Below are 121,190 nucleotides of genomic sequence, written 5' to 3' on the forward strand. Positions count from 1 at the left end.
AGTAGCACAAAACAGTAGCAAAAACAATAGAAATCGTTGGATTCACAGTCCAACATGCAAAGATCGGATGCATATTGAATGTATCAGCAGCTTGTTTCTTCATGACTGGATGCATAGGACATAGAATTATACGAGCATAACATGTATAGTATGTAATTCATTATTATATTATGTTCATATTTTTATTATTATATTTATATTATATATTTTATTATTTTATTTTATTATTTTATACTATATTAGTTATATTATTATTATGTTCATATTCATTATGTTTAGTGTTGTGGCACAGACATAGAAATATACATGTAATTAAATGTAATACAGTGTCACAAATGAAAAACGTTTTAAACGGGAAATATACGTAAAATGACGAAGAAATATAATATGTAAACATTTCTAATGGGTGTATAATGAATAATCCTTGTACAGCACACGTCTGGCGTCTCTTCCAGAGCATCCGATGGTTCGCATGATCATGTACATGCGAAAACAAAGGATGACAGAAGGTACAGCAAACGATCGCAAGAGAAACGGAAAAGGAAAGAAAAAAGAATTGATAATATTTCGAGTAATCGCATACCTTGACTTATCCTGACTTGATCCGCAGTTGCTATCATCATCTAACGTGGTTACCCACATCTTTGCTCTTCGCTGAGGTTTTGCTTGTCCTTGAACACACCACCGCCCAATCTCGATCGATCTTCTTGATCTATAGCAAGAGCTCGCACAGAATACATCCTTGCTACACTCTTCCATATCCTGCAAAACCTGGCGTCTAGTGTGAATTGCTTATTAACACCGAGTGATTCGGGTACCTAATCGTCAATCTCCGGCAGTTCAGCGTTCAACGAAACGAAGGGTTGTTGCCAACGATTGCCTCTAGGCATTTGACCCATTTGGGTTGGGTTCTGGCGGTGTGCTAGACCACAGTATCTTTTTGCATTATCTGAATAACTTCTGGCATATAAGTTTGCGAGTTATGTAGCTCGTACGTGCCCGGAGCGCAAACTCGAATCCCTGATTCCATTTAGAGCAAGCAGGGCCACCGCGACCAACATACGACCAAACTCTCATACGCAGTCCCGTCGCAAACATTAGAAGACATAATGTATTAGTTTGGCTAAGTATTTTGGTGCTAAGATAGTTGGGTCACTCAGTTTATTCTGTTACTGAAGTTTATAAAAATAGCGAGGTCAAAACGGATGACCGGCTACTGTGTCAATATATCCATACTTGATAGTGTGTGAATCAAATAAGAACAGTAATGAACCTAATTACATTGAAAAAAGTCCATCTGTAAAAACAAGCAATACAAGTAAAGCAAACATGATGCGCAGGTTGAGAAAAGAAATAAAAGTGCAGATTAAAGGCACCACACCATGAATCTGAGATGGTACGGATTTCAGGTGGAGTATTCGTATACGGGGTCATAGATTATGGGAAGGAGGTGATTCGGTCCATTTCTTCCTAATTGCCGTAAAGAACGGCTCAGAAGATACAGCTTCGGGCGTTCTGGCGCACTATTTTCTACAAGGAGTTCGACTGGAGCGCGCCAGCCTTGTGCGGCGCCGCATCTTCCGGACCGTTCTTACGGGAATTAGGAAGAAATGAACGGAATCACCCTCCTCTCCATAATCTACTATCCCTTATAAGGATACTCCACCTGAAACCTGCACCACCTCAGATTCGTGGGTTGATGCCTTTAAATAGGAAAACAACGGGAAAACAATTGGAACTACGAGAAGGAAGCTGGAGAGGAACAAGAAAAGATGTCAGAGCTTGTGTAGTTACATAAGGATCAAGAAATCTATGTTCCACTTCCATCCCCTACTTACTGTAAAATTCGAAGTTCGTACTCGCTGTTATTTCTTGTACTTGTTGTGATCGTTGTATTCTTATCTGTTTTATGGTAAGAGTTCGTGAAACATCTTATAGAGTTCACTTCCAAGCTTTCTAGCCTATCTTTACTTTATTTTTTTTTATTACTCTGCCTCATGTTTATTCTTTATTTTCCAAGCTTTCGAGCCTATATTTCTGAAACACCAGAGGAACTAGCTACCCTTTGCACTACTTTGAATTTCGCGGCACGTTAGGAAAGGTCCAAGGGGCGGAGCCGCCCGCAATCGGGAGTAATTTTCGATACGAGTCAGCAATCCACAATCAGCGACCCATTCATCAAATATTCTTTGGCTTCGAGCTCCGGTCACGTAGTAATCAAAGTCAAAAACGAAGGGTCAGCAAGTTACCAACGTCAGTCGATCAACGACCACCAACGCAATGAACTACAAGATTCGTGCTCTTATGGACGTTTTTTGCTCGACCAACAATCTTTCTGCGCCATGAACGTTTTTTTTTTCGCGCTGAAGTACAAGTCAAAGAGAGCACGGCTGAATGGCCCCACCCACCCACACACTACCTTAGCACCTTTATTTCTTTTAAACATTGTTGCCCTTTACAACTTCATAGTTTCTTTATTACGTAGTGACGGTTATTCGTCCATGTATTCACCATAAGGGTATATGGGGAATGGTAAAGAGGGTCCCGGCGGACCCACTCAGTGTCTATCATAGTGTTAGACTCTTTCTGTGAGGTATAAAATTCTTTGGGAGAAGAAGATGAGCTGAGACTTGAAGAACAACTCTACAAGGGGTTTGAAGTAAGTGGAACAATTTAACACTTTTTGCATCAGGGAATGCGCGAAGGTCCCGGACAAGTGGTAGCGTGGTGGGTGTTCAGTTCTGCTGTTGAGTTGTTTTTTGAGTCTCAGCAGTCTTAAAATGTTATTTTTTTTAGGGAGGGGGGCGAGTGTGGAAGGGCCCATTCAGCGGCGCCCTTATTTCTCGAAGTAAATAATTAAATCAATCGGGGCGCTAAGCCCTAGGCATTAGTCTTAGAGAATCTATGACATGTAAAGTTACTAAGAGAAAAAAGTAAGTTAAGGCGTCGAGAAATAAGAGTGCCAGTGAGTCCCCCACCCAACTACACTTTCCCCAGGTTTCTCCTCCAAAGGAATTACAGCCCTCTCAGAAAGATGGAACACTGTGATAGACACTCAATCAGTGCGTGATTAAGAAACTAAGAAATTGTAACCGTGTGCAAGAAAATAAGTAGCCAATCTAATAAATTTGAGGAAAAAACACAAAATACGAGTGCGTACGCAAACGTACACAGATAGCACCTAAGAGACCAACTAGTGTGAAAAAATAACAAAACAACAAATAAACGAAAGAAGTGACGAAAGTGAAAACTAACCTGACAACTACTACAAAGCAGAAATGACGTAGAAATTAAAATTGGAAAATATTATTTTAGCACGTGGTAAATTTCCACGAAGTATGTGGAGGCCCCTACACAAAACGAAATATTCGACGCCGAACGTTCACGAGTTCCGGTGCGAACTTCGCTGGGCGCGAATTCCATAGTTTTCCAGAAATAGTACGTCTTCATTACCTGTTTGAATTTCCCGGCACGTTAGCATTAGTTCAAGGGTAGCGGAGCCGTTATCAAGGCCGGTTCTAACAGTTTAACAATCGAATACTAGTGCATCAAATTGAAAAGAAACAGCGCTCTGATTCGAGAAAACGTGCATCCGTGCCGTTTTGTTACATACATGCAAGGACGTCGCCTACGAGATACAGTTTCTTCTTCGTTCCTACAATTTCGTGTTTGATTGCATGTATTTCAAGGATTTTATCTACAATTTCGTCTTTGATTCCGTGTATTTCAAAGATTTTATCCATTTTTCTTTTAAAGAATGCCGATGGTACGAGTAGCAACAAACCTACCGGACAAGGATGTGCCGGCAAATTTCGAGGTTAGCCTTGTTTGTGGAGAAATTTCTTTTCTTCATTATTGTGTAAGCCATAGTTTTGATATTTTTTTGCTGTTGAAGCTGATTTCCTCAGTCTTTTCTAATCCAAGGAAACAATACGTCTTCTTCTTCTTTTCAGCTGCGTCTCACAGAGATTTTGGCCGAATCTATGAATAAACCAAAAAGTAGGATTGCTGTAGAAATTCTTGCTGGCCAAAGGATCACTCATGGAGCAGTTCGAAATCCCGTTGCGGTTATTAAAGTAAGTATTAGAACCTTTCTTCAGATATTAATGTAAATAAGCTGTACTTATTATGTTATTATTTATTACTTATTTATTATTAGTCATTTGTAGTGCCTCTGAATGTAGGGCCCCATCTAAATCGACATAGTCTTAATTGTGCAGAAAAACTTCGTGTCTTGGGTAGTTTGAGCTGTTTATGTGCAAGTTTGTGGATGCTAAGATCTGCGTTCGGAAAGCGTATTAACCTAGAAGGATTGATTGCAAAAAATAGCTGGTTACTGGATGTTGCTGATACATACTCCTGAACGCCAGTATCATAAGACGAGGTATAAGAGATGTGCGAATGACCGAACTTTCTTGAACCTTACTACTACTCTTAACTTACTCTTAACCTTATTTTACTAATTTTTTTTCATTTCTGAGCATAATATACATTGCTCAGCGGATTTTTCTCGGCTTTGCTTTATCGTGTGGCACTTGATCCTGAATTGACGTAACCGGGTCAAAACGACATTAAACACGGTGCAGTTGCACAAGCGCCGCAAGATGGCGGTTGGAATCGAGGTGGGACCATCGCGAATTCCAGCTATGGATGGTGCTAGTAAGGGTCCCCACTGGATCCTAACCGCTACGCTCCATCGCGCCGGTTCGAGCGCAGCCGCTTTGCCCATGGTATACGCAAATTGGCGCTCCAAGTTCTATTCTGTAAACATGTTTAGTCCGTCCAACCATGCATGCCATTTTCCCTTACCATGTTACAATTATATCTCATTTTCTGTCAGTTTTCGTTTATACTGAAGGTATTCTCTATTCATTCTGACGGTGTCCGGCTATAATGCTGTCCGGTTGCTCCACTTTTCATTGGCTCAGCCACAGTTTGGTCAAAGTAGGCCTACGAGTCTTTCCTTTTCATCTTCTTTGCAATGTAAATGCCTTTTCTTCTGTTATTTTTCATTACATTAACTCTTGCAAATTGCCTCGTATTGGAGGGGGTCGTTTCCGCTTCTAGTGATTTCAGTGTCCCACCATGTCTCCAAACTGAAGGAGGTAGGAGCTTCAGTACCGTGTAAGCCTGTATTAGAGGTTGCGATCCCTGGTTTTATTCCCACAACTGCTCCGGATTTTCACAGAACAGAGTACAGCATCTATTCAACTCCTCGTATTGTAAAGAGGTTAAAGCTGTAAATGATCTAAATGACCTCTAGATGTAGCACCTTTTTCTCGCATATGTCCAATAACTGAGTTTTCGGGCTTCAGATTCCTTCTTGGAGGTAATTCTCTTGTTATTCCAAAATTTACGTTTAACATTGGAGTTAAAGGAATAATCTCAGAAGTATGGATCTTCAGCGCTGTATGCTGTTGAGAGCTATGATTTATTTTGTTTATTTCCAGGTAAGGGTTGTCCACGTTGCTTCCCGTATTCATCGTTGAATCATTCTGTCTCCATAATTTTTTCCAATATTCTTTTACTGCGAATAAGTGCCATTAAAGGTGTGGCAATTTGAACTAAGTTTCTTTTCCTTCATCAAAATATGTTTTCGAACATACAGAAGGGATTCTTCTGTAGCTGTAAAAGAATATATTTTGTTTACAGTTACATGCTACAAATCGAATCACAAATTGATAAGATTGAATGTTTCTAATTCGTTGGACTCTATGCGTTAGTACTTTCAATTTTGCGAGAACTGAGTGTGGAAGTTTCGAAGATACAAATAGAAAAGGGATAGCTATGAATTATCTAGATTTTCTTGAATAGTAGTAGTTTTTAAGTGGTTTAAATAACGACAGCATTCGAATATTTTTAGTTTATTTTTGATGCAAGATTCATTGGAACGAGTGAAGTTTTGTCCACTGATGTGATCAAATTTGATAGTGTTGGAAGAATGGGGGATCTCAGTATGTTGTTTTGAGATGGGGTCGTCTCAAAAAAGATGCGGTCTTGGGATTGTGGTCAGTCTTATATGTTCTGGTCATCGCATCTGTTAGGCTTGAGATAAGTAGCACATTATTTCCTGTTCCGTAGTTTTGAGCGAGACATGTGCGTATCTTTTCTCTCGTCTGCCACATTCGTTAAAAAAAAAACCGAATGAAGACAAGAAATGCACAAATTCGAAATCCTTCACTACGCTGTTTTTCACACGTATCGACTTCCCAGTAATGTGTGGTGTTAACACAGGCAAAAGAAAAAGTGTATCCTTGGAAAGGATACTGTTACACTGTGCTACGTTTTTTTTTTGTCATATCGGCGAAGTAGGGTCCCTGTTAAATGATATCTAGTGTAACGTATCGACTTTCTAGTGATGAATCCTTGTGCAGGCGAAATGAAAAATATATTTCTGGACAAGATATTGTTTCATTTTGCCACATTTTCTGAAAAATCAACAGAATAAGGTGACTAATGGTGACATCCAGTGTCTCATACACTACTGTGCACTACTGTAGCTGCTAGTACAGTTTTGAAACTTTTATCGGGAAATTCATCAAGGTCATACTTAGCGGCTCTAATCACTGGTGTGCGTCAAAAACTCATCGATCATCAAAGTGTAGAAAGAACGTACAACGTACGGAAGCGATTGGAAAGAGACGAAGTCGCATCTACCTTATGTACTCATATGAAACCGTACGCGAAATCGACGATATTTGTAACGGATTACCTTCTGGAGAAATATTTTATGTTCTTTATGGTACGTATAGCCCGTATGTCCCTTATAGTTATCTCAGCAGATGGACCGGTTTCGACGAAATTTTGCACTCAAACATTTTGAGACAGGAAAGGCAGATTATAGACGACTTTTTACATGGAAGTACTGAGAAATCGATCAATCTAACAGCAGTAATCACATTTCGACTTTGTTCCATCAAGATCACCTACTTGTCTTGTAGGAACAGATCCAGGACGATCTTAATAGAGAATGCAGGTTTAGTGCGCAACCTCGTTCAATAGTGAAAACATGCGAGCATTGTGGATAATAAAAGATCCACCAGTCGTGTCAAACCGTGGCAAAGGAACAAGGTTTTAACTGAACATTGGATATAGCGCGGAGACCGAGCTTAAAGGCATCACCCCACGAATCTGAGGTGGTGCAGATTTCAGGTGGAGTATTCGTATACGGGATGGGAGACTACGGAGAGGGAGGTGATTCCGTCCATTTCTTGCCAATTGCCGTAAAAAACGGCCCGGAAGATGCGGCGCCGCACAAGGCTGGCGCGCTCCAATCGAACCTCTTGTACGAAATGGTGCGCCAAAACGAATGAAGCCGTATCTTCCGGGCCGTTTTTTACGGCGATTAGGAAGAAATGGACGGAATCACCCCCCTCTCCGTAGTCTCCCATCCTGTATACGAATACTCCACCTGAAATCGGCACCACCTCAGATTCGTGGGGTGATGCCTTTAATCAATCCAAGTTCTCTCTGATAATCGTGAACGTGGATTTTGGAAGTGACCCATATCCTTCCCATTTACTTATACATTGATCGTGAGGTCATACAGGGATGGTTTAAAGGCATCATCCCAGGAATCTGGGGTGGTATGGATTTGCGAAGGCTAAGGATTATATGGGTTGTAGATTGCAAAAACGGGTGGGATAACACTCATTTATTCCTAATTGCTATAAAAAAACGCCTCAGAAGGTGCGACGCGTGCACAAGAGTGGCGCGCTCCAATAGAACTCGTCGTGGAAAACAGCGTCCCGGAACGCTCGAAGTTCTATTGGTGCGCGCCACCCTTATGCACGCGCCGCATCTTCCGGGTCGTTATTATACGGGAATTAGGAAGAAACGAGTGTTATCCCGCTCGTCTCTGCAATCTACGACCCCGTATAGTATTTAGCCATCGGAAATCTATACCACGGCAGATTCATGGGGTGATGCCTTTAACTGAGAATGAGTGGAACCTTGTACTGATATGTTTTCTTTTTTGTTAAAGATTACCTTAACGAGTTTTGAGGTATTCTTGAAGTACATAAGGGTTAAGTACATCTTGTAGGATGTTAAGTAGCCGTCTTTCCTTAGTTCTTACATTTCCTTAGCTTATGGATTCTAAGGGCACATTTTACTTTCAAATCAAGTCACTTTTTTTCAGGTGGAATCGATTGGCTCCTTGTCTGCAGAAGATAACATTCGCCACACAGAAAAAATCACGCAACTATGTCAGGAGGAGCTGAAATTGCCAAAGGATAAGGTCTGAATCCGTTTGTTTTGTAAGTACGATCAAGGGTATTTTATAATGCTTCCGGAAAAGCTGAGGAAAAAGTTAATATTAAAGATCACAGTTAAGAACTTTTGTATGGTTGGCAAGATTTTGAATAGGGATGGATCTGAACAGTCTCGAAGGGTTCACAAGGCAGCATAGTCATCATGGTCAAGCTTATGCATCCACTGGTTCCTATCTTCTCGTAAAACTTGTGGAACAGCTGCTATTATTCCAAGCCGCATCAAAAATTGAACTGTTCATTTATCTCTATTTTGCATTATAATTTGATTTATTGTTTATCGTTGAACGATATACATCGGTAGAGTTTGAAGAGCATCGAGTTTCAGGTGATCATCACATATTTCGATCTGAATCCAATTCACGTCGGATTCAACGGAACTACTGTTGCTGCCGCCACAGTTTAATGTAGACGGACTCAATGAATCCACAATACCTTTGATATGTTCGTGCCTTGCTATCAGTTTATTTGCAACGTATGCATTGCGTATAAAGTTGCTAGCCCCGAAGGAAATTCTTTTTTTTTTTTCACTCAACAAACATTCGTCATCAACATGCTGGTTGAAATAAGCTCCATAAATGAAATTTCTCGAACTCAGTTATGAGAGTTCCACCAGAAGTGGTTTTTGTTTTTTTTATTTCTTTTCAGTACTAAAAGAGGCGGACTCACCACGCACTAAACGCCATTCCAAGTGTATACGGTAACATGTGACGGTTGCAGCTTGTCGCCTTAAATTGTATAACTCTATAACTGCGCTTGAATTCGTTCATTTCCAGCGATCTCATCCCATACAAGATCCTTTTTCGTCCTGATAAACTTTGCTAATGAATACTGCTGGTATATAAATCAAATCCGTAGGAACTGCTCGAATAATAGAGTCGTCCTCTTAACCTACTAAAAAAGAAGTTTTCACTACGTTTTATGCACTTCAGAATTCAATGACTGGTCAGAATCACTGAGAATTTTATGAAGGTGAATAAATTCTTTAATTGTAGGGAAAGTTCTTACGAATCCTACTTGGGGTGGTCGAGGAAGATCTCGACGGGAAAAAATACAATGTTCAGTTAAATTACGAATAAAATTAGGAATAAAGGATAAAAGGATAAAGTTTCTGGCGTTAATCCGCTTGGGGTGCGCCCCCACGTTCACTTCAATTCAGAATCGTGTGAGGTTTACGAACGTGTATCTAGCCTATACAATGGCTTACGGGGCCAGCTGATGTGCCGAGTCAGTGTTTTTTTTATCCTCCCAGACAAGTCTGGTACCGATTTATCGACCCCGGAGGGATGAAACGCTTGGTGAGCACTAGGGCGGATTCGAACCTCCGATCGATCGTGCAGGAAGCGGAACCTCTAACCGGTACACCACACCCCCGAATCCTACTACGGGTGGAGGAAGATCTCGACGAAAAAAAATACAATGTTCAGGTAAAACTACGAATAAAACTAGGATAAAAGGATGAAGTTTTCTTTCTTTCTTTCTCTTTTTTCTCGGAAGAAAGTGCTGTTTTCATACTGTGACACGTGGACAATGAACACAGGTGACTTCGACTGGTTTCCTTCCCGCTGAGGTGTCGTTATCGCACCATCGTAGCAATACTTGTTGCAATAACATGGATCGGGTGGTTTTTACGGTTGAAATTTTTGCAGGGAGAACAAGGCTACTGGCGTCTTATAGCGAAAGCAGTAGAAGTAAATAAATAACGAGCTCCAACGATGAGAATCGATACGTTTCAGGCACTAGATTTAATTTTTTTTCCTTTCTTTTCGAATTCCTCACGTATCGGTGAGGAAAATCGAGGACACGTCATAAAAGAAGTACTGAAATTTTTTCATGGGAATTTAAAACACGGAAAAAATTTAAAAAATAAAAATAAAATAATGTATAGTTTAAAATAATTTAAAATATAATATAAAATAATTTAAAATTAAATACACCTTTTTCTCCTCATGATTAAGCTCTTATCGAATTTAAAATCGAGAGTTAAATAATAAATTAATAATAATGATAATTTAATTATAATAATAGTTTAATTTAAAAATTTAAAATACGAAAAAACTTTTGAAAAATAAAAATAAAATGATATATAACTTAAAATAATTTAAGATATAACATAAAATAATTTAAAATAAAATACACCCTTTTCTCCCCATGATTAAGCTCTTATGGAATTTAAAATAAATTTAAGAATAATTTAATTATAATAACAATTTATTTAAGAAAATTTAAAACACGAAAAATTTAAATAACAAAAATAAAATAATAGGATAATTCATAGTAAATAAAATTAAAATAATACATAAATGATTTTAAATAATTTAAAAGAAAATACCCCTTTTTCTCTCCATGATTAAGCTCTTATCAATCGTAAAATTGAAGCAAGAGCCAAAATTGTTAACTAACTTTATTACGGCTAATGTTTCGGCCTCTTCGCCTTCGTCAAAGCCTAGGCCTAAGTAGGGTTATTAAGCTCTTAAATGAGAAACCAACATTTTGCGCTTCAAAGAGACATTTCTTTTGAAAAATTGCGCTATGAATAGAAAAAATAAGTAAATAAAAATAATGAATCGAAAATCCACGTTTTTTCCCTTTTGATTTTATTTAGCTACCATTAACTTCAATTTTTAATGGGATCTTGAGCGTAATTAACCGCGGGGAAACGTCTGTGCTCGTGCTGTCACCAGCGATGAGTATTTAGCCCTGTAACAGGTTGAAAATCAAGGCTCAGCGCCGTGAGAAAAACACGATTGTTTGGCTGGTAGCTTTTCGCATAAATCACCGAATGAACTTACGTAAACTCTCGAAACCTTGGATTTGAGTTTACGACAACACAGTTTCTTGAGAAATTCGATCAGGAGACCAAGAATTATGCCCTTTAAAAAGATTCACAGTGCACCTAAATCATAAAAGCATTGGAAATTTTCGAATACGGAAAAATCCTGCTATACACCAACCCACTGTAATAATTATCCCTAAGAAAGGATCGAGAGGGGCTCTGTGTGTCGAACAGCGCTTGAATCGCTTTTCTACCGCAAATTTAAAAATCCACTTCTTTCTAACTGACTCTACATAACTGTTGAAAAGCTAATTTTGACCAAAATTTGATTTGTAAATGAAATTTATCATCTCCACCACGAAAAAAAATCCGAAAAGTTAATTTAGGAGTGATAAAGAATCCTATTAGAAAAGAGGAAGAGGTACGACAAATTCAAATTAATAATTATACTATTGAAATTGTCGTAATATGCTTAAATCAAATTGAAATTTGATTATTTTTAAACTATACCTAATGGTCTTAAATCGTCTGATTTTTCTTTACTTATACATAGAAGTCAATTTGTAGCGTTGAAATATTTATTAATTATTATTTTTATTATTTATTTATTTGTTTAGATTCATTACAAAATTGTACATCACCGATATCAACAAATACGTAGATGTGGCACTCTTAACCTCTAGAGAAAAAAAAAGTAAGTCTTATTTTTTACAAAAAGATTCCACAATCAAAATGTCCATTACGGAACATATCTATGTGTAAATAGATCTATGGTGCAAATATCCTATAACATTCGGATATATGCATTTGCCTGCAAGGATCCTATTTCGATAACAAGAGCTCGTAATCTTCCCTAGGCTTAAAATATTGTTATTGCTAGAAATGTGAGAACTTAAACTGCGCTTTTAATTTATTTCAACAAAAAAGAAGTTTTTATCCAGTTTTCTTTTCTTTATCAGTTTTCTTTTGACCTGTAGCGAGATTTCAAACATTTTAACCGTACAACTGTACGTTAAGGATGTATAAAACATTCTTTCCGTCTAATGGAATTTTTATGATTTGAGGATGCTTATTTGGATTCTACTACTCTTTTATTCTTCTCTCTCCTAGTCCTATTTTTTTTTTTGAAAATTTATTCTCTTTTATTCTTTTAGCCTTTTATTCACAACAATAGTCCTATACTTTTTTTTTCATATTTGGTGTTTTAGTTCGGCAAATCTTATTTTTTGTTTGAAGAGTTAAAATGGCAATGATGCGCAGTTAAACGATGCTAATAAAATATTCTGATCAAATATATGGTGACTATAAAAGTCATAAAATTCACCATAAAAGTCGTCATAAAAGTAAATAATACCTTAGACATATATGTACATATTTGGATGTGGTTGTCTTTGGGCAAATTTTGGAAAAGTTTAAAACTTAGTAGTTCAAAAAGTAGTTTAAAAACATAGTATAAAAACTAAAAGCCAAACTTCTGTTTAGGCGCCTTTAGGCCCTCTATCAAAGTAGAACAACAGATTTTTTTTCGTAGCAGTGCGTATTTTTGCCTTTTTTACTTTAAAGTGCACGCTTTTCATCACTTTCTTTTGTTCCATATCTATTCCAGACATATATGTACATATTTGGATCTGACAGTCTTTAGAAAAATTTGGATATGCATCCTGGAAACTATTTTTGTAGTTCCATTGCGTTGCTGCGATGATGAACGAGCGAATACGTACTCGTTTCCGTATCTATCTTTTGGGAACAGAACAAAGACAAAAAAAAGAGACACACATAGAGAAAACTTTTCCCGAAAAGTCCAAGGTTACCGAAGGTGTTTCGACCATGACCGGTTGTTATCTATAATGAAAGATCAACTTCTTCTCGATGACTAGCGTTGTCGACAAAGTTTCCAGCACGGAACGGGACATATTTGTTTCTCATATTTGTCATATTTGTTTTTTATTTGTTGAAGGATGTACATTTTTATTCGTCGTTCACTTCAGAGAAATGTTAAATGATTTTTTGGATCTTTTTTTTTTCGGAGAAAATACAAGAGAATTCCACTTGTTCCTGGTTTAACGGCTCTAATCTACCTATCTTCCTCCATCTAATCACAAGTTTTCAAAAACAACGCAGTTGCTTTCTCATTGAAGTGATTGCTATCCAGACAGATCCACTGTTTATCGTCGGATGCGCAAGCAGCTGTGATCGTCGAACTTTGTTGCTTCCAACATTTTTCTTTACTGATTAAACAAATCATTGTCAGCTACAAAAGTTGTTCATAGAGCTGCTTGGCATCATGATTTTATCTTCCTTATCATTCCGGAAGTTCATTCCGTTGTCAGTGACTCCGTTCCTCTATTGCAGTGCTTCTATTATTTTTTTCCCCTCAAAGAATGCATCGTCAGCTTCGTTTTCACCTCAAAATACTCATTTTTAATTAAAAGCAACGAAATGTGAATCCTTTGCTAATCGGATTAGCCTAACATGCAGATGTAGATTGTAAAGCGGTTAACCTTTTCGTTAATCCTGCCAATCCTAAGCTAAGAACTCTCAAAGAAATAAAAAAGTGATATTTTTTAAAACAAATGCGAGGATGAGCTATGAATATTGGAGCATCCAGAAAATAATGCGGGATTCTATACTACCTTTATTATTCAAAACTAGGGAAAAACACCTTTTTTCATCTCCCATGTACTGTATTTGTTATTCTCTACAATACTTTTCCATCGTTCGGATAGAATTTCTTAAAATTCCCTCTTACAAAATTCACTTCCCCGTAGCAAAGGATATGATCTCCTCCTTCACGTTGAAAAAAAAAATCATATTTTTGAAATATTTGAAATATAAAATCGTAACTGTAGGATAAACAAATACAAAGCAGCAACGTGAAAAGAATACGGTTTGTGGAAAAAGGTTAAAGGTTCAAGATTCGATGCCAATCTCATTTATGATACTTTTGCTAAGCACTTCAAAAATGGTATCAAATGGTATCCGATGCACAACTTCTTTTTTAAAATAAAGTCATGAATTTTGTCGAAGTGTTCTTAGTTAAATAGTTTAGTTAGTATAGTAAATAATAGTTTAATAATAAATAATAGTTTTAAAAATAAATGCCCGTAAAGTCACGAATTTTTTCAAAGTTTTCCTTAATTAACTAGTTTAGTTATTTTAGTATTAGTGGATTTAGTTCAATAGAAGTGAAAAAAGAAGAATAATTATTTGCAGCGTGTCATGAATCGCTTCCATTCACAAATAAACTCACGAGCTCTGATATTTCATTTTGATAAAATCCAGGTTAATGTTGTGATCGCATCACTGTATTAAACAGTAACAAATACGATTGAGTTGAATAAAAGCGGGAAGCTGGTAGAGCGGTGCCGGTGAGGGATCTGCTGTGAACGCACGGTCGATGGTCGAAACCGCCCTAGTGCCAACCTAGTCTTTCATCCCTCTGCGGTCCAGAAATCGGCATCGGACGTGTCTGGGAGGACAGAAACACTGACTTGATCATCGGCTGGCCCCCGCAAGTCATTCTATAGCCGAACATGCGTTCCAAAACCTTAACAGCATGTATGAATTACAGTAAAACGGGACGCTGGCGGGTCCCAAGTGGATGATGATACGACGGGGATTTTATCCTCTTAGCATTTCACGCTGAGAGTTGAAGTGATCCGTTAGAAAGGATTGCAACTTGTCGATAGTCCAATTTAGCAACAGCCAAGATTGTTAACGAAAACTTTCTTACGGCTAACGTTTCGGTGTCGTCGCCATCGTCAAAGCCTGAAAAGTCAGATCCTTTGGTGATATATCCTCTCAAATGCCTCTCATCCAGAACATGCCATCATTCCCTAAGATCCTACCTGCATCCAAAATCAAAACCAAAAGAGTCCAAAACGTTGTCAGTATTTCCTTCAAAATTGTTTGCGTTTTCACTTCGGAGACCTGCGATTGGACTTACTTTTGCGGATGCTCGGAGCTGAATTGAAACCCGAACAGCCGTACAATGTCTCTTTCATGAGGACCACCAATTAGAATTGCTGAGAGACGAATATTTTCATGAATAATCCAAATGCATGGACCGTTTTTACTGCACTGATTATGTGACCTAGGTAGCCGCGTTGCCTGCGTGATGTTAGCGGACCACCGGGTGATAAAATCGCTCTCTTAATACTAAGGACTAGAATGTGACCCGCATATGACCCCGTAGATAAAAACCCGCAAAGGTTTTGTGATAGAGAGCCAGCTCGTTGGTCACGGCTATGCATTCTTCTTTTCTTTTCATTTTTGGGGGCGGGTGTAGTGTAGCGGTTAGAGGTTCCGCTTCCTGCACGATCAATCAGAGGTACGAATCCGCCCTAGTGCTCACCAAGCCTTTCATCCCTCCGGGGTCGATAAATTGGTACCCGAGACTTGTCTGGGAGGACAGAAACACTGACTTGCCGCATCGGTTAGCCGCCGGCAAGTCATTGTATAGGCCAGTTACACGTTCGTAAATCTCAAACGATTCTGAGTTAAAGTGAACGTGGGGGCGCATCCCAAGCGGATTGATTAACGCCAGGAACTTTATCCTTTTAACTCCTCTATACATTTTTGGACCCTTAGCGTTTATCCAAAACGCCCCCGAAGTTCTGCCGGCTACAATTTCGGTTTCGGCAACGATCGGATCGTGGCAGCTAGAAAGAGCATTCAAAAAGATCGTGGCAGCTAAAAAGAGCATTCAGAAAGGACTCGTTGGAACTCGTTTAGAACCGTCGCATAAACGTCGCATCACGGTCCTTGCTTACGTGTAAATGATCAGTCATGTTATCCACAAAATCACTGGACAGCTCATACGTCCCTTCCCTCGCGTTATTTCCACTCCAAAGTCCTCCATCACCATCATTACAGTATGGATCTCGACACATATTCCAGGTATTCTAGCACATTCTCTATTCCTATATATTATATTTCTGCTTTCTTTTTATATTTTCTTCTTACTTAACTTTAACGTTAACTTTGTTTCTGTTTTCTCTTTACATTTTCTATATATTATATTATATTTTTATTCTCTAGAGGGTATGTATGTACGTGGTGTCGTGGTGGTGCTTTGTAGAATTTTTGGATGCTTGTTCGCAGCTACGAAGCGTGCCTGAAAGAAAAAATCCTCAATTTTCGTGCCAAGACTCAAAAAAAAACAAAGGAATAACCATGTAGAACTATCATCTGACACTGTGTTTCTCAACAACTCATCACGCGAAGAATGGTGAATATCCCGAATCGATGAACTTCGTGGATCCTAAAAATTTAGCTTGAAAACAATTATATTTCCCCCCCCCCACTCCCTCTCCCCCAATCCAACACTTCCCTCGATCGAGCCTGTGGCGAAGTGCTCACCCGTTATTTTTAGTGCTAAGAAAAGTGCAGTAAGCACGGCCTATTCATTAATATGTGACCTACTTAAAGTACAGTAAGTATGACCTATGATAAAAGCTTATTTGCTGTTATCTGTGTTTTTTTTTCGCTGAGAAATTCGGGGATCGAACTAATTTGTCAGGTGTTGCCCACGGTTTTGAGGTATTTTAAGGTCGAACAGATGCTGTCCTCAAAATATCTCAAAACAATGGATTGTACCGGTGCTGACCTCCACAGCTTCGATCTTTTTCTTTAGTCTAATTTTTCTTACATGTCGACGTGAGAGACGTTCATAGTGTTGCGTAAAAATCTGAGAATTAATCAATAATTACCAGCAGCCGATCATCCAATAGGCACTACGATTTTTTTAATAGTATTGCAGGAACATTTTCCTTCACAGACAACTGAATTTTGGAAGGTGAAAGTAAAGCAGAAAGGTGGTGAAAGATTGTAGAAAATGAAAGAGTAAATATTTAATCTAAAAATCCTTTATCTATCTATTTACCTTAAAAAGACTTAATATACATGTCTTTATATTCCTTTTGTGATTTTTCTTGTGTATTACTTTTTTTACTTACTTAGTAAAAAAACTAAAAACTAAGTGAGAAAAAATTGTTTTTTTTTGCACGTCAAGCTCATGATTCTGGTTTTCTTTTGTTTCTAATTGACTTAAAAAGAATTCTGAAGGAAAAATGTAAGAACGCTACCAACATGAAACCAGGCTATTACTTTCTACTATATACTATACATATATTATGTATATATTAAATGTATCATAATATATAAGTTAGGGTCGTTGAACTGCAGTCGTTAGAAAGTTCCGCTGTAGCTGCAGCATGATCGATCGGTGGTTCAATTTCGTCTTAGTGCCATTCAAGCCAAGGTAGCGCATTACCAAAACGGACGCGGTACGGAAACCCCTGGAAAAACGTAGAATTCAAATTGTAAATTAAGGAAACAAGCGTTGCTCCGCTCATTCTCCTTTAATTACGGTAAAAAAAGCATAGAATACGACCTTCTTTTCTACGAAATCAGTTCCACCATTACTCTTGTGCACGTGCCGCGTCTACGAGCGAGCGGTCGAGGATCAATGATGACTCCTCACCAGCTTATTCAAGTGAAATCAATGGGTAGGCTCCTGAGAGGACCGAAACGTGTACATAAAAGTGCGTTCTAACGAACCTACGAATTAAAACGGTTCCCACGCCGTTTTTTTTTACGATGATCAAAGAAAAATGAGCGAAACAACTGTTGGTACCGCAAGCTATTGCCCGAAATCTATGCTTTCCCTAAAGTTCCAGCACCACGTCGATTTCGTGATAGTCTGCCGTTTATGTCGAAAAATAGAGAATACCCAGGTGCACCGGCTGCTTCTCACAACTGTCTGCACTCTCAGCGTAATCCACGGTCTCTGTGAAACCTCTTCCACTAAGAATTGCTTTTATCGATGTTTTTATTTCTATTGTATAGATAGAAATGCAAAATAGAATTTATAATAGGATTAAATAACTTATAATAAAATGTGGAATATACAAACAATCAAATCAGATCAAATTTAACTTCGCTAACTATTATCGCAGAACTTTGGGCTCTTTTTTATTCGTAGATTAGATTTCTGGATAGCTTCCAGGTATTCACTTTGTTTTCATCGTAGCATATTTCTAAATGTGATTTTCTATCGTATATATTTCTAAAAGTGAGAATGATCAATCATATTCAGCACATTATTGCTAGGAAATATTCTATCTAATACAAATTTTTGATGCTAGACCTTATAATGCATATTGATATGCTGTAAGAGCACCTTTTCATTCTTTTTTCTCCCCGATTTCTTCTCACTAAAATTACTGTTGATAACGGAAGAAATTTCTGGGAATACTTCATCAAAAACGTTATACTTAACGGTGATTCGCAGCAAAAAAAAGATGAAAAGCTCCTTAGAGGGTGGGCTTCATTTTCATTGATTCCAAGACTGAGTATCAACGTCTATTTTAGGTTTATGATATCATTCTCAAGAAAAAGTAACTACTTTCATAAATCATCGCTCCGCATCCTTCATTTTCGCAAAAAGACAAACATCACTTTTATCCGACCTCAACTTAAACGTCTATGGAACATGTGTGATGGAAGCGCGCTCTGCTACTCTACTAGAAAAAAAATTCTCTTTTTATTTTATTTTTATTCTTGTCTCTTATTTTTTTCCAATATTTCATTTAAAAACCCTTAAAAATTCCCAGCAATTTTTTCCGGACTTACGCAGGTTTTTAGAAATTGATGTAAGTATTTTTTAAACACAATTGTGGAGGCAACGAATACGAATATGCTCTGAATGATTTGTTTTAATCGTTGTGCTTTAAAAAAATTACTAAGCAGCAAAATTAGGTTAGTTTTAAACAAAAACCTTTTTTCGTACATGCATTTAAACAATATTATTTGTCACTGAGAATTTGTTTTATTAAAAAAAAGGACTATGTTCTTCAATATTTCATGTGCCCTACTCAGTTCTCTTGGCAACGCATCGAAATGCTCCGAATAATTCCTTCCAATCATGGGTTGCTAACAAAAATTACTTCAAAAAACGAACTTGGTTAATTTCGAACAATCTTTTTGGTCCCGTAGAGGCATTTTAAAAAATAGTATTTTTCACTGAGAGCTAGTTCTTATAAGAAATGGAGTCTGGTGTAGAAAAAGATGTGTATCTGTTATTTTTCCGAACTTGTTTTCTTTTAAGGAATGTTATCTCTATTTTCTATCTCTGCAGGCAGCACAAAATCAAAAACCCGATAGGATACTGTAGATAAATTTGGACACAGCAACAGGCGAAAGAATTTTTCGGTGAATATTCTCTATTATTTAAAGAGATTCAATTTCATTTACCTAAGAATGACGCCATAGAATTTATAGAATGTTACACTAATAAAGTAATAATAATAATAATAATTATTATTATTATAATTATTATTATAATAATAACTTAGAGTGCACTAGCTAACAGGATTTCTTTGTGGCTCTTATGCCTTTCCCAAATCATAAGAGAACAGTTGGATAATGGGGCACCTACGTAATGACGTAAGAACGCAATGAACGTGCGTAATAAAAAAACGGAACGTAATGACCGTAAGAGCGTCTGTTTAATTTATACAGTATGCCAACCTGATGAGTGCAAAACAAAGCAAACATTTCATTTCATCAACGGTAGCTTAGGCAAGTAATTTTCACTTAATATTTTTTCTAAATCTTCACTTCTATTTTAAATTTTATTAAGCTTCCATCACGACACCTCAAATACAACCGAAAATCGATATTATCTAAAAATTTCAAATCAAATAACAAGAAATATTTGATTCAACCGCACGTTTGGATTTTGAGCTTGGAGTTCCATTTGTGCCTCTTTTTAGTCTACAATTTCCGCAGTTTTCACACCATAATATTACAAAATTACACTAATTATTACATAAATTTATATAATATTGTAGTCGGTTTAAAACGGCCTGAAGCTTAATACGCTCCCGTGGACGAGTGCGCTCAAAATAGCGCTTTGAATATGGGACTCGGTTGGACCTTTGCTAATTCCCCTGCCGATCCAACAATGGTCCCACCTCGATCAAGGAACCACTGATTCCACTCCGCCGAATGGAGCGCAGCTATGCACACGAGGCTTCACGTCGTTTTGATACGAATACAATACGACTACCTTGGGATTTTCGGGCATCCCGGATTTAGACCAAAGATCGGCAGTGCAGCTTGGAAAATAAAATTTCCAGCACTTAACCGGGAGGCCAGGATACTGATCTTGTTGTGTGGAACTTTGAACCATGCAGCTCACTCTCTGCACTTTTGTGGATTTTGGGCAATTGAATTTTTAATTTTGAATTTTTTGAGAATTTTTGTTTTTACTTCCGACTAAGACTTAGCTGCATTGTTTACTGAGGGGGAAGTGGATGAGATGGTCCTGAGTTCTGGAGTAAGTAGGGCCTTTTAAAAAATTTTAATATTTCTCTTTTCAACAATTATTTCTATGTTCCCTATTAAATAATCCGAATCCAGCAAGTGCAGTTCCATCACTCAATCCATGTGTTTACGCCACTTCTATACGTGTATTTAATAATTACAAAGAATGTAGCATTGGAAATTGCTGCGTATTAAATGAGATAACTTTTTTAAGGTGAGATAATTATATATTAATAATATATTTATGTAATAATAATAAATAATATATTAATGTAATAATGTAATAATATAATAATATAATAATAATATATTTATAGATAATTAGTATAGATGTACTTTATAGTGATAATTTCCTCATACACAAAGTCCTTTTTCCACAAATATTTTTAAATATAACAATATATAAATTGAAAATATGTAAATTAAATATTTCAAATATTTTTCTCTACTTCTATGAATCTCTTCTCAAACCTTCGATGTGTTCAGCTATCAGCGGACCTAATTACCAGCATAATTGCTAGGTTTTTCTCTTATTGGGTCATATAGAGCGATAAATTAACGCTGGCTCAATTATACTACGGGCGCATCCAGAGGGGCCCTTCGTAAAATTTTTGCTCGGACGCACTTTTTTTCCCCTGACGCACATTCGATGCGTGTGCTCGTTTCATCAGAATGATGCAATAGTTTTCTTGATTCGAAATGTATTTCGATCGTATTCTATGAAAGAATTAGTGGAAATCTTGTAAAGTTTTATAAGTTAGAAAAAATCCTGGTCAGTTTTATGCAAATCACATATTTTGAACTGATTAACTCAAGAAGCTTACACTGTATTTGAATTTTTCAGTTTCCCACCATTAATTTTCAGTAACAAACTCTCTGAATCAGGGGAACAACGTCAAAATTCTGCTGTGAATTTATTACTATTATTATTATTATTACTTTATTTACTTTATTTTTTGTAACTCAAGAAAATCCAGGGAAATACTGGCCTGGACAATTCTTGACCGATTATTCCGTCGTAGTCAAACAATTACGCTCGGACTCATGCTCATAAACACTTGAATTGTTCCGCTGAGTTCCGCTTGCCTAACGAGAGTTGAAGTGCTTGATTTCGGCTTGACGGAGTCGACCACTTTTGCCAGTTATGAAGTAATCGCTGTGCTGAGCGCTATGATTGTAGGAATTTATTATTATATATTATTAGTATATTAGTACATATATATTATAGTGTATCTTGTTTAGCAGGAATTTACAGTAACGAGTTTGTGATTAGAGAAACACGTTCATAGCACGTGCTTAATGAATGTAACAAATTCCTTGAATCAGGGAAACAACGCCGAAAATTCTGTTGTGAATTTTATTTCTTTTTGTCGAAGCAACAACCCATATACGCAGACACAAAATCTCCGCCACGAGTCTGAGTCTCACCTTTGCTTTCCATCTGTTTCCATTATTGATTGTCAGGCTGTGGGGGGCTTGCCATTAATGTATCGTCGCTGTTCAGCGTAGCTGTTTATACAAACTGCGATCTATGCGAGTCTCGTCGTCCTCATCGTGGTCGTGGTCGTCGTCGCAGCCGCCGTCGCCGCCTCGTTCTTCTCGTCCTCCCACATTTGAATCGCTGGCCGCCGTGCCGGCCGCCCGACTGTCCGCCATATGCTAGGATTTACTGGTCGCTCAACGTGTTGTTTACGGCCTGGCCGCGTATCTATCGAGAGGGGAGGGGAGGAGAGGGGGACGGGGTAGGGTGGGGGTGCATTCGGCCGATCGTCGTGTCCTTTTCACGACTACTACGGTTCGTCGTGGTGCCATTCATTCATTCATTTATTCATTCATTCATTCATTCAATGCCTCGTTGCGTTGCGTTTTTGCCCCGTTGGAACCGTGCCAAGCCACGCTCTCCTTTATTACTCTCGCCTCGTACATTTCGATGCCGCCTTCGACTTTGTTTCGATTCTGCTGTTATTTTTCGTAACGCTGTCGTGCGTTGCCATCTGCGCTATGATTCATCCGCCATCATACGCCACCATTATTTTCAAGACCTCTTCGTGATTGTTTACTCGCTTTCTCATAGCTCTATCGCGCTAGAATAGGCTGTAAATAATTTTTAATAATAATAATAATAATAATAACAATGATAATCTGGATATAGGGATTCTATGGCACATTATTTAATTATGTTCTGTTCTGTTTCGTTCATCTAAATTCTTCCCTCTTTATTTCCTGTTTGTGATCTCGCTTTATTTTGAAGACTTCCACGTTATGGATTGTCCCATTAATTCGTCATTGCTTTTATTCTCTAAGATTTTTTTTTCTACAAACTGTAATTGCAATAAAATGTTGGCAACATTGATTTCGGTACACTACGATACCTAGAGGAAGGGACCAGCCGGATTTTTTCGATTTTTTTTTTCGTTCTTGTCGTCCAAGATTACTCATAGGGTTATTTCACACGCTGCGAACGGATGTAACATCCATACAACATAGAAATTAAATCGATATGGTTAGTTCCCGAAGGGAAAAAACCCGAAATCAACTGAAATTGCTACACGTTACTAACCTGAGCATTCTTTTTATTAATATATATATATATATAATTTATTAATTAATATTTATTATTTTAAAACAATGACCTGATTTAAATATTACAATATGTTAGTCTTATATTCGTATTCTACATCTGAAGTTATCTCGAAAGAGCCCTCATTGACCTCAAAATTGGATCCCACCTATGTTGTACTAAGGTGTGAGCTAAGATAGCAGTAAGGGCGAAGTAAGTTCTCCTTTCCTTGCTCTCCCAACCATCTTCACACCTCGATTTCTTTTCTTCCCTCTTTATTTCTTGTTTCTGATTTCGCTCTTTATTTTTAAAACTTCCACGTTATGGATTGTCCCATTAATTCGTCACTGCTTCGAGAACTAGCATGTTTAAATGAAATTGCATCCTGGAAAGCCAAAGGACAATTTTATTTTTTCATTCCAGAAGCAGAGTCAACCAACATTCCATGTTACTTCGATTTGTTTTTTTTTCTTCCTTCTTTCTGTCTATTTTTCAAGTCTATAAATATTTCAAGCGGTTTAATCGGTTCTGTTATAGTTCTATTCTTTTTTTTTGTCATATGAACTTTTTTCATTTCAAATTCCACGTCTCACTATTATTGATCAGAACAAGTTCGTTGCGTGAGAAGAAGAGTTCGATCGAGAACAATCACCAAATTTCGGGAAAAGTGTGAAAATTTGCAATTTTTCTTCCTCTCTTCCTTTCTTTTTGCTACAACTCATGAGTTTCCAAGTGAAACTGCTTAGAACCACATTTTTCCGGAATCAACACATCTACCAGCGGAATTTTGCCATATTTCTTTCTGAGCAAATTTAATGAATCTTAAGCCAAAACGTCAGGTAATAAAGAGTTCCATCTAAAAACTTCGCAGGCACACTACAACAAAACATTAATGAATCTTAATTTCTTTCCTTACACGATATTTAAGGTTACGATTAAAAAAGGCCCCTCTGTCTTAGGGCCATGATATGAAAAAAATGATCTCGTAAGATTCTGAAGACCTTCTCTTGACTCTTTTGGCATCACGTGTCGGCGATGTAACGAGCTGAGTTTTCTGGATAAGTGTTCCTTAAGTGTTGTGACTCTCCAGCGCTAGCCTTCCTTGACTCGAGCTGCGACAAGACATCGGAATACGTCTTTGGAGAATATCAAATATCTCTTATTCACATTTTTATTTTTAAATTTTTACTCTAGTTCGTGTCAAGAAAAAGTCAAAAGAAAGAAAGAAAAAAGTCAAAATGTCAGTTTTGGTTCGGTTCAAGTATTTTTTAAGAAATTCAAATAAGTCTTATTTTAGTTCCAGCTAATCCTACTGTCCACATTTCAAAATAAGGTAATGAATGAGTTAAAAGGAATAATAATGAATGAATAATAATAATAATGAATAAATAATGAATGAGTTACGTGTGTCTAAGCAACAAATTTGTCTTTTCGCATAAAAATTCTCTTTTTGTACGAGAGAGAGAGAGAGAGTTTGTTTAACAATTGTGGAAATCCCTGAAATACTGTTTGTAGGAATGCACTTAAATATAAACGAACTTTCCCAGGGCTATTGTTGACTATTCCATGAAACATGAAGAAATGAATCATGTTTCAATTCTCCTAGATACCACAAGGATCCCCTCGCGATCGTGATGGTCACCAATCGGATGATGCTATCTCTAAAACATAAAAAAAGTGGAATGGTTGTAAAATTTTCGTCCACAGTAGGAAAAAATGTCAGAAACAAATATGTTATCAGGGAATCGTTAATAAAGTTTGAAAAAAAAAAGAATTTACTTGCTTTCGTTTTGGTCTTGTGATCGAATACAAATAAATAAATATAAGAATAAATATCCATATAAACAAATGTATGACAGTAGCCTAAAAAATAAGCAGTAAGAAATAAATGGAACTTGGCCTTATCCTGTATTTGAATTTTTCAATTTCCCACCAATTTCAATTCTCCATAATTTTCACCTAAAAGTGGAGCTCTTTCTGCTTTTTTGTTTCCAAACATGTTTTGTTCTCAAGCGAGCAAAATTTCGGCAGTAACTGAACATTACTAGAGATGTAAGATGTCAAGCAAACAATTTCCAGGTCGCAATAAATCCTAGGATATAGTACAAAGGAACTAAATCTATACTGTCCTGAATTGGGTTTATGTGTATCTATTTATATTATAGTACTATATTATTATATTATATTATACTATTATTTATTAGTATTATTTATAGTACTATAGTTGACCACAACTAGAAAGAAAAATTTTGCTACATCTCTTAGCAGAAACAAAGACTGCATGCCTTCCATCATTATCCGTGAATTGGATGAAAAAATAGAACAGTTTTAAAGGCTGAAAATGAAACCGCCCCTTGCTTTGTGTTTAAATCTTTTCATAGATGAAAAACTTTCAAAAAATTACGCAAACATACCGTACAAAAATCAGCACTTACAATTTTGACAACCTAAAATTCAGCGGTTATGCTCATTCATGGTTTATTTCCCACCTTAAGCTCCTACTTATAGATATGTGGTCGTCCGTCCCTAATTAAAAAATAATAAAGGAAGTTAATGAAATTTGGAACATGCTCTAAATCTTCCGCATTGACATCAGTAAATCGTGCATTTGCGATGGCCACAAAAAAAATCAGGCAATCGGGAGGAAATTTTATTTTTTAAATTTTTATTTTATCTTTAATTTGACTTAATCTAATTTTTTTGATCTCTCTTAGTCTCCTGCAGTCCTTTTTCCTTTTTCTAACAATTTTAACGATTTTTTTGTAGAATGCTAGATTTTCAAATCAGTTAAAATTAATTCTCTTTTCGCTTTCTGGAGTTGTTTTTTTGTCCTAACAATTTTTCACGATTTTTTTTTCGTAAAACCTTGCGATTTGTATAATCGTGATGATTTTGTTGAGAACGTTTGTGTGAAAAATGTTTGCCTTGCAAGTCACGTTACGTAAGGAAAAGAAACCATAGAGCAACTGCGTCAGAAGAATAAAGGAAAAATAAATAAATAAATAAATTATTACTACTACGTGCTCAGAAAGATACGTATTTGACTGAACTAAATTGAATAAAATGAATGATTTGAATGAAAACGAACTGAATTATCAGATAAATAGTTTCTTCTTTTCCTCAAACAAAAGAGGAATATGATTGAATTCAATAAGAATTAACTATGGGAAGAAAACAGGAATTGCTGATTAGGAGAGTCTAGAATTCTAAGAATTAATTATGGATACAATGCAAGAACCAGTGATTGGGACACTTTTCAATTACATTCTTTTTGAATCATCATCTTTTTGTCATCGTGTGAAAATAACTAAGCCACTCCCACTAATCAGTATTTAAGAGGCGTGTTCCTTAAGCAAAAAAAAAGTAGTTAGAGATTTTTTCATTTGTATTCGGTAGAGTATACATGTACCCATTACTACTCCTTTGCTGGTGTTATTTGTTTTTCGTTTACTCCATTCGTAAACACAGCGGTTGCCATGTGAACAATAAATAAACAAATAAATAAATGAAAACGAGTGCTGATTGATTTTTTCGTAAAATGTCCACTATAACGACAATGATGCAGCTCAGCCCAATTTTTAATAATGAATGATTTAATAATTAATTTTTTTTTAATAATCAATATGAAAGTGAATATGGATTTGAATTTTTGAATATTAAACAAAAATTGAATTTATTTGAAATTACACGATGTTATAGGCGCAGACAAATTCCAGCTTTTCAAAAAAAAATCTTCATATCTATGCTTCATATCCTTTTCGCTTTTTTCTTTGCCCTTTCATCCTCAGAAGGAAATTGCGTTTAAGAGAAGAATCAAGATAGCGCTTTGTTAGGAATTCAGCGAAAAAAAATCCATGTCTGCTCGCAAAACATTTGTGGAAAATATCTAAACAAGTGGTACGACTATTTCTTTTGTTTTTCCATATGTTTCTTTTTTTTGTGTTTTTCCATATGTTTCTTTTTCTGATGTTAAAATAAATGATATTTGGAAAAACGATATCATAATTTCTCTCTACAAGTAGCTATTCGTCGCTGGACTCAAGAATTACTAAGGAATGTCACTGTCGTGAGGGATCCGGACTCTTGGTGACTGTTTGTTCGGAAATTCATGTACCGGATAGGTTGTTCAAATCTCGAATATCGATTTATTCATTGATTCAACAATTCTGGCATGGCTTCACGTACGAAACATGGATGAATTTGCGCTAGCCTGCGGCTACAAACAATTTCCTTCGGTGACGATAACAAAAGTTAGAATAGAATCACTAAAAGTACTCGGCTTCCTGAAAAATGCAGCACAAAATTTCTTCATTTTTCCTGAGAATCTCTTGGTTACAAAAATTGTAGCCTGAGAAAGTTGCTAGGTTATAGAAATAACTGTTACTTAAATTATAAACCAACCATTGTGTAGTGTCGCTTTTCAAAGGACGCAACCGAAATTTTAATAGACGCTGAGACTGGGCATGGGTTAGTTTGAGGATCCAGGAAAACAAAAATATTTTTGTGTTGAATTTATTGAACTGAATTGAATTGAATTTGAGTTGTATTTTTGTGTAGTAGAGAAATTCTATTTTCGCAAAGTGAATTTGTGAGAATGGTAATTATTAATTATTATTATCTGTTATTATTGTTAATTATTGTTATTATTAATTATTTTTATTAATAATTATTATTACATTATTATCTGCTGCCACTATTAGTTATTACTTATTTTTTATTATTTAAATTTATTATTTAATTAATACTAATAAGTTGTATTAGTTTATTATTATTATTTATTATTATTTTATATTTATTATTATTTATTATTTTATTTTTTATTTATCATTTATTTATTTATTATTAATTCAAATACCATTGATAAGTTATATTATATAAATTTATTTGTTTAATCATTTATTATATTACTTCATTATTTAAATAAGTGAAGCACCAACAGTCTCAACGTTTTTTTAGGTTGTTTTTGTGAGTTATTTCCTTTTAATTCCACATAGGACCTTTTATCAATGAAAATCTCTGGACGACTACAGTTGTTCTTTGTTGCAGTTTTGCAAAGGATCTACACTCTACACTTAAGAAGTTTGATAATCTCCTTCTCGTGAGAAGATAGTCTTCCGCGTTCACCGTCTCCTCGATATATGTTATGTGTCAGCAACGTTTCTTATCGAGTTTTAATCCCCTTAGATGCGCTTAAATGTTACAAGGCAAGAAGTACTATGAATGGACTTTTGTATAGTTGTATATACAAAAAATCGATGATGTCACTGGCATCAATCAATCCCTTTGGGATGCACCCACGCGTTTTACTGCAATTCGTAATCGTTAAAGGTTTGGAACGCTTGTTGGCTCATAAAATGACTTGTGAGGGCTAGCCGATGTATAAAATCAGTGTTTTTATCCACCCAGACAGGTCTTGTACCAATTTATTGACCCCGGAGGGATGAAAAGACCTGTCTCATAGTACTTTGAATATTAATTATGTGCGTAACATAATATAATAAGGAATTATAATAATTATAGTAAAGTAATTGATATTCGGGGCGGTGCAACGCTGTTGGTAATATGTTCCGCTGTGACTGCACGACCACGACTGACACTGTGGTCGATGGTTCGTAGCCGCCCTCGTGCCAACCAAACCTTTCAACCTTCTGGAGTTGATAAATTGGTACCAGACATGTTTGGGAGGATAAGAACACTGACGTGATACAACGGCTAGTCCCCGTAAGCTGCTGTATAGTCTGGTTACGCAAACCTCAAATGATTCGGGATTGAAGTGAACGTGGGGGCGCATCCCAAGCGGACTGATCGACGCCAGTCACTTTACCCTTCGAATCATAATATGAAATTTTAATTTATTTTTTATCCAGTGACTTAGATAATCTTGTCTTGCAACACTTAAATCTAAATAGTCCTCAAAGTGGTTTATTGGACATCGAAAGGTTTAAAGTATTGTACTTCGGTGCTCGAAGGTGTTTAGCGGTTTTTAGGCACGATTTATTGCTTGGAAAAGACTGGGTTTAATAATTTATGAGGCTGACTAACAGACTGATTAATGATTTTCATTCGGTCTTAAAAATATACGCTAAAAAGTTGAAAAAACCGAAAATTTTGGAAAATTGGAAGAGTATCCTTCAAAAGAGAAAAAAAAACACATGAAAACAATTGATGGAGCATTGTAGAGTTTATTAAAAACGGTAGAGAATAGTTATAAACACCAGCGAAAAAAATCATAACGGAGAGGATATTATTTACTAGATTTTTGCGGTTCTTTGTTTATAAAACGCGCATCAACACAGCAAAATGATCAGCTGATGATAACATGGAAGTCAAACGTATAATAGCTTTTTCTTATGGTCAATTTCCGTGACCTCCATTTTTTTATTTAACAGATTACTCTTTTATTTGGTAAAGATACGGTAGTTTATCTTTTGGAAAATTCGAGAGCAAAGACGCCTTAGTAGATCTTAGTTTTAAAAAAAATCGGCTAACATATAACTGTAGCGCAGTGTAGTCAAATTCTTTCCTTATTATTATTTATTTATTTATAATATTCATAATGACTTCATTTATAATGACTAACTAATCCTCTCTCTCTCTTTTTATTTTATGCTTATTTTTGATTTTCTTAGATACTGTTTGTGTTTAATCGATCGATCGATTAAACATTTCGATTTACTTTTTTTTCACTCAATCGGTTTTCTTCACATAAAATACATACATGATGTTCTTTCTGAGACTATAAAAACTTGAACTTGTACTTCCAAATAATTGTTCTGGAATGATCGTAATTTTTGTGAAGAAAATATAGATCTTCGATTTCTCTGCCATTTTTCCTTTTTCTCATCCAACCGCTTTTCTTCACATACTGTTTCTTTCTAGAGAGAGAATAAGAATTATAAGAATTTGGCCTTGTACTTGTACCAAATTCTGGATGAAATTCCGTTTTGAATTGGCAATAATTTTTGTGAAGAAAATATACTTCCCAATTACAATTACAATTTGATCGAATTGATCGAAACTCATGGCTCATAGGGATTGAGATAATTGTAATATTTACATTCTTTATGCATTCATTCATGAGCGTCAGTCATTATCATTGTCGCCATCGACATGAAATATTGTTGGATTCATCCATTTGTCTTAATAAACAACAGTGATATTCCACCATAAAAATGGTTACATACTTCTACCATTCCATATGGTTATTATAAATTTTACTGTGGATGATTCTGTTCACATCGCCAGATTCGTTTCCTTCTTATTCTGCTCTCTTAAACGCTTACTATCCCCTATGTGCGCTAATCTTTTCCCTTTTATCAGTTCCAATGCATCGACCTTATCACTACACGATCACTAACGCTTATGGCGGAGCATTTACTTGTCACCTCGTGAAATCAACAATGCAGATTCTCTCTTCTTACGTTCATTCGCTACTTTTTCTTCTTTCTTTTTCTTTACTTTCTTTCCGTTCATAATTGCAGTCCGGATTAGAGCCTAACTTTTCATTCTAACTGTCTTTTTTTGGGTCTTGGAAATGAGAACGAAAAACAATATTCCATATTTATATTTCATATTCTATTCATATTCATTTTATTCATATTTCATATTCTATTTTTTTCGTTTCTTTCTCTCTCTCTCTCTTTCTTTCTTTCTTTTTTTCTAAACTTCTTTTCGCAGTCCAGATTAGAGCCAGCCATGTGTAACTTTTCATTCTAACTGCCCTCTTCTGTCTTGGAAATGAGAAAGAGAAACACTATTCTATATTCATATTTCATATTCTATTCATATTTATTTTATTCATACTTCATATTTTATTCATGTTCGGATAACTAGCATTTACTAACTGATCGTCCACGTTCCCCATGGATTGTGTACATATTTCCGGCAAAAAACTCGTATTGATGTTGTTATTTCATTTTTCCCACTTTCACATTGATTCGCATGTGCTGTCCAACGATGATTTCATGCTCATTTATTTTTGTAACAAAACGTTGTTATTTCTTTTTATTGATTCTGTGAGATTGCGGAGTTTTGATGCGTCTTCCTTGAAAGGCGTCACCCAACGAATCTGAGGTGGTACGGATTTCAGGTGGAGTATTCGTATACGGAATGGTAGATTTTGGAGACGAGGGTGATTTCGTCGATTTCTTCCTAATTGCCGTAAAAGAAAAAAAAAAGTAAAAGTTAAGCAGAAATGGACGGAATCAGCCTTCACTCTATAATCCACGATCTCATATACGAATAATCCACCTGAAATCCGTACCACCTCAGATTCCTGGGCTGATGCCTTTAACCAGTAATGCTAAAGATAATATTCAGACATTATTATAAAGTCGGAGGGTGTAGTACAGTCAGTGAAGAGGTTCCCCTGAGATTCGAAACCGTGCTGGTACCAACCAGACCATTCATCGCTCCCGTTCGCCGATAAAATAATATCAGACTTGTCTGGGAGGATAAAAACACTGTTCGACATATCGTGCCAATAAAATGATACCAGATATCTCTGGAAGGGGAAAAACACTGACTTGATATATCGGTTAGCCCCCGTAACTCACTGTATAGGCTAGTTATACGTTAACAACTTCAACTTCAACTGTTTCTGAATTGAAGTGAACGTGACTGCGGGTCCCAAGCGGATTCTCTAACGCCTTTATCCTTTATTATAACGTATCTCTCATCTCATTGCAAACGAATTCGATTCTAATCTTCACACGTCATTTTTTTTTATGAGAAAAATTATACGCTAACAGAACAGTCTCGGAAGAACAACTCTGGAGAAATATTAGGTAAATCCTTCATTCATTTTCTGATATCTTCTTTTCTTTTTTTTTTCTAATCGCACTTCTTGATAATCCTTGGGCCTTGATTGATCCACAAATGTTCTGCAGTGGCTGAAATCGATTTTATCAGATTCTATCTTGAGTTCATATTGAATGAATGTTTTTTGGCACTTCTTCAACACATACCAATGCTTCCACTGCTTATCGCTTGTTGTTTTTGATAGCGTAGGCTTAAAATGACACGGAGAGATTTTTTGAACACCTCAATCTTCATCCTTTCAAAGGAAATAAGAGTTCGCACATATCATATTATCCTATTTTGTTCCCACAGATTTTGCGATAATTTTCCTTGCAAAACGGCCTTAAATTTCTTCCCATAGGTATATATAACGAGGTTGTGAGTGTATGAACAACACTGATATTCTATATATTCTTTTTTTACGCATTTTATTAACCTGAACTGCGGAATTAAACGTAAATTTGCAGAAAATAAATAAGCGAGAGTTTGGATAAGAAACATTTCTGTGCGTTCTCTCCGAGAGTTGAAAAGAAAATTAATTCTTCATGCCGACGAATCGAGAACACAATTTCCCTAACAGAAAAATAACGCATTGATTCTTTGGGAGTTTTTTCAAAATTGTTTTCTTCAGTCTTTGAGGTGAATAACTGGGCGGTTCCATTTTGACAGTCAACAAATTTGGGGGCTAGTAAACTACAGATCGAGTCTAGTTCCTCAGGAACCAAATATCCATCCCTGAAAACGTCACAGCGCTGGATAAATCGTAGTGAATTTAGGCTTACAACTGAATCTTTATTGAGCGAATTTTAGGCTCCTATAAACTTATACCTGTTACTACTACTTTACTCATACTTGGTAAAATTTCGGATTGAAACTTTTTGGGATTAACTGCAAATCTTACTCCCCTATGATTGTAGAAAGGAAAAACAACGAGCAGACAGCAATGGGTCTCAGTTGAAATCCGGACAAAACCATAGGTTCTGTTCATTCCTAACAAGTTTTTCATTTTCATCATTTCTTTTTGCTTTTTTTTCTTCCCTTCATCTTTCTTCATTTTCATTAAATGATAACATAGTCGGTATTTGCGAACGAACACAGTTATCAGTGTCGTTGTTGAATGTGATATCAGTTCTGGAGAATTCCTGGCAATAAATCGTGATTGGTTGGGAACAGAAGCACAGATTTTCTTTGATTTATTTTTGATTTTTGAAGGATGATAATGCTATGAGTGCCTGATAACAGCTAATAACTCAACCTCTCAAGGTGAGAAAAAAACCGAGAAGAAATGAAGAAAATGGAAAACTAATTACTAATCTTGAAACGAAAAGCAGTTACAACAGAAACAGCAGAAATCCAACATTATCGAGGAACATGTAGGAATTGTCGAATAAATTAACCTATTCGTGATTGTCTCTGTTCTTGCACAAAATTGAACGTCCTAGTTCATGCGATTATGAAATTAGTAACCTTAAAGGCATCACCCCATGAATCTAGCGAGGTATGGATTATACCCACGTTGGGTCGTAGATTATGAATGAAGAGGTGGTTCCGCTCATCTCTCCCTGCATCACTGTGGATAGATGGGTTCGGAATGCGGCTCCTTACGAGGTCCCCTATTGCAACGCGCCGACCCTGCACCCCGCCCTCGCCTGCGATTCGTCGAATGAAATGAATTGCATACCGGGACGTGCGAATGGATTTTCGACGAATGGCAGGCGAGGGCGGGACGCAAGGGTGATGCATTGCAATAGAGGACGTCGCAAGGAGCCGCATTCCGAAGCCGTCCGTCTGTTTACAGTGATGCAGGAACCACCCCTGCATTCATAATCCACGACCCGATGTAGGTATAGTCCAACGAAAATCCATACCACCCCGGATTCGTGGGTTGGTGGCTTTAAACACTGCCTAGTGCTCGCCTTCAACATACGCGCAGGCTGAGAAGGCTAAGAAGTAACAGTAACATGTCCGTATTTTTCTTCTTTTGCTGTTTTTTTATTGATCTCGTAAAGTTCAGGTGGGAGAATAAAAAATGTCCAAAATTTTCCACTTTTACCTATCAAAAATTACTAATCTGAAAGTCCTGGTATTTCCGACCTAATTGTTTCCTCAAACTCATGTCCTTCTTTATAACAACGGCTGAATAATACGTAGCTGTCTTTCTGAAATTCAAAAATTGAGTCTTTTTTGAATCACGGTGTATTGAGGAGTTTCTTCACGTAATGAGCTATCGATGATTGATAAAGCTGTTCATTTAGCTAAAATACTGCTCATAAAATTCCCACCAAAATCGGTTTTTGATTAATTAGTCCGTAGATGATTTTGAAGGTGGTCAAAATGGAACTCCGAGCGAATGTTCGTGTCCGAGCCGTTGAGTAATAAATAAATAAATAAATAAAATTTGGAAAAATTACCATGTAACTGATATTAAAATCATGAGGTCTTTTTGTCCTCAATTATTACCGAAATACTACATTTATACATAGTCGTGAAAAGATTTCGGACAAAAGTTGTGAATTATGTCGTCCAGACTTCATAGCTAGGTCTAATACAAGCTAACCAAGAGAGACCTGTGACGTACAAGTTTATAGAAACATTTATAGATTATCATTTATTAAATGATTCATTATTAAATTATTATACAACATTTATAGGTGAATAAAATTTCTGGCTTATCCACTTGGGATGAATACCAGACAAGTCTGGTACCAATTTATCGAACCCGGAGGGGTGAAAGGGTTGGTTGGCTCTAGGACGGTTTCGAACCTTATCAATCGTGCGACCACAGTGGACCTCGTACCGACTGCGCTACACCCACCCAGGTTAGGAAAAGGTGCAGCGAAAACAGAAACATGTTCCGGAGAACAGCTGATCCGAAATTAGGGCTACGACTGCACGTAGTTAAGTTTAAAACGTTATGTTAAATCAACTGTAGATCCAAGGAAACCACAGTCTGCAAACGGCGGCGACTAAGTCAACTGGTTTGGAATTCATTTCTTTTACTTCTTTCATGGAGCTCTTCTACTTCCTACTACAGCAAAGCTTTTCCGGCATCTCTTGTCTCGTATCCAAGCTATTCAATATTATATTCTTAATTCATGAAGTTTTTAATATCCTCATTTGACTCTTTGTAATTAACTGCCCGATCCACAGGAATGATAGCAACATCGTTACCGTTTGCGTCTTCCCAGCATCGCCTGAAATTCGTTTCATCGCTTTCCGGTCGTTGTTCAAGAAGTCGATAAGTTCCGTAGTGATGAGGTTGACGAGGACCAGATCCTTGACTCACATCTAATCAACTGAGTTGATTTATCCGTGCTGCTAACCCATCAACCCATCTTGTAGATAGGTCGTCCTTATATTTATTGAGATCTGCTTTGATATCCCTTCATTCCACCTTTTCTTGCTTCTTCTCACATATTCATTATGGTTAGTTCATTGTACTTCCTTTTCATTTATAAAATTCCCTGCTATTTCGCCAAGGCTGGATATTGTTCTTGAATCAGAGCTTTGGAACTCATATCAGGAGGCAAGGATCATTAGTATCGCCGTTCGCTTTGTAAATTATGGTCCTTTTAGAACCTTAAGGTGAAGTCGCAATGAAATGATTTGAGTTGTAAAGTCTCCATGAAAGATGAATTGAAAATTATAATTCCGTTACATGTTAAAATCAAAGTTATTATTTTATTTTTTATTTAGTTATTTTAAATTTTAGTTATTTACTTTTTTTACTTGGTTATTTTGAAATCTCAATAGTGCCTAAAAGCTAAGTATAATTGAGTTTATGATAATGAAGTCATGCGCGACTAACCATAAGTAGTGGTAAGGTTTATTTAGAAAGTGTAGTTTAATTATAGTCACAGGAATTATTGAAGTATAATATTTGTGCAACGAAGATCCTCTGCGATATTATTGCTAATTATTTGCTTGTTGCTTTTTCTCTTTCTTATCTTTCGCTTTTTTTTTTCAAGGACGATTTAACATTAAAAGTGAAAGGTTTTTATGTAAGGCAATGTGTTATCTAAAGCATCGACTTAGTACTGTAAAGTGACTTTAATTTAGTGTCGCTTTAAAAAAAAAAATTAACAAGATTTGGACCTTTGAGACAAGACCCCAAACACTTTCACGTTGCTCTTGAGTGGTGCTCCAGTATTTTGATTTATTATGTTTATGTGTATTAATAAAGAAAAATGGGGCGGGTATAGCGCAATCGGCAAGAGCTCCGCTGTGGCCGCATAGTCGATGGTTCAAAACCACGCTGGTGCCAACCAAGCCTTTCAACCCTCTGAGGTCCATAAATTGCCATCAGACGTATCTGGGAGGATAAAAACACTGACTTGACCATCGGCTGACCCCCGCAAGTCATTGTATAGGCCAACACGGGCTCCAAACTCTCAACGATTAGGAATTGCAATAAAACGAGTTGGTGGATCCCAAGTGGATTAATACGTCAGAGTGTGTATTTATTAATTGTCATTAGTCTCACCATACATCATCATATACAAAGCCAAAGGCCTCTTATACTTGAAATAATTCATGCTTTCTCTTTTTACAGTTTCCTTACTGTTACTTACTCTCATCTAACGAATCTTCTCCTTGTTTTGCTTTCATTTTAAAATTTTTCCTTCTTATGCCTTTTTTTCAGTATGACGGCAGGGCCTACAAGCACCAGTAGCAGGAGACTTGTACCGATTCCACCGGATGGCGGATGGGGGTGGGTAGTGGTGGTCGGCTCGTTCTTTATTCATGTGTTTGCTGATGGATTCGTATATTCATTTGGAGTACTCGTTGATGTGCTCATGAAGGTTAGTGTTTCAAAAGTTTCGTATCTTCTTTCTGGAATAGCCCATAAGAAGTTTTCGATGAAGCATCAATCAGAAGCACACTGGTAGAATCCAATAAGGGGCATTTCCTTCTCACTCCGACAACCGCCATGAACAATGTAGGAACCAAGTGCAAAACATCGATCCTTCTCTGAAGCCTGTGTATTCGCTAATCACTCTCCATCCATATCCTTTTTTTCGTTGTACCGTAGATGCGTAGGTGCGATAGGGAAGACCCGGACCATCCTCAGGTGAAGAGGGGCTGCAGCTTAAAGGCATCACCCCACGAATCTGAGGTGGTACGGATTCCAGGTGTACGTATTCGTATTAGGTATTCGTGTACGGGATAGTAGATTATGGAGAGGGATGCGGCGCGGCGATGCGGCGCACACACAAGGCTGCCGCGCTCCAATCGAGCTCCTTGTAGAAAATAGCGCGCTGGAACGCCCGAAGCCGTATCTTCCAGGCTGTTTTTTTCGGCAATTAGGAAGAAATGGAGGTGATCACCCTTCTCTCCATACTCTACGATCATGTATACAAATACTCCACCTGAAATCCGTACCACCTCAGACTCATGGGGTGATGCCTTTAAGTGATAAGGATCTTGAACGAAAATTGAGGGGACTGTGACTGACGACCTCTTCACATCTTAACTGTTTTTATTCGATATCAAACACAAAAACTTTTTTTTTTTAATTTGCACTGTCGTAAATTCATGTGACAGCGGGATTACGTAAATAGGTATTACCCACTCATCGCTGCACCTTTGCCATTTATTCCAACAATTATAGTCTCCGGGGATCTAGGTAGTCGTTCACTTCCATGGATGGTTTTTTTTTTCGCCCTGCTTTTTTGGGAAGACTTTTGAACATTTCCCATCACTGTGGATTTCAGTTTTCAATTCCACATTTCTCCAAAGGATAAACGAAGTAACAACCACACAAGCTGCTAGTTCTACTTTTTTCGGTGTCTCTGCGCTGATAGCATCGTGAATTTTCTCCATGGCCCGTACTTTCCATCCCTCTTCCATAATCAAACACACATAGCATTGAGGGAGTCCTATACATCACAAGTATAGTGGGGTCAAGGCGACACGAAGCACGTACGCAACTGCGTACGCGGCTTCTCTCGAGGCGCCTCGTTGGAGCGGTGCGGCTAGGATCGTGGTGAAACCCTTGCTGAGACCACATATGGCTGCAGTTTGCGACCGTCCCACCACGGTTCCAATTGCTGCCTCCACCGCGCCGTTTCGAGCGCGTACGCAAATGCACCACAACTACACTCGTGATTCATGTCGTTTTGATCCGACTACAGTATCAGACGACCAGTACATGTATACTGATTGGAATTAGCTTATCACTTGGACATATGTCAGACTTCTACTCATTATAGGAGTTCGATTCGGACAACACTATGGCATCTTTTATCATATCCCTCTTGACTGGACTCACACTTGGATCAGGGCCACTGGCATCTGCCATTTGTAATAGATTCGGATGTCGAATAACCACAATCACAGGGGCCTGCATCGCAATTATAGGGTATGTTTATTCTTATACTTTCACTATTAAACCTGCACAACCAAAAAAATCTTCAATATGATCCACCAAAACTTTATCTAAAAGGGTTTCTCACCATCATTCTGACTCAACCATAACGTCAACGTGCTTGTAAATATCAGTATCAATGTCTTTTTTCGTGGTTCAGCAGGTCATATGACCTTTTAGGGAGAATTTTTTCGGGATTCTAATAGCGAAATTTTTATGATCCTAATGTAAGGGCCGAAACACAGCACAAAATAGATGTTTTCACGATCAGAGAACAGAACAATCCTTTTATGGTAGGGTCAAAGCGACATGAAGCATGGTGCAATTGCGTACCCGGTTTTTCTCGAGTCGGTGCGGTTAGGAGCGTACTGGAACCATTGCTGACATCATCTATCGCTATAGTTTGCGATGGTCCCACCTCGGCTCCAACTGCTGCCTCAACCGCTTCCCGCGAATACGCAAATGCACCGTGCTTCATGTCATTTTGACCCGACGATATATGGTGGTTTGAATCGACGTGGAACCATCGCTAGCTGCATCGATGGATGGTGCTAGCGAGGGTCCTACCGCGATCCTAACCGTTACGCACTACCCCGTCGCTCCGAGAGCATCCGCCACTGCACCGTGCTTTATGCCATTTTGATCCTACTATAAATGAAATTTCAATGTGGCTTTACTTTGAAGCTTTGAGGTTGTAAAAACTGAATAGTTTCTTCTTTGTGTGGATAAAATGTGGATCTCTATATGCAGATGTGCGGCAGCATCGTTTGCAACGGCTATGTGGCATATTGTTGTCTCGGTTGGAGTGGTCATGGGAATCGGTTTTGGGCTTATGTATTGCCCTGCTATAGTGATAGTAACAATGTACTTTGAAAAGTAAGTGATTTGCTTACGTATCAAACTGAGTACTCGTTGCGTGAGGCACAAAAATATTTTTTTCTAGGCGTCGATCATTAGCGACAGGTATTGCAGTTGCTGGTGCTGGAGTCGGAACCGTACTATTCTCACCTATAAATGAGTTCATCATCAGCAATTTTGGATGGAGAGCCGTGTTCTACACATTTCTCGGTATATTTGCATGTAGGAACAGTTTTTATGATTGTAATTGACTGGTAAGGAGATGAAAAAAAAACTCATATGACCCAGTAAAAAACGGAAAGAAGTAGCTCCGGGGTTGATAAACTGCTAACAGTTTTGTCTGGTAGGATAAGGACACTGATTTAGCACATCGGCCAGTCTGTAAATAACTAAATATAAAATAAATAATAAATATAATGACAAATAATAATATAATAATAAATATAAATAAATATTAAGTAAATGTATAATCCAAACGCGCTTCCGTAAACCTCCAACGATTCTGAGTTGAATTCGAACGCGTTGGTGCATCCCAAGCGGATTGAGACATTACAAAAAGCGGCTTAGAGGACTAAAACTTAATAAGAAATATTGCTGACATACATATTAACGAGAAGGTGAACATGGAAAACCTGAAAATAAGCAGGTCTCAAATTTCATCTGTGCACCGACTTTTGTGAAAATCCAAAAAGGATCGTCTATGGTTCAACTTTCATCAGTGAAATGCTCTATGCGGTTAACAAAAAAGGAAATAATCAACAAAAGCAGATGAGGAAATATTGAGATTGTTTTCCCTCACTTATTTCGTAATTATCATTCTCAAAACTTACTTTCACTTAGAGGCAGCATACCACGAAACTGACGGATCTGTAAGCGAATAGGTAGAGGTCGTAATTACGCGGAAGTGAGTGTAGAGAATCCACCTAAAGCGGCGCGGTTGAACTGACTATTGCGAGCGACTCGGGCTCCGGATATGAGTGAGGATCCCATCTCGATCGCAACCGCTGGCTTCACCGCGCCGCTTCGAGCGCGGTAGCTTACGCAGCTACACTGAGCTTCAGGTCGTTTTGACCCAGCTCTACCAACTAATTCAATTTGTATTCCTGATCTATTTTCGGAATTTACCCATTAATATTTTAGGAGTACTTGCTCTTTGTATTGTATGTGGTTGGACCTTCCGGCCTCTGGCATTCCGAGAAGTTGACGATGATGAAACGGAATCTACGCCAGTCGGGAAGAAACCCGAAACAACTGCTATCGAGGTACGTTTTAAAGAGCTAATTATATTTATTTATTATTAGCTAATTATATAAAATCTGTTTCCTTTTTTAAAGGAAAGAGCTGCTCTGCTGACCTCAGAAGATCAACCAAAAGCCCATGAAGTTATAAAGGAAGCTAAGTCATTGACAGACATTAAACCTGCGGATGGAGAAAGTGAGAGATTATCATCTTGCAAAAAATGTGACGAACTTTCTGAAGGTATATTTCATGTAAGAACCATCTCCACGTCGAAGGCGTTGCGATACTGTCGGAGAAAGAGACACAGGATTCCTGAACAGAAAGGATGTCTTTTATACTGGATCTATCACCAACGTCGCGCAGTTCATGGAAAGTCCTGACAGATACAGGTAACACGAATGTCATTCACTGAAATAATATTTCGTGGCCCGAATTGAGGTTTCCACTTTACTTGTTTGCAGTTGTTCATTTCCACTAATGGTTTGCAAAACATATCTTTAGTTTAAGATTTTTTTTTTAAATTTTGTTCATAGATCTTTTGAAGGACTACGTTGTTATACAGAAACTCCCGTCATTTCGTCTGCATGCAAAACAAATAACCATAAAACTACCATTAATGCGGCAAAGGTAATTAGGGGGGAGGACACTCAACACTGTTCCAATTGAACTGTAAACGAACTGCCCTTAGATCGTGGAAATCGTTTCTAGAGCACAAAAACTGTTCAGGACTGTAAAATGAGTTTCCCATTTGAGAAGACAGTAGTTCACCAATGGATAGTTCATAACTGGAAGTAAATAACTAACCCATTCGGGGCCCTAAAACCTATGCATTAGTTTTGGAGGATCCATGGTATGTAGGCTAAAGCTACCAAAAGAATAAAGAAAGACACAGCTGGAATTACTAGTGCTTCAACATTCCCAATCTCTCCAAACAGGCTTAAGTGATTAGTGTGGGCCGTATCATGTAGTTCTTTCAACCTAGAAAAAAGACCAGAAATGGCCTGAGAGGTGGTTTCTGCGCAATCCGGATTTGACAGTAAGGAACGGTTTTTTTTTCGGGTGTTGGTATTGTGCGCTAATAGCAGGAGGAAAAAACCGCAAAGCGAACTGGAAAGTACGTATGAAAATGACCCCTAGCTTTGTCAATAATATCTACTACTAGTAGAACTAACAGTAAAAAAAACTTTCATTCGTATTCCCCAATTTCAAATCAAGTTTACAAAAGATTTTTTTCAGAAGAATGTAGCCAAAGAATACATTCTGCTTTAAAAAATCTTACCTATGCTCTTTTGCAATATTGATATTCTCATAACAGTTTCTCATTTCTTCGTTTCTAGTTCTTTTTTCTTTGCAGATCAACTGGATCTTTGCACAAACGCACACTCAGCACTGCTACCGCTGTTTCTATTGACAAGTTGCAAGAAGTGAAAGAAACAAGTGAAGAACCTTCCGAGGATAGTAGCTCAGACAATGCCGAGGGAAAAAATATGTTCATGTATGCTCAATTCATTTTTCTTTTACGTCTTCGATAACGATTATCGATTTTTCAAGGACCATAAGCAGAATGCTCTCCTTATCCCTATTGATCGACCCTACATTCTTAATCTTTGCCATTTCCAACCTTCTAACATCCGTTGGATTCAACTCACCGTTGTACTTCTTACCATTGCATGCTACAAGAGGGGTCGGTCTCGATCCTGCAAGCTCATCAAGAGTTCTTTCTGTTTTCGGTATGCATTTCGATTTTTACTTTATTCACTGCCCGAAATGATTCTTTTAGGATTATGTAACACTCTTGGTCGAGTTGTTTTTGGCCTTGTGGCGGATCATAGGCTTCCGCTACCTTATGGACTTGGTAATGATACTGCCAGAAATAGACTATGGATGTATAACATTTCACTTTCGGTGGGTTCTGTTTAGTATTCGTGAAATGGATTTTTGATAATTTGCGCGAATAAGGAAAATTTTCAAACTATTTGACGCCAACAAAACGTGTATATATATCAAAGAATAGAATTTATGCCGAGTTCGGTAAGGGGTGACGATTTTGATGTTATAACAGTGGTAGTGGGGAAATTAGTGTCTTTGTAAGCTCGATGGAAATTAGTGCCTTTGTAAGCTCGATGGCTACTCGCCTGTAGATAGCACGTAATAACGATGGAGTGGTGGATACAGTGTGATATTATTTTTGGCGCAAGAAGAGAGAAGACGGTGCATTGACTTTAAAAAGTTTCGTTAAAACGAGACTATTTGTCGTACTTAAAGAGAGTCAATACATTTTTGAGAAAAAAAGTTCTGGGCTTCTTTGTTTTCTTCAATAACACTATGCATTTAGTCCTAGAGCAAAGCTCCTCAAAATATATTTTAATTACTTGAAAATCGTCACCCCCTCAATCCCTTCAATACTGCACAATCTACCTTCCATACTGAACGACACAAGTTCTTTCGGATTGAAAATTTGGGAAGGTCTGCAGGACAAACGTCTGCTACCTTCACTCTCCCTGAGAACTAAGCAAAACTTCTTAAACTCGCTTTAAAGGAAGTAACCACGCGGAGCCGTTTCAAAAAAAGATTGCTCTAGTTCTGTTATGAAGAATGGTACGCATATGAGGCCTTTAATGGGGCTCCTACCTCCCGCGTATTATCGCCTAAAATTTGTGAAAACCACAATATTTCTTTAACGACCTGTGGTTGCGTATTTAAGTTATGATTTTTTTTGCTACACCAGTTTTTATAAGCCATCAATTCTAGATCTGTGGAATTCTCACCGCATTATGTTACCTCTGCACTGGCTTTACTTCCCTCTCCATCTACGCTGGCCTGTTTGGATTCTCTATTTCTTCTTACATCTGTCTCACCAGTGTGATTCTCGTTGACCTTCTTGGACTAGATAAGCTAACAAATGCTTTTGGTCTCCTTCTTCTGTGGCAGGTAAAATCTCATTTGTCGAATTAATGAACATATTTATTTGAATATCTTGTCTAACGAGTATTTGCAGGGAGTGGGCACTGTTTTTGGGCCACCTATAGCGGGATATCTTGCAGATGTTACAGACACCTACATATGGTCATTCGTGTTCTGCGGAGTAAACCTACTGGTAAGATTGTATAAAGAAAATATTGAAACAAATATATAGTAATTTCTTCAAATAAGCCTCTCAGTGGTTGTGTTAGTGTTCGTGGTGGCATTCAGTCTAGTTTCCTCTTCATACCATTTGAGCTGGTCATCATCGACGTTTCTGCCCACACTTTCGATGCGTACATCCTACATTAGTTAAATGCCGATTTGGCCTTAGCACATTTTGAATGTCTCTTCAGTCCACAGTCCTTTTCCGGCAGCATCCAGCCCAGGAAAGAAAACTCATCCACGAGATCAATTGGTTCTCCTTCCAGTCTTGTTCTCACTAGAGGTTTCGGGGAGAGGGAGAGTCAAACCTGATGCTTGCATCTATCGGAGCGAGGTAGTAATCTGTAGAGGACTTAGCCAGTTTCGATACAGGGCTGACGACATGCCCTAGCTAATCACCAAGTAATGCCTTGATGATTCTAGAACGACATCATTGTCTCACATTATAAACTATTATTACATTATTATTACCATTATTACATTGTCTAACTGTTCTTCCCGTGATGTCATTGACAAACAAGTTGAGTAGGAAGAGCCTCGTGACAGTCACTTGTCTCACTGCAGTTGTCACTTCGAACGATGAAGTACTGCCGGCTGATGTTCGAACAGTAGGAGTTGTTCTCTATATGATCACCTGAACCTTCCTGTTATTTCTTTGGCTAGAAGCGCGTTGAGAAGAATATCGATTAAGAGGGTTGAAAGCGGATTCGAAGCTCTAAAAAGCTAACTGCATAGGTTCTCATTGTTGTTGTCACAATACGACCACGCAATTTACAATAGGTCCTCTCTCGGCCTGGTCGATCGAACAGCCAATAATGATATTCTTAGTAGGTAGGGCATGAAGGAAGCATAAAGTGTCCGGCGTTAATCAATCTCTATGGAGATGCGTGTGCACGTCCGACTTTATTTGACAACCGTTTGAGGTTTACGAGTTCGCGTGCAGCCTTACACTGACTTGCGGGAGTATGCACTTGCAGAAGATGTCATTACTTTAAATTTTTATTAGTCAGTGAAAGCAAGCGAAACGAGCACCATAAGAAGTCTAAAAGCCGGGTTTTTTTTTTTGGTCGGACGTTCAGACTGGTGTACAGAATAAGCGCTGTGTTATCAGCATAGTGTGTATATATTGTATTATATGTAATATAATCATATGATTATACTACGATTACAATTACAATTTATGATAGCACAACAGGGATCACTCTTGCATTGCGAACCAGCAAGCCATTTAACTTCGTAATCGAGCAATGTAATTTTTACAGATATCCGGTCTGATGCTCTTCACTATACCTTATTTCCAAAGAAAAAGAGCAAAGGAAGCTATACTCCGTGATACATCCAAACAACGAAACGAAGCCAACAAAAGTTAATATGAGTTATCAACGCTTGTGATGTTCTATATACTCCGAGTTTTTACGATAATTGCCTTGAACGGACGACTTCTGCGAGCACTCTTCTACGGCTCCTATTGTTTTAATTATTGGCCTTATCCTTCTTTGATTATTCCATTCCCAATTGCCAGACTTCGGTCGTACCGTTGTTCGCTGTCTCTTTCGTTCTCTATGTTGTGTCCTTAATTTTTTTGTTGTTTTCGACATTCTAGCTTCAAGTTTTTAGACTTGTTGTGATACTCTCTTGATTTGTTGTTCTGGTATTATTGTTAGAGGGAAGTATAACGTTCAAATTCTGGATGTTTCAGAAGTTCTCAAATTTTTGTGAGCACTGTTGTTGATAAGTCACTTTTTTGATTGCACTTCTCCTTTATACGTGTTTTTCTTCAGAGTTGGTTCTACTTCGAATGACAAATATTCTTGATCCTTTCCGTACATGACGTTTCCTTTGAGCCTGTATACAGTGTATTAGAGGGGTGCTCAATCGGAAAATCCTAGATTTAATTTGCATTTTCTTACTATGTTCGATAAAGGAAATTTCGCACCCGTCACTTCATGTCTTAATCACGGCACTTCCCGCCACGATTCGGGAAATCAATTTCAAATAGTTCCGAGTATAAGTGTGTATATATATATATATATATATATATATATATATATATATATATATATATATATATATATAAGAAGCGGAGACCAAGTTTCGCACATAGTATACGCTTCTCCTATATACATTTATTGCACACTTATATAAACAAGTTTCGTAAGAATTAAGGCTTTTGCTGCGAAGCTACTATATCTGTGGCGATTTCGCATTGATTTCGACTTTTTCGGGCCACATTTGGCTGGAGAATGAAGAGGGTGGAGTTCGGTGAATGCGTTGCAGAAAGGGAACTCCTATGGAAGATCGCCGGTGTCCGAACTGTGGAAATCTCAGGAAGGTATCGAAGCATGTGCATACCAGCCATAGGAAGATGGAAATTTGAGTGCATGCTTCACGCGTGCTGACAACTTGAAATCACCAGGAAAATCGGTAATTTAAAAGGCACACTCTTCTAGTCTTTACATGGTGACCGGGAATTTTTCTTTGGAAGCCAGGTGTTCGCTTAAGATTTTAGAATAGAGAAGGAAATGGCTCGAATGCTCGAGGTGACATAAGGAAACATGCAGTGTAATTAATAGTTTCAAGATGTGCTTGTCTTGCTCCATACACTAAAAATTGTAGAGTGAATAGGGTGGACCGAATACCATCGTGCAGATCGACGAAACCAACATCAAGTGTCTCAAGTGCAACGATGGCCGTGTCGTCACAAAGATTGGTTCGCAGGTGGACCTAACACGGCACGAAACTGACTTTTGTCGAAATCGTCGGCAGGCGCGACGCCGCTACTTTGAAAGGGAATATTCAGAACTACAACTGTATACTGTACTATATACTATATTCAGAACATCCTGGAAGAACTAATCGACCTGATTTGTGGAGTAGTCAGAACAACCTCGCTGATATCGGCTACATTCACGAGAGAGTAAAGCACCGCATCAATTTCCTAGATCCTGCCACGAGAATTCACACTCAACGCATTGAGGGCACATGGTCACATTTGGAGGAGAAGGATCTGCAGATAGAGCAGCTTCAATGGATCATCGCTTCTTTGAGGCTTTGTGAAAGAGGAAACGCAACAACCTCTTGTACGAACTGTGACAGTCGTTTTTGGTTAAGTACAGTATTCGTTGATGGGAGGATTTAAATCCAACAACTTTCTTTAAGGCTATACTCAATCCAACGACTCTCTTTAGCGCCACAAAAAAACGGACCTCTGGTGCCTGACCTAAGGCTCAGTATAAATGACTGAGTAAAATTCGAATTTTTTTTTCATAAATCTCAGGTAACCGAGACTACCAAGCATATAAATTAAATCGGTGGTTAGTTTCAAAAAGAAAATCGAATCTAGCCAAAACTGCTTCTTGTTTTACGGAAACTGGTTTTAGATTTTTTTTTACTTTGCTACTACTACATGTTTTACATTTCATGATACCTCGAGAGAGACTTCAACATCGGATCTTGTCTATTGCCCCTCTTCTACCTTAACAGCGAGTTTGGAATATGATGGGGTAAAATAAATGTTACTGGGGTTAATATGGCACAATCGAGTAAGTGAACCCGAATTGTGATGACACAGTCTAAGAGAGAAAAACTGACTCCGAATATTAACATTTGAATCAAATCATTTGAAATCATTAAAGAAAAAAATCATTAAATCTAAGTCTAAATCATTAAAGACAAAATCCTACTGGAACTTAACAATGGTATTGAAGGAATTCCCGCTGTTTTGAGGTGTTCCAGAAGTCACTATACAGAAGTGCACTTGGCGTAAAAAAAAAAGTGTCGCGACGAGGGACGACGCAACACATCCACGGTGGAAGGTGCAACGCATCCCTAAGCCAATTCTGCAGTGCACAAAAAACTCCATTACCCTTTCTTCTTCTCGTCTTTTATTTGGATGATTTAATTTCTGACCCACTTTTTGTAATTGTGTACGATGACATTCTTCATAGTTCTAATTTCAGTAAGACACCTTTTTTGCTTGTTCAGTAGTTTCTTCTGATTAGATGGCTTCTTCTCAAGGATTTCAGTTTCAGTTTGCAGTAATTGGATTTACGACCGCACTTTTTGTTTAACTGAGCATAGTTGGCTCGCTTCAAGGACGGATTTTGAGATTTTACTTGGACTGCAAGGAGTACTCATAGCACATAGAATAGTTCTATACAATAATACAAAAAAAGACAGAAATTGAATCCCTACAAACCATAATCTTATACAAGGTGAAGCATAATGCTCTTCCATATTCTAAGGCGCTGAAAAAATGAAAACAATCTACATTTTAAAAAAAAACTGAATATATTTCTGAAAACTACACCAAATGCAACTTTACTTATTGAGCTTTAAAAGTTGATGTGATCGGCACATACTTTTTTGAGGAGGACTCTGCAGCGGTAACTATCACTGGTGACTTCAGACTTATGGTGGTGCTCATCTCGCTTGCTTTCATTGATTGATGAAAATTTAAACTATTCGAATCTTCTGTAAAATTAAATTTGGATTCTCCAACAGTGTTTCCTTTGGTGCTTTCTTTTAGAAGTTTAAGCACAGATTGAAGATCTCACACTTTTCTTTCTAACTGTGTCAGTTCTACATTTAGAGAATATTTATCTTTAATTTTACACCTATACTCCTTCAATACCAACACCACCCAAAAAACAAATTATTCGAAGTATGAGTTTTTCTCTTGTTGTTCTCCATCAATTAACACAGAATGATGTTCTGGCATGAAATGACGTGATCGTCATTATCGTAAGAGATATAAAGATAATATTCTACGTCAGATTACTCAAACTAATAGCTACTATTCACGCAGCGGTTTGCATATGTGTTTCCAATTTCTGAAGAAAAGATGTTACCAATCTGAGGCAGACGAGCAAGGAAATAGACAAAAAAGATAAAGGATAGTGTCTGGCGTTAATCAATCCGCCAGCGATGCGCCACCACATTCACGTCAATTCAGAATCGTTTGAGGTTTACGAACGTGTAATTGGCCTATAGAATGACTTGCGCGGGCTAGCCTATGTTTCAAGTCAGTGATTTTATCCTCCCAGACAAGTCTGGTACCAAATTATCGACTTCGAAGGAACTCCGGTAGGATGAGAGGCCTGGTGAGTACTAGAGCGGATTCGAACCTCAAACGGGAAATAGATACGTGGAGGAATACATAGGGTGAAACGAAAGACCAACAAGCGAGTGTATTTGTCACGGTTATGAAACGGTTCACAACGTCCTATCTACCTGATAACAACTCCACTTGGAGTTATTGCGCGACACTGGTGCACCGCTGCGCACCAATGCGATGCCGTGGGACCCGTCTCACCCCATTCTGGGACACTCACCACGCGCACACAAGTGACAGACATCCCGTTATGATATAGCACGATTCTGTTATTTATGATCTACTATTCATTTATTTTACTAATATAGTGACTTTAAGACCTTGGTTTGCAAGGACTAGTATATAAATACCTACCTTGTTGTTTCAGGGAATAGTCTCAAAAGAAAAGCCGTAGATGAGCACTTTACGACGTTTCAGGAACCTTAACTATAAATCAAAGGAGAAGAATATCAGAATAAGTAGTGAATACAAAAAAAGGAAGAAAGTGGAGCCAAATTTCGACCGAAGTTGATGGATGGTACGACGGTGTGACGTTTTGATAATCTGAACAACACGTGTTTCTGAGAACTAGTTTGCTGTGCCATTATACATTCTTTTTCTTTTGTGTATGATTCGCATCTTCACAGTTGTACTACTTAGAGAATACAATTTTTGCCAGCTTATTAGTTTCTTCTATTATTCTAAGTTCTTTTTTTTTTTCTTGCGATATGAATTTCGAAGAGATTTCAAGACATTTCATCAGAAATTTTACTTCGTAGTTTTTCGTGTGAATGAACTTAGTAATCATTTTTCCAAAGAATTTTACTATGACCACAATTACGAAAAAACGATGGTTACGCACACCTACATGAACGGAATTCTACTCATGCGGGAAAATCGCTTGAAAGGCCAATCAAAAAGTGGTTGTAATGGTTACCTAGGCATGTATTTTGGGGTCTGAGCCATTAAACCTTCCCCTTTAGTTCCCCTTAGATATTCGGTCTTATACGGAATTCCAAATTTACACTGGCAGAGTGGGTGTAGCGCAGTCGGTAAGAGGTTCCGGGAATTTCTGCAGCTGACGTGATCCTTCCGTAACTAGCCACGGTCAACAATCCATCCTTCAAATACTTCCTCCTACATCAGTGCGAGATCCGACTACAAAGTGCATAGTAATCTGAGCAAAATCACGAAGAGTGACGGATTAGCAGCAGTCTTTTTTTCCCATTATACAAATGAACGGCTGATTCCCGTTGATTCAGCCGTGCCTACGGCGATTTTCGAAATTATTTTCGATTTCCGAAACAACCAACTTCCAGCAATAGGAAGCCATAAAGAAGTTTTTAACGAGTTTTTCTTTAACTGTTAGGCTTCCAGACAGAAGCTTAGGAATATATGACGACGAATTTCGACAAAAAAAAGTGACAATTGGTGTAAATGCGCTAATTAACGTTATAACTAAATCAACCAACTCTATTTAGTGTACTTCAAGAGACTTGCGTAGGAAACCACTACTACCACTTTTTGGATGTTCACCAACTCCCTTTTTCCCTTTTTCGTGCCTTATTTCACAAGGAAAAACAATGAAAACAAGAGGAAAAGGATTTCGAGGCAGGTTGTCGGATTCTGTGAAGAAATCGGAATCATCCAGGGCGCAACGCGTCACCTTCAATATAGTTGAGTGAAAACAACATGAAGCGCGGTGCAGTTGCGTAAGCGACTGCGGTCAAAGCGGCGCGGTGGAGCGTAGCGGGTGGAATCGTGTAAGGATCCTCGCTAGCGCCACCCATCTCTGCAGTTCACCATGCTCCCACCTCGATTCCAGCTGCTGCGGTACGCGGCGCCGCTTCGAGCGCAGCCGCTTACGCAACTGCACCGTGCTTCAGGTCGTTTTTACGCGACTATACAACACGTTTTATGCGGACTGTACCTTATCGACAATCATCCTATCCTTCCTATTCAAATATAATAGGATAGAAAAAAGTTCGTCTATTCAAAGGGGCTATAAGCTACTTTGGTAAATAGAGGGAGAAAGAGAGAGTGAAAAATGTGTTGGAACGACACCCACCAGCATTCACACCTGTTTCAGGGGAATTCCGCGGTCCCGATGCGTTATTGCTTCCGCGAGCACTTGCTTCTGTTCTCACATCTCTCTAAAGCATTGCAAATCCGGAGCACTTCCCTTGTTTGCATCAGTCAGTCCATCTAAGTCTTCTTACGTGACGTTGCATCGATTGCGCCTGCACATCGGCCTGGCGTTGTTATTGATCGTCGCTTCCGCGTTTTCTCCGGCGAGATCTCCGGCGCACCGTGCACCGCTTCACTATTCGTATTTGTTTCTCATTCATTGAACTCTTCTTTTTTGGCCCCGCTTTCCTTCTCTCAATTAGATGTCTTTCTTTTTTTTTTACTTAATGTCATATTATTGTTGTATGTTAGGTTAAACAAAGGGTTTTGCGGTGTGCAGATGTAAATTTGCGGACATTGACGCAGTGTTGACGACTTTGTGATTGGTTCCCGCACATGAAAATAACGTTGACTCAATATTTCGGCTCTGCTTTTTCTGGACGTATGTATTTCCTTATATTATTAGATTTCACAGGCTATGTTCTTCTCACTGGGGTAATGGCGGAATCCTACCTATCGAAGACAAAAATGTAGTCTATCCTGTATCACATTAGATCTTCTTTTCTTTCGTGCCCAATACCGACCTTTAAGATATGAATGAATCAAGTTTTTGTCTCACCCTATAATAATAAAAAAAAGTGTTACTTCTCTCTTAGCATTAAAAACCTCGTTCTATATTTTTTGAATTCGAATGTAACGAAGTAATGTCCCTCAAATCTTTTGCACTCCTAGCAGTATCCGAAATAGAAGGAAAGACATATTTCAGCACAAGGAAATACTGATAAAGCATGTTATTGTTTCTGGATGTTCGTTTTCCTGAGCTGGGAATAGAATAACATATGAGGTGTGAGTTTTATATGAATGTTCCCCTAGCATACGAGGTATGGAGCTCGAAAGTATTCGAATATTCAATTACAAACGATTTCGTCGTAGCTGGAACTCTTCGTAAACTCGTTAAACACAAAGTACGGAGGCTAAATTCCACTCTTTCATTGATTCTTCATTCCATTATTATAGCGCATTATTTCGACAAATCAAATCGAGTCACTTCTAATTTTTGTACAGTTTTCATTTCGAAATGAAAATAGCTCGGTCAATGTTAAGCTTTTAGTTTCTCAAAAATCAGTGACGTGTGGGGCTTGTATCAAAGTTAGTCATAGAGCGATTATGAGCGATTAAATCCCTTGAAATCTTGCGTGTGGGACACTGCTGTCACCTTCAAGAAATGCATGTAATGCAGGATACAAATTGCTGTATCTAGCTGCATTATGTGAATGAGCTTGAAATGACGATAACACATCTTGAGATAGGGCTGAGTCATGTTTGAGCGGTCAAATCGATGCAGACCCGACACATGTTAGCGGAAGTTTTTCTTTGCTCGGATAGACATGGTGCAATCGTATCGGAACGACGAGAACTTCGGTGCAGTTGCGGAAGCGGCTGCACTTGAAGCGGTGCTATGGAGCATTGTGGTAGGGATCGAGATGGGACCCTTGCCGGCCACCACTCGTCACTGGAGTTCATATTGGTCTCATGCCAAATCGTTGTAGCAAAGAAATATGCTAAACTCCATCATCGATGCTCTTTCTTCGCTGCTGTCGGCGGTGAAACGTTGGGCAGTTCTTAATGGTCTCATCGCGGATCCTGGCCGCTGTGTTCACCGCCATACTTACGCAAATTACTATGATCACAGCGTGTTCGCACGGATAATAATACAATATGAAAATTCACCCGGAGCGGTCAACGTTCGGCACTGAAGAGTGAGCAGCGATGATAGAGTTTAGCATGTTTCTTCGCTACAATCCTTCGTTGACGAACGTTATAGCGAAATCTCGCATTATAGGCCCACAATCGGAAATCAGCTTATAAAGGCGAAAGTCACTGAATGACGGCACTGATAGCTGATTGCACGTCTCAAAAAGTATAGGGAGATTCGTTATCATCTCTGCATTTTTTTTTCTGATGAAGCTGTAAAGATGAATATTTTTTATGTGCACCGAAGTTTTGCATTGCGATAGATATGCAATTGTTACCACTCTAAAAATTCGATGCTTTCAGGGTTGTAATCTCTGGTTGAATTTGCATCCATTCTCCTCTTGAAACATGGAAGGTGAGTTCATTATTCTGTGTTCTTCACTATGCATAGTTAATTTTAAAGAATATGGGAACACTTTGGAGAACTTTCCTAGTGTGCATTATTGAATGACATTGAACGTTGGTTGTCATTCATGCGCTAGGACACAGCGCATTAGCAGCAACAAGTTGCCACGTCATCTTGACGCAGTGGCTCAAGTTAAAGTGAATCACGTCATTAAGGCGAAATAAAGACTTATTAAGGTCTAGATCACGTTCTTAATTCGACAGACGCCACTTCTAGCTCACAATGTTTGCTCTCTCCTTGTCACTTGTTTATATCCAGCGAATTTACTGTGAAGACACCTGTGCGGGAGAATGCACTCGTTGAACTGAATGTTTAAAGTGGTTCGATGTTAGTTAATCTTGGTAACTGCGCTTACACTGTTGTAGTGTATTTGCGTGCCTATTGTCGGTTTAAAACGACCTGATGCTAGGTGCGGTTGCGTAAGCAGCTACGCTGGAAGCGGCACGGTGGAGCTAGCGATATTCCGTTGTCCCCACCACTAGAAGTGCAGCCGCTTACACAACTGTACCTAGCTTCAGATCGTTTTGATCTGACTATATAGTCGGGTCAAAACGACATGAATCACGAGTGTAGTTGCGGTGCATTTGCGTACGCGCTCGAAACGGCGCGGTGGAGGCAGCAGCTGGAAAGCAGCAGCAACAGGCAGCGTGGTGGGACCGTCGCGAACTGCAGCTACTGATGGCAACAGCAAGAATTTCACCACGCTCCTAGCCGCTACGCTCCATCGATGCGCCTCGAGAGAAGCCGCATATGCAATGACCCTACTATAACGGCTCAAGCTGTGTTGCAGCACGAATCAAAATATCCTTTAGGTGAGCTTTTCCAAGAAAATATCGACGGTGATGTACAGATTCCGTCAACTACATAACAAAACATCAAATTTTGCCTCCCTCCCCTTAAATTATGATTCGGTTATATCAGAACCTGCGCCTTCAATTGCTATACCATTTCCGTTAATGGCAAGTATTTGTCGATCTCTAAATGCTGAATCAACAAAACGAATCATCGGTTCTTTTAACACATTGTTCCATTTGTCACATAGAGATGCATATTCTTTCAATGTGAATATTGTTCTTAAAATTTAGACGGTAGCCATGAAATTTTCACACTTTAGTATAAAGCGCCAATGTCCGTTATCGCCATAGGAACATCGAGATATAGTGTGCAGTTAAACTTGAGAGGCAACATTTAAACGAAACGACAGTGACGTGTTCGACAGCACTGAAGCGAAAGGGAATGATTAATGGAGCAAACAATTAAGACGGCTAACATTATGACGACAATCTACTTCCTCGCTTCGAAAATTAGAAATGCAAGGAACTTGGCCTTTAGGAGTAGTCGATGATGTTGATCATATGCTTAGCTGGTGATATCCGATTTTATCAGCCTCTTTGTATTTGTGCTGCAAATTTACCACATTTGCCTTACGCAATGCGATAAAAACCTACATGCAAGATGTTCGAGAATGGTGATTGCCAACGTAGGTGGTATTGGATTCGGGCGATTATCTATTTTAAAGAGATAGACTTTTTTTTAAATGTGGATGCTGAAAACTTGCCAACCTATCTTTTTACATATCCTGATCCTAACAGATGCGACAAGGTGGAACCCAATCGGATCGTTTCAGAGTGAAGTGGTCACTTTCAATTCAGACATTTTCAAGTGAAGCGGATTCACTGTATAGGCCACACAAGAGTTCTTAGTGCACCTGATTCCAAACTTAAATAAAAATGAAGGGCTGATAAACGAAAAGCATTTAACCACATGCTCTTCCCTTTGTCATGTGCGGTTGCGTAGGCGATTGTGCTAATAATGGAAGATCGGTAGCTCTGATCGGATTCGAGTGCAAACGCTTTCGCAATTGCATCGGGAGTCAGGTCGTTTGATCCAACTGTATACTCTCAGGGAAGCAAAGTGTTTCATTGTACCTCAGGGTTTTTTAGGCCAAGGAGATGCAGCCGCTGCAGGAGCAGGAGGTAGCCAAGGACCAAGACCCTCTAACAAACGTTTGCAGCAAACACAAGCACAAGTCGATGAAGTTGTAGGAATCATGAAGGTGTGTGAGGTCTTATGTTACAGCATCTTTCGCTGCTTATTTTCCCAATTTCTCCTAATTCTTCAAGTTTGGAGCTATTTGTCATCATCAGACTTGTGTCTGATTATACCTTCCGGCTTCGGAACACTGCACACTCATTTCGCTGCTTATTTTTGAAAAGTGGGCATTTTTTAATGGCAGAATCACATCTATCTCAACATTTTCTTTGTAATTTCCCCAATATGTAATAAATCCTAAATAAAATAAATAAATCAATAATAAATTCTTGTTTACTGCTGTTTGGCTTAAGCAATTTTATTGGTTTCACATTATATGATCTCCACTAAATTCTCAGAATTTCGCATCGAAATCAAGTGAAACCGACGATTTATTGCGATATTTCGTACAAACATTCGCCGGCGAGTACGCTCGTTCCTCGAGTGCTGTTCGCTGATCATACATGCTAAGATTTTGGTCCGTATGACTTTTGGTTCTTAGAATGTTTTTCATTGCAGGTGAGCTTGTCTGAAGCAACTTAAAAATGAAAAAATGTCAAGTCGACTGTTTTCGTTTTTATGCCATCACTTGCAATTAGGAATCTTCCATTGTTTTTCTTCAATGAGCAATTGTTTATTGGGCTATTTATGAGTGATTATTACAAACAGAACTGTTTTTCGAAGTAATACCATTTTCGAATAGTTGCAGTAGAGTATTGTAATAAGTTTACCAAAAAATCACACCCACGTAATATTTCCCTTAGTGAAATATTTTGGATATCATCGGTATAGTGACATTCGTTTGTATGTCAGCACATAAATAGTTGCCCAATCTAAATATACTCATCTGCTATCAGCATCCATTCCAGGTATTTCAGCTTAGTAGTGTTTGGAAAGATACACACACTTTGAAATTCCTGAATTCATGCCTGTTGTAAATTGTGGTCATATGATCTATTTGTTCTAAGCTTTATTAATGCAATTAACAATTTTACCTTAGTAGTTGTTTTTGCTTTGTTGTTGTTAACGCCGCAGTCAACGCTGTGGGGCAAACGTTATGGTGGACTGCTCGCGATCTTACTGGTTCGGTGATTGTGTTTATCAAAAGAAATGCTTTACTATTCGATTTCGTAGTTTGTTGATTGGCCTTGGGGACAACACGTGAGCCTGCGATGCTAAGCTTTTTTCAGAGTGAAACATCTCTAGAAAACATCCTAGCTGGCGTTGTTTTGCAAGTTCGAGATTGTATGGACGATTCCAGAGATTAGAAAAAGAATTGTAGCAAAAAAGAGGCAGCGACAAGAATCGTACCAAGCATTACCCCACGACAATGCCTCTCTTTGTCCACGCTTCTCTCCGTCCGCACACTCGAAAGAATGTGTGAAGCGTGAGAGTAACCATATCATTCCTTTTATTTATTAAGTTTTGTTGGCGTTTTAGAGAAAATCTGAGAATTGTTGTTTTCTTTAGAGGGCCTTCTAATTATTACTAAGAGATAAAATAAAAGAACCACTAGAAGTTTCATGTGGATGGCTATGCTTTGGAGAGTTATCAAAAGTATTATTTTTAATGCCGCACAAAAGAGCTTTCGTGGTTATTGAATGACATTAATATCACCACCATGACATCACTGACCACTTTCTCTCAAACTGTTGTGAACTTAGAGCTGTTATTTAAGCAGCTGTATGCATTTGTATGCATTAATTCAAAGGTGTGGTAGACAAGAAGTATGAAGATAAAAGAAAGAAAAAAGGTACCATAGAGTGAAAGGCGTACTGTTGTCACTCGACCATAGTAATGAGAGGATTTTTCATGTCCTAAACACTCGTATTCTATTCTCCAAGTTTTTTTTTTCATGCTGTTCCATAGCGCTGGCATATCTCTAGACCTACTTTTATATATAACTATTATTATTATTGTATTACTTTTTTGCTCACTCCACGTACGAAGTTAACTCTTTCGACTCGTTTCATTGCTTTAGAGAACCTCGCCAATCTGTTGGTTCCATTTTCTTTAAATGTTGGTTTCTCTAAAACCACTGTTCTCACGTTTAGACACTTATGCAACTATCTGCATTTTCTTACATCGCATTAAACCATTCCAGAGATCTAGGTTATGTTACTGGAAGTAGGTGCACTGAATATCGCATATCATTTGCTCGGCACACTTGCATGTGCAATGATTAGCGCCATTTACGTAGATTAGAGATAAAATACGTTTATTTCACCTCTTAGTAATAATTAGAAGGCCTTCTGAGGAAATCTTCAAATCTAAGATTTTCTCTAAAACGTCAAAGAAACGTTAAATTCAAGTAAAATTGTGGTTACTCTCATACACTCCCTCTCTTTCTCTCGTTAACGGTGTGTAAACGGAGCGGAATAGGGCGATATTGTCGTGAGGTGACGGTTGCTACGAGTCCTATAGCTGTCGCTGTTTTGCAAAAATTTTTCTTCAAATCTTTGAAATCGTTCATGCAATCTCAAACCTGCAAATCAACGAAAGTTAGGAAGTTTTCTCTGCGAAAAAAGCGTAGCAACGCAGGTTGGGCCACATATTCCCTCCAAAAGTAACCAACAAACTACTAAGTCGAATACCAAACCACTTCCTCGGAAGAACTAGAGACTTCAAATTCTATGTGATTCTTAATAGCCTTCGTTTCCACATAAAAAATATTTGAGAGTCAAGATTGAAGGTATTAAATTTTAGGTTAATGTTGAGAAGGTGCTCGAGCGTGATCAGAAGCTCTCCCAACTTGATGATCGTGCTGACGCTCTGCAGGTTATTCGTTTTGAAATATTTTAGTGTTTGTCTATACAGTTGGCGCCGAAATTCTTCGCAATGATGATCGATCTTTCGATTGGGGCAATACTTAGAGAGAGAGTGTATGATGCCGAAAAAATGCGGGTCTGAAAACACTCGGAAGAGTTTCGGCACCGACTGTATGTTTTGCATATTTTTCTTCCTCAAAAGTAAGATTGTCAACATCATTCGTTGTCATTGTCGATTCACGCATTATGTGAAATTAAATTTGATAATTATTAGGAAGGTGCATCGCAGTTTGAGAAATCTGCAGCCACACTGAAGAGGAAGTACTGGTGGAAGAACATCAAAATGATGATCATCATGTGTGCGATTACCGTTATTCTAATCATCATTATTGTGCTGTGGGCAGGCGGGAAGTAAAGATTGCAGACGTCAAGGAGATATGTTGCTCTTGAGGCACATTACGTCACTTTGTATTATCATTATCAAAACTTCCCCTTGACGAGCCTCAAATTCGACCGATTTAAACTCGTAAATGGTTGTGTTTATCGCTTTTTTTTAAGTAGGCATGTACGTGGTTTGATGAGTGTTTGTCATGTATACATTTCGATATGAACATCTAGGTAGTTATTGTCTACATACATAGTACTCAAAAAATCCACCTTGTATTCGACGATAACAGTATTGTTCTCGGTGGGCTAAAAAAAAAGCATATGCAGCCGGTTTGCAATGTTCGCTATTCTTTTTGGAGCGAGCTGAAATCCTGCTGGTTTTATGACGTTGGAAATGTTTTTATGCTCTTACTTTTACATTTTACATAAGTTAAATTCCATACAGAACTGTTTTGTTATGCGTAACATAACAACACATAGAATTATGAATATCTTCCTGCAGTCACCATTTTATTTAAATTCTTTGTAATGTCATACCGCATGTATTCGTTTTCACAAATAGTAGTCGATGGTTGTAACTGTGTACTTGTCTTATATAAATTCTTCTCTTCATCCAATGATGTTGAATGTTCCGATTGCGGTAGATGCTTTTTTGAGACATACTACAATAATATCTCCATCGATTTTGAGAATGATGGAAGTTGCAGAAAATGTTCAATGATCACACAGCTTATTTCAAAGCGTATGCGAAAACTCTAGCTAAGCAGTTTAGCGAAGGAAATGAAAGCAATGACACAGTAAAAAAACGAGGTCTGGTAGCTTTTTCAGTTTTCTTCAAAATTAATATTACTATTGAAACAATAGTTCAACCGGGTGCCTTCCGGGAAGTTTCATGCGTGCTGGTTATATATGTCATGCGATATCGTTTCCACTAAAACACAGGCGACAATAATATTCATGCCTTAGGTAACTGAAACGTGTTTGTCGAGCTGAACATGCTAATTATGCAATTCTCCTCGAGCCTCTCCTCCTCGCACCTTTATCCATTAATGCCGAAATGAGGAAGATCAGGTCGGCCTTAGATCGATCAAGAGTGATATAAAAAGACGTGTTCGTGTCGAGTGTAAAGAACACGAATTCGAGAGTCGTTCGCAAAAATACCTAGTTTTGTCTGTGTTTTGCTTAAGAATGAGCGTGATGAGACGCGAATTTCTTTGTTCGGCGATAGGAGACGGCGTTACAAGCAATGTGATGTAGTCCAATATTTTTTTAATGTTAAATTTATGTTCAATTCCGCATGTGGAAGAGTCCGATCCTCGCTGGGACCTAATTTTTACAGAACGAACTAATTTCGTTGATTCTCGTTGTTTAAAGCATTGAAATGGAGTGTCAGTTGAGAGGACGGAGCATTTTTCGAGACCTTCAGCTTTATTTTCTTATGCATGAGTTGATACAGCCAATGAAGCTGTTTGTAAAGTTTGTGCTCTGCAAGAAGGGCATCAAATGAGCCATGAAAAACGTGAAAAAGAACGAAAAAGACTTCGAAAACACTAACAAAAAACAAATGAAAGACAGAAAAAAAAAACGAATAAGAATAATAGAGGAACTACTGCGTGATGGAAGTTGTTGAAAACGATAGAAAGAACAACAAGAGAGAAAGAGAGAGAGAGATTTCAAGATTCCAAGAATCATGAAGATAATCACTTGTAACGCAGGCCCAACACATCCTAAAGTCGCCGTGTCGTGATTTTGACGTGGTGTGGAACCCACAACAAAAGCACATGGATACGCGCCGCATATATATGCGAGCGGTCTAAGATTAATGTTTTCTCACCAGCCTAGTCAAGTGAAGTCAATGAATAGACTCGTGAGGAGAACGAAACGTACAGAGAAGACCGTTCTAGGAACTAACGCGGTTCTCAAGCCGTTTTTTTACGACGGGAAAGATGAGAGGAACCACACTGCGTTCCGCAATCTACTACACGAACTCTAGGCTTTCACAGTGAGTTCCCGACCAAGTCAGATTCGTGGTATGCTGCTTTTAACTATGAAATAATTTGATTATCAGAAACGGTGATCAAAAGAATTCTAACCGGGAAATTATGTAGATCATAGAAGGGTGACCACCCAAGACCAGTCGATATCAGTCACCGCAATCGGTCACCTTGGCCTCGTCAGTGTCATCTTTCCTCTGTGTGGAATGAACCTTTTTTAGTTTTTGCTCTGGCTTCGCTGCCTCTAGCGCCACAGGACGTTTTGACTGAACTGCGAAAATGAATTAACCCACTTCCTCATTTCTTACTTACTTATTTCCATCTATAGTACCCACCGAAAGCACGTGTTGATCTAAGGCGTTATATTTTCGGCGCCTGTCGATGGGACGATCATTTTTAGGGCGGTATTTTCACAAAAAAATAATCCTGCTATGATGGTATTTCCCTGGTATTTCCTATGCATTTTGAGAAGTAAACGAGAAGGAAAGGCCCGAAGCTCAGAGCATGGGATCGATGGATGTGGATAACCGTAAATAATACTAATTTTAGTTCTCTCTCCATTCCTTTTTTCCTTAAATATCGATCTGACTTCCAGGGGGCATCCCACGATAACTTTATTGTGTTAATTTGCAACCGTTTTAAGCATGCGATGTTTCTCCGGCATACAAAAAACTGATTACTAATGCGTTCTCTATCGAAAGAGGTTTGTCAGAACTTCAGCAGGTTTGTATTTAATGCATGTTCTACGAAATCACATACACTACTAGCTTTGTCATAAGTTAAGGTGGTGTTATGTCGAAGACGGGACTATTTGTCATTCAATTCACCTGTTCTTGTGATGTCTGATGATGAAAGGGATGCATTTGACAAAGACACTGAAAAAGTCAGTTTTCCGTTCGCATATAGATTAGATCAGTTTCATTGCCAATTTCTTTCTCCGAACCCTTCAGTATCAACGCTTAAGGTACTTTCACGTCTCGAATACGCCATTAATCGTCTATCATCTGAAATCGTTGGTGCGGTTGCTGTAGCGGATGAAAAGAAACATTTGTCGCTTGTAGTTGGATCTCTCTGCAAACATTTGAAGTGTACAGCAAAAACAGTGGCCGAAATGAGGTGAAGTTCCAGCATGGACCCGTTTCCGATATTTTGACAAGATTACATTCTTTGGTAGGTGATAAACACTGAGTAAATCAATAGCCTCAAGGCACTAGGAAAAAAGTGGAATCTTGTTGACAAGTGCCATAAGGGACAAATAATATGCGAACAACCAGAGACGCGGATGCTACCTTCTCTGGGACATTTGTCTTGGGACCCTTATATGTTTGCTCGACGTGTGTTCTTACATGAGAAATTTAGTAGGAGAGAGATGTCAGGGCTGGATTTTTTCTCTTGTTATAGTAGTTATCTGTGGACAGGATTGTGTAGTCTTAGCAAAATCTTTTTCCATTAGTTTTATTTTGCTTCTTGAGCGCCTCTAACATCTTAGTTTGTAGGGATTTCTGTTACATTTTTTCGGTGTAATTATGCACAGTTAACATATTTGATGGTTGTAATAATAAGAAAATTCAATCTTCTCCAGTTTAACAATTTCTTCTGATGCGATGGCAAATCTTCGAAGAGTTTATTTCGTAAGCATAGGGTCTCTGCCCCTCTTTTCGTGCAGTTGTGCAGGTTAGCGTATTTCTGAAGGATTTTCCACGACCACTATTCAAAGAAGGGTATTTATACACCATCACACAAAGGAATGAAGAAATCGAATCCCAATCAACTAAAGCCCTAGGTATACCACAACAGCAAAACAAACGATAGAAGTAATGGAAAAGGATTTTGTTAAAGCTACATAATCCTCCTCTGGCTATGTGCATCATTATACGAAGAAAACAATGAAAAACAAAAGGAGAAGAGGAGGTCCTAGGAGCTTTCTGCGCTCTGTGGAGAGGAGAGAACATCTCACTCTTTGGCGTATAGACGCTAAAGTAAACACAGAAAGGAGCATTTATTTATTAATTGGTGATGTCCTTACGATCATTTCTATACAAACCTGAAAGGGACATGACAAATGTAAGGAAAAACATCGCAATCAACCCTTATTTAGCAAGATGACGGCCAAATTGCCTTCGCTTTCAGGGAACTTCGCTTACGCAATACGAATATTCAACAGAATGTACAACATCTTTATTCTCTCGTCGAAGCAAAACAACAAAGGGATCAGAAACGTGACAAGGTACTTTCAAATCCAAATACAAGCCGTTTTTCTCCGAAACAGTCTATTACAACAAAGTGGAGCAATAGTAAGTCCTCTTACTTTTTGAATTTAAGGTAATGTATATTTCTATCTTTGTCGACAGATAAGGACGAGAGAAGTGAGCAATCCAATTCGTATACGAAAAACACGGAGCCGAAATCAACCAACATACCGCAGAATGATTGGCAGAACGTTGTGACCGACTTGGAGACGAAATCGGACGACGGTACTGTCTTTTATTATCAAGAATTTTTTCCATGGATTCACAGTAACGTAATACGTGTATAAAGTTAAATTCATACTTTGTTACGCAAAACGATGTTAAACATCCTTGATGACTCGGTTATTTTAGAGCTTTCTAACCTGACACCTCATGACCGCACGCAGCTCACCGCTGAAAATACGAGGATTTTCGAGCGTTTTTCTCATGTACACGCTCATATTGAAGGACTCGAAACGCAAATCACTGAAATTCAGCGGCTTCATGGAGCATTTGCTGAGAAGGTTTGCGGTTTTTGTGGTTTTCTTCTTCATGCGGACTACGCTTTGAACACTTAGATTTCGTAAAGATTATGGAGCAAGAGAGGGATATCGAAATCATAAATGAAGCTGCATTGAGTACATCCGAAAATCTGAACGACGGAAATGAGTGGATACGTCGGGTGAGTAATAGTGCGCTGCGAGATGAATTGACGTACTCCTAGTCAGTGTTCAGTTCTAAGACATTGTATAAAAAAGGAACAGTTTCCGTTCAGGCCATAAGTAACTCGGCTGGACGTCGTGTGGTAGTCCTATTCTGCATTACGGTGATAACATTTACGCTTTTGTTTTTGGATTGGTACAATCCGTAATACTGCTGTGTCCTGTATGAAATCTTTTCATAAATATGGTGTAAACTGGGAACATGCATATAGTTTCTTCACATAAATTATATAATTCTGTGGAATTTTTGAAGTTAATTCAGATTAGTTATGGTGGTTATGGTTCCTTCTGATTGTTTAGATAAATCACTCTAGCTGTTCGATTCCGATTTCCTGCTTAACTGCTGAGAAATCAAATGAAAAGAGTTTGGTTCATAAATTCGTAAATTAAAAAAAATCAATTAAATTTAAAATAAGTTCAAAAACTCTGATACACTTTTGCCGTCCACCAAGAGTACCCGCACTGCTCATAATGCATTATCTGATTTCAAACATCTGTCTATTTCTATTCTATAAATATTTCCAGCAGAGACTATTTGGAGGACAGACTGAAAAACATCTCATTCACAGCTCCCATCAAAAACGATGGTGATCATGCAGATCATTTTATCTTTATTATGTAGAAAAAACTGAATGAACCCATGATGCAAGATCGTCACCGAATAAAATAAGATCGACAACAGAAATAATGCCGCATAGTTGGATATCTAAGCAACTGTCATTTCTGAGCTATCCATAAGAGTTATTGGCCGATCCCTGAAAACTTCAGGAAACTCTGTTGTGGCTAGAACGGCATTCGTTCTTCTTAGTTCTTCATCCTTTTTGGACTGCAGGTTAGTCTTCAACTTAGATAGCGCCCTTTGCGCAGCATCTCGAATACAGTTGAGAGTCAACTCGCCCAATGGTAACTTCTAAAAAAACGTCTAGTGCATTTAACACTCTTATTTCTTTGATTATGATATTACTTTCTACTTATTTGTAATAGTTTTTTGTCATATATCAAGACACGAAGGTGACAAGTTACAAACGCAATACACCTTTCTATATTCCTCCAAAATGACTCCACGTGGTGCCAAAACAAGTTCCAGAACTCCTGCGGCATTATCTATAAATAAAAAGAAAAATCAGACGATTTCTAAGCTTATCAACGCGACTAACCATGCTCGACAACTTTTCTCAGCACTCCAGCAAAGGGTGTCTCAGCAAGTTCGCTAGTATGACTCACCTGAAATCAGTTTAATGCCTAAAAATGAAATTTAAATATTTGAAAAAGCACTACAATAGCACTAAAAAGAGAAAGAAACACCGTGTCTCTTACACATTAGAATGAGAGAATATTACTACGGGATAATCCTAGAGAAACACGAGCGGGCTACCCTCATACCATACATACAGGGTACGCCGTTTGAACCCGGACAAATTTCTCGCGTGCAGAGGCGCTGCTTTCCACCGTGCCTCATAGGAAGAAGGTTTCGAACGCCATTTTTTTCAGCAAGAGGGTAAGGAGGGTTAGGAAGAATTATGACTGGCTACGCTCACACTCGTAACATAAAATTCAAGGTCTATGTTGTCGCACAGAGATTCTAGCATCGTCAGTTTCGTAATATGCTGTGTTTAAAAGGGAAGGATTTCCGCTGTTTCGACTAACATAAAGGAAGTACGGATAGATTCAATTATCTATAACTAGGAGATATAAGAGCGCGTTTCATGATATTTTAGCTACATTCTTAAATAGTTGTTTAGTCAATCAAAAAGGCTCCAAAGGTACTAAGTTTTTTTTGAGAAGGTACTTCAAAAAAGTTAGAGCTGTTAAGTTTTATAAACGAAAACTTTTCTTCTGATGATAATATGAAAATGGGAGTTGAAACCGCGAGAATATGCATCTACCTGCATCACAACTCTATGATCGGTCCAAAAATATCGGTCTCATTACGATCTTTACATTAGAGAGCGACAATTGTTATAGAGATTCAAAAAACAACAGCGCAGAAAAACAAATCTCTCAACCAATCATAACATGAAAATTTGTGCCAATCTTCGACAGCATCAAAACAGATTTGCAAAAAACCAAGAATTTCCAAAAATTAACATTACGAGATCGAGAGTGTGTTGGATAAGACGTCCGCCAACTTGTATGAAAAAAGTACGAGATTAAAAGCAAAAGCGTAATATTGATGTTTTCTTAGAAAGCACTCAGCCAGATACCTGTTCAGATTTCCTGAACTGAAAACTGCATTTCTACTTTTTTCTCATTATTCTTCCTATGCAACAACAACAAAATTGAAGAACAAAAAAATTCGGACCTGCCTCAAGTCGCTGTGCTGCACTACTGACTTCCAAACATCAAAAACTAGTGATCTAAGTTCCACACTGTCGCCGTTACCGAGAAGATCGGCCAGTAAGTAAAGCGCTCTAAAAGATAGCAACATTGACTAAAGAAGCTGCTTCGTTGATAACCCCAATCAATTTGATTAACTCTTAACTATGAATGTATGTACAATCAGACTAGAAATAAACCAACAACTACTAAACCTACTTGGAACATATAATAAGAATGCGTATTGTTAGAACGTAAATAACTAACAAGACGCAAGAGGACTAAGCACATTAGTTCTCATAAGAAATGAACCCGTAAAAAAGCAGTGTATAAATAAGAACAAACCGTTTATGACCTTCTACCACATCCGCATCGAGCATGTTCAACTCAACCATTTCACTTATACTTAGAGGTCTTTTCGAATCGTCTGGATAGACTGACTACAAAGTAAATCATCATCAAATAAAGCGAAGAACTACCGAACGTAACTGATCTATATGCACCTTAACAAGTGATTCCGGTATCAAGGATTGATGTTTTAGGAGCAACAGCCCCCTATTTGATTCCAGGATGACATCATCAGGAACATTTTCGCTACAGATGGCTGCTAGTTTCGAGAATGCAACGAAACTCTTTAAATAAACCGACTGAAAGAATAAGATGGTAAAACTATAGATCGAGAAGTGGACACTTACCCTCTGTCGATAAATGTCAGAAGTTTCACGAGTTGCTAAACTAAGGAGGCTTCGAGAAACCTGAAAATGTTCTTAACCGTAATTACGTACCTAAACAATTCATTGATTAATACCGACGATATGCTGACTTTTCTCACATGAAACAATATTTACCACAACATGACACAGTTTCTTTCTTTCTTTTTCTTGTTTCCCAGTTCACTTTGAAATACTAACTTTCTCAATTTCTTTGTAAATTGTCCAGAAATTAATCATACAGAATACTTGCTTCTTGTACATTTTAAAGGACGAACAGAAGACCACGCATTATTCCTCAATCCGATACTTTTCTTCAATGTTTGCAACAAACCTGCTCGAACTGATGATTCTGAAGTTCTCGCCTCCAACGTGTTCCTTCACAAGATAACAAGTAGCGATCAACACGTTCACCTTTCTCTTCCAGTAGCATTTGGTTGAGTTCTAAACGGTTATACGTAAATTACTGATTTCTTCAGCTAAACAAATACTCATTAGAAAACCTAACTGACTTTTTTGTTTTAAGTACCTACAAAGATACATATCAAACTCCTCTGCGACAAATCGCTGTTTGTAAGAATCCAATCTGGAACGTCGCTCAGCGCCATCCAGCTCAAGGCAAACATTGACCAATACTTTGAAATCCTGAAAATGTGATCCAAACTGTTTGAAATCAGAAAATTTTGCACCTACTTTAAACTTCTCTGCTAGATCGACTGCCACATCGCATTCTCCAAGATTATACAACGAAACGATAACGTCATGTCCATCTATTAATTCATTGCATTCGCTTAGATGGAAGCTTGCAAACCTAGAACGATTCATTGTGCAAAAGAGTATTAGTTTGTTTTTCTTGTAGTACTAACAAAAATAATGGAAACATGAAATCTAACCGAACTACATAGTTTTTCAATTTCGATCTTTGAGTTAGAGATATTTCCCTTCCTTGCATTTCATTTAAAAGAATTCGGCACTAAAATATCCGAAATGAGTTATATTTTCTCCAAACGATGAACATTAGAAAGTGAAAATGGAAACGAGAAAGGTGTCCAGTACCGCAACAGCATATGCTTGCGAAATTGTTCCTGTGGTCCATTGTATATCACTACCTGCTGGAATTAGTCCAGTCCTAAATAAATAGTATGTGTTGTGTATGGAAATAAGGGCAGCGTTCCAGAAAACTCAATATTATACTGTATCTACTAATATAACAGACAAAATTGGGGACCTAGTCTGTTGGAAGTATAAACCACTATAAAATTGTGTTGGTTCTAAACTAGTCGTGGCGCATTTAATGAATTTTGAGGTTGTAGTCGGCAACTATATGGTTATGAAGACGGTTGGTTGACAACAGAGCTATCGACGTATTGTCGTGGGAGCAGAAATGAATAGTAGTGGGTGTCACCTACCGTATAAGCAGGTGACACCCACCACTATCTATTTCTATAGATGGTCGGGGTAAAAAGGCTATTGTAGATGTTAGAGCATGCCTTATCATAGCAATTAGCGAGGGAGTGTATCCGAAGCAGGACCGCCGTCCTCGCTGCCCAAATACATCACTCTAACTACCTACCAGCTGCGTCGCAGAGCCATTGAAAGAGATCCTAATGTCCATCAGTAATCGAGGAACTTTTTTTTAAACGCTAGGGTATAATTACCCTGCTACAAAACTGCACCGGAGAACCAGACACAATTATTGAAACTCCCTGATGCCTGAATATAAGTTTACACTTTTCCAGATAATCTTCTTCCTCCTCAAATTTAGGATCAAATATTGCAAAAACAAATGGCAAAATTACGTTCCCGTCTAAACTTCAAAAAAAAGGAGAAAAACTTGGAAAATAGAAGCGGCACACTTTCAGCAGAAAGAGATGAAACCCGTCTCTCCGACAGCAAAAATGGATTGAAAATACTACTTTTCAATCCTCTTTTGCTGTCGTTATTCAACTTTATGCGCAATGTATGATGTATTTTACGGAACTTTCCACGGTTGGGAAAATATCGTTGTATGACGTGTGACCTGGCAACACGTTCTCCTGATAGTTTTTTCAATCACACTAATCATGTGAAAAAAAATCACACACTAGATGAGAATGTTTTGAATGTTTTTTTAACTATACTGCCACATTTCATATCTCTTTTGAGTCCAAGAGGTTAAGATAAGATGAAGACAACAATACAGCAAGATTTGTGGTCTCAAAGGTAAACAAAAATTGCACAAAGCAAACCTTCTATTTGTTTCGACTGCATTCACAAACGTGAGGAGTAGGTCGGCGCATAAGTGAATTAACAGTTCCTTTGCTTCTTTATCAGCGGTTCGTTTAATGAGTTCACGCATCGTTTCAACGCACGCTGCTGGCAAGTTGTGAATCAAAGATAGCTTAAAAATCACTATCGTACTTCAAAATATTTTACCCACGGAATCTGTACAATGACAACGAAGATCATGGAAATTGTAAAAAAAAACCAACAACTCTTAAATCTTTCAGCATTCCACTTACCTTTGAATATACGGCGGATTCGCAATCAAGGGAAGCATCACTTATGCGATGTAGTCGTTTGGTAACTTGTTCCATGATCTCAGCACGATCTTCTCGGATGCCCTCCCAGTTAGAAAGCGCAATTGCGACGGCTACTCGTTCAATCATCTAATGAAAACAATTTCAGTTTTTCATGAGAAAATCGAAAAAAAAAACAATGTTGTAGTTTCTGCAGAACTTTCCCTAATCACGCGAGGTTCACTGCAACAACAATTTGCAATGCAACTCAACGAGAACTTGGATTTCTCTGAGGAACAAAAGCCTTCGTATCAGAAATAATTAGTTGTACTCTGAAATTTCGTTTATTTTTTGTTTATTTCAAGTATCGTTGGATGAACATGATGGAAGTTCCATTTCGCAGTGCAAGAATGGATAAATGGATAAATGAATGGAGAAACAAACTAAATACGTTTGTACAGACACACGATGAAGGCAAATACTGAGTGCCTATTATATGGAAGTATCGGTCCATTCCTCATGCAGATTTTATTTCATTTCTTTTAGAACGACTTGGAGTTACTGTGAGCGCAGCCTATGATAACTGAATCAATGTCTAGTTATTAAGGCGAGTGGTCAGAAAAGCAGAACTGTGACCGAGTATCCTAAAGATTTAGTACTTCTAGATGTGCGTTCCTACATACCTCAAGTAAAATAGATGATCCGGTCCGAGAGCTAGAAAGAGACGATATTAGGACTTTGATAGATAGAACCTTAAGAGGTGTAATATAATTTTTTCACAGCTTTTCATGGAATTTTCGAGAAACAGAACATACTTTATCATAAACGTTCATGTGCTTGAGAAACAAAATAGTACGATTGCATACTATTTTCTTCGTATTCAATCCTTTCTCCGGCTGAGATCCGACTGAAAGCAAGTGCGTAAAAATGGATAACTAGATTTTTACCGTAAAACCTGTTCTCACCTGGCTGATCCAAAACATGTTTCAGGAAAATATACACTAAAACTACGAGATCGTTGTCCGGCTTTCTCAAAAGAGGTTTCATGAGTTCGCATGCTTCTACCTGGATATTCCGTAGAATAGAAAAAAATGTAAAGAAAATCACAGAGAAGAGGTGACCAACAATGTTCTTCGTGGCAAATAAAGTGAAAGCAGAAGCAAACAAGAAAAGCTGTCCATCATCTTGAGAAAAACTATCTTTCAAGTTACAAAGGTCGTCCATGAAGACCTTATCGTCAGAAAGGTCATCTTCGAAACCTCTGCAATGATCATCATATAAAATGGATCAAGCTAATAAGTCAAAAGTGGTTATGTTCTTAAATATCATGTTTATGATTACTTTAGAGAACGATGTTTGGCAAATTCCTTAACTCTGCAATACCCTGATTCCAAACATATTTGTGAAATGACGAAGAAAAATCTCTATAAATGCGTTTTTAAGAGAGGTACTCGGACAATCGTGGTAAGTTTACTCGGTGAAGTGAAATCAGAAATGATAATTAAGTGGATAACAGTTAATGAAAAAGTACAAGAAGTCTACAGAACTTCTGAGTACGACCATTGTACTGATGCTGCAACTAACGACATCTTTACTTACTTTGGCAGAAGGCGAACGCAATAAATGGCTCCATCAAAACTCATCACGTAGCAAAACCGCTCATCACAGGCTGAAGAAAGAGGAGAAAAATCCTCGTGTTTTTCTTAGTTTATCGCTATGCCCATCGAGGAGTGTAGAAGCGAGAGCTCTCAGCTTCTTGATGGTTTCATCCATTCATCAAGTTTTTAATCATGCGTTTTCGTCAGGCAGATCATAGCTTTCCATCAGCTATTTTGTGAGCAACTAAATCGCAGTTTTCGTCGCGGCGCTGCTAGAGATAAAAATCCTTCCCTCAAACACTTCGACCAACTTCAACCTCAGGAAGAGGTCATGGTTCAGATTTCAGTTGTGTGGACTAGATCAAGACGATGTCAAGTGATAAGTAGGTAGGGCGACCCACATAATGATAGACAAAAACCAAAACAAAAAGGCCTTTCGCCGCAAACGACGGCAATGGGGTGCTTGCGCACTTCTTAAACTTCTTTCTTACTTATATTCTGCCAGCTCACACAACGTCGAATGATGACCACCATTCGTTGCTTCAAAAAAAAAAGAACTAGTTTTTCTCAGTACGCAAAAATGCAAATGAGAATTACGAGAGGTTTCACCAAGCGTTAATAATGGGAACTTCTAGAAAGTCACTTTGATACCAACAAACTTACAAATGTTACAAAGAATTACATTCGAGTCAAAGCCAACATAATAACTTGGTGATTTCTTGCACTTTTTAATCTTGTTTCCAGCGTGCCTGGATAAACTGTTTCTTCTGGTCTTCAGAATCATACAAAATATTCATGTCGCTGTTCACTTCATGTCCACTCTCTCACATTCCCAAATAGACTCAACATCAACTCAGCGCTTTCGGAGTTTTTTAGATATAAACATGAAGAAAACTCCTTACTAAGGAGGGTTGAAAGGGCTGTATCGCTTCGGCGAAGTAGCCGCACTCCTCGAAGGATATAGCGAATTGGATAGAATCCGTGAAGAGAACTCACCGTGGCCAATTAGTTTCGTAACTGAGGAAAAAGGCACAACTTTGTTTAGCAAAGGTTCATAGCATCTGTCCAATTCATCTGGCAGCAGAACGGATTGCACTGAATTGCTAGTATGAAGCGGTACAAAGAGCACAACAAACTCTAGCTCGATCAACTGTGAAAATTTCCAACCGAAATTAGGATAAAGGATGAAGACTCCACCGGTAGGTTCGCAAGTGAATGAATTTGATGTTTTTCCAGGAACACAAAGAAAAACGTGGCCAATGAAGGATGATTCATCAGCTGCCTGTAAAGAAAATGATGGAGTTGACGTTTCACCGACTTCATTTTCGAAAGTCTTGTCTTTTCCGGTGTTGTTCTTCATCGACGTAGCACAGAAGCTACAGACGAAGAAGGGGGTCGGATGCACTTCCCTTCACTTCAGAGAATTGGCAGTGATCCATTTCACCTACTCTCCACCTCCGTTGTGACTGTGAAGTGTACAAATGTAAAAGTTTACATAAAACTGAGGTGCAAACCGAAAACTGAAGAATATATATTGGAAAGATGTAAGACAAACAGTCTGTGAATGTGTAGTTTCGCTTTTCGCTGCTCATGAAATATATAAAGGGATAAATTTTCAAGAATACCTCAAAAGTCCAACGTCTATCGATTGTTAAAGTTGAAAACCACTCCACCTTTGATGGATCATCGTGGTCAAAATGAGACACAGCTGAATTATGAAGCGCGCGTTATTCAGTTGCACTGAGCTTGAAGTTTGAGTATCACTTGCCTAAGAAAAATGTAACTTCTGTGGTGTTATCGTGAGTTCCTGCCAGTAACAGGAGAATTCCGCTGCGGAACACAGCAGCGTCAAGGAACCAAATATTTACTCCAGCTACTGGTCGCCCTCGTGCTGCACGCTGAATTTACAGAGTAAATACTTGTTAATTAAAAAAAAACACATCAAGACTTCTATCTGGCACGAAATACCTGCTAATTTAAACCAGATGCTGAACCTATTTAGAAATTCAGCATCTACAGTCGAGTCAAAGTGACCCGATCGAAGCCCTATATAATTTCGTAGGATTCTGCGCTCGAAGCGACACAGTGGAGCTAGAGACTGCGATGGGGATCTCTTTAGCTTCATTCATCTTTTCAGTGCGAGTGGAGCTATCAGAGATCCCATCTAAATCGCAAACGCTGGCTGCACCGCTCTGAGCGCTGGGACCTACACATTTGGACCAGGCTGCAAGTTTTCTTGACCTATATCGTGGATTTCTAAATTCGTCATTTCATCCAGAACCTTTAGATTAAAATAAAGGCGGAAAAACCTCATAGAAGCATGCAACTCGTTGCTTCAATTCGGAACGGATGTTGGTCTTTGGGGCGCTTTTGTTAGACAAATCGAATGTGTTGATTGTACTAGGAGATACGGTCACAACAAAAGGTCCGTTGCTCTGAAAATTTAAAATTCTCCGACGAAAAGGATTACGATAGCATCTTGAACGATGAAATAAGCGGAACTAACGCTGCAATCATCTTCAGAATTGCCTTGATATATTAGTGAAGTTACTACTCGAGAACTATAATTGGAACCATGTATTCACTAACAACAGTTAGAGATAGCTTAAAGTTAGGAATCGAATACCTTTCGTGCGGCATAGCTTGAGAACCGAAGATTATGTTGGACAAACGTTTTCCTATACCACGAGATTCTCGGGATCCAATCTTTGTCCATTGAATTTCTCCATGTGTACTCGTGTGTAACAGATATACAGATCCAGATGTGGTTGTGAGTACAAAAGAAGACTCTTAAAAAGCGGAAATGAGCGCAAGGACCACTCTCTACTTGAACAGCTATGTTCAGAAACTTCTTGGTACGTTCATGCACAAGTATTAGTGGTATAAACGAGTCAAAACAACCTCAAGCTCGGTGCAGTTGCGTAAGCGGTTGCGCTCTAAATAGAGCAGTCAGATTTCAGGATTGGGAGTTTGATTGGATCTTTTTATCGGGGGTCGTAAGTGCGGGCGAGTAAGAACGGAGGGGTCGTAGAAGGGGGATCGCGCAGTAGGTGATCGGAGTAAAACATGATAATCAGAACAAAACGAAGGTATAGATATATACGGAGGTCCTGCGTGTTGACACGAGATTTAAACGTCAAGGAGCTTTATACATATCTCAGTAAGGGAAGGCTCTAAAGAAGTCCACGCATGCGCAATGTCACCTTTCTGGATGGGCTGGTTTTCTCAAATCTAGATCGAAAAATTTAAGAAGAACTTATTGTTTAAATAACAACATAAAAAAAATGTCATGCTAATAAAGGAAAGCGAGTTTGTGCTTTTTACTTCCTGGAACTATTAAATGAGAGATCCACACGTTAGAATTTTGTCCAGGTGATACAAACCTCTTCTTGAAGACTTGAGAAACTGCACAGACAGAGTGACTTCACTGGCTAGGTCAATAGCAGTTTCGTCATTTACAGAAGATGTTAGTGAAGGGAAATGACGAGCAACACCCTCGCCAGAAATTACCAAAACTCCAGGCAAATCACTAAACTCTGGAAATAATGAAGAACCATTAATGTCAGAAGATGAATAATATGAAAAAAGAATTTACCATTTTTATACACCACTACTGATTTTGCGGAATAGGGGAGTCCTGAAGGTGGAAGGGGCAGCTGAACAGCTCGCTGATGAGAGTCTCCTTCCTGAAATAGAACACATAACATTTGAAAGTAAGTGCGGCGGACACAATGACACATAAGTCAATCAAAATTACGTTATAAAACATAAGTGGTCACCTTGTAGTTTGAAGGACAAATAATTGTGTCTATAGAGATAAAACTTAAGTTCTTTGGTTTTATGTTTCATTTGCGCAAACGTGAGAACGATTCCGTGCTGTATGATCTTCATCCTGACTGTAAAATCGATGGTTCGAAACCACTTCAAGCTAAACCAAGCTTTTCGATCTCTTCGGGATCGATGAACTGGTGTCAGGGTTGTCTGGGAATAAAAACACTGACTTGACACATCGGTTAGCCCTCAGAAGTCACTGTAAGGCTACGTACGGTTTCATAAACTTCAAACGATAGTGAAATGATGTTGAACGTGTAGACACATCACATATGGATTGATCAATGCTGTGCACTTTATCCCTTTTTTAACGCTTTTCTACTGTTACTTCACGCTGTTCATCCTTTCTTCTTGTTTTCAATGATTTTTTGAAAAAATCTTTTCTTATTCGTCATATTTACACAATCTGTAATGGGATCTAGGAAGCAACCAAGCTTAGAAGAACGAAAATGACACATAAAGATAAATCTTACCGCCGCAACACTCCAGACAAAAACGCTGTGCTTCGAGACCATCCAACAGAAACCATCTGCCAATGCTGTACAATCATCGGGGATTTCATCAATGCCAACTGTAACCGTGTTTAAAGCATTATGTATGTATCTGCCAATATCAAACGAATCCTATCACAAAATACGGCTTTGGAATTCACCACACTAATTATTTTTGAAATAGTTGTTACAGATTGAATAAGCCACTCAGCACATGGTGCTTTACCCGTTGATAACGGTGCTGTCATTCGGAGAAGGATGAGTAAAAACCCCTAATAAGAGTAATGGTCTTAAGAAATAGTCAAACATACCTGATTGCAACGTTTCCATAACGAGAGCAGGATATTCGCTAGAAATGCGATCCAGCACTAATTCCAGTTCATCCGCTGCATTCATTTTGAGTATATCGACTGCAATACTTTCTCAAGTTTTCATACAGCTTCGGTAAGAGGTGCAAAAATAGTTGAGCAGGGAGGAGAGGGGCACTCAACACTGCTCTAATTGAACTGTATTTTTGAGCGCAAAAACCATTCCTAAATGACACATCCCTTCCCATTTGAGAAGCCAATTGTTCACCAATCCATAGTTCATCATTGGAATTGAATAGCTAAGTTAGTCGGGGTACTCAAATCTAACCATAAGTCTTCGAGGATCTATGAAATAGTGGCTACAGCTTGTAAAAGAAAAAACTAAGATGTAGCCGGAACTTCTAATGCTTTAACTTTAGTAAACTATCCAAGAAGACCTACTGTAAGTGAACAGCTAAGTCATATCATGTGGTTTTTTCTAACGAACCGAGAATGCCACACGATATGGCTTCTCCGCAGCCCGCCTCTGACTATAGGAACTTTTTTTTCTTGCGCACCAAAGTACAGGTCACTTCGAGCAGTGTTGAGTGGCTAAAAAAAGAAGATAGAGCTGGAACTATTGTTTTAACTTTAAAAAAACCCTTTAAACAGGTTTACTGGTAGCGAACAGCTAGGTGATAGTTCTTCTTCGTTGACAGTGCCATCTAGTATTTGAAACGAAGAGAAAGAACCGAAAATTGCAGAAAAAATGGATTCCCTGCAACCGGCATCTGACAGTAGAGAAGGGTCATTGTGCTCTAGGGACAATCTTTGCGTTTTAAGTGCAGTTCGACTGGAGCAGTGCTGTGCGACCCCTCCACCAACTAACTTCGCAGGCTGTAAGAGATCCCAGCTCCCAAGGGAACAAATAAATAAATATATATATATATAATGATATCAGAACTGCCGAGTAACCTTAGCGGCAATCTGAACGACTATTCTATCATATAAAACAGTAATATGTTTGTCTCTCAGACGTGAATATCTCAAAACAACAAAACAAACACTAAAACACAGTAGAGGAGCAGATTTTGCGGTTCGCCTGCTCCTTCGCGGGCCGATGCCGGAGCGCGGCATCCCGCCAGGGTTCGAATGGCTTGCGGGAGCGTGTATTGTGAACAATCCAGAAGTATTCTGCATATCATCTTCTCATCCTTCTCTAATCAGATATGTCATAATGGAGGTTTTATTCACATTATTATGGTTTATTGATTTCTTACAAAACAAAGGTATTTTGCTTGCTTCGGAGCCTTTCTATCACCGAATGCTTGCAGGTATCGGTCCACTCAACTTCTTTTCTAACAGCCAGCAAAAGCAGCCCCAGCATAGAGTCTATCAGAAACAGCAGAAGCGAAAAACAGCAGAAGCGCTAGTGGAAAAAAGAAACACAGTTTAAGTGACATCATTTTATCGAACAAATGGCATGAAGAATAAACCGCTGTTTTATTTACATGTAAGTAAAAACGCACTGGGTGTTCTGGTTATAGTATGGGCTGCAAGAGTTAGCGAACAATTGTTAATAATGGTAGGCGCAACGTGCCCTTCCCGAGTTTGGAGAGGGATTACTCCTCCTCCGGAATAGGCAAAAGTTACTGAGGTGTGGTCTAATAAAGTCGGGATCTTAAAACCTAAGCATCAATCTTACAATCCCATTAATCTCATCTATCATATGTAGGACACAGCTACTAAAAACGTCAAAAAGAGGAAGGGCAGAGGCTGAAATTGAAAGCATGGATCGTTTCGCCTCTACCTAGACGATCCACTTTAGGCCTTTATTTGTGCAAGTAAGTAAACAATTAAATCAATCGTAGCCCTAAGACCTAAGCACTAGTGTTAGAGGATCTGTGACATGTAAGCTAAAGCTACTAAGAGAAAAAAGTAAGTTAGAGTTAGAAATAGAGGTGTTACTGAGTGCCCCCCCCCCCCACAACTACATTTTCCCCCACTTTAAATTAGCACCTCTGAGGCTCCTCAGTAGCAACATTTGGTGTGGACTGACTCTCTCCTCTACTTCCTTCTGAGGTATATTGCGTCTAACGGTACAAATTAGAATGGAGTGATACCTGTAAACATTACGTTATGATAGAGAGGCTCTGAAATAAACAGAATGCCTCTGTTCTGTTCCGTGACGCAGCCGCCGTCACAAGACCTAGGCCGTATTGCGTTTTAGTGGTTACTGTGCTATTTCTTATTGGTTATTATTATTATTTCTTATTTCTTCTTATACGACATTGAAATCTCGAAGGGGGGACAATGAGCAGTCTCTCTTGTGTAGAATTCCAATACTTCATGTTCATGTCCTAAAAATACTTATTCTTCAGGATTTCTTTCATTTTCACGATGTGTTAGGACTCATTTACGATTTCGTTCCAGTGGACTCTAAAATGGTGGTACCAGAGGGAGACACTCTTACTCTCGGTGTTGGAGGTTTCAGCGCTGCCAAGGTATGCTTTTTATTCTTATCTGGAATAATTGGACGACACCGTCCGGTTCAAAATCGATCAAGGGTGACATTGCGTTGAAGGAATATAGGTTTGAAGATCTCGAATATAGAAAGAAGTTGAAAATAGATCAAGAGAAACTTGACAAGAAGCGAAAAAATGGGTATATCCGGGGGAAAATGTAGTTGGAGGTGTCACTCAGTGGCACCATTTCTCGACGCTCTAACTTACTTTTTTGTCATAGTAACCTTAGCTTACATGTCCTAGATCCTCTAAGACTAATGCTCAGGCCTTAGGGATCCCGATTGATCCGATCATTTACTTCAAGAAATAAGGGCGCCTCTCCCCAACTATATTTTACCCTATTTTCGAACAATAATAATGAACAACAATTAGGAAACGATAGCTCCGAACAACAGTGCTCGTGCTATATCTAAACGTAAGCATATAACTGTGTGAGTTCTTTCTCCGAGCATACAGTTGGTTTACGATCTATTGAAGGGTCAGAAACGCAGCGAGTCGGTTGACAAAATCCATGACAAGGTGATGAAATCTGGGGTAAAATGTAGTTGGCGGGGAATCAGTGGCGCCATTATTTCTCGAAGTAAATAATTAAATCAATCGGGGCTCTAAGGCCTAAGCATTAGTCTAAGAGGATCTATGACATGTAAGCTAAAGTTACCAGGAGAAAGAAAGTTAGAGCCTCAAGAAATAAGGGCATCACTGAATGCTCCCCCCCCCCCAACTACATTTTCTCCGAAATTGGTACACACAAAGTCCATGAATACCGGTCTTGGTCGATTTTGAGCGGGTCCCGTGTCTCCTTCGAACTATTCTTTAATTTTCTTTTGTAAGTATTAGTTCTCATTCCTCTAGCATATTCTTCTTCCAGTCTATTATCCATCATTTTTATTGATACTAATTATTACTAGGAATTCTGTTGACTTTTTTTATTACTTTGGTTTTCTTGTGATCTGTTGCATCATATTACGGTTTAAGCGGCTTTCCCCTGCACCCTATAAGCATATTCCGGTGTATCCACTGCGTTCTCCTGCGGTCAATCTCTCCCACTGCAACATTTCGCCAATTCGTCCGTCATGTTCGAACTGCTTCCCAGAACCTGTGCTTGGATTTAAGATGCAGGATTATGTGGATCTTCTAGAATTTTCCAGGGTAAGTGCACGTTCAGTAGCAGCACTTTTATTTATTTATTTGATTATTTGCTGAATATTCGAGGAGTTTTTCGTTAGGATATTCAATTCGTTCGATGTGTTTTCATTCAGTTGCTCAAATATTCAGTTCCGAGTAACAGTGCACATTTAGTAACGTCACCTAGTGTGGTAATGTGCGATGTTGATGATATAGAATATAGAGGTACGAAATGGCGTGAGGGGTTTCATAAATATATAGAAACACTCTGGGTTTCATATTTCAGTTTTCTTGGTTATGTTTTAGTGGAAAACTGAAACGACTGAGCTACACGTTCCTCTTGCGTCGTGTGACCATTTTATCTTCTCCCTTAGGAAAGCTGGGTATCGAGTAATCTGTATTGAATACAGTTATTTTATCGCTCTGTCCAACTCAGAGGTTGCACAGTGGCGCAAAACTGCGGTGGTGATGAGTTTACAAACAACTAGTGTAGAAAATATCGCTGGCAGACATCAACATGATTTTCTCAATTGCTGCTGCCTGTTTTGTTATGTTTCTTCGCTATATTGCACAGAATTTTCTAAATTGTCGTTATTCCGTGAAGTTACATTTGCTTTTTGCTGCTTTTACAACATTTATCCCCACTTTCTGGTCATTTATGTAGCCTAATTACAATTTTTTTAATGCATTTTCTTGAGTATTAGTATTATTATTAATTTTTTGATCATAGGAGAAAATTCTCTTCAGGTTTTCAGAAAAAAGGAAAAGGAGCAATTTATTATCAAATCAAACCTTAGTTTCCCATATTGGTGTATTACACACAACGCATTTGTACGAGACTGTCGTGGATTAGCAATGCTAAATTGAGACAAAAGAAGACGGAAGTTGAGAATGGGAAGTGAATAAACCGTATTAAGTTAGTACTAGAAAGAACAATTTGAATACATAGTTGTCTTTGTTAACTAATTCTTGATTTCCTAGGCACTCGATATCAGCAGTTCTTCACAATCTTTGCTGAAGTTTGTTTCAGAAGATTTCGTTGGAATTGTCAAAAAAATCCAAACGTAACCGAAAACGTTCTGGATTTAGTTAGGACTTCAGCGAACATTTTGCAGAATTATTCTTGTTATCAGTGGGCTTGCACTCATGCCCTCATTTTCCTTAATCTAATTTGTTGCAGTATGGTGGAATCCCTCATCCTATTTTACCTGGTGCTCGGCCTCCTTCGCCATGGTTTGCAGACTTGCGGTACTCTCTCACCACTCCACTCCCACATTCTTATCCAAGTGTTTACAAGGAAGTTATAGAGTCTGATAAGTAAGCAGTTTCCGCAATTCATGAGCTATGTGCAACTGTAATCCTTATTGATAATGCTACCGTCACTGATTTTGTCGAGGTCGAAAGTGCTTTCCCAAACCTGATATATCTTTTGCTAACGATATTGTTTGCGAAAATTTAATTTATTTGTCACCTGTACCAAGTAGATTTTTCTCCTTCTTCTGAAGATTTTGGAACATGCGTTTACTATTTTTAGAGTCGCTGCTGCAGTAGTTCAAGGAGAAAAGCCCAGCACACCTATGCTCAAAGCAAAAAGGAACGTTAAAACGTTCTTCAGCGAGATTCATGCCTCATTATCACGATTCATATGTAAAATTTGTGGTTATATTCTCTTCAAGGTATGAGGAAAAGAATTTGTACTGAAACAGATTTTCGCACACTGCAAATTTCATAGGTATTTCGTCGTCTTATGACTCGTTTACTTGTATGTCCAGCACAAATGAAGAGACTAGTCGACGCTGAAAAGGTAGGCATTTTTGCCTAAGTTATAATATCAAATTTTGGAAGAACCCATTGTATTTTTATTCCAAGAGTTTATTCCGAGTATAAGACAATATATAAGAATTTGTTCATTAAGACTGGCATTCCCCTCGTCTACCTTCCTCTGCACCGCTCTCATCTCGATTATCTACTTATTACATGGAGCTCCTGGCACTTCGGCCTTCGTCTTCCACATATAGCTTCCGGAGACAATTTGAACCTTAACGGCCTCGGGTAATTGTAATCTTTCGATGAGGGCACATTCTCGTGACTCGGAATATTTTTCAGATGGCTTCTTCGTGCCACAGGTGCGTTTTTCATTCGACGACGAACCGAAGTGAACGACAATAGTGGCAAAGATGTAATTTATAGGTTGGTGAATTCTGATAATGTTCGGTAGACTGTTGATCATTACTACAAAGAGTTGCTATGTCTATCGTTGATTAACCCCTCGGAAATATGCGAATTCGTTTGATTTCAATTGTTTTTGTTATATGTATACATATGTATATATGGTTTATTTTGTCGCCCACACGCATCGCTTTCTAGATGGAGAACTGGTATGAGCGTGGCTCCATCTAGAATGCAATGCGTCTGGTATTCCGATCGATAGGAGTTGCGACGGCCCCGATGAAATCTTTCACCTTTTAGAACAAAAATAAGTTGGACTACAACACTGAAATGTGCCCAGTCACGAACACCAGGGAGCTGGGAACCTTTAAGTGTTGAAGTCGTAGCAAAGTCCTGCTTCCTTACTTCACTGTCATCGTCCTAGCGATTGCCATGCCATCAGAAACAACAAAGCGCTCAACTGCGAGCACGGGGTCCATATCGTTTCTAGAGGTAGTTCCCAGTGCACGCTTTGCTGGGACAGGCAATTCTCCTGCTTTTCGTGGTTGAATCGGGACAACCATTACTTAGAGAATCATTAGCTTTTGAAAAAGTGTTCACCCATTTTCTCGAAAGCTAGTGATTTTTTAATTAATGGTTTTATATGCAAAGTTACTTTTTTAAGCCATAATAAGCTCTATTTAATTGCAGAGCTGTTCTTCACTCGTACGTTGAGCAACTTCTGAAGAAAGGGCTATGTATAGAATTTTTCCTGGAAGGGACGAGGTTTGCTCTTAAGGTTACAAGATTTTCCTTATAATCTATTTACTTGTCTATCTATGCACTCACACCATTTGGATGGATAAGTGACGAGCTTCAGAAACATACGGGGAAAAATCGCGCAGAGACCAGAAAAAACCTCCACAGCAAACAGCATAACAGCATATTGATGAGGATCGTAAACATAGCGAGCAGCGCTGATTTATTCTTAGCTAGACCGATTTTTCGAATTTGAAGAAGTTGAGAAAATCGAACTCATCACCTTGAGAAGTTTTGCCAGAGGATATACTTCCATTGTGCAACACAATTCGAGAGATATTATAATTACCAAAGCGCTTTTAGATGGTTAGTGCTTGTAGAAGAATATTCACTTTTTAGAACCTAGTTTTCTCTGTGCTAAATGACTGAGACTGTTAGTTGTGAAGTATAATACATGGACGCAGCGAATTAAGCACAGTTTGTGCATGTTCCTCCTTCCTTTTCTGCATAGTTGTAGAAAAAACCTCATATATCTCGCTGTGCTGTCTTCACAGATGCTGTCCTCTCCTACTCTTTTTGCTTCTGCGATCACCCTTGCTGGACATTTTTTGTTTTCTGTTCCTCCTTGAATGTCACATACTATCAGGTGTCGATTCGGCAAACCTTTGTTACCGAAGCACGGCCTTATTTCGAATGTTATCACATCGGTACAGCAAAGTAGGTTTTGTTTTTACGACTCAGTACCTATTTATATTGTTCCAAAGTTTGTGTTCAGAAGTCATTACGGACTGTTATCTAGTGCCTGTATCCTACACTTATGATAGTGTTGCTGAAGGTGTTTTCCTTGATGAGTTGATTGGAGTCTCCAAAGTGAGTGTCACGAGTTACCTATACAGTAGGGATATTGTACTGTTCCGATTATAAGCGGTTGCGCTTATTTCAGAAACGTGAAAGTGTTGTTGGGGTGATCACTGGAATCTTCAAAAGTTTTGGGAAGTCGAAGAGATGCGGAGCTGTACGAATGCACTATGGAAAACCCGTTCTTCTTTCGGTTGGTCTTCTCTATAGTTGTGCCTAATTTAACGCCATATTTCTGTTTTTCGCATTACAGGATTACTTGAACGCGCTGAAAGAAGCTCTCACATCTCGTGAAGGAGTACCAGAGTTGACCCGCATACCAAATGGTTTTGCCTACAGGTGGTTTTAAATAACGAAATGGATTCCAACATTTGACGATTACTTGTATCAATCGTCTATTTGAAGTCTTTCCAGAGAGTTGTTGCAAATCCATGGTAAACGTGAAGAGAAAGCAGATGACAGAACTTTGGTTCGATCCGTGGGATATCACTTAATCTACGGTAGGTAATCTACATCTCGTTATTTATTGTGTTATACATTTTCGAATGGATTTAGTTAACCCGCTATTTAGAGGCACAGTCTATTGTGTCGATTTCGTTGGTCTCTGTTGTGAGTGCATTGTTGATGTGCAAGTTTCGACAGGTGTGACATACTTGCTCTCCAGTCGTTCCTATTTTTTCGCCTACAAAATTCAGCTTGGAAGAGAACGCTGGATGATTACAGGGTGTTTCTATAGAAATACTGTCCGCCGATTGTCAGTGGCTATGTGAGCAGATCATTCATGATGGTTCTGAAGTGATGGGTTGGCATAGTGGCGAGACTTGTGGTCGAAACGTCGTAGAGGTAATGTGACGGAATTTTATTTGCTGATCTTAAGAAGTACGCATTCAATCAGAGGTGTTAGCATTACAGGATTACTAAAAGCCTTTTATTTTTACGTTAATTCTGTACAATTTCAGTATGGTCTTCAGTACATGCGTGATTCAGTGGAGCGCCTCATAGATCCAAAAGAAGGCACTGACAATATATTTTTGATCAACAACCATCGGCAGCTGATAAATATGGCGTATAACAAAAACGCTCTTGTTCCACTTTTTGCTCTACGGTCGGCTATAGGTTTGTTTGTATTTTCTTTGATGATGATACATGCAATAATCGGAGCCGGTGGTCCGTCCCTTTCACTTTTGGGCGGTTAGCGACGGAACCCTCATCTTTTGAGCTGCACCCCATGAGCCAAACCCCTTCACCTGAGGAGGGTCCGGCTCCTTTCTACCGCATTTATGCCTCAAAACTAGGTAATAAAATCGTTTCGCTTTGCATTCTGCTACAATGCTCCCCCTCCATTCACTCTCACCGAACATCACACAGATAGAATATCGATGTGCAGTTAAAGCGTCCAGTTAGACATGTTAGGCTTGGACTATTTTGAATTTGGGAGCAATGTTAGCATATTCAACACCCCTGAGGCGACCGGTGGTGAGAAAGGGAGGAGAGGTTGCGAGAAAGAGGTGGAACATTGTCAAAGGACGGATCTTCTTTTCGTAACTCATGGAATTGAACGGAACTTGGCCAAAGGAGGTAACGGGATGAGACAAAAACGTGGCTGCGACAGTATACCGGAGTGCCAATGACGGATGTCAGTACATCGTGGACAATACCTTTAAGCAATACTGATAATAGTCCACCGATATTGTTGGTATTGACCACTTTTCGCTATATACACAGTGAGAACGTGACAGCAGAGGTTTTTTTTTTCACATGTGTAGGTCATAGTTTCTACGTATGTTAAGAAACTTTCTAACCTTTTGAGATAATCTGTGGAGTTCTTCACTATTTGGTAGTTAAACATTTTAGAACACGTATTCATTTTCATATAAGATATTGTTGGGGCTGACGAAGTCTACAATCGCAAATAAGCGGCAGCAGCTGGCCCATGGTTAATAATCCCTATTTTCTGTGTTTCTTCAACAAACGTTTTCTAAAGACAGATATGGGATTTTTAAGCGTAGTGTTAATGTAGCGAAATTCCAGTGCTTGGACAGAATTCATGGGATATTCACTGCCAGTGGATGCGATAATGGTGGAATAATTAACCTTCAAAATTGATCATCCTTTTCAGGATTGGTGATGGTATCTCGCCCTTCTCCGCTTCTGTTTAACGAAGCGTTGAACGATGTCGCTCTCATATGTGATTTGATGCAAGTCGAAGTTATTTTTTGCAAAGTACGAGTTTTTTCTTTGTACAAGTTTACAAAGTATACCGAAGTTTTCGTTACTGTCCTTTCTTCAGCCGTGCGAAGATCTTCGGGCGATCATAGCAGCAGCTATTGGCAGTAGCGATTTGAGTCATGTAGATTACGGACTACTTCGCCTTGAAGGTGACGAAAAGGAATTTGATGGCGAGATTAATCCAAAGCTTGAGGTGACTTCTTTTCCTACCGATATGCGTCTTGTTCTCTTATATTATTATCTGTAGTGTTGTTAGCACAATTGCTAAGGCCAGGTTTTTGCCAATTTTTTCTCCTTCCTAGACTTTTCCTTTTCTCCTCATCTTCGTTTGGTAATTTCTGAGATTCTCGAGAAAAAATTATAAGAAGTGTACATGTTAATTAAATTTTTGTTTGTAATGTTGACTTATATCCAAAACAAATGTTAATTTGTATCCGAAACATAGGTATCAACATGCAGTTTTACTGCTTCATATGTATACACGGATTTTATGATACACTACTTCGATTTTTTTCGACTATGAAGTGTCTCAAATATGTCAGAAGTCGAAATTTGGTATATTCTTTTTTCTCAGATTTAATTCAGGTTTTAAGTTTGCTAGAGACATGCTTTTGCAGCAGTAGACAATTAGCAACACTAAAAAATGAAAGATATTGCGGATTTGGAATAGCTTACATGGTAATAAAAACGGGAATTTCTGTAGGTCCGCGATGCAATGTCTTTGGAGATCCTAGTATTTTACTCAAACTTCTTGCGCCCATTCATGCAGTCATTGTACCTTGTTATTGAAAGACTTCTGGCTGGTGACTCGATTACACAAGGTAGGTTTTTATTCTTTTAGCATTGCTACAACAGCTAAAGCATCTATTCAGAATCGCATACAATTCGACTGTGGTGTAGGAAATCCATCGCCGGCTCTACCCACCTACCTTTTCCTCTCCTTCGTGAGTTATCTTAGAACATTTTAGCCTAGGGTCAAGGGTGTGTTGGGAATTCGGTTGGAAAAGATGTTGTAGAGGAGGAATTTCCTAACAGAATTGTGATTGAAAAACTCTAGCACGCAGAGAGAAACTTGCGCTTCAAACTCATTTCTCATTTCTCATTTTCTTCAAACTCATTAAAAGGGTTTTACTATGCGTAGGTTTTACGTCGCTCTATTCTTGGTCGCGGAAATTGTTAATAGTAAGAATTTAGGTTGTTATGTGACTCATTTGCGCTGTTAGAAATTATGTAATAATGCAGAAAGTGTTGTGAGATTTGATTTACCAAATGAACTTATTTCTTACTTGTTATTTTTTGTTTTTCTTTCCGAATATGACTATTTTCTATTTCAGTAGAAGCAGTGAACTCAGATTCCTTCCGAAACTCGCTCCGTTTATTGCGATGCAAGGGAATACTGACAAGTGATTCGAAGCAATTTGATAGGAAACAGGCAGAAAAAATTCGCGATGACCTACTACGGTTGCTGACCATAAATTAATTGTGGAATTGCTGTAACAAACCTCTCTAGTATTTCCGGTAGCTTCCAAATATTTGGTTTTCCTTCGTTTTTAGGGTAATTCTAGTCTTTACATTTTCAACCGCAATTTTTTTATGAACAAAAAATCCTAGTTCATTGTTTTCTCTTAATCGAGCTATATTACAATTCCATCAGATTAGTTGTTATCTTCTCAATACTATCCTTGCTCTGAGCAATGAGATTAGAAATTAGGTGCTACAGTTTGTTTAGCTTTGTTATTGTTATCTCAATCTAAGTTACGTGTTGCTTGTTAGACCATTTTGTTCATTTTTCTAAAATTTTTAATAGTCAAATAAACAATGATTTAAAACTGTTCACTGTGAAGAGATGAGTAGATACAGGTTAAAAAAAATGACAAGTTGATAAAGAGTACTGAAGGACGACAGATAAAATTTACAAATCTGGAAATATTATAGAAATACGGCCAAACAAATCCAAAATTTTCATGTTCGGTTAGACAGTGCGTGTTTCTCTGCTTGTCAGGAAAAAAAAAACTCCATGAAAGTGAAAAATATTGTATCGGCGTGAAATGGAGTTCCAGTCATATGGTAAGGAGAGCACATGAACCTTTATAAGTATTTACCTCATCATTTTTTCTGAGCAATCAATGTGATTAGTGTTTCGATTGATCACCTTGATCACCTTGACTCCCGTTGATCTCGAATCGAACTTGTCGAGCGGGCCCCAGTAATTCTTCCATTCTTAGTGTTTCGATTATACAGATACGTTGAATGTTTTTGTTCAGAGCTTTCACAAATCACAAAGGCAGGATTTTTAATTTATTTACAAATTAAAAATCCTGCAGAGTCCATAAACTAAGAAGTTGTGATTTCTTTCCTAACCATTACCCTTGTTTCGAAAGTTTTAGTGACGTAATGCGTTTAAAAGTCAAAATTACATTTTTAAATTTAGTCTTAGAGAAAACCGGCGATGTTGTTGATGTTGTGACGATGTTCAAGAGCTTTACTTAAACACGACAAAAATTGTGAATGTCTGCTAAACACTTGATCTTATTTTTAAATTAGATCCTTACCTTCTTTCTTCTTGATTGTTTTCATCGTTTTCCCTCTACCCAGAGTTATTGTATTTCTTCGGTAACTTTTTGTATGTGGGTTATGTTTAGAATTCCAATTCGTGTGTTTTTTTTTTCTCGTCGTGTTAAAGGCATCACCCCACGAATCTGAGGTGGTGCAGATTTCAGGTGGAGTATTCGTATATGGGATGGGAGACTACGGAGAGGGAGGTGATTCCGTCCATTTCTTGCTAATTGCCGTAAAAAACGGCCAGGAAGATGCGGCGCCGCACAAGACTGGCGCGCTCCAATCGAATCTCTTGTACAAAATGGTGCGCCAAAACGAATGAAGCCGTATCTTCTGGGCCGTTTTTTACGGCAATTAGAAAGAAATGGACGGAATCACCCCCCTCTCCATAGTCTCCCATCCCGTATACGAATACTCCACCTGAAATCTGCACCCCCTCAGATTCGTGGGGTGATGCCTTTAAGTTGAGCTCTTGAAAGTCATCACCGATTTTCACCAGTAAGTAGTAAGTAGTAGTAATTCTCACGGCATATGTAGTCCATGTTAGCGCAAGAAGATATGAAGACATTGGGACGGGTCTCATAGCGTCAGGTGGATGCCCTGACAACAGAAAGTAGAGTGGTGGAGGTGGACGGGCCGTAAGGCAATAAGATGAGCATGTTGGCGTCAAAAAGCAGCGAGACGAGGTCGAAGAGGATTGCCGGAGTCAGAAAGCAGTAAAACAAAGTAAGGCGGGTTCCTCGCGTGGTGCAATTTTTTCTATCATTTTTATTTTTGTTTTGAAGCTATGAGTACTATTTTTTGTGATAGTGTGCCTGCGAGGTTTTTAGATAGAAACTTTTTTTATTTGCCTGACGTTTCGGCTTTTTCGCCGTTTTCAGAGGCCTAAATAGAGGATGACTGGAACAATGCTACGTTTATCCCGTCAAGTGCCACACTACCCTGGGTCAGTGTTTCGATAATCGTTCAAGGTAGTGAAAACAAAAACCCATCTACATTGAAATTAGTCTTACGTGTTGTTTTGCTTTTGTTGTTTGTTTGTTTGTTGTTGTTGGATGTGGCGCGGCTCTTGTCACTCAGTGTACCAGCGAATCAGTATTGCTGCGTGTAGATCACCAGCGACGATATAGATGATCTGATCTACACACAGAATATCATGCGGTTATAGGTCACAGAGCGGTGCATAGACAGAATATGCCGAGGTTTCAAGACAAGAGAACATTCGAACTACTGCTATGAGTACTATTAAAGATTCTAGATCAAATCTGGATTGATCATTAGAATATCGTTGTTTGTGATAATCAAACAACTGCTGTACCATCTGTTGTTTGACGGCATCTAGAGTATTCTCATAGGGAATTTCTTTCTTCTCACCGCGATCGTTAAAAGTAGATGATGTAATAGAAATGAAAGTAACTTAAATGACAGAATAATTGTGAAAAGAAAGGAAATGAAGGGAGCAACATTTACATGTAATAGGCCTTTTCTTTATGGAGATCCTCCTTTACTATACCAGAAACCTGACAATTAACCTTTATGTCAGCGGTAGATATGGCTTCAAGTTGAAGTGTTGGTATCTTGCTTTTGTATACACATTCTTTAGTCTAATCATGATGTCTTTTTCCTTATAATCTTTTAGAGGAAAGATAAATTACGACAACAAATGCTACATATGATTTTAGAGTAAGTTTTTCAGTCTGTTCCCTTCAAATAGCCAGCTATATCCAAGACGAAGTGTAAGACGCTATTTCGAGCGGGATACTGCCATAAACGTGCCCTTGTAAACTGAAACGGGATAGTACGAATTGTATTAAAGGTAGCAAACCACGAATCTGACGTAGTATGGATTTCCCATGGAAAACTTCTAGACATGGTCGTAGATTGTGAAAAACTAGGCGATTCAGCTCATTTCCCCGTAGTCGCCGTAAAAAACGGGCCGGAAGCCGTCGTTTTTCTTACGACGGCTTGCATTGCAACGCGCCACCCTTGCGTACGCCAACGGGTGACCCTTCGAGGGTTAATAAGGTCTCGTCACTAGCCTGTTTCAGTTAAACTGATGAATAGACTGTTGAGAGAAACGGAACGTGTACATGGAGGCGCGTTCTAACGCATCTCGTAGGAACTAAAGCGATTCCCATATGGTTTCCTACGACGATTATGGAGAGATGAGCTGAACCACGTGGTGTTCCACAATCTACGACCTCGTATAGAAGGTTTCCATGAGAAATCCATCCCACATCAGATTCATGGCATGCTGCCTTTAAGAATGATTTCGAACTCTTAATGGCTCACTTCATCAACTGTTATTTCTCTGAGTCCTTCACTAGTGTTTCCTGAACAGAAATAGAGACGCGATGGACATTCATGTTGGATTTTTCTAAAAAAAACAAAGTCAAATTTTGCAATGGAGAAATAACAGATAAATCTACAGGGATTTGAACATGGAATGAAGAATTTTCGTTCCTACCGATTTCTTCTTTCCAACAATTCGTCAATCGCCTCTTTCAGAGTAAGAGCAGCAGACATCTCTCGGCTCATATGAACTCTAAAATGGGAATTTTGTAACGAAAAAAAAAATGAAAAATACGACGAAATTATAGAAAATAAACGAAATAACGAAAAACAGAAATATAGCAAAGTCCACCGTTTTATGGTTTTAAATGGTCCAGGTTCAAATATCATTAGCCGGATATTGAGTAGTTCGAACTCGCTTGTGGGACCTTCTAGCTGTAAAAATTTCTTCCAGTCGACTATATCCTATACTTGAAAAAAAAAACAAGTGGAGAAACCTCATGTTAGTGTCAATTCACCCCAATATTAGAGAAATGTGGCATTATATAACGTATTATACTGTTCCACGTTTATATGTCGGATTGTTGCCTGCACGTGATGCCTCTGCTTTCAGTAAAGGCAATCAGGGATCTGAGTATGGGTCTTAGGAGCGTACTAGCGATATAAGTCGCATTGTTATACAAAACTGATCGATTAAATGCAGCATACCATGAACCTGAGGTGGTGCGGATTTCCTGTGGAGTATCCGTATGCGGGGTCGTAGATTAAGAAGACGGGGGTAGCTCCGCTCATCTCTCCCTGCATCACTGCAAACAGTCGCCTCCCGAATCCTGTTTTGTACGACGCCATCCATCGCAACGCTCCACCCCTTGCGCCGCCTCCGCCCTGCGATTCGTCGAAAATCAATTCGCACTGCCATGATAGGCAGTACGGGGACGCTACGCGTGCAAAGGTGGCGCGCTGCAATAGAAGGCATCATACAAAGCAGCATTCAGGGACCGGCTGTTTCCAGAGATTCAGTGAAAGATGAGAGAAACCACCTCGGTCTCCATAATCTACTGCGCCGTATACGGACACTCCACCCGAAATCCGTACCACCTCAGATTCGTGGTATGCTGCCTTTAAATATTGCAGAAAAGTGCCGTCGTCCAGCTCACACAAACGTCCATACGCTTGAAGATCAAATGCCGGAGGGGAACAGGGGAAATTTTTGGCGATAAACACCCGTCTTCTCACGTTGAACTCTCGGCCGCTCTCTAGTGTACTTCAGCAAGCAAACCCGTCCAGACTACAGCGAAATCTGCATGCAACGTCTGCTGCGTTGCCGGAAACACGCATCGGAGATTAGGAATTATCAATACCTACGTCATATCGTTTATAGCATGGGGGGACCGCAAATGCTGAGAAGTTCCGCTGCGACTGCACGGTCGGTTGACTGTTCCGAATAGTGCTAGGGCGAACGAAGCATTTCATCCTTCTGCGGTGGATAAATTGGCATCAGACTCGTTCGGGAGGATAAAAGAACTTGAAACATCGGCACGCCCCCACAAATCGTTGTTCCGTCACACTTCTACCACTAGTGAATTTGTGCACGATATCAGGTACGCAATGCGTACGTGTCCACATAATTTTCTATGAACTATGAAGCACTGAATCTTACTCACATTCGTTGACGTTAACGTGAGATCAGAGAAAATTTCGTCCAATACACGGTTCCTTCTATTCAATGATTCCGTGGAGGAAGACTGAGCGTATGTGCTGTAAGTATTTTTCATATTAAGAAGCTGAATATTTTTCTCCACATAAAGATGGCTCTAGATGCATATTCTGTTGTATTTTCAATATTTTTGCAACATTTTCTATGAAAGTCTACTGATAAGACACCATGTTTACAAATAAAATGATATTTTAGTTCGGTCACAGGAAAAATCCACCATCGTGACCGAATTTTCCTCAGGAACTCATCTTGAAATTCTAAGCCGTAGAACTTTTTTCAAAATCTGAAATCTTTTCTCCACTTCTTCGTAGTAATCATATTAACTTACAACTTAAATTTGTTGTTTTCTTAAAATAAATCGTAATATGAATAAATAAATAGAATAATAATAACAAATAAATCCAATCTAATACAGTTTTCTCAGTTCTCTAATATATCTATAATATCTAATAAAGTTGACATTTTCTTTTTTTTTTCGTGTACCTTTCGGGTAGTTGACAGGAGGAGTCGTCCTTAGGCGGAACGGAGCTGATCTGAAACATTTTCTAGTCATTACTCTCACAAGGTAAGCCATAAGTCAAGGAATAGTGCAAAGATGTTCTCGTCAATCTACCTCAGCTACGTTGTAGTTTCGTCTTGCTCTGAAATACAGCAGATACTAATCAGATGCTTGGATACAACAATTAATGGATCACAGAACTTAGACGCATCACCCCACGAATCTGAGGTGATGAGGATTTCAGGTGGAGTTTTCGTATACGGGATCGTAGATTATAGGGAGGAGGGTGATTCCGTCCACTTCTTCCTAATTCCCGTAAAAAAACGGCCCGGAAGATACGGCTCGGAGCGTTCCGGCGCGCTATTTTCTACAACGAGTTCGATTGGAGCGCGCCAGCCTTTTGCACGCGCCGCATCTTCCGGGCCGTTTTTTACGGAAATAAGCAAGAAATAGACGTAATCACCCACCTTTTCATAACCTTCGATCCCGTATACGAATATTTCACCTGAAATCCGTACCACCTCAGATTCGTGGGGTGATGCCTTTAAGCTAACTTAGAATTCTTACCCTTTGAGATTAGATGATGAGCTACGCCTGCGAGCTCGAAGAGAGCCGCGTTTACGAGGTGAGCGACTGTAATATTATATTATATTATATGTAATATTACCTATTACAACAATTAAATGATTAATGAATTGAAGAATTACATTAATTCTTGTACTGATTCCAATTTTGTAGAATTGCACAAGTTTTGAGTATCATTCCTAGCAATGAAGACGTGAGCCAATATTTAGATAAGACGAAAGTCAAGTCAGTCTGCTCATCGGATAGGGAGGAGAGGGGAGGGGGACGTCTTGACGTCTTCAGTCCATTAGTATGCGCCACAGGCATAAAACCATCTTCCTACGGTTTTCCTGATTCCATATCCAAGAAACGTTCAAAAGCATGCTTCCAGCATTGTGAAGTTTCAACACATTTGACGTCCCATACACTTTTGTCCACCGTTATTCTTTTTTTTTTATTTATATTACGTTCTATTTTTTACAATTTTATAGCAGTTGTGAAGCATATAGCGAAGAAAGCGAAGAAGATCGAAAACATATTTTCACCTCTACAACGTCACTATCATTCTTCGACCTGCCTTTCAACAGCCGTAGTAGTTGAGAAAGGAGGGCCGGAGGAGGGGAGGAGAGGGAGGGGGTGGCGGTTGCTGCCGGGCACTGACTCCGTCGAATGGATGATGCTAGGAGTACTATGACAAGTAGGACAAAAAAAAAAAGAAAAAGTATAGGATTTGGGAGTGTATTTATGTTTTCTTGTTATACCAACGTGGTTTAGGTGAAACTTTTTTTATGTTGGCCTTTGAGAAAGAGAAAAAGTTTCTCGAAACGTCAGGCCAATAAAGAAGTTTCACCTAAACCTCGTTGGCATAACAAGAAAACATAAATACACTTTCAAATGCCGAGGTTTCAAGAAGAGAGGACTTGGAGATTAAAGGATTTGGCATTTTTAAGGTATTGGATTCAGGAACACATCTTTCTCACCAGCATAAAAACTTTTAAAAACGTTCTTGACATTATCGCTTAGCCACACACCTCTGTAACTTTTCCGCCTGAGCGGAAGGGATTTCTTGTTTAAATCTGTATGAGGCTCTATCAGAAGATAACAAGCTACGTTGATCCAAGGATGTTCCATAAGATTGCGATGATTGGCGTGATTGATTCGATGGATAATTTTCGTTGAAGCGAGCCGATTCTCGTGCTCGTTGACGTGCTATTATCTGGAATCAGAATGACCAAAAAAAATTAGACTTATATCCCGTCACGGATTCCACAAACTACTGTCTTTTGGATTTGGAAACTTACATGATTTTCATAGGCTTTCCGTGCGTAATCTTCTGGAAGGTAGTCGTATAAAGTAGCATAAACGCAGCCAAAGTTACTGCACCCTTTCGTTCCTTGAGAATTAGTCAGGAAGTGAAATAATTACTTCTCATACGGTAATCATAGAACCGTTACCGTCATCATTGTACACTAATCCATAGCAAACATTGCACAAATAATGAGCACATCTTCCAAGCAAATTCATTTCCTCCGGCGGATATTTGCGTCCACAAGGACCATCACATAAGATTTTTTCTTGAAACACAGCTTTAATGAGATAGTGAAATCAGGAGATGGAAAAAAGACGTTAATTAAATTAAATTAATTGAAATTTATATTTGTATCCTACTTATTTATCTATTTATTAAATATTTCTATCGAAAAGTAATAAAATATGCAACACAGCATTAATTTCACGTTACGCTGCCTCACGTAATACTGGTCCAATTTTCAAATAGTGAACGGGTGGCTTAAAGGCATCACCCCACGAATCTGAGGTGGTGCAGATTTCAGGTGGAGTATTCGTATACAGGATGGGAGACTACGGAGAGGGGGGGGGGGGGGGGGGGGGTGATTCCGTCCATTTCCCATCCCGTATACGAATACTCCACCTGAAATCTGCACCGCCTCAGGATTCGTGGGGTGATGCCTTTAAAGTGGATCCCTTGAGAATTCTCCGAAAATTCATCGGCTGCACCCCGCAAGTAATTGTATAGGGTTCACACGTTCCAAAACAGCAACGAATTGCAGCAAAAGAAAATTAAAGGGAAGTTAGGAATTGCAGCGAAACGCATTAGCGCATCCCAAGTGGATTGATATGCCTTATCCTTTACGTTATCCTTTTAATAATTCAAGCTTTTCTAACCTGCTCGAGAGACTTTCCTCTTTGACTGTTGAACGTCACTTAGAAATTTCGAATCTTCATCAACAGGGCTAAATGTGTGGAGATTATCTCGTGATGGTGGATTTTTTTTTAATTTCCATCGGGTGCATACTTTTATGAGAGCTGTAGTTATTTTTTTCTGGGTAATACTATAATATAGTATGTATTCATTATTAAAATGCTGCAAATTTAAAATTCAAGTGTACTATCTTTTTCGGATCATTAAAAGAAGTACAATTTTTCTCAATTTTTTTTTACTTGCTTTTAAAAAATACTGAATACAAATGAAATAAGTCTGTGGTTGTTTTCTTAGCCATGGAAAAGAAAAGTATAAGGAACGTACGCTCGAATAGACAGGACAAGACGACTGTCATCTCCATCAAATGTATTCTCTTCATTGTTTTCATTCGCCCAAGAAACTGAGAATGTGAATCGGGTCCTGAAATGTTTGTTCCTTAAAACGTGACTGCATATTTACTGTTGACATAGAGATTTTTTCATCAAATTTTCATTCATTTTTCTTTTCTTTCTTTTTTTCATTTTTCCATTCGAATTTTCATTACATTTTTCTTTTCTCATTTTTTTTCATTAAATTTTCATTGAAGATAGTAAGAGGCCTATGCGAATTTTTTTTTTGTTCTGATATGAAATACAATATTTACAAATCAAATCAATTTACAGATATACAATTTACAAATCTACATATTTTAGCAGTTTCACTGTAAATTATTCAGTGTTGTTGTCTTAGTTGTTTTTCCCCGGGGAAAATTTGAGAAATCTCTTCTTTGTGCTGCACTTGCTTGAAAAACAAAGGTGTTTCTGATTTGCTGCGACTTCTCATGGATATTTACCCATTCTTGAGTCAATGTCTAAGGTAACACTTACTGATTTGCTGACTTGTCATAGTTTGCTACTAGCTGACAGTCGTCTGGTTTCAAGTTCAATGAAGATAGAGCCGGTGGTACGAACAAATATTGATATGACGGTTGATACTGCCTTCAAAGAGAAAAATAAAAAACGGTAACAAAAACGGCAACAAAAAACAAAAATGGTAACAGTTCATTGTGGATTTAATCCACGAGAGTAAAGTATTCAATTCAATATTTAATTTGTTGAACAATATTTTTGTCCTAGAACCACCATAACCGATTACCTACGAGAAAAATATTCCGATCCAATGATTTGAAGCGTTCTAGGAAGGATTCGGGTTTTATTTCTCTTTTTTTTCTAGGTCTCGGTTTTGTTTGTTTGTTTGTTTGTTCTTCCTTATAAGTTACTTCTGTCTATTATTGGTTGTTCTGTCTTACTTTACTTCTAGAGATAGTATACCTTAATAATAGCAACAATATATCACTATAAGTAAAAGTATTTCTGTCGTTTAAGAGGTCGAGAATTAAACTGCTGTTTGTCATCAGAGCTTAGACTTTTCCCTCCCGTCAATATTCTCTATCGTTTTAGCAAAGATAAACATAAATCTATTGCAATATGCATCTTTTTATTTCATCAATGCAATAAACATGCTATAATGCCTACAGCTGCCTTTAATGGTGACTAAGGAAATTAATGTGATCGAGATTTCTATAGAAAGATTCATATAAAAACGCTATCAGTACGTAGACTATTGTATTATCAGAATACAGTTCCTTTTGAAGCGTAAAACGATGGTCTGTGAGATCGTCCACGAAAGAGGAGTTCAGGATGTGATTTGTGACATAGAGACGTTAGAATGTTAAGTGAAATTTATTCAGTGTTGTAAGTAATATCTTGACTGAAATCTCTCTTCAAAAATTTAATCAAAAAACACAAAATGCAATTTTTACAGGAGAACTTCAAACGTGTAATGTATCCTAGCCGTATCTAAAATATTTTGTGTTTGAAGGGGTTACAAAAGTCTCGCTGCTACGCGCTCAGGTGATCTTGATTGTACTTTAAAAGGTGCATAAAAATTTGACGAATTCCACGTGATGAGGAAAACCACGAGAAAAGCTAGAGATGAGGTTGTAGATTGCAGGATTCGGGGTGGTTCCACTCACCTTCCCTCAAAAAACGCCGTGGAAAACGAGTTAATCACAACAAGTTTTATTTACAAGGCGCCGCTTCCAAATATGGTCCAAGATGTTTTCTTATCAGCCTATTCAAGTGAAAGCAATGAATAGGCTGCTGAGGAGACCGGAACGTGTACATAGAGGAGCGTTCTAACGTACCTCGTAGGAGCTAAAGCGGTTTCCACGCCCCGATCAGTGAGAAATGACCGGAACCACTCCGGATCCCGCAATCTACAACCCTATCCTTAGCTATTCCCGCGGATTCCCTCACAACGTCAGATTCGGTGGTACGCTACCTTTAAAGATAGGTTTCGTTCATTTGGAAGTGCTATCGTGGTTCTCACGACGCTTCACCTGACCAGGTGGCTGGAGAATACAGGATATAGCATCTGAATCGCTTCCACAGTCACTATGTACGTCTATGAAAGAAGATATAATAGTCCCTGATATTCTTGCCCACCACACTTGATGCGGTCGAAGAGACCATCACAAGAGATCAAAAATCCTAGGTCCACTTGCTGAAATTCAGATTACCGTGAAAACCAGATAAAAACAACATCACCTTAAGTTGAAGCGTTTACGATCATTCACTCAAAGGCATCGCTCCACGAATCTGACGTGGTAAGGGAATCCACGGCAAAAACTGGAAATGGAGTTGTAGATAGCGGGATCAGGGGTGGTTCCGCTCACCCCTACCTAATCGTCCTAAAAAAACGGCGTAGGAACCGCTTTAGTTCCTACGAGGAACCTTAGAGCGCTCCTCTATGTACACGTTCTGGTCCCTTCAGCAACCTACCCATAGATTTCACTTGAATAGGCAGTCGAGGAGAACTCAATAGCTTATGACCGCTGCGCAGCAGGATGCGGCGCGTGTATGGGAGTGGAGCGTTGCAACAGAAGTCGTAGTGAAAAACGCAGTTTTTTTTTACTACGAATAGGGAGAAATAGGCGGAACCACCCCTGATCCTGCACTCTACGACCCTGTATGGAGTTAGTCCATCGGAAATCCATACCACGTCAGATTCGTGGACTGATGCCTTTAAAAAGAGACTAATTAGAGAAGTCCTATTTCGATTATGTAAAAATGAATAGTTTTAAAAGTTTTACAACTACTTCTATTTTTGGGGAAAACTGAAGTGGCGAAAGCTCGCAGAGATTGATCATTATTTGCTCATAATTGATCATTAAACAATCGATACATGATCATTATTAATCATTACACATCATTCATTATTAAACAAGACGCCCTGAAGATAAGAATGAGAAGAAGAACATCCACATACATGATGACGCTTGAAACAATGAACACTCGTGACCAACTGCAACATAAACTGAACCTGTCCAATTAGAACATCCGAATCCTAATGATAATCATTTTATAATCATTATTTTATCCATAATCTGTAGAGATGCAGGCTCGCCTAAGGCAAAATGAGCCTAAGCAAGCCTAAGCTGGCCTGTGGACCATCCGGATGGATGTGGAGGAGGGGTTTGAAGGTTTTCTGAAAGAAATGGGTCCAATTTTCACAATTTTTCTGGGAGCTCTTATTCATTTTTGTCTGCAGCAACCACCTAAGTATATCCGATTAGACTTTTATTGCTATTCAAATACTTTCAGTACATTTTAGCCCATCTTTAATGCTTTGAGTTCCGTTCGGAGTGCAAAGAGTCTAATTCATAAAAAAAAACGGCAGTAGAGAACCGTTATGCAAGAAAGGGAACCAAAATTCCTACCAGTGACGAATCCTCCCATTGTCGCCTTCTATGTACAATTTTAGCATCACAACATGAGGGTTGACGTGAAAACATGGAAAACACAGATGAAAACCCAGAAGAAAAAAAAAACGAAGAAAATCTGACAAAACCATGTGAGACGTCGGGAAACCTGTTGAGTGAAGAAGTGAAGTGAAGTGCAGAAGCGAGAAGAATGTGAATTAATAGGAGGAAAAACGACTGAGATTATACTACCAAGCAATTTGTTGCAGTACCTTTTGGAGAAGTAGAATTTCCCCTCAACACACTGCAATCGATTGACTGATGATTGATCCGCATCCGAGATCAAAATTCCCGCCCTTAAAGGGAGAACGGGACCAACGCTGGTCACAAATGTTGTCCTTCATTTGTAAACAGCACCCAGCAGGAAAAGATAGGGTACAGTAGAGTCAAAACGGTATGAAGCAGGGTGCAGTTACGTAAGGGGTTGCGCTTGAAGCGGTGCGGTGGAGCGTAGGATCGAATGAGGACCCCTGGTGCTACCGTTCATTGTTGTAGTTCTCAATGGTCCCATCACGATTTCAACTGCTGCGCACCACCGCGCCGCTTCGAACGCAACCGTTTACGCCGCTGCACCGTGCTTCATGTCGTTTTGACCCAACTTTAACCAGGGGGAAATTGATCGTGATCGCGCTCATACATGTGATCTACATACCTATACCTATCTTTTCGTGGAGAGATCCCAACAATGCTGACGTCGTAGTGTATTGCCTATGGCACTATAGCATCAAATAGTGGCAATCAACATACTTGATCGTTCGAGACCGTTCAATGCCAACCACGTCCTTCGCCCTTGCGAATCGACACAATGGTACGAGATTTGTCCAGGAGGACAACGGCGCTGACTTGATAAATCGATTTTTCCGATATTAAGTCATTCTATGAACCATGTATGTGATCCTTTCGTGAACCTTTACGATTTAGAATTGAAGATGTGGTGTTCGTGTATCCCACAAGGATTTGACAATACCAGGCTTTTTATCCTTACACTTGGCAAATTCCCAATTGGAAATTTATTATTTTATTTCTTAATGGCGATTTTATTTTCTCATTCATTCGTTTGTTGCCAGTTTTACTTTTTATCTATTATTCTTATTATTATTTTTTTTATTTATATTTTATTATTTTTGTGTAGATATCCACGGTAAACGTTTGAATAAGGGGATATTTATATTATTTAGGGATATTCAAACGATAGATGATGAGGCGAATATAACCTTAAAATCTAAATTTCATTTCGAAACATTGTTGCAGAGGAAATTTCTTGAAAAAAAGCTTTCACAATTTTGTTTCGTATAAAACCCAAGAAATTTATTGTTAATAACAATACACATTTTTTCACAGAACTGGAATATCCATTGTCTCTTTCTCGGAACATCCGTGAACTGAAGCCTGCAAAAAATCCAAATTATTGAAAAATCCCAGTTTCAAAGGATCTCGCCATAATAAGATGTCTTACTAATTTTTAATGAAGATTTTTATAATTTTTGAATAAATTCTTTACATGGGTGTTTTAAAATAATTTTATTGGCTAACTTTTTTTGGCAGAGTCCCCTTTTCCAGAGCCTGAATTCAAAATCGAAACAAGACAGTCTCTCCACAACTAAGCAGATATGCTCTAAGCCTACTTTTTCAATCATTTTTTTTTCTGGAGAGATTCCATCGCTTAGATTTACCATTTCAGGCTCTGAAGAAGAGGATTTCTCCGAAACGTTAGCCAATGAAATTATTTAACAACTTTGTGTACAGGTTATTAAAAATCAGTAAAACACTATCATCACTTAGCAGAAAATCTTCAGCATCAAATAACCACATTGAACTTCGCATGGTCTTAGGAAATTTTCCAAAAAAAAATCGTAATAATTCCCAAAGATACACGAATGAGTAATAAAATGAAGTTAAGAATAAGAATATTAACAATTTTTCAATCTATAATATAAAGTTGAAGATGCTGTGTCCACTTGAAGAGTTATGATCATTGATCAATATTGTACTGGCCTCCCTCTCTAGCTGAAAGGACCGGTAATCAATAGGGTGATGGTGTCGATAAAATCCTCCGATACTTTTTTTCTTTATTATTTCGCTTGTGTGATGGGTAAGAAAAAAATTAAAATAAATAATAATATAATAATAAATAAATAAATGTACCCAGTCTTAATAGACCTCTATTCGTTAATTCCATCGTTTGCTTTGCTTCTAAAGCACCTTTACTATTTTTTTTTCCGAGGAAATGGATTTATGCCCATTTTTTCACCTAATTGTGCATGATTGGTATATTTTGTAGTTGTAATAAAGTCATTTTTTGTTAGTTGATCGGTTTTTTTTAATGTCACAGATTCCCTTAGTAGGACCTGGATTTCCTCTTTCCTGGCAGCAAGAGAAGCGATTGGATTAAAAAAAAGGATTTTGCTGGACTATTTAACGTATTGGAACGCCAAACACTCACAATTACACAAAAAAGAGCAGAAATTGAATTTTCTACAAACTAAAATCCTGTGGGCGCTTGGACAGCAGAACAGATAATGAAACCAAGGAAAAGTGATTCTGCTAAAACTACAAAATCCTATATTCATGGACTTCGTGCAATATACGGAGAAAGAAGGAAAAGAACGAAAAGTTATCGAAGATAAGAAGAAAAGCGCTTCGAGGAGACGATGTGAATCTAGGAACAATCGAGGCGACAGGTACCATTTTGCAGGATTTGGACCAGAAGAAATCGATTGATTTGAGGAGAGCTTTCGGTGAAGATCAACGGATTACTGTCAAATATATTCATTGACGTCAACTTCAACGAAAAATACGTGGAATCACGTTGAACCGTTAGAATCAACCTCAATCATACCTCAGCGAAATCAATAAAGCCAAGCTAATGTAGTATTTTTGATAATATCGGATTCAAAATTCTATTTTTAGTTTCTAAAATCATACCATAGGAATTGTTTGAACATAATGTAGTCGAGCTCGACATTGAAATCGTACTAAAGCCGAAAAACCACGAAATGGTGGTGTCATTGTTATCACACGCTTCTCTTCGCAATTATACATCTAAATATCACCTTTTTATTGTGGATAAACCTCTGGAAGAAACTCTAGTAGGATTCACTCACCGTTTTAATTCTGATTGGTAATGCTCGATGCAAAACCATCTCCTCAGTGCTTGCTTCGAGTTTTTGAGTCACATTTTGCACCGACATTTCTAATTAATATCGTATAACAAATGTAACGTAAACGTCATAAAACGATTAAGAAAATTAGTGAAAATAAAGATCTTTTGAATTAGTTCAAAACGGATGTAACCATTAGCAATTGTAATTATATTATTAATTGTACGACGACTCTGCCCCCAGTTTTCAGCCTTAGGGGCAGTCTTTCGTTTATGTCGTTAGAGTATCTAAGTGGTATCATCAAGTGCATGCAGGGATGGCTCGTCTCGAAAGGAATCCCTATATCATGGTTGAACCTGTCTACATATCTTCACGAATTCCACGAATCTGAGGTGGTACGGATTTCAGGTGGAGTACTCGTACATATACGCCCTAGTAGATTATAGAGGAGAGGGTGTGATTCCTTCCATTTCTTCCTAATTGCCGTAAAAAAAACGGCCCGGAAGATGCAGCGCGTGCACAAGGCTGGCGCGCTCCAATCGAACTCGTTGTAGAGAGTAGCGCGCCGGAACGCTCGAAGCCGTATCTTCCGGGCCGTTTTTTACGGTAATTAGGAAGAAATGGACGGAATCACTCTTCTCTCCATAATCTACTATCCCGTACAAGAATACTCCACCTGAAATCCGTGCCACCTCATATTCCTGAGGTGATGCCTTTAATTGGTGGTGACGCTATCGCTTCTGGGAACTCTGCTAGCAGCCCAATCAACGGTTCTGCTCTGTGTTCTAGGACAATAGTTCCCACACTTGAGAAATTCCCAGAAAACGGCTTGCTACTAACCCTCCCTCTTCATACCTGGACATAATAACTGGAGTAAGAAAATCTCATCCCCGTCAGATGCTCAGCTAAAGAAGACTTCTAAAAGGGTCTAAGACAGAATAAGCCAGCTCTTCTTGCAAAATGATTGCTAATTCTCCATTAGCAAGATGAAAATGGATGGAAATCCAGCGCAGCAATTTTAAGCTACTCTCTGGAAACTAGCAACTGTAAGAGTGAGTACATTGGTTTAATTCTTGATTATTTGGAGAGGAACAAGTTTACCTTTCTTAAATAATTAGTATATATCGATTTCTGAAAACACAGTGCTTTGTTAACTAGTTTAATTGATAGTAGTAGTAGTTAAGTTAATTTTCTGCAGTTCCCAAATATATTACTCTGAATCCGAGAAACACACTAATTAGTTAAAGTATTTGGATGCATGTTGTCCTATACTGTACAATCCAGTTTTATAATCCAACACGTGTTCCAAAACCTCAACGGTTATGAATTGCAGTAAAACGTATTGGCGCGTCCCAAGTGGATTGATACGCCAGTGACTTTATCCTCTTACCTTTTAAAAGGATTCTTTGACGAGATGCTTAGGCTAGATTGATCAACGTCTAATATAACGGCGCTGCATAATCTCCGACTAAATCCATGTGTATAAGTATTTGTCCTGGTGACAATATTTCAGGTCTCAGACTCACTTAAAATTGTTCATTACACTTTCTAATGTTAGATCTTCATGTGTTGTGCATTAAATCCAACATGTTAGACGGACTTTCAAGTTAGTGGATACTTAATCCATAAAATACCTATGAACCTCTATAAAATCCATTTATTTTCCTGAGCGCAATGTCCTTTCACAAATTTTGCCGTTAAATTCTTTTTGAACCTTTCCTCATCCGTTCCTAAGGTGTATACTCATACACCTTATTGTATTTTTCGACACCAGGGTCAGCACGTACGAGAAACACCCAAATCTTTACATGTTTTCCTGATGACGTTTTATGCGCACGTGTATGCGATCCAGATACACAAATACACACAGTCAATACTTATATTTAATTTAATTTATTTATATTATTACTTACTTATTTTTATTTAGCTATTTTTATTTTTATTTATTTTTTATTTATCTACTTAATATTTTTGCTAAATCGCTTCATACTATTCACATACATCCTTCCGCTGTCGACGTCGATTTTATTTTTGACATATAACCGGTACTTACTTAGTCGTAAAAGGCCAACCTGATGTCTTCGAGAAGATATCGCCATGTCCGAGCAAATCAGCCATCCTAGTGGTATTAGGAACGTCAAATGAGTAGCTATGACGAGATTGTTATCGCTTGTCGAAGAGTAGTTATGATAATGAGGAACATATCAAGATTCCTTCAGTGTCCTTTCTGAAGACGGTTTGCATGTTGGAGCTGGAGGGGAGAACCCGAAAAATTAAGTTAATAAGTTTTTCATCTGCTACTTAATGTCACTATCCAAGGAACCATGTTCTTGCTGGAGAAATTATCGCTTAGATAAGATTTTGGCAGATTTTTTTTAATTTCAGATGTTTCTCCGACACTTCCACTGCATCCCTTCGGTACACTGATTTCGACTAAAGGAAAAATTATCTCCAGCCGTATAAAACGCATAGTTTAAATCTAAATAAATTCTGAACAATAAATACTATAATAATATTGATTGCTAATTTTTTCTGTCTTATTTGTCTCCAGAAAAAGCTAGAACAAAAACTGCTTCATCAGACTTAACAGTGAGAGAATACACATTCGTATGAAACCAACATTTCCAAGGCACTCAACAATACGAGAGAAGAAGGACATAGTAAACAATAACAAGGAAGGAATTACAAACGGCTGAGATATTACAGAATGCAATCTCTAGGGCTGTTGATCTGCTTGTCGTCTATTCCTGCAGGTTTCTGTTTTCTCGGCTTATTCCCATTTTCCCATCTTCCTGACAAATTATCCCAAGTGATTCCGGGCTTCTGTGACTCTCACATTGAGTACGTAGATCATTTCATCGCCTTCATGATTCTTTCACTGAACTACGTGTCGTTTTCAATCTCCTCAACTTCATGGTTCTTCTCGTCCTCTTATGATTTCGTCTCATGTTTTTTCTGCAACTTGTCTATCAATTTTCGAAAAGCATTTATGTTCGTTTCTATTGTCTTTGTGCTTACAGGAAGTAATTTTGCTACATAGGGATATTCCTGATCTGTTCCTGAGAGTTTTATCTCCTCTGTATAGATATTGCGTCCATGTAGGTGCTATTGAAATGAAATACTTATCCAGTAGCGACTGAAACAATGGATGAGCTGTATCTTGGTGCTCATTTGATAATCTCACCTTTTAAAAATCCACCCGATTCACCAAAATGAAAGATAGCTGCCTCGTTCACAGTTAGGAATAGGGTGTTTGAGCTTCTTCGTAAGAGAATTGGTTCAGTGGTATATGGTATTAATTAAGAGGAAAATAACCATGGAGTGCTCGCCTAGAGTCACAAAAACAGGAAGTTCCGATAAGCTACTACCGTAGCATTTGTTTGAGGGTTCACCGTACGCGAGAAAAGAGCGTACGAACAAGAACAGCACGGGACCCTAAACTCCATGTTGCTCCAAATATCAGCACATAATATCAGGCCTTAACATTCGCTCAAATTCTTACATCTTAATTCTTTTTTTTTTCTTGTATTTACTCCTTATCGGGATATTTTTCTCTTGGGTTGTACTGTAAAGGTTTTTAAACCGTATTACTGCACCGACTTACAGCTTTAAATAGAAGATGAGATAAGAGGTGTCGAACTTCTGATTTAAGCATACTAGTGGATTTACACATCACTATATCCACACATCGCACAACTCTTTTTTTTGTGTGGATCGACTTAAATAGGGAAAAAATCCCCAGGAAATCATTCTAAGCAGCATTCTTGAGAGCATTTCGGCGCATACTTTACGCTGATAAATCCACTGTACTCACTCAGGCAAGGACAGGATCCTATGGTAAATTTCTAGGTTCTTTTCTCTCATATAAAAGAAAGGTAGAAGACAGCATAACGGATGAAGGGTAAAGTATAGCGCTTTTCTGCTAGTTATTCAGTAGATTAGTTGTCAAGCAGGTCTTCAGATTAGCGTTGCCATAGCACGACCACAACCACATTGCCGCTCGGGCACTGATCGCACAAAGTCAAACCTGCGTAATTAAAACTTTATTATAAAAGTAATATATAATAGTAATAATAGTAGTAATATACATACAAATGCACGCACAGGCGTAATTCGACGTAATAAAACATAATAAATAACATAACATAACATAACATAACATAACATAACAATAAAAAAAAGGAAGACTGAGCATAGAAAGGAAATGTGGAGAAGAAGATGAAAGAAGTACAGTGTTCGAAGAAATGTTACAAATGAACATGCCAGTTATAGTTGGGTCAAAACGACATGTTGCATGAAGCACGGACAGTTGCGTAAGCGGCTGCGTTCGAAGCGGTGCGGTGCAGACAGCGGTTGAAATCGAGGTTGGAAAATGGCAAACTGCAGAGATGGGTGGTGCTAGCGAGGATCCTCACACGATTCCAACCGCTACGCTCCACCGCACCGCTTCGAGCGCAACCGCTTACGCAACTGTCCGAGCTTCATGTCGTTTTGACCCGACTACATTTATTTCCTATGCTAAAGAAGATATGAAGCTGTGGCTTCTGCGCGGAGAGTGGGTGTATTGATCTAAATGACGACGCACAGTTTAGTTGGAGATGAAATGATGAAATTGATTTAATACTGAAAAAGATTCACTATACAAGGTGCTTGATGTCAAAAAAGACCGCTTGGGAAGCGTCAATATAGCCAATATTCATTCTCCAACATACATCAAAAGAAGGACCTTAAGAAAAACAAATTGGAAAAGATGGTGAAGTTATGTCAGGTTAGCTCAAGTAATTTAATGACTCCTGAATGAAGTTGTAGGAAAATAAAACAATTGTTCTGGAAGTTTTGAAGGAGAAGAGGTTTAGGTTGGAAAGGTCTCGTAATTTTTGCTTTTGCTTAAGTAACTTTCTAGTGAGAGTGGAAGTTTTATATTTACGCCTAAAATCTAGTAGGTAACTTATCAACAAGAGAGATAGGGTGTAAGGTAGCCGATAAGAGGTTCTGTTGTGTCTGTACGGTCGATCGATGGTTCGAAACCGCCCCATTGCAAATCAAGACTTTCATCCATCGGGGTCGATAAATTGGCGTCAAGATTGTCTGTGAGGATAAGAACACTAGATTTACACATTAAAAAGCCTCCGCTAGTCATTGCTTAGGTTACACGTTCGCAAACCTCAAACGATTCCGAATTGAAGTGAACGCAGTGGGGAATCCTAAGCAGATTGATTAACAGTAAGCACTTTATACTTTATCGAGCAGGAATGTATTTCAACAAAAATTAGAGCAGATTAGAGAAGCACGACGGTAAAGTGGGATGAAAAAACGCAAAGCGAAAGCGCATGAGTGCAGAACATTATGGGGTCCCGTGCAGACCGTTACTTCAGGACTAATACTCGATAGTAGGGGTAGGTCCTTGCAAACTTTCACAGCGAAAAACAGCACCATCTCATGCAAACTTTACTGGAACAGCTCAGAGAATGCGCAACCTCACACAGGAACCACCAAATGCAGGGCAAGAAACCTTCGTAAGTTCCAGAAATCTGTTTTTGAACTTGTGACGTCGTATTTTGCGTGTGTTGTGGGTGTTCTACCTCCTACTGCTATTAATTTGGCGCCTAAACGTTGGTAGTGAGGAGGAAACTCGGGACGTATTCGAGGTGCTTGGTCGCGGTTTTATGCTTCACGTTCTATCGTCATGCTTTTCTTATTTCAATAAATGATTAGTTTTTAAGCTGTTAGCGTGTTGCCACCATTGATTTTGTGAATGGTGAGCATCGGTGTCGCCACTACTTCGAATTGATCCCTTTTCAGGTGTTGTGGTTGTTGTTGTCGATATCCCCCCTCACCGTTCTCAATTAGAATTTAATAACATCTGATTGGGACCAAAATCGGGGGAAAAGTGGTTGCTGGACTACTCAGTGGCGCCTTCATTTCTGGATGTACACAACTAAATCAATCTGGGCTCTAAAACCTAAGCATTAGTCTTAGGGCCCGGATTGGTTTGATTATTTACTTCGAGAAGTAAGGGGGCCACTGCCACTCCCTCCCCCAAACTAAACTTTCCCTTGTAATCTTCTTAGAGAAATTCATTGAAACACATTTGATACAAGCCACAAGAAAAGAAAAAAAAAAAACTCTATCTAGCGAAGTTGCATGCATATTGAAGTATGGCTGTGTAGAATGAGGCAGGAGAAAGAGGGACATACCTTGATTTAGAGTTGTCGAAGCTATTTTCGGTGGGTTATGCTCTAAGAAAGGATATGGTCGTTTTTGGAGTGAAATGGATAAACGTGTAGTATTTCGCGGGACCTTGTCGATGGTCAAATTGAAGCAAGAGCCAATAGCCTGTTAAGGAAATTTATTACGGCTAACTTTTCGTCGTCGCCATCGTGTCAGAGCCTGGAAAGTCAGATCATGACTAACTATCGCGACCTAGGCTTTAGTGCATTACTATAAAAGTTGCAATCTCTATGCTAAGATTCAAGGAAGGTCGAACTTACGCATTTCGAGGGACCTTCCTACGATATAACGCTCGCTTCTGAGCTCTCCAGGAAGACATAGACAATCCTTACCCATTTTGCCATTGCGGGATCCCTTCAGCAATTATTGGTCATACCTTCAAGAGTATGGACGCCAATGACTAACTATCGCCGCCTAATCTTTAGTGCATTACTATAAAAAACCGACCGTTATCTAGCCAACTGACATGCTACCGTGTTAAAATGGCTGTAAAATGTTTTGTATCGGAGTAACTCGCTGCGTCCTCGGTGAAAGAGTGCTCTGATCCAGATACGCAGAGCCGGACAACCTCTTCTGAGCTCATTTCTCTTGTTTTTTCTAGGTTCTTAATCTTTTCTCATATAATAGTATCCATAAATAGGAATACGTAGTCTCAGCAGAGTTTGCTTCCTTTAGTTCCCTCGTTTGTTTGGATTGGCTTGTTTTGTGAATGTAGGCATATGGAAATCCCAAAATCCATGTTTGAAGAATTCTATCTATACACAATTAAGCGGAAATTGATGGAAATCTTCCTACAAACGAAAGTTTGTGAGCAGATAGCCAGGCATCAATAGAAATTACCAATTTTTTTATAAGTAAGTTTTAATAAGTGAGTTATTTCTAAACATCCCAACTATGGAGCATACTAGCTATCCAGGTGACATAAGAAGAGACATAAAATTTCTTCAAACAAAAGGCTTAGAGGAGAGCTAGGAACAGAACAAGCAACAAAACTAATGCAGGACTTTGCTAAGACGAGTCATTCGCAGTCATGGATTACTCAACGAAAAAAAGAAACGAAAAGCATGAAAGAATAAAAAAAACAAAGAAGGAAGTTCCGAAACTTCTCGCGCTTTGTAAAGAAAGAGGAAGGTTTTGTGAACGAACCGCAGAGATATAGCGAGGATCCTTATACGATCCCAACCGTTACGCTCCACTGCGTCGCTTCGAGCGCAGGCGCTTACGCAACTTCTCGTGCTTCGTGTCATTTTGACCCAACTATAGTACGTTCTACGTCGGTTCTATTTATATGTCCATCTTTTGTTTACGTACTTAATATGTTTACGTACTCGTATGTATGCAGAACAATTCACTTTACTTTTGATTCAAGTATCCCTGCTTCTCTCATTAACGCTCCTTTAACTCCTCTGTATTCATTTATCCAAACGAGTTACTAGTTTCTTTGGATATATCAGCTGTGTACATTGTACCGCAAGAACATCAACCCATAAGGAAGAGAATCTGAGGAGATCTTTTCTTTGTTGTTCTTGAAATATCTATCAGGTAACGGCTTTCAGCGATTTTTCGCAGATGCCCATTAGACATAAAGCGGCGATGCCTTATAAACCTTAACATTACACTGACTTACTTAATAAATCCACTGATATTAACTAAAGGGAAAGTTACAATTAAGGAAATCTGCGTGTAATCAACGCATAAGATGGCGGCCCAGTGTCAACAAGAAGAGTCGGTAGTGTCGAATTATCACTTCCTGGTGCATTCCAAATAGCACGTAGTACGGTGCGAAGTCTTCGGGACTGCCACAACATTTTCAAGACATTTATCATTATCCCTACAATAATCCCAGTCCCTATAGAGGCTATGGTATGTGTTGATTGATTGTGCGGACTGAGTGGTCAAGGAATTCTTAAGGAGAGGTTCCATCGTCAATTTCTCTTGGTAGGCATGATCGGGGAATGCTAAAAAAATCTCAGGATATCTTATTTACCTGTTACTCTTCATCCTCACGTACTTGCGTTCTACTATAACGCTCGGTTTAGCACATCGTAAGGATAGATAGTAATTTTTGTTACAGGTCTACACTTGTGGCGCGCAAGGAGGTGTCTCATCATTCTCTGGAATTGTGACGACAGTAGTGTTCGCAGCCATGTCTATGACTAGCTTGAGCACAAAGTCTCGTCGACCTGAGGATATTATCATAGAAGGATGGCTTCATAAGAAAGGAGAACACATAAGAAACTGGAGACCCAGGTACGTAATTAGGTTGAGTTTTTATTATTAATTGCAATCTCCAACCTTTAGCCGTACTTTTTATCAGAATCAGAGAAAGTCTGGAGTTGTTATTGAACCTTAATCCTAATTGAAAACTGGGAAAAAAATTATTAAGAGTTGATTTAGGGATGTCCATCTTTTTCGATTCATCCTTATAACAAATGAATATTTATATATTTATGAAAAAATATTTCAAATGTCAGGGTGGTTATTAATACTCTGCACCCTCTTTCTCTTTTTTTCATGGGAATAACGCCGTACGGAAGTGCTTTAAAACCGCACTAGTACCACCAAGTCTTTCTCACCTCCAGGGTTAATAAATTGGTACCAAGCCTGTTTGAAAGGATAAAAACATTGGTTTGATACATGGGTTAGCTCCCGCAAGTCATTGTATATGCTAGACACGCGTTCGTAAAACTCAATCGGTTCTGAATTGAGATGGGTGGAGCGTTGGTGCATCCGAAGCAGATTGGTGAACGCCAGACACTTTATCCTCTAATATTTTACATATTTTGCAGTTTTTTCTTCATAATCTTATTTACGCTTTCTTTGTACTTAGAAAGCACGCTCAAGCAATTTTTAAAGTCGCTCAAGTTTCGAAATGTGGCTGAGCTTAAAACGAAATCAGATCGAAAAATTCGGAAGGATTTTCACTATATGCTCTTTTTTTTCTAATTTTTCCTTCCGTTTTTGTATCTCGTTATCGCAATGAGAATGTCGCAAGTGACAATCCATAATGTGTGCGAGGCAATACTGGAGAATAGATGAGTAATTACGGTAACATTGGCGATAGCTCTTCACCAAGCACTTGGCTCGCATCCTGTTTATTGCGGCTATCCAGGTGGAAAATCGTTATAGAGAAAATTCAGCTCGTTCTGTCTCCTTCCACTGTTCATATGCGCACAACAAAGTCTCAGAAAGATATTGCTCCTCAGTCGTATTCAGTTCTCTATTGCTGCTCTCGTTCAGGTATTTTATTCTGTTTCACGATGGCGCCCTCTTAGGATTCAAAACGAAGCCGAAATTAGGTCAACCTTTCCCAGAGCCGCTAAACGATTTTATGGTGAAGGATGCCCAGGTACGTATTTGTTGGTATCTGAAAAAAAGCAGTAAAGTTCTATAGGTCAATTTCAAAAGTTAAGGAAGCGGTGGGACAAAGTTGTTACTACTTCAGCAGAGATCGTGTAAAAATCTCACCCAACTTGTAGGCTAACGAAGTGATACACTTGACTTAAAGGCATCACCCCACGAATCTGAGGTGGTACGGATTTCAGGTGGAGTGTTCGTATACGGGATGGGAGACTACGGAGAGGGGGGTGATTCCGTCCATTTCTTCCAAATTGCAGTTAAAAACGGTCCAGAAGATACGGCTTCGGGCGTTTTGGCGCACTATTTTGTAGAAGGAGTTCGACTGGAGCGCGGCAGCCTTGTGCGGCGCCGCATCTTCCGGGCCGTTTTTTACGACAGTTAGTAAGAAATGGACGGAATCACTCTCCTCTCCATAGTCTCCCATCCCGTATACGAATACTCCACCTGAAATCTGCACTAACTCAGATTCGTGGGGTGATGCTTTTAAAAATTTTGAAATGTATTCAATAAATTTGTCTCATTGGTAAGGATGTAGGCGTTGTTCATTGATATGTTAATAGCTTCATTCTTTGAGCTGTGATAAAGAAAGAAACCATCGTAAACATCTGCTATTGCATAATTGCTTACTTTCTTTGTGACTCTATTCATACATATCTGAGAATAAGGAAAGACTGTTTGGGTTCTACCTGAAGTCGCTCATAAAATGATGATGGGCAGGTGGTTCGCATCTGTTTATTCGATCCAGTTAGCTTCCTTGAAGATTTCGTTGAACTTGCAACTCTTTAACCTGATGGGAAAAGTGCCTTATTAATATTGACGTTAACATTTATTTTGTAATCGTTATCCTATTCTATTGGTAATAGTACTTTTGAAACTGGAACTCATTAATCCGTTCTTTTTCCCCAGTCATTAGTGAGTTTGGCGAGAGTGAAGCTGGCTACTCTTTCTATACATCATGAGCCACAGAAATGTGGTGAACTCAAATTGTTGCTCTAAATATAGGTTTGAGCAGCAGTCTCCATACTAAATTTGAAAAAGTCTCCATAACAAGAGAAACTTTAGGAAAAAAAGGGAAAGGGATGATACTCCGAGATGCAGGAGGAAATTTACACAAAAAATCTTAAACATCATAACGACTTTATTTTACCAAGAACCTAAAGAAAAAATAAATGGAGAACCAGAAACTGAGTTGGTATTTTTAGGCAATACGATATGAAAAACCGCGCCCGAATATGTTCATGATTCGTTGCCTCCAGTGGACAACAGTTATTGAGCGGACCTTCTATGCTGAAACAGCTGAGGTATGTTAGTATTTAGGGGTATTACGTTAATTTGTGAGTTTTCGTTTTTTTTTTTTTGCAGGAAATTTTACTCTGTATATGTTACTCATTTCCATGTAGCTGTGATTTTGATCAATACCTTTCCTTAACATTTTAATTTCCCTTGTTTGATCCATTCCATCTTTATTCAACGTTGACATTATTAAGTCTCGGGAAAGATGGATAGCTGCCATCGAATTGATTGCGAACCGCTACAGACAACACATGAACGAGGAGCCGCAATCTCTTCCTGAAGAAATGATGGAGGTTGTTAGCCAGGTGGGCACAGTTTTTTTTAATGTGTGTTTATTAAATTAACAATTCAATTAACTGATTATTCCTATTTATTGCACTACTGCTAACTTTTCACTAAGGTGCTGGCCTCTTTTGAATTTTGAATAAACATACCAAAGACCTTCCTCTATGAGCCGTATTTAACTGCATACTTACGACCGTAGATGATGTCCTAGCTTTAGCTCCTTATTGGCTTTACAATTGAAGAGTTACCTTATGGTTACCTCTCATCCTGTCGGCTTAGCAAACGAAAGTCCTGTAGATGGTTGTCAGGCATCTAGATCGCTCAGGAAACAACATCACGCAATGCATTTGGTATAAAAAACTATATTAAAAGCCTAGGAAAAGAGGTAACAGCGCAAGAATCTGTCCAGCGTGATTATACTGCCTGCTATACAACACAGCATCTACATCAAGTACAAATAGAGGCTGCATTCGATGAAGTGCGAGAGTTAGGTGTGTATAAATGTAATTTAAGGTGTCGGTGGATGATTTATCTGGGCAGTACGCAGCAGCTGCTCATGCGATTATGGGACAACCTTCTATTCCTGCAAATTCTTCCAATGCTGTCGTTAGACCGGAGATGATGAGTATAGCTGATACAAGCGATGCCGCAAAAAGAGACAAAATCGTGAGAATTTGCGAAGAGCATCATGCAATGTATACGATAATACAATCTTCTCTTATAGACCATGGATGACTTTGATTTTCTCAAAGTGCTTGGTAAAGGCACATTCGGAAAAGTAATCCTTTGCAAAGAGAAACGTACTTCCAAATTGTATGCCATAAAGATTCTTAAGAAGGAGGTTATCATAGCTAGAGTAAGTTCTTTTCCTTGACTCATTTCTCAGCTTAATTCTCAATTCGCAAATTCAGGAAGAAGTTGCTCACACTTTGACGGAAAATCGTGTTCTTCAGCGATGTAAGCATCCATTCCTTACGGTATGTTCTTTTTCACTTCTAAAGTTCAATCTTATGGGCTAGGAAGCGCACTTTACATCTCTAGGCGACTTGCTTCTTAGAGGCTGCTAGTTTAAACCTTTAAAAAAAATGTGCTCAGGGACATTACACTCGCAATAGTAGGCATAAATAATATAATCAGTGTGTGCTTGGTTGGCTTTCTGAGGTGTCCATGAATTTTTGAAACTGAAGTTCACTGCGAAATCCTAAACAACAAATTTGTGGGCACTTTCCAATGTTATCGCTGTACTTTCGTTGTGTTGTTCCTTTTTCTGCACATGGACGTAGCCGGATCTGAACTCTATCATGCTTTGGGCATCATTTCGCCGTGATTCTCATCCCTACATCCTCATCGTCACATATGGTGGTCGTGTGTTTTAGCAACTGACGTATAGTTTCCAAACAACACATCACCTGTGTTTCGTAATGGAATTTGCCAATGGTGGCGAGCTGTTCACACATCTGCAGAAAAGTGGGACATTCAGCGAGTCGCGATCTCGCTTCTACGGAGCTGAAATAGTGCTAGCACTTGGATACCTCCATAGTCTGTCTATCGTTTATCGAGATATGAAGGTAGGTCAATTCTACTTCTTATTGAAATTGTTTTGTTTTAACCGACCTCTTGTGACGATGAGTTTTTACCTTGCACGTGGAAGACCATTCATCTGTTTCCGTGTGTTGTTTGAGATCTAACTGGAGCTCATCATTCTCAACTAATCAGATAAAGTCTAAAGAGGTGCGAGGAGAAGACCAAACAATTCATGACAAAATTGTATAAAACAGTAACCGAAGCTGTTAGTTTTTAATTCTCAACGTATGAGCTGTCCGATTTCAGAGAATCTTTACATCCTCTGTCGTTATCGTTCCACAAAAATTTCTAATTGCCATTTTTTCAATCTAAGATACATGGGTATACCCTAGAGGTATAATGTGGGGTAGGAGAGCAGTCCTATCGACTTCTCGGAGGATGCACTTGTAAGCTATGGATGAGTGAGCATTGTCGTGGTGGAAGATAACTCACATTTCCGTGCTGTATTTTTCATTAATTCATCCTGCAGTTTCAGGAGAAATGACTTTTACAAAGCTGAGCGGCGTAAGTGAATGTCTTTTCACTTTTCGAAGAAACCCACTAAGATCACACCTGCGCAGTCCCAAAAAACGATGTTGGAAAGAAATACTTTGAGGGTTGATTCGAATGCATCGCACTTTGAGTTGTTAGTAGCAGACTCCAGCTGCACAAATGTTTTGCAGGAGGACCTTTCGAAATAATGGCAGAAGAGAACTCTGGGAACTGTAAAAAACAAGTCTAAATAAGGGCCTTGAGGGATTTTCGCGAATCTAAAAAAAACCTTTGCTGAGCTAAGACGGAGTGTGCATTCTTCTTGCAGTGAGATAGAAATGAGGAAGGGAGTCTACTCGAACCTTTTTCATTCGTCAACTCCTGTGTTAACCTCGATCGTTCCCGCTGTTCATTATTCTCTCTCCGATTGTTTCGAAGATGGTGAAATCTGGCAGAATCCCCCCGGACCTGTTTTTATATCTGCAGACTTTCTTCAGGTTGGTAGTCTTCCGCTTCATGTAATTCTAGCGGCACACTTGACCTGCTATCCTCACGAACCGCTCTCATAAGAAAGGTGACCGACAGGACTTGGAACTTTTGCGTTTTCTCCCATGAACGTCAAATACGACCCGTTTCGTCGTGGGTCATCCTGTGAACCGAATGTACCATCTGTAAAAGTGGACTGATATGGGCCAAATACTGCATGCTGACACTTTGGAAGCACAGATTATAGTTCACTTTTTCATGGAAGTACCGATATTTCACAATCGATTATTTCGATTTTATTGATTCACAGGTACTTTTGCTCCGGATTCAGCAAGTGCCTTCGGTGTTATGGTACATGCTGAATACTCGCATTTGTTTGTTCTTTCTCATTTTCTACACTTCTCATGTCATGATTTCAAATTCACACTATTTTGGAGCATCCAGCGTGGGTATGCAATTACTTACGATTTTCTCCAGATGTCATTTTATGGTTTTCAAACTATATTTACATCCTACGTGCACTCCTGCATTGTATCCGTATTCACTTTCTGGACTCTTACATTTTCATTACGTCACGTTACGAATGGTTTAGCCTTTGTGTGCGTGTTTGTGTTTGTTTTTGTCACGAAAATACTTTTATGCAGTAATACCAGTTCAACATCGAATTAATGCACTGGCGCCAGAAAGCAGGGTAATGGGTGGGCATGGTCAGTTTTCTTCGATGGTGTTTGGAAGTAGAAGCAATGTGATCGGAGGCCACTACCATCCGTTATTAAGAAAAAGAATAGGGGAAAGTGCATGAAACGCTAAGAAGCATTCCATAGCAGTGGCGCATCCATTCCTGCTGCTGCAATAACGTCCTTCTAATTCAACGCATATGCATCCCTATTTCTCCATACCTTCCTTCCGCGTATTTTTCAAGTCAGGAATTATGCATTTGGATGCTCATAACTTGAATAACAGTTAGCTTATAAGCTCAATTATCAATAACAGCTCAGTTTAGCTAACCAGGCAGAAGCTTATTTCTATCGTTTTGGTGAAGATATTCACATCATTAATGACAGCGGAAGCTGGAAAAATGAACGACAAAGTTTCCTTTAATAATTCGAATAATATTTCCATATTGTGGCGGTCTTAAGCGAGTGCAAATGAAAACTCAAAATAACTCTTCTTTTCGAGAAGAATTGTTTCAGTGACGTACTTAGCAGGAGATTTTCAAAATCCTTGGTCAGTGCAAAAGGTTAATGGCGCGGATCTTTGGTAGTGTAGCTTCCAAAAATGAAATGAATTGAAAGATTAAATGAAATCTTGACGAAGTTGATGTGTAGCTTCTTCTCTAGCAATTTTTTGACATTTCTGGGTTTTAATTTTGATTTCAGACCTATCTGGGTTCTTTTTTTCAATCTATTCAATACAAACATTTCAAATAAGCGATGCGCACCTAGTAGCAATAAGCATAGTTTGCGTAGGAAAACAACAAGTGTGGAAACTGTAGGTAGTAGGTGAATTATCGAGGGAATTATTTGCACAGAGAAGCAAGTGAGCAAACCAAGTGAAAAATCGCAAGATTAAGTTGTGGGTCGCCCAGAAAGTGCGTTTCGGCTTCTTTCTTTTTTAATGGAGAGGGTGTTATATGTTACGCAGCTCTTGTTGTATGCTTTGTGTACAGGAACTGAAGTACTCGTTCCAAACGGCTGATCGTCTCTGCTTTGTGATGGAATTCGCAATTGGTGGCGATTTATACTACCATCTGAACCGTGAAGTGCAGATCTCGAAGGAGGGCTTCTCAGAGCCCAGAGCTCGATTTTATGGAGCTGAGATTGTCCTCGCACTTGGCTACCTTCATGCCAACAACATCGTCTATCGTGATCTCAAGGTCTGATAGTTTGCGAGAAATGTGTCAGATGAGCTTCTATTCAGAAAAAAAAAGAAATTAATCGATTTTAGAAGTTCGTTAAGAAGTTAGAAGTTTTTAATGAAGTTCTCTTGGCGCATTTTTCGCATTTGCTGTAGTCCGTAGTTAATTCTTTTTATAATCAGAACTCAGTGGAGAGGCGGTTGAGCTTATGTCTGTTGAGTAGTGACAGTGTGGAATCTACCGTGTATGTCGTGCCCATATTTGTATTTTCTCTTTTTGTGGAAGAATCCGATATCATGCATAGTTAGATTCTCTATTGTTTTATGCATGTGAATGATCTTCTCTTTCAGTTCATTTTTTAAAAGCTATATTAGATCTTAAGTCAAGTTTTTAGTTGGAAAATCTTCTCCTCGACAAAGACGGGCATATAAAAATAGCTGATTTTGGTTTATGTAAAGAAGAAATCAGCTTCGGTGACAAAACTAGCACATTTTGCGGTACGCCAGAATACCTGGCTCCTGAGGTTTGTTTTATGCTAAAAATTTCATTTTCAAGCATTTCTCGAATGAGTTTAGTGTGATTGTGATAAATTATACTTATATCTTTACATATTTTATTCTCTTTTTGAAACGCATTCAATAGAAAAAAGGTTCGCTATATGCTAAATTCACTTTACGGCTGGGTTCAGCACGGTAAAACTCGTCAGGCCACAGTTTATAAATAACCGCTCCGATCTACCTTTAATTGGCGACTTGGAGAAATAAAATTGTTTAGATATATGTGTCTCGATATGTAGTTTTTCTGACACCTTGAAGTTCTGCTTTGGTTACTGAATATCAACTATTGATTTATTTCTCTTTTATTTATTGAAAATCTAGGAAGAGGCATACGTTTTGCTAGAAAAGAGAGAAAGAAATTTTGTGATTTTTCTCCTAAAAATTATTTCTATTCAAAGGTGTTGGAAGACAATGACTACGGGCGCAGCGTAGACTGGTGGGGCGTCGGAGTTGTTATGTATGAGATGATGTGCGGGCGACTTCCTTTCTATTCAAGAGACCATCAGAAATTATTCGAATTAATTATGGCCTCTGAGTTACGCTTCCCTAGCAAGTTAAGTGCGGAAGCTAAGCAGTTGCTCACCGGTCTTTTATTCAAGGATCCCTCTCAACGGTTGGTCAACTTCAACTCATTTCCCCTCTTTGATTCATGTTTCTCTACTACAGTTACTTACTAATCATACTGCAGATTGGGTGGTGGTCCCGACGATGCTCTCGAGGTTTGCCAACAACCATTTTTCAAACCAATCGATTGGGAGAAATTATACAGAAAAGAAATTGAGCCGCCCTACAAGCCCTCTGTTCAAAGTGAAACTGACACTAGCTACTTCGACAAGGTAACTGCGCTAATATCAATGCTTGTATCTTCTTTTTTTCATAGTCAAATGTCAGGAATTTACCTCTGCACCAGTCCAACTCACACCACCTCCTCAGAGATCAGGTCCTCTCGCTACTGTTGATGAATTAGACGAAATGCAATCCAATTTTACTCAATTTTCATTCCACAACACAGTATGCGATCCTTTTTTTTCAAATTTCCTTTCACGATTTCCGAGCGATTGTAAAATACATGTAGTAAGCTGACTTTTAGCTCGACAGCAGTTTGCGGGAGGCCAGCGAAATGATGGAGTGACCCGAAGTTCGGATCTGCGTTATCTTGTGGAGCGATTTTTTTGAAAGCACATACTTAATGCTGAAATTTGCGTTTATATTTGTGCAATTTTCTTATCTCGGTTGTCCAAAAAAATGGGCCACACCTTGTTCAACATCTTGCATTCCTGGTGGAACCGAGATTTGTGCTGAAACGGATGTAAATGCTCCAGAACTGTAGCTGTGTTCCTGAGAATTATGAGTGATTCGTCGTTATTAGCAGAAACAATTTTAATCTCACATTTCTGTAATTTCTGTTTCTGTTTATCAGTTCAAGATTCTTTCTGTGAATCCCCCTTCTTGTTGCTGCTGTCAAGGTAGACTGGAAAATAGTGGCGTAAGTTTCCAGATGAATTTTCCTTTGTACATAAGTTAACATCGAGTAAATGCGGTTGACAAATAGTTCGTTTTGGGCTCATACCCAGAGAGGTGATAATGTGTTATTAGAGCGCTGTCTACGTCAGTTAATTGCGAAACAGTCATTACAATTGCTCCCCAATGTTGTGAAGATTTCTTTGTTTTGATTCTGTACACTTTAAGCGATAAATAAGCGCTTATAGAATATGAGATAAATCTTTGTTTTGTTTGTGCAGTTATTCTCCATTGGATACTACGAACGCTGGACAAAGAGCGTTTTTGCGTTTTTTGTGGCTTACCTCTGATGATTGTGCTGCTTGTCATTATAGACTTACACGTTTCTAAAGCGTCATGACTGTAGTTTCGATCTCCCAGAAAGTACAAGTGTCTTGGTTTTTTTTTTTGTTTGCTCGTTCGTAAGCTGCAAATTATTGACTGATTATTGATTTTCTTGAGCTATAGCCTAGCTTGGTACTGATCTTTATTAAAGGCATCACCCCACGAATCTGAGGTGGTGCAGATTTCAGGTGGAGTATTTGTATACGGGATGGGAGACTACGGAGAGGGGGGGGTGATTCCGTCCATTTCGTCCTAATTGCCGTAAAAAACGGCCCGGAATATACGGCTTCAGGTGTTTTGGCGCACTACTTTCTAAACGAAGTTCGACTGGAGCGCGCCAGCCTTGTGCGGCGTAGCATCTTCCGGGCCGTTTTTTACGGCAATTAGGAAGAAATGGACGGAATTACTGAAATCTGCACCACCTCAGATTCGTGGGGTGATGCCTTTAACAGCTGACGAATGTTTCTGTGTTCTCCCCTTCGTCAGAGCCTAGGAAAATCAAAACCATCGGTGATTTATTCTCTCAAGCGCCTCATCACCCTGCAGAAAGCACTCAAACGATAAACAAATTCAAAGAACAACAGTTCGGCTAATGCTTACCTCATCTGCTGAATTTGGTAACGTTGAAGACCACCGCGTACCACAATTATGAATCACAAGGGTTTTGATAGGGATCAAAACCCGCACAGATCTTGACAATGGAGATTGTTCGTTTGCATCGCAATGCTCTCATCTTTTCTGTTCATTTTTGGACTTTTAGAGGTTATCCAAAATGTTTCTAGTGTTCTGCGCGCTGTGATCTCGTACTTGAAGAATAGCATCGTAACTTGTACATTTATTTCGGAGTTTTGATGACATATTTTACGGTGTGCTTCGAGTGGGGTAGAAAGTTTAGAATTTGCGAGTTCGTTTAGATGTTCCTTTAGTCAAATACACAGTGAGCGTCCCGTTTCTCCCATGTAATTCTCACTACACGACCTGCACGATACGATACACCACTTGTGATACCTGCCACATGAGCAAACGACGCAGGTGGCAGTTGTGCAAAGTCGGTCATACGCACCATTCAGTCGAGTACCCATTTAATATTGGATATTGTCACTTTATGGGCCAGATTAACAGACCACATCTTAATTTTCTTTTTTTAAGGAATAGATGTACTCTGTAATGATGTATGCTATTTGAAAATCATAATCTGTTAGGAACTCGATGATATGCCTATTTACGCGCTTAACCTACGTATACATAGTTTAACGATATGATGCATACATAAAAGAGTATTTCCAAAACAAGAACTTTAGTGGGTAAGACGTTAGCGTTGCGACTTAATTATTCATCTGATCCTAAGGTACGACGTCCTCCTCTGCTTGTAGCTATGAGGCCGAACAGTAAACTTAGGACTTTCTTTGTTGGGCGAATAAGGCGTTCCATTGGATAAATCACATACGATTTCCTTCTTTCAGGCTCTGAAGAAGGGGATATTGCCGAAAGGTTAGCCACAAAAAAAAGGATTGTAACAATTTCGTAAGGGTGGGTGTAGTATGGCGGGTAGAAGTTCCGCTGCCTGAACGATTGGTTCGGAGGTTTGAACCCTGCCATAGTGATCACCAAGCCTTTCATCCCTCCAGAGACGGTAAATTGGTACCAGACTTGTGTAGGAGGATAAAAACACTGAAGTGACACATCGGTTAGCGCCCGCAAGTCATCTTATAGGCTAGGTTACACGTTCGTAAACGTCAAACAGTTCTGAATTGAAGTGAACGTGGTGGGCGTCCCAAGCGGATTGATTAACGCAGACACTGTCCTTTATCACTTTATCCTTCAACAACCTCGTGTCCGGCACAATTAAAGAGACCAATTATTGATCTAATTATTATTTGGAGAACTCTTTATTTGAACCATTGCATCGACGACTACTAATTCTTGATGCCAGTTTCCAAACATGTAGTGAAGTGTTTCTGCAGTAACGTGAGCAACGCAGCTTATAGGGATCATTTCTGGACCATGAATTTTTTTTTTATTTCCGAATATGTTACCTTTTAAGTATCACATATTCGATCCAATCTCTAATTCTGGTTCTATAACAGGATTTTTGGCTAAACTCCTTTTTGTTAAGAAGTCTTCATTCAGAATAGGGAAGAATCGGTAGTTGGTCTCCGAAATACAAAAAAAAGCACGATATTAAATTTCTAATATATTATACACCATCGAACAGCATACATTCTTGGGATGCGTAATTCTTCATTGTGATACTT

At 38.7% G+C, this 121,190-nt stretch overlaps 14 protein-coding genes across 26 annotated transcripts in view; 7 read left to right on the forward strand and 7 right to left on the reverse strand.

Moving 5' to 3' along the window:
- Positions 1-1,077, reverse strand: part of RB195_012740 (uncharacterized protein) — a gene marked incomplete at both ends in the record, with an annotated part of 5,642 nt that extends 4,565 nt beyond the window's left edge. Inside the window, 3 exons of the mRNA XM_064202252.1 lie at positions 637-762; positions 819-830; positions 1,013-1,077. Of these exons, the coding sequence (XP_064058133.1) occupies positions 637-762; positions 819-830; positions 1,013-1,077 (203 nt within the window). The remainder of the gene's footprint in view (positions 1-636; positions 763-818; positions 831-1,012) is intronic.
- Positions 400-759, reverse strand: RB195_012741 (uncharacterized protein; the record flags this gene model as incomplete). The annotated part of the gene is made up of 1 exon (XM_064202253.1): positions 400-759. The coding sequence occupies one exon, from the start codon at positions 757-759 to the stop codon at positions 400-402; it is 360 nt and encodes a 119-aa protein (XP_064058134.1).
- A 2,680-nt stretch (positions 1,078-3,757) lies between the features above and the next one.
- On the forward strand, positions 3,758-8,676 carry RB195_012742 (uncharacterized protein; the record flags this gene model as incomplete). The annotated part of the gene is made up of 4 exons (XM_013452130.2): positions 3,758-3,817; positions 3,954-4,076; positions 8,141-8,239; positions 8,599-8,676. The coding sequence occupies 4 exons, from the start codon at positions 3,758-3,760 to the stop codon at positions 8,674-8,676; spliced, it is 360 nt and encodes a 119-aa protein (XP_013307584.1).
- A 6,007-nt stretch (positions 8,677-14,683) lies between these two features.
- RB195_012743 (uncharacterized protein) lies at positions 14,684-22,032 on the reverse strand (the record flags this gene model as incomplete). Its single annotated transcript, XM_064202254.1, has 2 exons — positions 14,684-14,814; positions 21,900-22,032. The coding sequence occupies 2 exons, from the start codon at positions 22,030-22,032 to the stop codon at positions 14,684-14,686; spliced, it is 264 nt and encodes an 87-aa protein (XP_064058135.1).
- Positions 15,835-22,039, forward strand: RB195_012744 (uncharacterized protein; the record flags this gene model as incomplete). The annotated part of the gene is made up of 2 exons (XM_064202255.1): positions 15,835-15,945; positions 21,881-22,039. The coding sequence occupies 2 exons, from the start codon at positions 15,835-15,837 to the stop codon at positions 22,037-22,039; spliced, it is 270 nt and encodes an 89-aa protein (XP_064058136.1).
- A 14,339-nt stretch (positions 22,040-36,378) lies between these two features.
- RB195_012745 (uncharacterized protein) lies at positions 36,379-44,695 on the forward strand (the record flags this gene model as incomplete). The annotated part of the gene is made up of 13 exons (XM_064202256.1): positions 36,379-36,537; positions 37,948-38,096; positions 38,853-38,978; positions 39,046-39,170; positions 40,101-40,222; positions 40,295-40,394; positions 40,456-40,588; positions 41,554-41,694; positions 41,751-41,929; positions 41,980-42,104; positions 42,951-43,130; positions 43,198-43,296; positions 44,588-44,695. 13 exons carry the CDS (start codon positions 36,379-36,381, stop codon positions 44,693-44,695), a joined length of 1,746 nt encoding a protein of 581 aa, XP_064058137.1.
- A 4,176-nt stretch (positions 44,696-48,871) lies between these two features.
- On the reverse strand, positions 48,872-50,648 carry RB195_012746 (uncharacterized protein; the record flags this gene model as incomplete). Its single annotated transcript, XM_064202257.1, has 3 exons — positions 48,872-48,981; positions 50,486-50,570; positions 50,637-50,648. The coding sequence occupies 3 exons, from the start codon at positions 50,646-50,648 to the stop codon at positions 48,872-48,874; spliced, it is 207 nt and encodes a 68-aa protein (XP_064058138.1).
- Positions 50,649-52,647: 1,999 nt separating this feature from the next.
- Positions 52,648-57,919, forward strand: RB195_012747 (uncharacterized protein; the record flags this gene model as incomplete). Of its 2 annotated transcripts, none has more annotated exons than XM_013452128.2 (4): positions 52,648-52,654; positions 54,649-54,761; positions 57,443-57,514; positions 57,779-57,919. In XM_013452128.2, the coding sequence occupies 4 exons, from the start codon at positions 52,648-52,650 to the stop codon at positions 57,917-57,919; spliced, it is 333 nt and encodes a 110-aa protein (XP_013307582.1). The 2 variants fall into 2 exon arrangements, with proteins under 2 accessions (XP_013307582.1, XP_064058139.1); XM_064202258.1 differs by lacking the exon at positions 52,648-52,654 and adding an exon at positions 53,433-53,517.
- A 540-nt stretch (positions 57,920-58,459) lies between these two features.
- Positions 58,460-62,984, forward strand: RB195_012748 (uncharacterized protein; the record flags this gene model as incomplete). 2 transcript variants are annotated; one of them, XM_064202259.1, is made up of 10 exons in its annotated part: positions 58,460-58,531; positions 58,599-58,701; positions 60,529-60,608; positions 60,670-60,768; positions 60,850-61,001; positions 62,016-62,179; positions 62,237-62,359; positions 62,486-62,637; positions 62,703-62,795; positions 62,889-62,984. In XM_064202259.1, the coding sequence occupies 10 exons, from the start codon at positions 58,460-58,462 to the stop codon at positions 62,982-62,984; spliced, it is 1,134 nt and encodes a 377-aa protein (XP_064058140.1). The 2 variants fall into 2 exon arrangements, with proteins under 2 accessions (XP_064058140.1, XP_064058141.1); XM_064202260.1 differs by lacking the exon at positions 58,460-58,531 and having other exon boundaries at positions 58,602-58,701.
- Positions 62,985-63,541: 557 nt separating this feature from the next.
- On the reverse strand, positions 63,542-76,610 carry RB195_012749 (uncharacterized protein; the record flags this gene model as incomplete). Of its 2 annotated transcripts, XM_013452126.2 has the most annotated exons (30): positions 63,542-63,745; positions 63,872-63,939; positions 63,993-64,059; positions 65,138-65,246; positions 65,497-65,591; positions 65,655-65,783; positions 65,847-65,906; positions 66,196-66,305; positions 66,374-66,506; positions 66,555-66,672; positions 66,755-66,834; positions 66,918-66,990; positions 68,090-68,241; positions 68,363-68,509; positions 69,043-69,111; positions 69,175-69,266; positions 69,325-69,424; positions 69,485-69,620; positions 69,959-70,028; positions 70,954-71,052; positions 71,125-71,239; positions 71,583-71,665; positions 71,726-71,855; positions 72,267-72,392; positions 72,464-72,518; positions 72,584-72,746; positions 73,341-73,493; positions 73,553-73,643; positions 74,262-74,359; positions 74,591-74,675. In XM_013452126.2, the coding sequence occupies 30 exons, from the start codon at positions 74,673-74,675 to the stop codon at positions 63,542-63,544; spliced, it is 3,210 nt and encodes a 1,069-aa protein (XP_013307580.2). The 2 variants fall into 2 exon arrangements, with proteins under 2 accessions (XP_013307580.2, XP_064058142.1); XM_064202261.1 differs by lacking the exons at positions 63,542-63,745; positions 63,872-63,939; positions 63,993-64,059; ... (7 more) ...; positions 66,755-66,834; positions 66,918-66,990 and adding exons at positions 67,505-67,574; positions 76,586-76,610 and having other exon boundaries at positions 74,591-74,689.
- RB195_012750 (uncharacterized protein) lies at positions 75,687-85,690 on the forward strand (the record flags this gene model as incomplete). 3 transcript variants are annotated; one of them, XM_064202262.1, is made up of 22 exons in its annotated part: positions 75,687-75,809; positions 76,948-77,070; positions 78,067-78,240; positions 79,397-79,533; positions 79,751-79,892; positions 79,949-80,020; positions 80,132-80,268; positions 80,323-80,406; positions 81,076-81,150; positions 81,770-81,840; positions 81,899-81,993; positions 82,067-82,174; positions 82,235-82,320; positions 82,396-82,481; positions 82,553-82,623; positions 82,705-82,824; positions 82,941-83,097; positions 84,101-84,204; positions 84,272-84,403; positions 84,914-85,031; positions 85,083-85,154; positions 85,545-85,690. In XM_064202262.1, 22 exons carry the CDS (start codon positions 75,687-75,689, stop codon positions 85,688-85,690), a joined length of 2,433 nt encoding a protein of 810 aa, XP_064058143.1. The 3 variants fall into 3 exon arrangements, with proteins under 3 accessions (XP_064058143.1, XP_064058144.1, XP_064058145.1); XM_064202264.1 differs by lacking the exon at positions 75,687-75,809 and having other exon boundaries at positions 77,011-77,070; XM_064202263.1 differs by lacking the exons at positions 76,948-77,070; positions 78,067-78,240; positions 79,397-79,533; ... (16 more) ...; positions 85,083-85,154; positions 85,545-85,690 and adding an exon at positions 75,901-75,999.
- A 2,771-nt stretch (positions 85,691-88,461) lies between these two features.
- On the reverse strand, positions 88,462-105,117 carry RB195_012751 (uncharacterized protein; the record flags this gene model as incomplete). Of its 4 annotated transcripts, XM_064202268.1 has the most annotated exons (19): positions 88,462-88,554; positions 89,062-89,146; positions 89,237-89,314; positions 89,414-89,496; positions 90,726-90,819; positions 91,262-91,311; positions 91,392-91,419; positions 91,845-91,910; positions 92,873-93,057; positions 93,143-93,234; positions 93,296-93,415; positions 94,026-94,093; positions 94,387-94,482; positions 94,929-95,039; positions 97,372-97,407; positions 99,204-99,253; positions 100,790-100,906; positions 100,969-101,057; positions 103,038-103,083. In XM_064202268.1, the coding sequence occupies 19 exons, from the start codon at positions 103,081-103,083 to the stop codon at positions 88,462-88,464; spliced, it is 1,587 nt and encodes a 528-aa protein (XP_064058146.1). The 4 variants fall into 4 exon arrangements, with proteins under 4 accessions (XP_064058146.1, XP_064058147.1, XP_064058148.1 ...); XM_064202265.1 differs by lacking the exons at positions 97,372-97,407; positions 99,204-99,253; positions 100,790-100,906; positions 100,969-101,057; positions 103,038-103,083 and adding an exon at positions 97,823-97,956; XM_064202267.1 differs by lacking the exons at positions 97,372-97,407; positions 99,204-99,253; positions 100,790-100,906; positions 100,969-101,057; positions 103,038-103,083 and adding an exon at positions 97,823-97,869.
- Positions 105,118-105,916: 799 nt separating this feature from the next.
- On the reverse strand, positions 105,917-107,532 carry RB195_012752 (uncharacterized protein; the record flags this gene model as incomplete). Of its 2 annotated transcripts, none has more annotated exons than XM_064202269.1 (4): positions 105,917-106,053; positions 107,163-107,204; positions 107,329-107,355; positions 107,529-107,532. In XM_064202269.1, the coding sequence occupies 4 exons, from the start codon at positions 107,530-107,532 to the stop codon at positions 105,917-105,919; spliced, it is 210 nt and encodes a 69-aa protein (XP_064058150.1). The 2 variants fall into 2 exon arrangements, with proteins under 2 accessions (XP_064058150.1, XP_064058151.1); XM_064202270.1 differs by having other exon boundaries at positions 107,457-107,532.
- RB195_012753 (uncharacterized protein) lies at positions 106,434-118,222 on the forward strand (the record flags this gene model as incomplete). 4 transcript variants are annotated; one of them, XM_064202271.1, is made up of 15 exons in its annotated part: positions 106,434-106,481; positions 109,271-109,446; positions 110,437-110,545; positions 111,759-111,857; positions 112,044-112,154; positions 112,648-112,800; positions 112,859-112,990; positions 113,046-113,111; positions 113,511-113,702; positions 116,345-116,551; positions 116,928-117,056; positions 117,489-117,703; positions 117,779-117,926; positions 117,982-118,101; positions 118,181-118,222. In XM_064202271.1, 15 exons carry the CDS (start codon positions 106,434-106,436, stop codon positions 118,220-118,222), a joined length of 1,947 nt encoding a protein of 648 aa, XP_064058152.1. The 4 variants fall into 4 exon arrangements, with proteins under 4 accessions (XP_064058152.1, XP_064058153.1, XP_064058154.1 ...); XM_064202274.1 differs by lacking the exon at positions 106,434-106,481 and adding an exon at positions 108,896-108,925; XM_064202273.1 differs by lacking the exons at positions 106,434-106,481; positions 116,345-116,551 and adding an exon at positions 108,896-108,925.
- Positions 118,223-121,190: the final 2,968 nt, after the last annotated feature.

The sequence above is a fragment of the Necator americanus genome, chromosome V, assembly GCF_031761385.1.
Source record: "Necator americanus strain Aroian chromosome V, whole genome shotgun sequence".
Classification (NCBI taxonomy): domain Eukaryota; kingdom Metazoa; phylum Nematoda; class Chromadorea; order Rhabditida; family Ancylostomatidae; genus Necator; species Necator americanus.